Below are 117,308 nucleotides of genomic sequence, written 5' to 3' on the forward strand. Positions count from 1 at the left end.
TCCCCTTTCAGAGGGGAATTTCATGAAAGGATGGCTTATATTTTTCATAGTCACTCTCTTACCATCCACTTATATATGAAGTTTGCCCCCACATTGTCAGAAAATGCTTTCTCTGGGTTCAACACAAAACTGAGAGTTCCAGTGCCATTTGCTAGATTTTCTCTTTAAAAACTCTTCCCTTGGCTCATCCTCTAGAGCAGGATTCAGAAAATTATGGCGTACAGGCCAAATCTGGGCTGCCACCTGTTATTAACATCCTGGGAGCTAAAAATGGCTTTGACATTCTTCAGTAGTTGAAAAATATCAAAAGAAGAAGAACATTTCACAACATGTGAAGGACTGCATGAAATTATCACTTCAGTCCCCATAAATAACATTTTATGAAACCCAGACATGCATATTCCCCTCCGTGTTGTCTGTGGTTGCTCATATGCTTACAATGGCAGAGTTGAGTAAGTTGGGACAGAGACTTTCCATGGTGCTATAATCACTGCTTCACACTGCCACTCAAGAGCTATGAATCAAACTGACAGTTAGAACTTGACAGTGTTTCAGGTGCCTTATGTAGCACGGTATCTGTGGCATTTTTTTTCTCACTACCAGTGCACACCCATCATGTCAAAACAAGAAGAGTGGACTTCAAATGCCATGCCTCTAAGGCACAGTGGAATGTGCATTATTTTGATTAAATGAGATGGCAAAGCCTTGTGCTTATTATACAATGACATTATGGCTGTGCTGACATTACCAATCTAAATATTAGTCACAGTATCCCCAACTCGCTGGCAAGGAACAGTCAGAAAAATTGGAAATTTTTAAATGGAATATCTCATCACAGAAAAATTTCTTCACCAAAAAAAAAAAAAAGTGGAAAAAAGGCTGCAATGAAAGCAAATTTCCTACTGGCTCATTTGTTAGCCAAGCAAGGAAAGCCGTTTACTGCTGGCAAGTTCCCTAGATCATGTCTTTTGGTGCAAAGTGTTGCTATAGGAGTTGAAGACATTGGGAGCAACATCAATAATGAATTAAACATGAAGGCAAATGATTTTGAATGGTTTTCCTTGGCTCTTGATGGGTTACTGATATGGCTACAGATGTTACTGATACTGTTCAGTTGTTCATTATTGGAGGGGTCAGTACAGAGTTTTAAATGACTGAAGAACTGTATGACTATCCTGACTTGCCCTCCCATGAAGTGGTTCAATGATTTAGCAATGGTAAAGTTTCTAACACAATTTTTTGAGCTCAGGTTGAGACTGAAAATTTTTGTGAAAGAGAATCGCCCTCAATTACTATTACTGAATACAAAGTAGCTTTGGAAATGAGTTTTTGCTGCAGACTTGATTATGTTTCTTAATAAAGTCAACCTAAAGTTACAAGGAATGCCAGACCACCTGACCTGCCGTTTGAGAAACCTGTATGCAGGTCAGGAAGCAACAGTTAGAACTGGACATGGAACAACAGACTGGTTCCAAATAGGAAAAGGAGTACGTCAAGGCTGTATATTGTCACCCTGCTTATTTAACTTATATGCAGAGTACATCATGAGAAATGCTGGACTGGAAGAAGCACAAGCTGGAATTAAGATTTCCAGGAAAAATATCAATAACCTCAGATATGCAGATGACACCACCCTTATGGCAGAAAGTGAAGAGGAACTAAAAAGCCGCTTGATGAAAGTGAAAGAGGAGAGTGAAAAAGTTGGCTTAAAGCTCAATTCAGAAAACTAAGATCATGGCATCTGGTCCTATCACTTCATGGCAAATAGATGGGGAAACGGTGGAAACAGTGGCAGACTTTATTTTGGGGGGCTCCAAAATCACTGCAGATGGTGATTGCAGCCATGAAATTAAAAGATGTTTACTCCTTGGAAGGAAAGTTATGACCAACCTAGACAGCATATGAAAAAGCAGAGACATTACTTTGCCAACAAAGGTCCATCTAGTCAAGGCTATGGTTTTTCCAGTGGTCATGTATGGATGTGAGAGTTGGACTGTGAAGAAAGCTGAGAGCTAAAAAATTGATGCTTTTGAACTGTGGTGTTGGAGAAGACTCTTGAGAGTCCCTTGGAATGCAAGGAGATCCATCCAGTCCATCCTAAAGGAGATCAGTCCTGGGTGTTCATCGGAAGGACTGATGCTGAAGCTGAAACTCCAATACTTTGGCCACCTGATGTGAAGAGTTGACTCACTGGAAAAGACCCTGATGAGGGAGGAGAAGGGGACGACAGAGGATGAGATGGCTGGATGGCATCACCGACTCGATGGACATGAGTTTGAGTAGACTCTGGGAGTTGGTGATGGACAGGGAGGCCTGGCGTGCTGCGATTCATGGGGTCGCAAAGAGTCGGACATGACTGAGCAACTGAACTGAACTGAACTGAAAGATACAAGGCAAAACAGTGCTTAGGTGCAAAACTCATAGCATGGTAAAGTGGTTTTGATGATAACCAATTGTGTTTCAATCATAAGTCATATCAAGTAGCTTTACACACAGATAAATTTTCTGAGCTAAAATTACATTTCCAGCAGTTTTTCAAACCTAAAGGCAAGTACAAAGGAAGATTTCCATATTTCAAATTCATCTAACTGTGTAATTTAGAAGTTTCTACCTAATCTTCAATAGAAAGTGATTTATCTGCTATGTAGTGACATTCTTAACATCAGCTGTCAAGAGAAGAGTCTAGTAATATTTTCTTCTCAGAAACTCCTACTCTGTTGATGGGAATGTAAATTGGTACAGTCACTATGGAGAACACTATGGAGATTGCTTAAAAACAGAGAGCTACCATATGACCTAGCAATCCCACTCCTCGGCATATATCCAGAGAAAAACATGACTTGAAATGATACAGCACCCCAATGTTCACTGTAGCACTGTACACAATAGCCAAGACATGGAAGCAACTTAAATGACCATTGACAACGGAATGGATAAAGATATGAGATATATATATGTGTGTGTGTACACATATATGTGTATATATGATGGAATATTACTCAACTATTAAAAAGAATGAAATAATATCATTTGCAGCAACATGCATGGACCTAGAAAGTATCATATTGAGTGAAGTAAGTCAGAGAGGAAGAAATACCATATGACATCCCTTATATGTGGAATCTAAAAAGATTCATATCCACATGAACTTATTACAAAACAGAAAGAGACTCATAGACTTAGAAAATGAACTTATGGTTACCAGGGGGAAGGGATAGTTAGGGAGTTTGGGAAGGTCGTGTACACACTGCTATATTCAAAATGGATAAACAACAAGGACCTATTGTATAGCACATGGAACTCTGTTCAATGTTATGTGCCAGGCTGGATGGCAGGAGGGTTTGGAGGAAAATGGATACATGTTTACCTATGGCTGAGTCCCTTCGGTGTTCGGTGTTTGCTTGAAACTACCACATAGTTAATTGGCTGTACCCCAACACAAACTAAAAAGTTTAAAGTTGGGGGGAAAAAACTTTCTTCTTGGTCATTTATTCATTATTGGAAAAAGTCATAACATTTTCCTCATTTTCTTTCCTATTGTCTTTTTTTCCCTGATTCTCTTTTCTTATTTATTTCTTTTTTAGCTGCACTGGGTCTTCTTTTCTGCATGCTGGCTTTCTCTAGTTTCAGCAAGCCAGGGCTACTCTTCATTGCTATGTGTGGGCTTCTCATTATGGTGGCTTCTCTTGTTGCAGAGCACAGGCTCTAGGTGAGCAGACTTTAGTAGTTGTGGTGTGTGAGCTCAGTAGTTGTAACTCAACTCCCAGGCTCCAGTAGTTCATGCTCAGTAGTTGTGGCACCTGGGTTTAGTTGCCCCTAGGCATGTGGAATCTTTCCACCACAAGGGGTCAAACCCGTGTCCCATGCATTGGTAGGCGATTTCTCATCCACAGCCACCAGGGAAGTGAAGAGAAGTGAAGTGGCTCAGTCGTGTCCGACTCATTGCAACCCCATGGACTGTAGCCTATCAGGCTCCTCCATCCATGGAATTTTTCATACAAGAACACTGGAGTGGGTCACCGTTTCCTTCTCTAGGGGATCTTCCCAACCCAGGGATTGAACCCAGGTCTCCTGCATTGCTGGCAGAGACGCTTTACCGTCTGAGCCACCAGGGAAGCCCTCTGATTGTTTTTATGCTGAGTTTGATCCCTTTCTTATATTCTCCCAGAAAAAAAAAAACATTAAAACGTATAAAACGCTTTAATGTGTATGAAACTCACCTTGGAAGGCTTGCTAAAATGCAGATTCTCCAGTGCAACAACCAGAGATTTTGATTTAGTAGGTGGTCACAGACTATTTTAAAAGAAGTACCAACATAGAACATGCCACATTTCAATCTGTATTATAGTTTTTATGTACAGATAAACTTTTATCTCCTTGGTAAATTTCTTAAGGTCAGGGACCATTTTTAAAAACTAATTTCTGATTCCTCCTAGCTGCCTCACACTCAGGTACTTCACAGGTATATAATAGTTACTGAATGAATGAACACTGATTAATGCCATGACATTTTTATATAGATAATAGCATTGCCAGGAATAGAGTTTCATGAGACAGTTTTGGCATGCTTTTTTTCATAATAACTGCTGATAATTACACTTTGACGAGCACCTACAAAATGAATAAAACTATCAATAATTATTCAAGAGCAGGGACAGACAGCCTCTAAGGAGAGGAGAAAAAAAAGAAGGGTTCCTTTCTTCACAAACTTCCCCTTTCCCTCTGCTCCAGTGCATAAAATTGTGGGGAAAGATAGGAAAAGGGTGATAAGTCCAGTGGCTGGTTCAAAGAATGAGGAATAAAACAGAGCAAGAGGTGGGAAGGAAAACAAAATAATTACCTATTGCACTTTCCTCCAAACCAAGAAATTACTCCCCTAATACCTGCTAACGTGGAGAGGGAGCAGCTTGAAGTCTTATACACCTCATGCCCCTAGAGCATTTTTCACATTTCTTCCTCTAGTCAGTAAATACACACACACCACAAAGGCTTCAGATTCATTCTATTCTTGAGCAGGGACATACTCATTCTTGGAGGATTTTAATTGCAGTTCTCAAAGCTCTAGGATAACTATGGTACATTTTCAGACAGTGTCGGTTTTATTCCAGGATGTGGAAAAAAAAAATGCTTAAAACGTTTGCCTCTTGTAAGGGTTTTGTGACACATGTGCAAGTAAAATTAGCAAAATTCTGCTTTTCCATGTCAGTCAAACTTGTGTTTTTCTTGAATGCATAACGTAGAGTAGAAAATTTTTATGTGTAAAGAGTGACTGAAAACTCTGGCATTCTTTGTTGTAATCAATTAACCCATTGATATTAGCTCTGGAGCCTTTTTTAAAAAGTAAACATGCAGGTTGCTACACAAGGCAGAAACAAGTTTCATGGATATCTGTGACCCACATGGCTTATACTTTGACCAGAGTAGACAAACAAACATGTGACTTCTCAGTGAGTCCAGAAAGGCCGAAATATCTATTGTACAATTGATATTTATTTACCTTCTAAGTATCTCACCTCCTAAATCACTGTTAAGTGCTCACTTCGGCAGCACACATACTAAAATTCGAATGATACAGAGAAGCTTAGCATGGCCCCTGCACAAGTATGACACGCAAATTCGTGAAACGTTCCATATTTTTCAGTAAAGTTGTAAGAGGTTGTTTTGTGTTGAATAAACCTGTAAAGAGAAAAACCTAAAAATAAAATAAAATAAATCACTGTTACTACTTGAGTTATACAAAAAACTATTGGCTCCTGCAAATCAACCCAATTTCCTGAGATAATTGCCCTTAATCAAACATTTAGGTATACTGAAATATTTATGGTAAAATCATATGATAGTTAGGATTTGGTTCAAAATAATACAGGATGGGGGAAGTACACTGGGTTAAAGTTTCAAACTCAAGGCTGACTTGCTTTTTGTTAGGCAAAAAAGACATGTGATGACCAAAGACAAAAACCTGGACAGCTTGACTAATTTGTTCATTTTGATGATAAAGAAAGTCTCACTCAGTTGTCTTACTAAATATCTTCTAGTTTGTTTGTTTTCAGTCTAAATAATTTCAGATAATAATTGCAAAGCTGTTAATGTAACTTTTCCATACATCAATAAAACTGCTATAATAAAAATAAAGACTGAGAATTAGATGGAAATCATAAGGACTACTTCTTCAAGATTCTTGGTTCATTTAAGCATAGAGGACGTTTTGGCTCTAGTGAAACAGAAAACATTATTAGGGCTTCCCTGGTGGTCTAATTGTTAAGAATCCACCTGCCAATGCTAGAGAAGGAAATGGCAACCCACTCCAGTACTCTCGCCTGGAAAATCCCATGGACGGAGGAGCCTGGTAGGCTACAATCCATGGGGTTGCGAAGAGTCGGACACGACTGAGCGACTTCACTTTCATTTTTCACTTTCATGCATTGGAGAAGGAAATGGCAATCCACTCCAGTATTCTTGCCTGGAGAATCCCAGGGACAGAGAAGCCTGGTGGGCTGCTGTCTATGGGGTCGCACAGAGTCGGACACGACTGATGCGACTTAGCAGCAGTAGCAGCAGCAGCCAATTCGGGGAACATAGGTTCGATCCCTGGTCTAGGAAGATTCTACATGCTGCAGGGCAGCTAAGCCCTTGGTCCACAACTACTGAAACCATGCTCTAGAGCCTGTGCTCTGCAACAAGAGAAGCCACAAAAGTGAAAAGCCCATGCACTGCAACTAGAAAGGCGCCCCAGTTCACTGCAACTGGAGAAAGCCACAGAGAAGCAACAAAGATTCAGCACAGCTGGGGGCCGGGCGGGGGTAGTGTTCCTTTAAAAAAAGAAAACATTATTAGTCATCTTCTTCAATATAAAAGGGCTCTGACAAGAATTCTGTGGAAACAGTAAAAAAAAAAAAGGGCTGACTGGATCAGAGAGCAGATCATATGACACTGGTTACTTGGCCTGTGAGTGGGATGTCGCAACTACTAGAATTGTTTATCACAGGAACCTGAAAACACCGCATCGTAATTCTCTCTCCAGCAGCACTCTAACAATATTTCCTCAGCATTTCCCCTTTTATAGCCCATAAAGCAGTGAAAAAAATGTTTGTCTTTTTGCTGGGGTGTGGGTGTGGGTTCTAGAGACACTGAGACTCCAAAATAGAGGAGAGAAATTGCCAAGATGGTGAATCTGGTACTGGGGTCAGCTGCCTGCAGTGTAGCCCAGTTCTCTGACGTGGACAGAATCCATGAAAAGCAGCCTCTTCACTCAACCAATGGGACCAGTGGAACATTTCTTTCCCCTCAAATTATCATTTAAAACATTTGAATATACTTTAAAAAGTATGATGTTATTATAAAGTGAAATACTCATTTGGATGTTAATATTTTAAAAAGAGATTTCAAAGAAATGTAATGATTTTATTGGCTACTTTGACCATAACCCTGTATTCTCCAGAGTACGATTTGCTCTCCTCTGCTAGGAAGGGTAACAGGTAGAATACTGAAAAGTCCTAATTGAACTGGTTTTCTTTTTTTTTTAAGTAAAGCTTAGGAAGATATCAACTATTTAAAACTTCTCTAAAGCATATGTATGGGGAGAAGTTTTTCTCAGTTATTTAAAAATCAGGTTAACAAAATATTTTTACATAAACAGTAGTTTCAATATTTTCTAACACTCTAGTGTGTTCAAAGTAGGTTAAGAAAGCATTGCTTAATAAAGAATCTCAGTGAAATGTGGGGGAAAATGAACTGATTTGATGTAAGAAAACTTGGGCTCATAACCAATCAATTCCTAAATTGAAATTTATTATTTGCATATACATTGAAGATAATGCCTGAAATCTTTTTTAAAACTAAGTATTTCAGGTTGGTACAAAAGTAATTGCAGTTTTGGACTTTGAATTTTAAATCATTGTAACTAGGTTCAAAAACACCTCTACTAATCAAAATAGGAACCATTACAATCAACACATTTTTGCCAATGAGAAATAAGTTTGTTTATTCCTATAGCATAAAAATTCATGCTTCAGGATTTGATGAACTTTTGGAAAGCATTTTCTGACTCCTGCTGGTTGTGGAAGCATTTTCTCTGCAAAAATTTGTGGAGATGCTTGAAGAAATGGTAGTTGGTTGGTAAGAGGTCAGGTGAATATGCGGGATGAGGCAAAACTTTTTAGCCCAAATCATTCAACTTTTGAAGCTTTGGTTGTGGGACATGTGGTTGGGCAATGTCTTAGAGAAGAACTGGGCCCTTTCTGTTGACCAATACCAGCTGCAGGCATTGCAGCTTTTGGTGCATCTAATAAATTTGCTGAAGATACTTCTCAGATGTAATGGTTTTGCTGGGATTCAGGAAGTTATAGAGGATCAGACAGGTAACAGACCACCAAACAGTGATCATATTGTGACCATATTGTGATCATATTGTGACCATATTGGTCAACAGTGACCAAACATGACCTTTTCTTGGTGCAAGTTCGGCTTTGAGAAATGCTTTGGAGATTCTTCTCGGCCCAACAATTAAGCTGGTCATCGCTGGTTGTTGTATAAAATCTACTTTTCATAGCACGTAACAATCCAGTCAAGAAATGGTTCGTCGTTGCTGCGTACATTTTAAGTGAAGACGACACTTCAAAATGACAATTTTTTTGATTTGAGGTCACCTCATGAGGCACCCAGGGCTTCCCTTGTGGCTCAGCTGGTAAAGAATCCACCTGCAGTATGGGAGACCTGGGTTCAATCCCTGGATTGGGAAGATCCCCTGGAGAAGGGAAAGGCTACCCACTCCAATATTCTGGCCTGGAGAATTCCATGGACTGTATACTCCATGGGGTCGCTAAGAGTCGGACATGACTGAGCAACTTTCACATGAGGCACCCACTTACAGAGCTTTTTCACCTTCACAATTTGCTTCAAATGCTGAATGACCAGAGTGGTCAACACTGAGTTCTTCAGCAACTTCTCATCTAGTTATAAGAGGATCAGCTTCAATGATTCTCTCAGTTGGTCACTGTCAACTTCTAATGGCCATCACTACATTCCTCATCTTCAAGAGCCTGGTCTCCTTTGCAAAACTTGTTGAACCACCACTGCTCTGTATGTTTGTGAGCAGTTCCTGGGCCAAATGCATTGTTGACATTGCAAGTTGTCTCTGCTGTTTTATGACCCATTCTGAACTCAAATAAAAAAATCACTCAATTGATGCCCCGCAAATAGGTTCATCAGTACCATCTTTCTAGATTTCATATGTAAGTGTTAATATATGATACTTGTTTTTCTCTTTCTAACTTACTTTACTCTATCATAGTCTCTAGGCTCATCCACCTCATTAGAACTCACTCAAATGTGGTCCTTTTTATGGCTGAGTAATATTCCATCATATACATGTACAACAGTCATAGAGGACAGACTATGGATGAGGTTGTGGATAAGGGTAGGGGAGGAGGAAGGAGAGGGTGAGATGAATGAAGAGAGAAGCATGGAAACATCTACTACCATATGTACAACAGATAGCCAATGGGAATTTGCTGTATGACCCACAGAGCTCAAACCCGTGCTCTGTGACAACCTAGAAGGGTGGGATGGGATGGGAGGTGGGAGGGAGGTTCAAGAGGGAGGGGACATATGTATGCCTATGGCTGAGTCATGTTGATGTATGGCAGAAACCAACACAATACTGTAAAGCAATTATCCTTCAATTAAAAATAAATTTTTTTAATTACTCAAATTTGCTTTTTGTCTAACGTCATTTCTATAGTCTAAAATAAATATAAAATAAACAGCAAGTAATAAGTCATTAGCAAAAAAACATACAGCAAGAAATGTGCATTAAAATGATATATAACATAACCACCTTTAACACTGGTTATTGATATTCTGACTGATATTGATATTCCAATATCAAATAGCAAAGTTCAACAATGCAAAACCACAATTAATTTTGCACCAGACTAATAAAATTTCCCATGAATTTGAGCAAACCCAAGAGATAGTGGAGGATAGAAGAGCCTGGCATCCTACAGTCCATGGGGCTTTCAAAGAGTTGAACGTGACTTAGTGACTGAACAACAACAAAATTTCCAGTATAATTCTGTAGACAGATTTTCCTTTGGAAACACTTATTTCTAAGGTAAAGGGAAACTTTGATTTTTGTACCTTCAACTAGTCACAAATGAAACAGTCAAGTCTGTTTTAGGGAGGTTTTCTTATGATCTTCATTGCACAGAAAGGATGCTTGGGTGGTATTTGTGTGGATGCCTAGAAAACAAATGCATCCTCCGGTCAAAGCTGAGACAACGAGGTCAGCATTTATACCCACCCACGTGCCCTGCCCTTGGGCTCCAGGATAGAAAGACTGTGGCTTTCAAATGAGCACCACAAGCCTTTCCACTTGTCTCTACAGAAACTATTTCCTTAACCAGAATTGCCGGCACTTATGCAGAGTAAGAACAAATTTTGGCACAAAGTTAGAATGTGTTGAGTACTCTGAGCATTGCTTTAGCAATTTAACATGTTTTTCCTATTAGACACTTCCATTGGGCTTCCCTGGTGGCTCAGTGATAAAAGAATCCACCTGCCAATGCAGGAGACATGGTTTGATCCCTGGGTCAAGAAGATCCCCCAAAGAAGGAAATGGCAACCCACTCCAGTATTCTTGCCTGAGAAATCCCACGGACAGAGGAGCCTGGCAGGCTACAGTCCATGGGGTTGAAAAAGAGTCAGACACAACTCAGTGCTAAACAACAACCAAAAGACATTTCCATTAGTATACAAATATAGTATTATTTCTTTTATTAAAAAAAAAAATTCCACTCCTCACCTCACTTCCCCTTCTAGCTTACTACTCTTTCTGTTTCCTCTGCAGAAAAACTCCTCAAAATACTCTATCCCTCTTGTCTGAAATTTCTCTCCCCTTCTCTTCTGAGCCCACTCACTCAGGCCTCTCCCCCAACCTCTCTTCATAAATTGCCCTTGTTATGGCTACTAACATCTCCCATGTCGTAAAATCCAAGGCACATCTTCTTTATCCTTACTTGGCCCATCAGCAGTGTCCTCAACAAATGATCACTTTTATTTTTCTTCCTTTGGTTTTCAGGACTCCTTCCTCTCCTCAGTGGCTGCTCTCAGTCTCCTTTCTGGCTCCTCCCATCTTTCTGACCTGAAATACAGGACAACTCCAGAGCTCAGTCTAGGCTCTTTGTCTTAAGACTACAGTTTCTCCTGGGGAATCTGTCTCATATATGTGGATGACATTCAAAGGTACATTCCAGCCTTGACCTGTCCACACGCACATATTCCGCTGCTTGTTCAGCATTTCTGCTTGCATGTCTGATAGATGTCTCACCTTTCACATGTCCCAAAGTGAACTTCTCCCTGAGTCTGCCTCTGCTTATTTAGTTAAGGTAATTCCATCCTTCTGGTGGCTCAGGCTAAAAACTCAAGACTCGTCCTTCACTCCTCTCTCTTGAATAAAGTGCTGAATGAAAAAGTTGAAGTCTGTGTAATATGACACTTAAAGACAAAGGGCCAGAATTCTCACCACTGCCTAACAGCTGCAAAAGAGCTGCTGTCACCTCTTTCTCTCTAGAAATGGCAAGTTTTCAATCATCAGCTATATTCACCCTTTGGACAGAACAGAGAGCTTCTATTCAGACTTGCAACTTCTAACTGGTAACAGTTGTTCAAACTGGTCCCAGGAAAGAAGGAAAAACACAAAGCTAGACATCACATTCCCTTTACACACACCACTTAAATACGCCAAATATTTTCACACACGTTTCCTTTATTCTCAAGTGGTCAACTCTCCCACTAAGTGCTGAGGGGGAGCTCTGTGGCCCTGGAGACACCAACTTCTGCAGAAGTCCTGTGGAGAGCACAGAGGTGGCACCGTTGCTGCTGGGCACTGGTAGTGGAGAAACAGAGCTGGCCTCGCCGCCTCCGGAGGCCTACAACAGGGCTCTTGAATAAAGGGAGAAAATGCTCCCACAGGGAGAATGTAGAATTTAAATCCCACTGGGAGTTGTTAAATAGTAAAGAGTATCTTCTGCTTTTGAGGATCAGTCCATTTCTTTGAAAATAAACTGTGTCTCCTACTTTTAGCCCCTTTTGAACCACTCTCAAGAGCCTGAGTGAGGTGCTTTGCATTTGACAGGTACTCAAAAAATTGCTGCTGATTGTTTGGAACTTTATCCTCCCCTTTGAGTGGGTTCCTTTATTCTTTAAGGACTAAATCATATTTCTAGGTGTTTCTATCTCCCTACCCAAAGAAACACCTACATGCCACACAAGCCCCAACATGTGTATGTGCATGAAGAAGGCATTCTTGCAGTCTTTGAAAGCTGCCCTTCTGGTGGGACATCACTGAGGCTTTAGACAAAGGGGAGATGAGGGAAAAGGAACTTAAGGCATCACATGTTCTATATGCTACCAGTTTATTAGGAGAAATTCCCATAGGAGTCTTAGTTTATCACCACTAACAGCTCCACCCTCTCCTTTGCGAATTGCATTTGTATTCTGTCATTTTTACTACGTTTTGTAGTCTTTGACATCTTAAATTCATCTAAATACCTTTTCTTTAAATACCTTTAAATTTATTAAGTACCTTTTCTGATTTTAAAAAGAGATTGTTGTTGTTGTTTAGTCACTCAGTCATGTCCGACTCTTTGCGACCCCATGAACTATAGTCTGCCGTGGGATTCTCCAGGCAAGAATATGGAGTGGGTTTCTATTTCCTCCTCCAGGGGCTCTTCCCGACCCAGGAATCAAAACCACATCTCCTGCATTGGCAGGTGATTTACCACTGAGCTACCAGGGGAGCTTGGATAAATCATGTACCAGGCCATGAAACAAGTCTCAATAAAATGTAAAAGGACCGAAATCATACAAACCATGTTCTCTGATCATAGTGGACTGAACTTAAAAATCAACAACAGAAGGAAATTTCTGAAATTCACAAATAAATGGAAATTAATCAACACTCTCCAAAATATCCAAAAGATCAAAGAAGAAATCGCAAGAAAAGTTAGAAAATATTTTGAGATACATGAAAATGAAAACATGACATATCAAATTTATGGGATGGAGCTAACACAATAGAGGGACATTTACAGTTGTAAATGATTACCTTAAAAAAGAAAGATCTTGGGAAGGAGGCTCAAGAGGGAGAGGATATATATAATTATGACTTATTAGTGTTGATGTACAGCAGAAACCACCACAACATTATAAAGCAACTGTCTTCCAATTTAAAAAAATCTTAAAAAAATAAAATAAAATAAAATCTTAAATCAACAATCTAATCCTCTACCTAAGAAACCAGAAAAAGAGCAAAATAAACTCTTGGCAAGCAGGAAAGGTACAAAAGATTAAATTGGAAATAAGTGAGGTAGAAAACAAACAAAAAAATTAGAGAAAATGAAACCAAAAGTTGACTTTGACAAGGTCAAGAAAACTGACAAAAACCAAGGAGAAACAATGAATAAAACAGTCAGGAAAGTCCTTCTTAATTCAGAGTGGTAAACATGACACAGAAGAGCTAAACCACTTAATAGATCAGATTAATAAATATGTCACATCCCAGAAGACTCTTTCATATCCCTTGATGAGCCCCAGTCACAATCCTAGAGCATTTCACCCATGCAACAACTTTACTAGGCAGGTTCTCCTGTCATTATTATTTTACGGATGAGGACACTGAGGAGAAAACAAGTAGCTTGTCCAGTCTCACTGCTGTTCTAAATGGAAAAGTCAGAATTCTAAACAGGCTCCAGACACAAGGCACTCATGAAACCAAATATGCCACCAGAAATACTTCAAAACTTTCCAGAAATGTTTTACTTAAAATATGAAAATAAATGAAACTCTCATCTCAGGGAGTAAAGGAAAAAAAAGAGACGGACAAAAAAAAAAAAAAAAGAGACGGACATTATCTAATAGATATCCTCAAAGACTTGAAATACTTTTAAGAGCTCCAGCTGAAAAAATTGGGACAAAGGAGTATGAAGAAATTACTTTGTATTTATGTTTTAACTGTATTTCTTATTAAATGTAATTTTGAAATGTTCTTCTCTGGAAAAGATACATGAATAATAAGGTTCTTTAAAAAAAAAAAAAAAGAAGAAGCTGCCCAATAGAAATCTGTTAGAGCTATTACTAAGGAAACCCATGAACCCATGAAGAAATGGTTGAAAATAAATGCAAGTAATTGAAGCAAATTAGAAGCTTAATTCCAGTTTCAAAGGAAAAAATGCTAAAAGCAAAAACAAAGGAATAGCTTTCTTTTTTCCCAAGTTATTGAGATGTCATTGATGTATAACACTGTATTAATTTAAGGTGTACAACATAATGACTTGATATATGCAAACATTTCAAAACAATTACAATAGTCTAGTTAACATTCTTCATCTCATATAATCATATGTTGTTTTCTAGTGATTACAATTTCAATATCTACTCTCTCAGCAACTTTCAAATATACAATACTATATTATTAATGATAGCCATCACGCTGTACATTACATCCTAGAACATCTTTATTTTTTAAAAAAATGTTTATCATTTATTTGACTGTGCCAGGTCTTAGTTGTGGCACACAGAACCTTCAATTTTTGTTGTGGCATGCATCTTTGGTTGTGGCATGCAAACTCTTAGTGAGATCTAGTTCCCCCACCAGGGACAGAACCCAGACCCCCTGCATTGGGAGTGCAGAGTCTTAGACACTGAACCACCAGGGAAGACGCCAGAACTTACTTCTTATAATGGACAATTTACCTTTGACCCCTTCACCCATCCCCATTATCCCCTTCCTCTTGGCAACCACCAACCACCAGCATTTTCTCTGTTTCTATGAGTCCATTTTAATTTTAAGATTCCAAATATGTAATATCATTTGCTACTTGTCTTTCTCTGACTTATTTCATTAGAAATAACTTTAGAAAGGTTGTATTAGTCAGGGTTCTGCAGAGAAAACTAATAGGAGAAAGAGAGGGGGAGACTTAATGAATTGGCTCATGCAATTTTAGAGGTTGGAGGGTCTGAAGTCTTTAGGGCAGGCAGGCAGAGTTTCTATGCTGCAATCCTGAGGAGGATTCCTCTTCCTTTGGGAAACCTCAGTCTTTGATTTTAAGGCCTTCAACTGATGAGATGAGCTCTACTTAGATTATGGAAGGTAAACGGCTATATTCAAAGTCTGTTGATTTAAATGTTAATCATATCTAAAAAATAACTTCACAGCAACACCTAGACTGGTGTTGGACCAAACAACCGGGCCAGGCTGACACACAGAGTTAACCATCACAAAGGTAGTCAAGGAGGTGTGTTCTCCCTCTAGTTCTTCTTCGGCTGAGGAAGGAAAGAGCTCTGAGTACTCAGGGATATTGTGCACTGGACACACTGGGCAAAGTCACCTAAGCTTGTTCAAGACTAGCAAACACCAGTCTAAAGCTGCTAAAGCCTCCATGCAAGAAGTAAGAGGTTTCGGTAGCTGACAGAGCTGCTGAAAGTCCCAGAACTGTGGTGAGGGCTTGGAGGACAAAATTCAAGAAGAGTTCAGGGTAAATTTGAAAATGTTGTTCTTCTTAAGGCTCGGATAAAATGAAGTAAGAAAGCGAATACTAGGATAAACAATGATTGATAACACTGAAATAAGTATAGGATAAAATTAATTACACCTATGTATTTTTTGAAAATGCTTCCAATTGTGTATAATTCTTTATACTTAAAGATAATTCTAGGAATTATTTGTGCCTAGCTCCTTTATGAGAATATTATTTCTTTTTAAAAAAATCAAAAGCATGTCAATCTTTGACCCTCGAAACCACTATCTATGAGAATGGTACCTAGTGGTAGCTTAATTAATACCTAGGTAGAAATAAAACAACTTCTGGAATGCTAGCTTTGCAAATCTAAGCCAAAATCTATCCCATGAGAACAAAAGTCCAAACTGGTGCTTTAAAATACCCCTGAACATCTATCTCTTGACTCCTCTTATTTCTTTCCTTTGAATTTCAACAAAGAACAAAGGAAAGTTTGTTTCTTTCCTATTCCGCAGTTTCTTAACTATTCTTAAGAAACATAGTTTTGTTCTGCCTTCCATTACTGATACTCTGTTTATCTACTTATCAAGGGCATAGGGAACTGACACCATTTCTACTCTCCTGGTTCCTGATTATTTTAATAAATTCAGTATTCATGTTCTGCATTGTATAGAAACAAATCTTCCATTAGGGCCTTCACTATGACCCTAACAAAATATTCCCATTTCTAAGACTGTAATCTTCCAAAGGGCTAACAGGAGGAAAAGGAAGTGGGGAGTTCCTATTAGCTCACTAGAGTTTTCTCACATGATCCCAGATGGGGCCAAGATTGGTAAATCAACAAAGAACAAGTCCTTCCATAATAAAGAGAAAGTAGATGTGAGAAGTTCTGTTCCTCCTGCCAAAGGTCTTTCTATCATCCCAATTACATGGGAAAAAAATTAAGAAAAATGCAGACTAAGAGGTGGGAAACAAGAGTGATTCTATTCTTTACTGACAGCCTGGGGAGGCTGGTCTTCTTTACACTATGGACTTGAAAATCATTCTGTGATGTTGCTGAGACCAGTGATGTCGCTGACTCTCTGGGAGTGGGGAAAGGAATCTATTATCAGTTCTAGAGGGCTGGCTATTAAGTCTGTGGCTCCTCCCATTTTTTTCTTTCTCTTTGACCTCTAGTTACTTACAGAAATTTTAGTGTTCATTAGCACCTTCAGCCTGGGGCTGAAATACAGAAAAGAGTTAAAATTCAGATGATGGTTTTCCATAGCTCCGTTTTCATTTCTAGGCACCAACCCTGGGTTGGTTTCCACACTACACTGGAGGGGATTCTATTGTTCTCCTCCACATTTTATTGTTAACACAATAAAGCTGGCATGGATGTGACTTGTGCTTCTGTGAGCTGGCTATGTATAGAAACATACTGTTACTCATTTCCTGCCCATTCTTCTCTTCCAGAGAGATATTTATTCTTATACTGGGACAACTACTGATAAGTTATAAGCTTATTCAGAGAAATTTAATCCCCAGAATCTCAGCTGCTATGGGATAGGGTTATGCTCCATTGGTAGCTGTTGCCAAGAGGTTCTGAGCCCCACTATTGTAAATGTTAGAAATTATCTTTACGGCACATTTTCTGAAAACTTAAGATTTGTGGGTCTGAGAACAACTCAGCTAGAGAAAACTGCTATACACTATACAGGCAAATTTGGGGGGAAAAAGTAATAGAATTCAGGGCTAAGTGTCTGTCCATGGTGTCTGATAAGAAAGATTATTCTAGAAGTAATGAGAGAGTATACTCTACCCAAAGATGAACATGGTAAAATGTCAAGAAAGAATATTTTTATTATAATGTGATATCAGTGTGAAAATGGAATGTAGAAACTACTCTACATTCTTCCGCTACCACTGTCCACTTCCTCTACCACTTTTTATCCTGGATTAGGACTCTTCCACTGCCAGGCAGATCAGTTTCAATACAGCAAAGGCTCCAGGTGCAGCCATCACTGAGGCAGACAGCAAAAGATGAGGAGTCAATGTGCAACGTCAGCGTAACACACGCTGCTTTCTTATCCTGAAATTCTTGGCTGATGAGATTGATCTGCTACCCACCACTATGTCTCAAATACTGATTCTTTCAAGGAACTCAGTTTAGAGAAATAGTTATCACCCTGTCTTTCCTTCAGTCTCTAGCAGGCCAGCTGTATGTAGACTAATAATTTCCTATCACAGTTGTAGAGCAAAGAGGCTTGGCTTTCATTATAATAAGGGAATACAGGGAGTTTGGGGTGGACATGTACACACTGCTATATTTAAAATGCATAATCAACAAGGTCTTATTGTGTAGCACAGGGAACCCCGCTCAATGTTATATGGCAGCCTGGATGGGAGGGGAATTTGGGGGAGAATGGATACATATATATGTATGGCTGAGTCCCTTCACTGTTCACTTGAAACTATCACAACATTGTGTGTTAATCGGTTGTACTCCAATACAAAATTTTTTTAAATTTAAATAATATAATAAAGGAATAAAAACACTAATTCAGGAAAAAACCTAATTCAGCTATGGTGGCTGGATCAAAAGTCTATATGATGAGATAGTTAAGTTCATAAATGACCTCAGGGTGGTAATCTGCAAATACAAAACTGAGTCACCTTTGTGTGTTACTAGCGATAAAGCCAGAGACGGCAGTGGCACCCCACTCCAGTACTCTTGCTTGGAAAATCCCATGGACAGAGGCGTCTGGTAGGCTGCAGGCCATGGGGGTCGCTAGGAGTCAGACACAACTGAGTGACTTCACTTTCACTTTTCACTTTCATGCATTGGAGAAGGAAATGGCAACCCACTCTAGTATTCTTACCTGGAGAATCCCAGGGACTGGGGAGCCTGGTGAGCTGCTGTCTATGGGGTCACACAGAGTTGGACATGACTGAAGTGACTTAGCAGCAGCAATAAAGCAGTTTTCCCTGTGCTGATTTAAGAAGCCATCCCTGCACTGGGGAACCTTGGGAAGGACCTGGAAAGTATATTCCATACAAAGTAAACTCCAGGGGCACTGATTGAGGCCAAAACAAAACTAGCTTTCAGGCCGAAAACTCACCCACATTATAGCAGTACACAGTTCTGGGGATTAAGTGAAAGGAGCATATGTTTTTATTGTTTGTTTCGCCATCTTGCTGGAGGATGGCCAGGTTAATGTAGGTTACATTGGGCAGAGCAGCTGCAGAAACTCTGAGTTCAGTAAAAAACATTCTTCTGGGTATGGTAAGTAGCATATACCTTTTTCATTAATCTCAGATAGTGCAACTCATCTCAGAGTTCCCAGAGCTCTGCTGGGTACAGAGGTTTTTCAATAGCTTTCTTGCAGGGACTTTCCTCAATGACAGAAACTTGTCCCCACTGTTCAGTTAACCTGAGGTTTTCCTGATGGTTGACTACTTAATTCTCCAAATTCAGGTTCTCATAGTAAAATAACTTGCTCTTTATACTTCTGGGGTTGTTCCATAAGTAGAGTAGCTTATTCAGTCTCTAAGTTGTGTTTGACTATTTGTGACTCCATGAACTGCAGCATGCCAGTCTTCCCTGTCCTTTGCTATCTCCCAGAGTTTGCTCAAACTCATGTCCATTGAGTTAGTGATGCCATCCAACCATCTCATCCTCTGTCACCCCCTTCTCCTCCTGTCTGCAATCTTTCCCAGGATCAGGGTTTTTTCCAATGAGCTGTCTCTTAGCATAAGTGGCCAAAGTATTGGAGCTTCAGCATCAGTCCTTCCAACTAATATTCAGAGTTCATTTCCTTTAGGATTGACTGATTTGATCTCCCTGCTGTCCCAGGGACTCTCAAGAGTCTTCTCCAGCACCGCAATTCAAAGGTATTAATTCTTCAGCACTCAGCCTTCTTTATGGTCCAACTCTCACATCTGTACATAACTACTGGAAAAACCACAGCTTTGACTATACAGACCTTTGTTGGCAAAGTGATGTCTCTCCTTTTTAACATGCTATCTAGGCTTGTCATAGCTTTTCTTCCAAGGAGCAAGTGTCTTTTAATTTCATGCCTGAACTCACCATCCATAGTGATTTTGGAGCCCAAGAAAGTAAAATCTGTCACTGTTTCCACTTATTCTCTATTTGCCATGAAGTGCTGGGACCATATGCCATGATCTTAGTTTTTTGAATATTGAAGAGTAGCTGGTGTTCTTTAATCTGGGGCTGCCCATATTCAGCCCTGATTATCATTCTTGCTTGCATACAGAGGAACTTTTAACTTGTCTGTGCATTCAGGTTGTTGCTCTCTGAAATCTGTGCCTCGATGACTGGTGACTTTGCTACCACTGCAAGGAGTGTGATGTATGTCTACATGACTTCTGTTAAGCTTCTGACAAAAGCCAGAGCAGCCCAGACACTGATCCACTGAGGAATGTAAACTCCAAATATAGCAATTAAAAAAATTCTGCTCAGTCGTGTCCGACTCTGCAACCCCACAGACTGTAGCATGCTAGGCTCGTCTGTCCATGGAATTCTCCATGCAAGAATACTGCAGTGGGTAGCCATTCTCTTCTCCAGGGGATGTTCCCAACCCAAGGATCAAACCCGGGTTTCCTGCATTGCAGGCAGATTCTTTACTGTCTGAACACCAGGCAAGCCCCCGAGATAACATATTGGTCATGTAATATGGTTATTTACCTGCCTCTTCCAGAGTAGTGGATCCAGAACATGTATGTAGGCATTTTCTTACTTTTAATAAGTGCTTTGGTTCTTTAGGGTTTCCTTGGGCTTCCCTGGTGGCTCAGATGGTAAAGAATCCGCCTGCAATGTGGGAAACCTGGGTTCGATACCTGGGTTGGGAAGATCTCCTGAAGGGGGGCACAGCAACCCAGTCCAGCATTCTTGCCTGGAGAATCTGGATGGACAGGGGAGCCTGGTGGGCTATAGTCCACGGGGTGGCAAAGAGTCAGACACAACTGAGTGACTAAGCACAGTTAGTCCCTTAGGGAAGACAAAACATGAATCCCAGAGGAATTTCCACTGAATTCTTAGAACACAGGTACCCTAAATGTGGTGTTCTTTTGGTCCAGTCTACTTGATCCTTAGGAACATTGTCTGAATATCAGTAACTATTTTCAAGGTAGCCTACCTTTCTCCTATAGTGTCTTCCAGAAGCCAATTGGAAGGACTAATGCTGAGGCTGAAACTCCAATACTTTGGCCACCTGATGTGAAGAACTGACTCATTGGAAAAGGTCCTGATGCTGAGAAAGATTGAAGGCAGGGGGAGAAGGGGACGACAGAGGATGAGACGGTTGGATGGCATCATGGACTCAACGGACCTGAGTTTGAGGAAGCTCCCGGAATTGGTGAGGAACAGGGAAGCCTGGCATGCTGCAGTCCATAGGGTCACAGAGTCAGACACCATTGAGTGACTGAACTGATTTCTTTTAAATTTCAGATAAACAGCAAAAAAAAGTATTTAGTATAAATACATCCCCAATATTGCATGTGACATACTTTAACCCCTCAAATTGATTGTTCACCTAAAAACTGGGCACTTTGTATTTTTATTTACTCAATCCGGCAACCATATGACCAGATTGTGAAAGGTTTTAATAAACATAAGAATTCAGACTTCATTCCATAGCTAACAAGGATCCATGAAGACTGTAGCACAAAGAAGTGGCCATAGTAAAATGGTATTTGAGACCAGCCAGAAGACAACATGATGGACATGAAGTTTTAGCAAGCTCCAGGAGTTGAAGATGGATATGAATTTGAGCAAGCTCCAGGAGTTGGTGATGGACAGGGAAGCCTGGCATGCTGCAGTCCATGGGGTCGCAAAGAGTTGGACATGACTGAGCAACTGAACTGAACTGAACTAAGAAGACAACAGCAACTGTCCTGGTAGGAAATTCTGAGCTATCAGACAAGGATGGTAGAAGGAAAGGAAAAGGGTAAGATCTTGTGACTGGTTACAACTAGGCAGATGAAGAATGAGGAGAAATCCAATACAACAGGTGTTTAGTCTGGATGTCTAGAAGAATGACAGAGCTACTGATGCAAAGAGACAGGTCTGGAGGAGGGACTGCTTTGGGAAGAAACAAAACTAGGCTTTGAGATGTTGCTTGTATATCCAAGTGAATGTTAAAACAGGAAAAAATAAGTTACCTCTTCTTCAGTACTTTCTCCCAGGCACTGCAAAGATGGGATGTTACTCCTTATCCTCACAGCCACCTTGCGGGGGAGGTATTATCACAATTTTCTTATGGACAAAACCGATGTCACCGGCAGGTGGCAGAGTTAGGATTTAAAGTCCCAGGTCACCTAACTAAAGTCTGGGTTTATTTCCTCTACTCCACACTGCCTGGGATTAGAGATATAGAAGCAGAACTCCAGAGTAGTCGCGTTCTCTTGCTCCATCAACAACACCTTGTTTAGACCCTTGGCTATCACTTCCCCTCCCAGTACCCTCTGTGAAAATGTCCTCCCAATGATGCAGTCATTGATGGTGATCACTTAGACTTCTGATGGCGGTCTTTGGGGTCCAAAGACTACACAGAGGCAGAGAAGAAAGGGACAGAAAGAGTGGTCTGTTCTTCAGCTCTACAGCTACATTTCCCCCTCAATTCTGGAATATAGTTTCTTAAAGTTTTTCACAGATATGGGACTTTCTTTTCTAAAACCACACCTTTCTAAAGAACCTCAAAACTTGATCATCGGTTCTAGCTGATGTATAAGCTTGTTGTTACCTCATTTTTCTCTTGCTCCCCATCCCTGACACCTTGGCCCCAAACTCCTACCAAAAGAGTGTAAGTCCTTGTGCATGTCATTTCACGTGTGAGGTTTACCAAAGTCATCCTGTTCCCACCGATTCTCTGAAGTGCCACTGGACTTCTCTGACAGTGCAGTGGTTAAGACTCCCTGCTCCCAACACAGGGGGCACAGGTTTGATCCCTGGTCGGGAACTAAGGTCCCATGTGCCATGTGGTGTGACCAAACGATTTTTAAAAATTAACAAAACAGTTCTAGTATTAGTGCTTTTTAACATAGAGTCCTAAGAAAACAAAGCTTGAAGCAGAAGATTATGTACTGAAGCTTTGTTGATGGGTGGAATTCTAAGGAAGAAAGTGTAAGAGAACAAAGAAGTGAGGTAGGGAAAAAGTGAAAACAACATAAAGGATGTGTTACCAAGATGGCCATAGCTTCACTGCAAAGCTGAAGCTAACCATGGCATCATGTCTCCAGGGAGGGAGCACTTATGAAGTCACTATTTCTTAGAACAGCCCATCACACAGGAGAAAGAGTGAGCAATGCTGACTCATTTCATCTCCTGTCTCTCATGGGCTAAGTTTCATCCATCCCCAGACAGAACTCCCATATACGTCTGGATTATATTACTCAACCCCCACCCCACCCCTCCCAGGTACCTTCTTGGGAAGCCAGAGCCTCTGCAGTCCATTCTAGCCAAATTCCAGGTTCTTCAGTTCTTCCTCTCAGTCAGTACTACCTGTGGGGAACCCTCAGTTTGTGGGGGCTAGACGGGAGCAGGGGCTGTTGCTTTATGACTGTAGGATAACTGATAGGGTTTCTGTGAGAACTCAGTCAAGTAATACCCCAGTGCCTGGCATTCAGTATGCACTCAGCAAATGTTAGCTATTCTTATTAATAGTAATTAAGTGAAACTTTAGTGTATGATTGTCTTGTGATCTGTACACTGCTATGAACATCCTCCTCCAGTCCCTCCCTCTTCTCTAAGCCTTTGTTAGGCACCATGGGACTCAGTCATCACTCTGATACAGACACATCTGAGTGGTTCAACAACGCCATGGGCAGTGGTCCACGGAAGCGGGGGACAGTCAAGCAGTCAAATGGATTTGCAACAAATTGACAACAGTGGTAGCCACTGACCAGGCAACACAGAGCTATGCAATGCAGCTGAGTATCTTACCTTTAAAAAAAATATAACTAGCAATAATGCTTTTCATTGTTTCACCACCTTAAAAAATTATTTTAAACATTTAACTTGTCTCTGAAATCCACTAAGGAAATAAATTGGTTTTTTTGTTTTGTTTATAAATCATAGCCATGTAGCTGAAGGATAATTTGCCCATTCATGGAGTCATAAATTTGCTTCTGAAACCATGAATACAGGAGACCTCAAATGTCAATTGAATATCTGAAGGATAATACTTTCTTTGGGAAATTTGCTACATGATCCTCTAAGCTTGGTTAATCATAAATAAATATCCTTCACTTAATGATTAATTCAAATCTTAAGTCTTGTCGCTGTGGAAAAGAGGGCTTCCTTCCCTATATTTTCTTTATGAGACACTCACTGCCATGGACATAATGCTTGCTTCCCTTGATGGAACAACAGCTCTTGACAAATGGAAATATGATTTCAGCAAAGAAATTGCTGTTCTATGTGTTAAAAATGGCTTCAATATTCTGTTTTGATTCCTGCTTAAAATATATGGAAAGTATTTTTATAGTCAAGGTAAATCTATGTGATGAATGTGATAGACATGAGCCTTGAAACAGTCAAAAGTGAATTTGGGGCTTTCATAAAATATGCGTTTATTCTTCTGGATATAAGAGTTGAACTTTTAAAAATAAAAACTGATAGAAGTTATGATCTAATAAAAAATGTAAGTTGTAACACGGGTGGTTTCTAATAAATTTCCTAAATCATGCTTTTCTTAGTGATGATAACAAGTGTTTATCGTGAGTGTCTGGTACTTGTTTGAAACCTTTTGATGGCCTAGTTGCCCCTGTTCCTGGATCTACATCACCTCCATTACCTGAAAACAGCTTTGGCGCCATCATTTCTGATCTTTGGTCTTGTACCTTAAATGTGGTACCCTCAAGCCACCCTCAGTAACTACCAGCCAGAACTAACATAGTCCTTTGCCCCATCCTTCTGAGACTACCTTTGGCCTCAGGAGAGGAGTTGGGGCACGCACAGGACATGAAGCCAGGTGCCATTGAAGTTGCAGAGAGATATAAGAAACATGTGGTAGAGTTATGCAGAAAGTATTGAACTTAAAGTTGAAAGACAGGAAAGAGAAATAAAGTCAGGGAATCAAGGAGAGAACATTCCTTAAACATCTCTGTGTTTCGAGGCCTTAAAGTTAGGAAATTTAATCCCCACAACAACCCTGTAATGAAGTCATTAATCTTCATTAGTATGACTGTGAGAACAGTGGCTCTGAGAGTTTAGAGGTACCTCTTTCAAAGTCACTGAGCTATAGATTTCTTAGGGAAAGCCTGTAGATCTCTGTGGTCACTGTGTACATGGATGAGTGGCATGAGACAGTGGTAAGAAGGAGATTGGATGAATTTCTACTCAGCTATTTTTAAAAAAGTGAAATTTTGCCATTTGCAACAACATGGATGGACCTGGAGGGTATCATGCTTAGTGAAATAAGTCTGACAGAGAAAGACAAATACTGAATGTTATCACTTACACATAGACTCTAAAAAATAAAACAAACTAGTGAATATAACAAAAAGAAAAGGACTCAAAGATATAGAGAATAAACTAGTAGGGGGAGGGACAGGATAGGGACCGGCCATTAAAAGGTACAAACTACGATGCATAAAGTGAATAAGCTACAAGGATATATTATATACAAGGAATATAGCCAATGTTTACTTGTTATTTACTGATTTTTTTATTTTTGGCTGTGCTGGGTCTTTATTGCTACTCACAGTCTTTCTCTAGTGGTGCCAAGCAAGGGCTTACTCTCTAGTTGCAGTACCCAGGCTCCTTCTTATGGTGGCTTACTTACCTTGCTGTGGAGCACGGGCTTTAGGGAGTGCAGGCTCAGCAGTTGCAGGACGTGGACTCAGTTGTCCTGCGGTATGTGGGATCTTAGTTTCCAGACCAGAGATCAAACCCACGCCCCCTGCATTGGCAGGCAGATTCTTAGCCACTGAACCACAAGGGAAGTCCCAGCCAATATTTTCTATTAACCATATGTGGAGTATAAAGTATAAAAATTTTGAATCACTATGTTATACACCTAAAACACCTAAAATATAATATTGCAAATCAACTGTATCTCAATTTTTTTTAAAGACAGGAAAAAAAAGAGATTGGAAAGCTAAATGTCACCCATATAGTGAAGAGCCTTATTACACTATGTCTTTTCACTAAACTATGCTGGCTGAGGTACTTGCTAGCTCTGTAACCAAGGGCAAGTGTGCTTAACCTCTCTGTGCCTGAGTTTCCTTGTTTTAAAATAGAAGGGAGAAGAGTGATGTATCATACATACCACAAAAAGTTTTGTTAGTTCCAATGAACTCGTTAAAAAAAAAAAAAAGAAATTCATAAGCAGAAATATGCCATACAAACTCAACTCAGTTCTCCTCTCTAGATGCAAAATTTCACAGTCCAGCTGTGAAATTTCACAGTCCAGGAGGACATAACATAAACACAACTTACAGAGAATAATCACAGCAGTGTAACTTAAGGTTACACTGTCTTGGTATCTCAAAAGTCCTCCAGCCTACTGGAGAATACCCCAATTGCCACAATTTAATAGAAATGGTCTTGAACTCCCATCCTATATAAAATGAGAAAACCCAGCATTGTTTCCAATGTTTCTGAGCTTCCTTGGACTATTTCTCTCCTTATAATTTACAGCTCTGTTTTACTCCTGATGATTGCTCTCTCTCTGCTGACTCAAATGCTTATACCACACCATTTGTACTAGATACCATCTGGATTCTTGAAGTGATCAAAATACCACTGGCACCAGATCGTATATAGAGCAGATTTTTACTACAGATTTGGGGGCAAAGTTTGTGGGGTTAAATATTAAGTATCCCTGTTCCTAAATGACCTTTGAAGTTTTCTCCCTGTAAATTCCTCACTGGACATCTATTCACAAACTAACCAGCATCATTCTGCTCCATTTTTATTTTCTTTTGATTTCACTTTCTACCTGCTACCCATACCCTTGCCAAACCTATTATACATATATAATATACATATATATTATACATATTGCAAAAATAACAACACTGTACCAGGCAGTATAAGGGCTTTATGTATGTTCTTTCATATAACAGACACTTTCTCTCCCTGTGTTTGGCCCCTAGGTATCCAGGCCAAAACCCTTGGAGCTTCATCTTTTTTGTCTCAACAAACATTAAATGCATTTTTTGCTTGCTTGTTTGTTTCATTTTGCTAGAATAATGCTAGCTCCTAGAGCTTTGGTAACAAATAAACAGACTTAGTCTCTGACATCATGGAACTCCATATTCAAAGAGATGAAAAAGTAAAGACAATTCTGTTTTGAGAGACTTGTCAAAAACCTTGAGGTTTTTATAATAACCATTTTTATACGTGCTGTAATAGATGACAACAAAAAGACAAATAGCAAAATAAGACAAAAATACAAAGGATGCCACACAGCAGGATATGATGGGCACACAAGTCTTTCAGAAATAATAAATATTAATACTTTAGAAGCTGCTGAGATCATCTGAGTTAAACTGGTGGACCCTGAGGTACTAGATTAGAGAGGTAAGGAAGGTAGGGAGGGCTGGGATAGGATGAAAATAGACATAGTGTTTGAGACTCTGGGATCAAATCATGATTCTTTCACTTACTATGTGACTCTAGGGAGCAACTCAATCTAAGTGTGTATTTCCTCCTTTGGAAAACTGTGATAACAACAGTAACTTTCTTAAAGGATTGTTTTAGGAATTAAATGGGGGGCGGGGAGCAGGGGGAGGGTTTGGGGGAGGGTACACACCAATCTCATTAAGCAATGCCAGAAGCCTGATAAATGCCAAGCAAATGTTCATGTACAAAGGAGCAAATGCTCTGCATTTAAGATCCTTATACTTTCACTTCTTATGTAGTTTTTTAATATACATTATTATTTCAAAATTTCTAGCAATTTATAAAGTGGATATGATTATCATCATCTTCATTAAGCAGAATTGGAAGTTGGGCTTTTCAGATATTAAGAACTTGTATAGGACTTGAAAGGGACTCAGGCCAGGCCTCTGAATCCAGATCTTCTGGCTCCTAATCTTTTCCTTCCTGTCTTAAAAGTCAGTTATTCCCACAGAATATGGGAATATTTAAATGTTTAAATGTTTGACAACCAATACCTTAGGCAAAGACTCACCAAGAGTAGGTCAGGCATGCAAAGGAGATTCAGAAGTGGGAGTCAAACACAAACTGTCTACCTCAGCTGTTGTTGCTGTTCGGTAACTAAGTCATAGTCCTACTCAGTTAGGCCTTTAGAAATAATTGGTCAAATATAAGTCAACCTAAATGTCCACAAATAGGGTACCTCCTTACATGGTATACCAGGTAGCCAAGAAAATGAATGAGGTAGATCCATGTGTACTGATCTAGAAAGATGCACACACAAAAAAATTTAAATGGCAGGCGGTGGAATGATATACACAATGGAGGCTTTACGGTACAGTGTTTGAGAGAACAGATTCTACTCTTTGGGTGACCCATTCTGCCACTCTCCTTTCCTCATTTCCACATCCTAACCAGCCCCTTCCATAACCTCCATTTCTCCTGGTCCTCCCGATCTTTTCTCTTGCCCACCCTTTCTCAGCCTCCTCTCTCCTCTCTGCCTGGGGCTCCTTAACTGGGGATGGAAGCTGTCAAGCATGTGCTCCGTGGCATCTCCCAGAATACCAAGTAGGCATGTTTGCACACCCCACCACCCCCCAGGACAGAGCCCAAGAGCAACTGGTCCCTGCCTTGTGCCTCAGGGTTGACCAGCACTTCACACACAACCTGGGTCCTCCCGATCTTTTCTCTTGCCCACCCTTCCTCAGCCTCCTCTCTCCTCTCTGCCTGGGGCTCCTTAACTGGGGATGGAAGCTGGGAGACGGTTGTGAAAATTGTCAAGCATGTGCTCCATGGCATCTCCCAGAACACCAAGTAGGCATGTTTGCACACCCCACCACCCCCCAGGACAGAGCCCAAGAGCAACTGGTCCCTGCCTTGTGCCTCAGGGTTGACCAGCACTTCACACACAACTTGGGCCCGCCCAACCTGCTTCCACCTTCATCAGTTCAGTTCAGTCACTCAGTCGTGTCCGACTCTTTGTGACCCCTGGTCACTGCTGCGCTACTGTGAGAGTGCCTCTCGGCCTCAAGAGGCGGCATTGCATTTGTCCCAATCCCATTCAGTCCTCACTTTTCCTGTTCGTTCTTCCTGCTTGTGAGACTCTTCTGCTGATGGTGTTGTCACACTTACTGCTGTTACAGCGCAGCCCTCTTACGTGCCAGAGTGTAGATCAAATTCACTTCAAACAGGAGACAGAATGAGAAAGCCGGCATGAGTTTGAGTAAACTCCGGGAGTTTGTGATGGACAGGGAGGCCTGGCGTGCTGCAATTCATGGGGTCGCAGAGAGTCGGACACGACTGAGCGACTGAACGGAACTGAACCCCTGAAAGAAGATAAAGAGAGCCCTCCATCCCAGACCCTTCCTTGTGTGAACTAAATTTGGCACAGAATGCAGTAAATCCCTGGTTGTGAATTCAGCTTCTTAAATGGTAATGATAGTAGCCATGATTTTCGTTTTTTGAATGTTGAGTTTTAAGCCAGATTTTTCACTCTCCTCTTTCACCCTCATCAAGAGGCTCTTTAGTTCCTCTTCACTTTCTGCCATTAGTGGTATCATTTGCATATCTGAGGTTGTTGATATTTCTCCCAGCAATCTTGATTTTAGCTTGTGCTTCATCCAGCCCAGCATTTCGCAGGATGTACTCTGTAGAGAAGCTAAATAAGCAGAGTAACATACAACTTTGTCATACTTCTTTCCCAATTTTGAACCAGTCCTTGTTCTATGTCCAGTTCTAACTGATGCTTCTTAACTCTCGTACAGGTTTCTCAGGAGACAGGTAAGGTGGTCTGGTACTTACAAAAAATAAGGAAGAGAAGATAAGAACGGAGACAAGAAGGAAGGCCAAGAGGTTCTGAGCTCAGATAATTGTGAAGTGGAAGAAGGCAGATTCGCTAAGGGGAGTTACAAATGGTATTTATATTTATTTACATACATATATATACACACACATATATATAATTTATTGAGGGGAAATTCACATAATATAAAATTATCCATTTGAAAGTTAACAAACCAGTGACATTTAGTACATTCACAATGTTGTGTAACCACCATTTCTATCTAGTTCCAAAACATTTCCATCATTCCACAGTAAAACCGCATACTCGTTAAGCAGTAAATCCCTGCTCCTCCTCCCCCCACCTCCCCTTGGCAACCACCAATCTGTGTTCTGTCTCCATGGATCTATCTATGCTGAATATTTCATATAAAGGGAATCATACAAAATAGAATGATATAATAATAAGCCTTTGTGTCTGGCTTCTTTGTCTTAGCATAATGTTTTCTAGGTTCATCCATGTACGATATATCAGTACTTCATGATTTTTATGACTGGATAAAATTCCATTGTATGTACATAACACTATTTGTTTATCCATTCAACTGCTGATAGACATTTGGACTGTTTCCTTTTGACTATTGTGAATAGCGCTACTGTGGGCATGCATGTGCATGTACTTGTTTGAACACACGTGTTCAATTCTTTTGGGTATACCAAGGAATAGAATTGTGGGGCCATATGGTTATTTTATGTTTAACTTTTTGAGGAACTCCTACATTCTTCTGAAACTCTTCCTTAAGGCTATAATATTATAAATAATATTAGATATAAGAAATATTCTAAGTCAGAGTGTCTCAACTTGAGCACTGTTGACATTTGGGGCCAGAGAATTCTTTGTTGTGGAGGCTGACCCGTGCACACTAGAATGTTTAGCAGCATTTCTGGCCTCTACGCAATAGAAGACATCAGTAGCATCCCCCCAGTTGTGACAATTAATTATACCTCAAGACAATGACAAATGTCCTCTGGAAGGAAAAAGTGTCATCTCCCTTGCAAACCATCATTTTAGAAGAGTCAGTAAACTTGAAGCAAAATGGCACTAAAGCAGAATACTAAAACAAAACAAGGGCCTCTAAGAAACAGACATTCCTTGTAAGTCTGCATATAGGAAATATTACTATGTAATGATTTTAAGGAGTTTTCAGGTTTACAAATGTGTGACAACCAGAAAAATCTTATCATTCAATATTCATGTAAATTTCATGTATACCTTTAGTACCATAAACCCAGTTCATCCACAGAACTCCAAGAAATACAGCTTTTTACCTCAGTACACATTACATGCCAAATCACATTTAAAGCATACTACATCATATAATTCTTAAGATGGCAACTAGAAGCAAGGTTTGTAAGATATTTTTTGATATGGTAGTATTTATTTTGACTCTAGGTTTAAACAGAGCCCATATGAAATTTCTTGCTTGGTTCAGCTAAATAATGGAAAAATGAGTGCTAATTTTCATTACTGACATATAGTGAACCAAAATGAAAATTTTATGTTTACTGTTAAAGATCAAGGTGCATGAGTTATAGGAATAAGAACTCTGAGTACATAAATACCTTTGCCATCAAAAAGCCATCCAGATTAGGACTTTTACGGAAATGAACCAGCTTTAGACACAGACAGCACTGGTGTAGAGATCACAGCAGTTATAAAGCGCAATAGCACTGAATTCTTTATCTTCCCAGGGACCAGAAAAAGAAGGAGGGTTGTAGGTCCCATTCAGAGAAGTACTGGAATGAAAAACCAGAGAGATACACAGTGGGTCAGATAAAAACAATGCAACAAGATGTATCAGTAAGTTCTACCAAGCAGGTGAAAACAAAAACAGAAGCCTATTAATGAATCCAATCACAATGACCAAGAAAGTAGGACAGATTTAAGTGTATTTTTTATTCATGCCCAAGATAGTACTAGCAAGAAACCCTATACAATGTGTCTGCTTCTGTGCCCAATTCCAATTCCTAACCATAGTCCTTTCCAAACATCACTGAAGGAAAATTTATGCTTTGTAATGTGATTTAGAATTGAATTTATTCAAAAAAGTGAGATGATATTCCAAACCACTTCCCTCTTAAGAAAGGAAAACACTGGGAAGGTCATGTATACACCACTATATTTAAAATGCATAACCAGCAAAAACCTATTGTATAGCACATGGAACTCTGCTCAAAGTTATGTACCAGTCTGGATGGGAGGAGGGTTTGGGGGAGAATGGATACATGTACATGTATGGCTGAGTCCTTTCCCTGTTCACCTGAAACTGCCACAATACTGTTAATAGGCTATACTCCAATACAAAATAAAAAGTTTAAAGTTTGGAAAAAAAGAAAACAGCTCAGGCTTGGTTGTATATGTATGTGTGTTTCAGCTTTACTGAGGTATAATTAACAAATAAAGTTGTTAATATACAGAAAGTGTACAGTGTGATGAGTTGACATATGCATATATTGTGAAAGGATCCCAACATTGAGTTAATTAACACATCCATCACCTCACATATTTACTTTTGTGTGTGCATGATGAGAACACAAGTTCTACTCTCTTAGCAAATTTCAATTATATGATACAGTATTATTAACTATAGTCACCATGAGATACATTAAATTCTCAGATCTAGTCATCTTATATCTGAAAGTTTGTACTATTATACCAGCTTCTCCCTATCCCCCCAGCCACTAGGCACAGGCAACCACCATTCTGTATGTGCAATTTTTCTTTTTTTTTAGATTTCACATATGAGTGAGACAATGCAGCATTTGTCTTTTTCTGGCTTAATTCGCTTAGTGTAACTGTTCATCCACATTGTTGCAAATACCAGGATTTCCTTCTTTTTTAAGGATGATAACATTCCGCTTTGTACTTCTACAACATTTTACTTATCCATCCATCTGTTAGTGGACACACAGGTCGTTTCAATACCATGGCGACAACAGGAACCATAATAATGCTGCAATGAACATGGGAGTACAGATAATGGCTTTGCTTCCTTTGGATATATATCCAGAAATGAGATTTCTGGATAATATGGTACAGTTCTATTTTTAGTTTCTTCAGGAACCTCCAAGCAACTGTATGTACCATTTTACGATTCTACAAACTGTGTAAAAGGGTTTCCGTTTCTCCACATCCTTGCCAGCATTTGTTGTCATTTGTCTTCTTTATGACAGCCACCCTAATAGGTGTAAGGTGATACCTCATTTTGGTTTTATTTGTATTTCCTTGCTAGTTGGTGACATCAAGCACCTTTTCATGTACCTGCTGGCCATTGACCATTTGAGTGACTTTTTTGGAAAAATGTCTATTCAATTCCTCTGCTCATTTTTAAATTGGATTATTTGGGGGTGGTTGCTATCAATCTATATAAGTTCCTTGTATATTTTGTATATTAATTCCTTACTGGATATGTGTTTTGCAAATATTTTCTCCCATTTTGTTAGTTGACCTTTCTTTCTTTATTTATTTATTTTTTTGCTGTGCAGATGCTTTTTTAGTTTGATGAAGTCCCAGTTGGCTCTTTTTTGTTTTTGTTGCTTTCGCTTTTGGTTTCAAATAAAAAAAAAAAACAAAAAAAAACCATTACTAACAAAAACAGAAGTACAGATCAATGGAACAGGACAGAAAGCTCCAGAAATAAATCCACACACCTATGGTCACCTTATCTTTGACAAAGGAGGTAAGAAAACACAATGGAGAAAAGACAGCCTCTTCAATAAGCGGTGCTGGCAAAACTGGACAGCTACATATAAAAGGATGAAATTAGAACATTTCCTAACACCATTCTCAAAAATAAACTCAAAATGGATCAAAGACCTAAATGTAAGGCCAGATACTATAAAACTCTTACAGAAAACATAGGTAGAACACTCTTTGACATAAATCACTGCAAGATACTTTTTGACCCACCTCCTAGAATAATGAAAATAAAAACAGAAATAAATGTGAAATAATTAAACTTAAAAGTTTTGCACAGCAAAGGAAAACTAAACAAGATGAAAAGACAACCCTCAGAGAAATATTTGCAAATGAAACAACTGACAAAGGATTAATCTCCAAAATATACACGCAGCTCATATAGCTCAATATCAAACTAACAAACAACCCAATCAAAAAATGGATGAAAGATCTAAACAGACATTTCTCCAAAGAAGGTATACAAATGGCCAACAAACACATGAAGAGATGCTCAACATCACTAATTATTAGAGAAATACAAATCAAAACCACAGCACGTTAACACCTCAAACTAGTCAGAATGGCCATCATCAAAAAATCTATAAACAATAAATGCTGAAGAGTGGGTGGAGAAAAGGAAACCCTCATGCACTGTTGGTGGGAACATAAATTGATACAGCCACTAAGGAGAACATGCAGAGGTTCCTTAAAAAAATTAAAAATAGAACTACCATATGACCCAACAATCCCACTACTAGGCATATACCCTGAGAAAATCATTAATTCAAAAAGATACATGTACCCCACTGCTCATTGCAGCACTATTTACAAAAAGCCAGGGCATGGAAGCAATCTAGATGTCCATCAACAGAAGATGGGATACATATATACAATGGAATACTGCTGCTGTTGTTCTGGTTGCTAAGTCACATCTGATTCTTCTGAGAGCCCACGGACAGATTGAACCAGTGTCACCTGTGGCTCCTGCCCTGGCCCACAGATTCTTTACCACACAGAGCCACCAAGGAAGCTCCCAGTGGAATATTACTCAGGCAGAAAAAGGAACAAAATTGGGTCAATTGTAGTTACATGGATGAACCTAGAGTCTGTCATGCTGAGTGAAATCAGTCAGAAAAACAAATATCACATGTTAATCTAGAAAATGATACTGATGAACATATTTGCAGGGCAGGAATAGAGACAGAGACATAGAGAACGGACTCGTGGACACAGCAGGGAAAGCGGAGGGTGGGACTGACTGAGACAGCAGCACTGACGCATCTACACTATACACACACGCCTGAGACAGCCAGTGGGAGGCTGCTGCGTAGCACAGGGAACGCAGATCAGCGCTCTGCAATGACCTAGCGGGGTGGGATGGGGGCGGGGCGGGAGGGAGATTGAAGACAGAGGAAATACATGTATACATACAGCTGATTCACTTTGCTGTACAGCAGACTAACACAGCACTGTAAAGCAAGCATATATACTACAATTTTTAAAATTTTATTAAAAAAAAAATCATTACTAAGACCAATGTCCAGGGCTGTCTAAGTTTTCTGCAAGGATTTTCAAGGTTTCAGGTCTTATGTTCAAGTCTTTAATCAATTCTGAGTTGACTTTTATATATGATATAAGACAGGAGTTCAGTTTCATTCTCCTACACGGGTAAACATGAAGGGTTAGGGAGGTAGGCAGAGTGGAGCCTTAAACCCTGGGGCCATAGATGTGCAGTCTAAACCCTTCACTGCTTAGGGGGACGTTTAGAGTTGGGAGTTCCTTTCCATTACATGGTGCTCTGCCAGGGGTGCAGTTTATGATGAGAGTATGTCTCGGCCTTTCCTACCCAGTTCAGTGTAGGTATTTTCTCAGTCATAGGAGTCATTCAGCTAGTTTCTTGATTTTTATTGGAATTATTCCATGTGTAGCTGTACACTTGGTGCATACATAGGAAAAGGGAAATTCAAGACTCCTTTGTTGTCATCTTGGTCTGGAGTCACTCCAAATATTTACTATGAATGAACTGGACAAAAACATTCTCTTTCAGATTCTAGATACTAATGATGCTCAGTAAGTGACTTTAGGCAAAAAGTCAGTTCATTTCTGAGGGCAGAAATGAGCAGGAAAGAGTATTCTATTAATCCTTTAGTGAGGTTCAGTGATGTACTCATCATTAAACAAAAATTAGCAATTTTCACCGTATTCATTTACTTCAGATTATGCCTACAATGACATCTACTGAACTGCCACAAGAACAGAGGAATCATAACTATGCCAGACCAATGATCTATCTAGATTATGATTCATCTTTATCAGTGCAACAAAAAGATTATTTTTTCAGAAGATATTGGTTGCCTTCTCTGGTGAAAACCTCCAAACCCAGTAGGGTAATATCTGTTCACCTAGCATAGCTACCTGTTAAGGAGCTAGTACCCAAGCCTCTACTTGTATAGTGAACATATGTAAGATCACATACTTAATGACGACTTCCAAATCTATCTCCAGTTCTTATTTCTCTCCTGATTTCCAGACCTAAGTCGCTTCACATGACGTTTCCACAGGTACTTCTAAGTCAACATATTTACCTGCATTAAGCCATAATCTCTCCCCTTTCCTCCCATTCCCAGAATCAATCCCCTTCTTGTCAGTTAATAAATGGCAGCCCTTAGATCTACTTGCCCGAGCCAGAAAGGGTACAGACATTTGAGACTCCTTTTTCTTCCTTACCCTCTTCTTCCCTTCAATAAACAACCCTACTGATTCTCCTCGGTCTAATGCATCTTCATCCTCACAACTACTTAGTATCAGCTCCCATCATCTCCTACTTGAGAGTATTACAGCAATGTGTTTATTGGTCTCCCCGACATCCAAATGGCTACCCAACATGATCTTTTGAAAAAACATCTCAGCATGTGTTCAGAATTCTGTAAGTCCAAATCTAAATTTCTTTTTTTTTTTTAAATCTAAATTTCTTAGCACTTCATAGAAGGCCTTATAAGATCTTTTAGCCTCATCTTCCAGAACTCTCTTTATTCACCCATATATCAGTACAGGTGCAAACACCTTTTGCTTTTGCAGAACATTCTAGTTCCTCAGTTCTTTCCTTTCTGGGTCCTGTAACTAGTTCTTTTAGCTTATGATATACTCCCTTTAGTTTTCAACTGACTTCTTTTGGTATTCTTTCTTTGTCTTAGATTTTCTATCATTTGAAAATGATATGTTTAAGTATAGTTCTCTTGGCATTTATCCTGCTTGATGTTCTCTGAGGTTCCCAAATCTGTGATTTGGTGCTTGACATTAATTTGGGGAAATTCTCAGTCATAATTGTTTCAAACATTTCTTCTTCTCCTTTTGGTATTCATATTACATGTATGTTACATCTTTTGAAGTTGTCCCATAATCCTTGAATGTTCTATTCTAGTTTTTTTCCAGTCTTTGTTCTCTTTGCTTTTCAGTTTTGAAGATTTCTGCTGATATATCTTCAAGCTAGAAGTGCTTTTCTCAGATGTGCTTAGTCTACTAATAAGCTATTCAAAGGCATTCTTCACTTATGTTACAGTGTTTTTGATCTGCAGCATTTCCTTTTGGTTCTTTCTTAGGATTCCTTTATCTCTGTACTTCCATTGCTCATCTGTTCTTGCACGCTGCCTACTTTATCCATTAGAGCCCTCAGTGTAGTAATCATTGTTGTTTAGTCACTAAGTCATGTCCAACTCTTTTGTGACCCCGCGGACTGTAGCCCTCCAGGCTCCTCTCTCCATGGAATTTCCCAGGCAAAAACCCTGGAGTAGGCTGGCATTTCCTTCTCCAGGGATCTTCCCAATCCAGGGTGGGAACCCGTGTCTCCTACACGGGCAGGTGGATTCTTTATCATTGAGTCACTAGGGAAGGTCCATGTTAATCATAGCTGTTTAAAATTCCCACTCTGATAATTTGTAAATCTCTGCCATGTCTGGTTTTGATGCTTGCTCTGTCTCCTCAAATTGTGTTTTTTGCCTTTTAGTGTGTTTCATAATTTCTTCTTGATAACTAGACATAACACCCATAAAAGGAACAGCTGTAAATAGACCTTAGCAATGTAATGGTGAGATGTTGGTGAGGGGAGGCATTCTATTGTCCTGTGGTCAGGTCTCAGCCTTTTAGTTAGCCTGTGCCTCTAAACTTCACAAGTGTCTTCACAAGTCTTTCCTCCCTCCTTGAATGGGACAGGATGGCTAGAGTGGGCTGAAGTTGGGTCTCTTTCTTCTTCTAGGTCAGGCGGACTCTGATAATACCCCAGGTGGTTAGGTTTTGGTTAATTCGTTTTTCCTAAAGGCAGGTCTTGTTTTAAAAAAACAGAGTGCTTTGTTTTCGGTGTATTTCAAAATAGTTCCTTTTCCCCTCCACCTGCCAGAAGCATGAGGGGGGTTTTGTCTGATATTTACTATGAGAACCTAGTCTAGTTCCAAGAGGTAAAACTTCCAAAAGTGTGGGGTTTCCCCCTGATAAGTGGGTCCCCTCAGAGTTTTTAACACTCAGACTTGTCCACCCTGAGGTTTCAGCAACCGCAGTTTCAGGTTTTCCTGCCCCTGCACAGGTTTCTGTGACTCCAGTAAACCATGACTCCCTGTGTTTGCCTGTCGCTCCAATCTTAGGGTCAGCAGTTTGCCTTGTGTTTCTTACATCCATGAAGAGTTACTGATTTTTCAGACTATCCAGCTTTTTTTCACTTTCATCTTAAGATGGACTGGTGACCTCTGAATTCCTTACACAAAGAACCAGAAAACTATTCTAATAATATCCCAGTAATTGGTAAACAAGTTCATTTTTACATGCCTGAATGTACCTGAATGCATCATGATTTTATCAACTCAACTTTATCTCTCTCAGTCTTCATTTCTGTCTGAAGAAGCTCTTAAGTTTTGGGCCACTCAGGACCATTGTCAACCTTCACCTACAACCTATCTATATTCAAATCACAATAAATACTTCACTTTTGATCAGGGAAACCACCCTCCCTTACTTCTTCTGCTACCCCTCCACTTTTCAGTACCCCATCAATACAGGGTATTGTCATTTGTAAAACTGATGATTTGCCCATGCTAGAGCTAACAGTGAGTATGCATCTAATAATAGAAAAGAAGAGAGATCTAGACCACCACAGATATCTATCCCCCTTCTTATATGTTCTCTTCAATATCCATGTGATTACCCTCAAGATCTTACTTTTCTCCAATCCCAGAAATTCCTGAGTGAAAGAGAGCATAAAAGAGGAGACTCAAGCAGGGATCCAGTGCTCACTCACCTTTGAAAGAGCTCTCTGCAGCACACGTAGGTCTCATAGGTTCGGTTGGTGAAACTCATGTTTAGGAAGGAGACACAGTCAGTTTCTGCTCCCCTGGGGACATAGAGGATTCCTGGATAAAGGAGACAGAGATGCTAAGGGGAAGATTTTACACATGTTCCTTAAGGCTCTTAATTCTCTGGGTATAAATTGAGAACACTGTAGATTTGGAGCCTTTTCCATGCACATGTGAGACAGATGGTTAAATCAGTTATTCTGAGACAGCTGGGACACTTACCTGCCACACAGGCACTGATAAGGGATACACAGGCCCCTGTGAAGAGAGCACTGACCACAACCTTGGACAAGTCACTCTTCCGGTGGGGTACCATTGATGCTGCAGACAACAAAACAAAACAATTCAATCTCTTCCCTGCCAGGCAACCGGGTATACCCATGAAACCCAATTAGAAGAATGCTGAGTATCAAAACACAGCAGATGAATCACATTCTTACTGCCAACCATCAGATGCTTGCCAGTGGTGTGCTTAGAAGTATATGTATTCATAGGTCACTAACTTAGACACTCCCCAGGTCAAGGATGGTGTGTCTGACTCTAACTTCGGTGGTCCTGTGAACATTCCTAAGATGTATCTGAACCAAGAAAAGCTCTGCATTGCTTCAGACAGTGCAAATGCCTTGGGTGTTCACTAGTTGAAACTGGCATGCTTAGGGTGGACAGAATTAGACACACTATTTTGAGCCAGAGAGATGAGACCAGTAACATTCATCTAAGTCTTAGTCATGTCGTGCGTATTCCACCACTAGATGGCAATCTCACAATCAGGTGGTAATCGGGTATCAGAATTAGAAGACAGACAATTGTGTGACAGAAGGGGAAAAGAAACTGAAAGGAAACTGTTTCACCTTTAAATTGTTTGATCAGCTACCAAGTAAATCAACTTAATGATTCTAGCCCAGAACATGAGTGCAATAAAAAATGAACACACTAAGCTGTAGTTTTCTTATTTGTTGTTCTTTAGTCGCTCAGTCGTGTCTGACTTTTTGCAACCCCATGGACTGCAGCACGCCAGGCTTCCCTGTCCTTCACCAACTCCCAGAGCTTGCTTATACTAAGTCAGTGATACCATCCAACCATCCTGTCTTCTGTCATCCCCTTCTCCTCCTGCCCTCAACCTTTCCCAGCATCAGGGTTTTTTCAATGAGTTGGCTCCTCACATCAGGTGGCCAAAGTATTGGAGCTTCAGCTTCAACATCAGTCCTTTCAAATGAGTATTCAGGACTGATTTCCTTTAGGATTGACTGGTTGGATCTGCTTGCAGTCCAAGGGACTCTCAAGAATCTTCTCCAACACCACAGCTCAAAAGCATAAATTCTTCAGCACTCAGCTTTCTTTTTGGTCCAACTCTCACATCCATACTTGACTACTGGAAAGACCATAGCTTTGACTAGACGAACCTTTGTCGGCAAAGCAAGGTCTCTGCTTTTTAACACACTGTCTAGGTTTGTCATAGTTTTTCTTCCAAGGAATAAGCATCTTTTAATTTCATGGCTTCAGTCACCATCTGCAGTGATTTTGGAGCCCAAGGATCTTCCAAACTCTTGGAATCCACTCGTTCTCTTTGCCCCGCCTTCAAGGACAGCTCCACTTTCTTCATATTATTTCCTCCAACCATCACCATTTAGCAATATTCTCAGCAATCTAAATGTAATCTGTGTATGCTTAAAATACTCATTCCTCCCATACCTGGTGACTTATAGCTTTAATTCCAACACTTCACAGCACTTGCTCTATCTATCTACCTTATAGGTCTCTGTTTTTATTTGTTCTATGATTCCTTGCACAACGCCTACTTCTATGAAGTCAACTGGTGAGCAGCATAATTTCAGAAAGTATCTTCACCACTGAACAAAAAAACAAAATACTTTTACTTATTTATGTACTATGTCCATTTAATGGCAAAATAAAAATAATACCATTATAGTGTTCCTCATAGGAAAAAGAAAAATAAAATTGGCTTTTTGGGCCTCCAACCAGAAGGAAAAAAAAATAACAGAAGTTGAGATTCTAAACCCAGCCTTGGGAAGGGGGATCGGGATGGGGAACACATGTAAATCCATGGCTGATTCATGTCAATGTATGGCAAAAACCACTACAATATTGTAAAGTAATTAGCCTCCAACTAATAAAAATAAATGGAAAATAAATTAAATAAATAAAATAAAATAAACCCAGCCTTGGCTCCACGCATAGCCAGGTAGCATGATTACCTGAACTTCAAATTAACTGCCAACAGAGAGGACCATTTCACATCAGCTTCTCTATCTGGGCTCAACTGGTACTGAAGCACCAGAGCTGCCTACTATAGACGCTGGGACCTGGCTGGCATATTGGGTAGCTGGGAAAAAGAATTAACTCACTCAAGCCTCCCAGTGTGATTCCTATGGAACTAAGATTGGCAAATCCACAGAGTGAAAACGTTGTAATGATTTCAGCTCTCACCTAGGGAAAACAAAAATAAATGAACTCAGTCCCATGTGTGCAGTTGTATAATCATGATAGAAGTTCCAGAGTACTTAGAACCCCCAATCTTGTCCATACCACTCTAAGCAATGTGGAAAGTATGCTCAGAAAATAACCGCTCCCTGAGTTATTACAGGGATAATGACAAGAAAACCACCCTGGTTTCCTGTCCAGTGTTCTTCTTGTCAAAGCCTTCAGAGCCTATGAACTCTATGAGGGAAGCTAGGTCAGTGTGGAGGAGGGGGGAGATCTCAGGGCAGCTCAGGCACAGAAGCTAAGCACACTGTTACTCTTGCTTTGGGTCAAACTCTGCTTTGACCCTGACTCTTCCCAGGGTCAGGCCTGGGACCCTGGAGAGGGATCTGTGTGTGTGAGATAAACTTTTGCCTAATACTTTGTGTCTGTCCACAGACTGTTTATGCTTTTCCAGACTGGCACTTACAGAAATCCACTGCTTCTTGCCTTTGATCCACTCCTCCACTCCAGAGAGACGCTTGTTTTTGTACTGAGACAGTTGCTGAAAGGCCACAAACTCGTTCGTGAAGAATTTCATCCCCACCATCTCAGCCACCATTGGACAGTCTGCCCACTCGACACCCATCATGAAAACCATGGGCCTTAAGACATAGGAGCAGATGACCTGGGTGAGAGAAAGAGATATCTCACAGCAGGAGCCCAAGACTTCTCTGGAACCTTGACTCAGTCTCCTAACCCCTTCTCCCCGTCATGCTCCCTTAGCTCACTGTTGGTCAGAAGACATGTGCAATTCAAGGACTTCTTAAACACACCCTAGAAGGACTGCCCAGGTAAATGGAATCCATTACCTGAAAAGTGAGTCCCTGTATGTCTACCATTTCCCCGAGCCAGGAGAGGGCAGCATTGATGAAGGCCAACACGGCCAAAAAGGCAATCAGGTTGGCTGCTACGTTAGTAGCAAGGCCTACGGCATCTGTGGCTCCATTGCTGGCAGCTTCCAGGACATTCTTCTCCTTCCTGTGGTTATTGGGCATAAGGGAAGAACATGGTGTCTAGAGTAATCTCAGCCCCTCAGAAAAGAGATGTCCCAGTGCCCCAGGAGTGCGGGAGTGCAACAGGAGAGTGCAAGAACAGTTTAAGAGGTGATGGGGGTTCCTAGTGACCCTTTCTGTGGAAATTACTAATTTTCACAGTGTCAAATTCAATCACCATGAAATTGTACTGACACAAAGAACAGAGGATAATGACATGCAGAAGGCAGAGGAAATGGGAGGGTTAAACAAAACAAACAAATCAACATGATTAGCTAGAGGCAGAGGTAGACGCAAGGAGATATGGAATCATATTATTCCCTCTCCGGGAGACTTGGAGCCTTGAACCACAGCACCACTCTTGATACTGCATGTGACCTCACCATCTCCCAAATTATATGCCTCATTGAACTCACCCACGGGGCAATTTTACCCCTGCTTTATTCTTGAACTTGGACTCCTCCACTTCCGGATATACCAGCTTTGACAAAGCAAGAGCAGAAGGGGCAGCCATCACAGAGGCAGAAATCAAGGATGATGCATCAATCTGTAAGGCCAGACTTAGGAGTCAGCATCTATAGAACCCAGACTTGGGCTCACCCAGGAGTGATCAAACAGACTATGCTTACCCCAAAGGATATGAAGGCTCCCAACACAGTGCCTGAAATGGTGGCAAACCCTCCAGTCATCACTGCATGGATTTCAGAGAGCGTCATGTCTGCAAGGTATGGACGGATGAGCAGAGGTGCCTCCGTCTAAAGACAAGACAGACAGAGTCAGATTTTTCCCACCCCAGAGTGCCCATCCCAGGCCTGGGCACACATCCCTCCAGTGTGGGTGCCCTTCAAACCCTGAGCTCCTCTCTTAGGCTCTGGCTCACTCCGTCTGGCACCTATTACATCCTGGCTGGCACTGTTCTATGTGTTCTCATATGTGTTTGTCTCATCTATTTAAAAATTAGAATTCTATAGATGAGAAATGGTATATTTCTTTTGTAGGTTCTCAGTCTAAAACTGTATACTTAATGGATGACTTTATGGAGTACAGTGTACTTACTAATATAACTATTAACTGCTTAAAAAGTATTCATTAAATGAACTGCTACATGATTGAAGCCCAACGTTGATGAAACAATCAAAACAATGTTTGTGAAAATGGTATGAAATTATGAAGGCCCAACTACGCAAACTGTATCTAGTATTGTAAAATAGGTTATATTTACGACTTAAAGAGTGACAACTATGTGCCTAGTGCTATAGGAGATGATAGGGACATTTTATGAATAAGGCAAAGTTCCTACTCTTAGGACTTCATAGTCTAGCAGAGGAAACTAAATTGGTTATGGAGAATTTCAGCAAAATGTTGCATGCTATTGTAGAAGTATATGGAAGAACTCTGAGACCATTTCAAATGGTTAATCAGCCTAGGACCTTAGGAGAGAAAAGACTTCAATATTAATTCCTTGTCAGTTTGACAAGCCATTTTCCCTAGCGTTAAGCTGATCAGTCAGTAGTAGATACTGAGCACCTACTCCATATAGACAAATGTATCAAACAAGTATTACGGGGAAGAGCTTTGGTGTTGGCCCTGAGCAAGGCTCCTTAGAGACCCTGGAAAACAAAGGTCACTGGAAGAAACCAGAATGTGGAGGAAACACTTTTCATAGTCCCTGAAGGGGGATGATTTAGACCAGGACATTTCCCTAAATTCCTGTGTAAGAAGTTAGATCTGTGGTTAAATATGTCCTCATTTCATGCATCACATAAGTATTATTAGAGATGAAGGGCGAAAGAAATTAGTTGCATTCCCTTTGAGCTTCTGAATTTTGTTTCATCAGAATGAGTGGCTGCCCATACAGTCTTCATTTATTTGACTTTTCAAAATGAAAGCATACATTTCTCAGCCCGTTGCCTGCCATACTTTCTGTTCCCCAGAGAAAAGATTCAGAAGTCCTCAGGATGCTTACCATACCCACAAAGATGTTTCCTGCCACAGCCAGGGTCTCTGTGGCAGTGGTGCCCATGGTGATTTGCAAAAACCAGGCAATCTAAAGGGATGCAAACACCCAAAACATTAATATTAGCAGAAATCTCAGAGTGTATCCAGCAAAACCCCTCCTCCGTTAATGCTGGTAATGAAATTAAGGCCTAGAGAAGAATAATGACAAGGCCAAGACCACAAAGAAAGTTACAAACAGATCCTGGACCAGAACTCAGGGCTCTTTGCTTCCAGAAAAAATAAAACTGTATGAAATGGTAGCTCAGCCCACTTTTTCTCCCTGCTGTGCCCTTCAGCCTGCCCAGGGCCTGGTTCTGACCATCTGATATCAGGCACACTTGAAAGAGTGTGCTTTTCTCTCCGACATGAATCACAGCAGGATCCTCTATGACCCACCTCCCAGAATATTGGAAATAAAAGCAAAACTAAATAAATGGGACCTAATGAAACTTAAAAGCTTTTGCACTACAAAGGAAACTATAAGTAAGGTGAAAAGACAGCCCTCAGATTGGGAGAAAATAATAGCAAATGAAGAAACAGACAAAGGATTAATCTCAAAAATATACAAGCAACTCCTGAAGCTCAATTCCAGAAAAATAAATGACCCAATCAAAAAATGGGCCAAAGAACTAAACAGACATTTCTCCAAAGAAGACATACAGATGGCTAACAAACACATGAAAAGATGCTCAACATCACTCATTATTAGAGAAATGCAAATCAAAACCACAATGAGGTACCATTACACGCCAGTCAGGATGGCTGCTATCCAAAAGTCTACAAGCAATAAATGCTGGAGAGGGTGTGGAGAAAAGGGAACCCTCTTACACTGTTGGTGGGAATGCAAACTAGTACAGCCGCTATGGAAAACAGTGTGGAGATTTCTTAAAAAACTGGAAATAGAACTGCCATATGACCCAGCAATCCCACTTCTGGGCATACACACTGAGGAAACCAGATCTGAAAGAGACACGTGCACCCCAATGTTCATCGCAGCACTGTTTATAATAGCCAGGACATGGAAGCAACCTAGATGCCCATCAGCAGATGAATGGATAAGGAAGCTGTGGTACATATACACCATGGAATATTACTCAGCCATTAAAAAGAATTCATTTGAATCAGTTCTAATGAGATGGATGAAACTGGAGCCCATTATACAGAGTGAAGTAAGCCAGAAAGATAAAGAACATTACAGCATACTAACACATATATATGGAATTTAGAAAGATGGTAACGATAACCCTATATGCAAAACAGAAAAAGAGACACAGAAATACAGAACAGACTTTTGAACTCTGTGGGAGAAGTGAGGGTGGGATGTTTCAAAAGAACAGCATGTATACTATCTATGGTGAAACAGATCACCAGCCCAGGTGGGATGCATGAGACAAGTGCTCGGGCCTGGTGCACTGGGAAGACCCAGAGGAATCGGGTGGAGAGGGAGGTGGGAGGGGGGATCGGGATGGGGAATACGTGTAAATCTACGGCTTATTCATATCAATGTATGACAAAACCCACTGAAATGTTGTGAAGTAATTAGCCTCCAACTAATAAAAAAAAAATACTGTATACAAAAAATAATAATAATAATAATAATTCAAAAAAAAAAAGAAAGAGTGTGCTTTTCACATTGGTTCTAATGATCAAGATATGAAATATGACCCTTCTTTTTCAAAGTAAGTATCATCTTCATGCCTCTTGACAGATCACATAATAAAAGCCCACCTCCTGACTGTGTAGCAGAATGACTCACCTTCTGAACAACCCACTGCACAAGGCCCAGGTAGTAAAGGATGGACATCACACATCCAAAGAAAAGGATGATGGGTAAGGCCTGTAATGAAAATGATGAGGCAGGCAGTGAGATCCTACAATGAACATGCCATAAGCAAACTGTGTTTCAGGCGTGTAAGATAACTTCCCACCATCCCAAGTGCAGCTGATACAGTATAGATACTCAGTGTATATTTAAACACAAGCTAGTTTAGGAATACATTATAAGTGTATTGCAAATCTATTATGCCGTCAATACTAAGCCACAAGAAGATGTTTTCTGAACCTTCCTCTCCCACCCCTATTTCATTCCAATTTCAGTATGGCACTGAACAAAGGGCAAGAGATTGACGCTGCTTTCTATATGGATGGGACCAAATCCTCTTCTTAGGATCACTGGTATACAGACTGTCTGATTTCTTGGACACACATCTTCATCATCTGTTTTATCCCTCTTCCCACCCCCCACCCACCACCACTGACCCTCTTTCTTGCTCATGAAACAGACATGACCTGAAAAGCGAAGACATCTTTGACCAGAACATCCCCAAAAACAAAACTGGAGCCAGCCACTGTATAGCTGAGGAAAATCTGAAAGAAAAAGGAGAGAGAGATAATAAGGGTGAAGTCACGAAAGACACAAGGAAGATAAGATCAGCCTCATACATGACTAGGACCTACTGCTGCTACTGAAGTTGGCCTCCCTTTGACAGCATGGGAAGCAGGCTGTGTTCCTGTGAGCTACTCAGTGAAGGACAGAGGACTCAGCAGTTCAGTTCTCTTCATTGCTATGCTTAGCTGTACCCCCGTGTACTCTCGCCTTTCCTACCAGATCTCCCACCACCATCATTAACAAGACACAGTGTGATCTCATGCTTTCCCCCAATCTCCTTTCTCGAGGGTTTGCAAAGAACAATGCCCTCACATTCAATTTCTCATACCTGAACCTGTTCTCCCAGCCACCGAAATGCATTAAATCCAGGATCAGTTCTGATGACCAAGATCCCAAAGACAAACTGAAGACCTAGGCCCCAAAGCACTGCCCTCCAGGACACCTGGGACCAAAAAGAACATTACTCCAATGTGAGTTCTAAATCAGACTTGTTAATTACCTGGCTGGTGTTTTAAACATGGGTACATGTACTCTGAAACCAATCTAGGATGTTAACAGTAAATCTGGGGTAAGATGGAGTAGAGAGAATGTGGTACAGGGCAATGATATACAAAGAGCCACATATATCTATATGTTTTTTAAACTTACACCTACAGGTTAGATCTCACACAGTCAGACACACACACACATACATATAAAAGCATCATAAACCAATACTTTAATACTACTATGTGCAGTACAAGTTGATTCTCTACTGTATTCTATTTTCTTTCTTTCCTTCTTTTTGTTTTGTTTTATCTTTAACACTGGCCTGCATCCACGAAATTGATATCAAGACTCAGTTTGAAAATAAGTGGTCCAGGGCCTCTTAGAACCTTAAACTTCACTTAAGAGCAAAATTATCAAAGGAGAAAATTTCAGAGATTGTTAAGAACTTAGTTCTGTGCCTTTGTAATCAATACTTGGCACATGCACTTTGTAATTAATAACACATGGTCCTTGGCTAGGTATTACTATGCCCACCCCTGCATAACCCAAACTCACTGCGCTATGGTGTTTGGAGCAGGCAAAGAGGATGATGATGAACATGCAGATTCCCACAAAGGAGATCAACTGCTCTGGCCTTTGGGCTGTGTCCAGAGCCAGCCACAAGATAAGGCCAATCAAAGAGACTCCTGCCAACACCCTGGAGAGGGAATATCAGGATCATGCCATCAACTCAGTGAATGAATAAGAAATAATAAACTTAACCTCTAAAAAACAGAAATTCATCAAATGGATAAATTCATCAAAAGGATAAACATAATATAATAGGTTAGACACAGAGACATGTCTTTAGAATCATTCATCTGGTGGTTTCCCAGTTACCACCTCTCCCCTCCCCTCAACTCTTTTACTCACAGATGGAAGCTCAAAGAGTCCAATCTGGGGACATAAATGTCATGACTTCCTCAATCTATCATATCAGTAACAAAAAGACTTATTCTTAAAGATTGCTTTAATGCAAAACCAAAAGATTTTAAAAAGAAGAAGGAAAAGTCCCCCATAGATCTCCACCCAGCTTCCAACCACTTGAAGGGGCAGAATAAAGGCTAAGGCTAAGCCACAAATCAACGACTTGTGGCCTTATGGTCCCTTGATGTACCAAACATGCACAGTCAATACACAAACTAGTCTCCTCAAGTCTGAGCGTTGGAGTCATTTCAGTTCAAGGAGTAAGAATTAGAAGGCAAATCACATGTGAAAAGAAAAGAAAACCAAAACACACACACACTGTCCATTGAGATGCCGCAGGAACAACAATGACAACAGGACAGATGACAGGTCAGGGTTGAATACTGGGGCTGTTCTCTCTGTGAACTCAAAGTGAATTAAATCTGGCTTCCAGAATCCATCCTGCTAATGAAGAAAGTACTTCAGCTCTATCTCTTCAGCATCAAATAAATCAATGATCCAAAATTTAGGCTGTAGTCTGGGGTGTTTCTCCAAATGATCACTGTTGCAAACATTCTTAACAGTTATTTTCTGTGCATCCACTGGACAAAAGGCAGAAAAGAGGAACATAGAGGGAGTCTGAAAGTCATTCTCTCACCCCAGGTCTGTGATCAAAGGACACGTGCATGCCACAGCTAGATGAGCTGTGGCTGCTGTAGCATTCAGTTGAGTATACACTAAACAGTGCTAAACTCTAGGGAATTATAAGACACCTGTGGGTGCAGAAAGTCTAGAGGACTAGAGGGGGAAAAGAGCATAAAAAGTATCCAGAAATTAAAGGAGAAACACATGAGCATCAAATCAATTTGACAGCTTAATGCAGCTATAAGACTCTTTGCCTTGATTACTTCTGTGAAGAGGAATATGGTTTTTCTCATTTCTGACAGCAGCCCTGACAATAAATAGACTAAAACGCTTCCCTGAAATGTAACCCCTCCTGACCTGCAAGCAATATTAAGATAGGAGATTGTAAGAAACTGGACCAAGTTCAGTGCTCAGAGGCCCACTGCTATTTGCTCTCTGTGCCTTGGTTTTGTAAAGTATAGGAGAACTTTTCTCAGACAGCTCAGAAACCAGGAAAGGAGGAAAAGGGTAATAGATTAGGGTTTAAGACAAGTTGTGGGACCAGGGATATTGAGATTTTCTTACCATTTCATCCAAAACTTCAGGCGGGAGTTTTCAAGGGGCCTGAGACATCTCGTCAATTTATCACCAAAGAGCCTTTTTAGAAAGCGGTGAACCAGGACCAAAAGCACCAAACAGGTGAGGATGAACAAGGCCAGTGCCCTATGGAAATCCAAGATGCAAGCTGCCAGGAAGTAGGCAGCATAAGCTAAAAAAAGAAAGTACAAAGTAAGAATCAGCAAGGCAGAGACCCTAGGAACCAATGAAGACTGAGTCATGAATGTCTGGATAAGGGAGGAAAAACCCTCCAGCAACCTTACCACCAGCCCCGTCAGACTGAGCTGCACTTCCCAATGCCAGGGTAGATGGCTAGCTGTTTTCTTGGGGGATTCCAAGGAGTAATCAACTTAGTTTGAATGCTGCATATTTTAATTTGTCCCCGATGAAATCTCATTCCTTTCTATTTTATCTGGTATCCTCTTTCTATTCCTTGGTATGGGCTTGATCAGCATCTACTTCTATACATTTAAAAAATGATCTTTTCTCAAAACTTTATAACCCCAGTCATTTTAACCTTTCCTCTTGAGTAAAGCCATGGAAGCAGGCTACTACTAGGAAGTACAGCCATACGGTCCTCATTTTATGGCTCCCTGACTCACCCCAAAATATAATTTTTATTTTCACCATCCCAGCTGCCCCTAATATTGACATCAAAGCCCCATACATCATTGACAGCATATTTTAAACAGAGGTTTCCTATGTGTTTTATTTATTTGGTCGGTTGGGTTTTTTTGCTGTGTCTCATGGCTTGAAGAATCTTAGTTCCCACACCAGGGATCAAACCTGGGGCCCCAACAGCAAAAGTGCCGAGTCCTAACCACTGGACTGCCAAGGAATTCCTAAAAGGTTTGCTATCCTTTAGAAACATTTTATATCATTGGTCTTATCAGCAAACCAGAAAATAAGTAACATATACTACAGGCTTTTTTCATAGACTACAAGAACCATGCCCTTCATTTACTCAAGACACTAAAATAGAGACAAGCCCAGATTCTTAGAAATATTTAAGTCTATTGAACAGTACATTTTGAAAAATAGCTTATTCTCAGATTTTACTTATTCCTAGAAGTACAACTCTTTACATTACAATTCACTACAAGTAGTTAAGAGCTATACATCGTATAGCCCTTTAGATCAACTTATGAATAAATAGCTTCTTTCCATCTAGTAGTAGTCTTGACAGAAAGTCACGTTTCTGAAATGACTGTGTCTCTCACTTCCACAGGTTCTCAATACCTTACCCAAACACAGCAGGCTCAGCAGGATCTTCTTGAACAAGCCAGCATGTGTTTTACAGAAACTTCTTGCCCTGGTGAAAGGCTGTAGGGTCCTCCTGATGAGAATCCAAAAGTTAAGATAACAAAAATTACTATATCCTGTTTGCATCAATTCCCAGAACTTAGATGGTCCAGCCTGAGAAAGAATTTTCTCTTAAGAAATTCATCCAAGGGAAGTTAGGCAGTGTTCCAGCAATGCTGAAAAGGCTGGGTCAACCTTGCCAATGGGCAGCAGCTCAGGACATTCCTACCCAGCCTGGACTAACAATATCAAAGATATTGTTAGTCCAGGGGAAGAGCAGGAAGACACTCTTGGACCTTTCTGTTCTCTGGAGACAAGGGACTGCTCAGCTTCCAGATTCAGAAATGGCCTATCATTCTGAGAGAAAATAAAAACCACACAAATCCACAACCCTAAACAGTCAATCAGACATGCACTGACAGACCAGAAGGAAAACACTACCATCCCCAAGAATCCCACCCCCAAGAATTCCTGGCTGAGAGGACCTGAGAGGAGACATCCAGCAAGTGGGTCTTCTCAAGTTTAATTTAACAAACATTTGTATAGTGTTTTCTATGTGCTGGACTCTTCCTAAGAAGTTTAAAAGTAGTAACTCATTGGCTCCTAATAAGAACTCTTGAAGTGGTTACTATTATCATTCCCATTTTACAGATGTGGAAACTGGAAAGCAGAGAAGTACCTTTCCCAAGGTTGTGGAGGTTGTAAGGATAATGGACAGAACATAAACTCAGGCAATGTGGCTTCAGAATCTGAGCTCTTAACCATCCTTCTATGCTGCATCTTACCTAGGTCCCAGGCTCACCTGTCTCTGCCATTCCTAAATATCCTCAGCACACTGGAATTATATGAGCATAAAGCTCTAATTTCCAAATTCTCAGAAGATCCAAAGAAGATGAGCCCAGCAAGAAGGTCTCAATTGGCCATCATGCTGAGACAGAACAGCTTAGCCAAGGCTGGGACCAACCACTAGCTCCAAATGCCCTGGGGACTTAGTTCATAGACTTCTATGTTCTATGGCTGCCTCTCCTATCTAACACACTCCTCTCTCTTTCTTCTCCTTTCTTCTTCTTTCGTCAGGGAGTCCAACACTATGTTAGTTGAGTAGAGTGTATATTATCAGATATAGGTAAAGGAGACAATATTCCTTATCACCCCCTGACTTAATCAATCCAAGAGGACACCTTGCCATCACCTTATGACCACATTTGATCATTTCCTGAGAACTACCAGAAATCAGTGAAGATTACTCATTTCTGCAAAACCCGTGAACAATCTGATTTGAGAACATCAGTTTAGAGCTGAACTTCTGTTTTAAAAAATTAAGATTGAAAAAAAATCATAAGGGACATTTCAAAGGAAAAGAGAAAATAAGATCTCAGTTTCTTTTAAACCAATTGAGAAGCAGTGCACAGAGGTATGTGCACAGGTATTCATGGTCCTGGCATATTGCTTGGCCCATGATCTTGCTAACACAGCCAAGCTCTTTATATAATAGTTCAGTTTGAGAGTTAGTAACTGTGTTATATCCAGAAGCTGAATTAAGAAAAATAATCTGTCTGGTAGATGGTGACACTCGATACCTTGTCTATAACTTGCTGTGATGTCTGTACCCACTGATAAATCCTCCAGGTGTGTGTATGGAAGGCTTTCCAGACATGGACTAATGATAACCTTCTCATTCACATGCTTACTGCCTGCAGCCTCAGGTGACAGCATGAGAAAGAGTAGGGTAAGGATGTTAGGTAATGCTAGCTCAACACTGCATTAGTGGGCACCATAGGTCAGGGCTAGCAGCAAGAGTGTTCAAGCATTTTTCTCAGTGACCCTTTTTACAAGATGTAGAAACTCCCCTTCAAAAAATTCATCTGACTGTTGGCAGAGGGGCCCTGGGAAAATCCTTGCTTGCCTGAGCTTGAAGTAAGAACAAGAACAAAGGAAATAAGTCAACCCAGTATCAAATCATGGTCTGAGTAAAGGGCAAGGGTTCCAAGTAGAAGTGACCAGCATCTCTTCAAGCAGTCCAAAGTTTCCATTTGATAATAGCAAAGAGTTCAAGACGGCAGAGTAGAAGGATATGCACTCAACCTCTTCGAGAACACCAAAACTGTGTTGAACAACCACTGACAGGAGAACACTGGAACCCACCAAAAAAACAGATACCCCATTTGATGACAGCATAAAAAGAACTGTACTGGGTACCACTTTGCCAGATTCAAAGTTGTGCATACAACTGGTTTAAAACTGGATGTGCAAGACTGCTGGGTAGTGTTGCAGAGGAGTTCAAGAACAGTTACCAAAAGTGCCCAAGGGAGAATGGTGACTGAGAAGCAAAAAGGCTGTTAACAAACCAAAGTGGAAAGCCAAATAGGAGTTGGAAAACCAGCAAAGGCAAGAGAAAGGTCTCTCAGAGGGAGGTCAGCAAAGCTACAATGGAGGCAGAGACTCTGTGCGCCTGGGGATGACCACTGTTGAGAACCATCAGCCTAGGTAGAGTGAGAAGGGAACTTAAATCAGAACACAGATGGGCTTAACTGCTCAGTTGTGATGGACGTGCTGCCTTGGAAAAGAACTCTCTCTCCACACAGGACCCAAATCTTTACTTGATGCACAATAAAAAGTCAGATTTCTTCACACTAAGAATAGAAATTCAATGCCAACAGTCCAGAAAAGCAAGAGGGACCTAGTTAGTGACATTTTCAACCAGCTATTCTACCTAGCCTCAACTTCTTCCTTCCAGAGGTCTTATCCCTCCAAGTTAGAGGTAGCTGCTGCTGCTGCTGCTGCTAAGTCGCTTCAGTCGTGTCCAACTCTGTGCGACCCCATAGACGGGGTAGCAGGGGCTCTGAAAAGCAGGAGAGTCTTCCCAGTAAGGCTCTCTCTCATTAGAGAGAGTCATGACTCTCTCCCCAGTGGCCTTTGTGGGCCAGCCCTTTAGTTCCATTGTTAGAAAAACTTTCTCCAGGTTTCTATCATATGATTAATGCCCATCATGGAGTCCCTATGCTGCACAAACTGTCCTTATTTACACCTTCTTCTAATGATTTCAGCAGGAATTTGAGGACAAAGGAGCTCTGGTTCATTCAGCAGTTGAATTCATGCTCAGGCTCTAATGAGAAAACAAAAGAAAACTGGAGGGGTTGGGGGAGGAGTTCCCAGCAAGGATGGGCTGCCTAAAGTTCTTCATGCAGGACTTACATTGACATGCAACTTAGTCCACCCAAGATATTCTTCCATACCTCCCTCCCAGTAACGTGCAGTTCACACCCACCCATTTATCTTGCCATTCCCACCCATCCCTGTCAGGCTTACCACCATCCTCCCAGGAAGTCAGAACAGTCACTTTGATAGGGCAACCAGAAGAAACAACAGACTTAGTAGGGGCAGTTGGGCAGCTAGGAAGAAAAGCGAAAAGGAGAAATGATCAAGAAGGAGTCAAGGTTGACGACATTCAGTGATGTGGAAAATCAGGTTTTGTGGCAAATAAGATGGCAATAGGGGTGATGGCAATAGGGGTGACTGGTTCTGTTTGAAAAAGCCATTTACAGAAGAGTGACTATATGAAAACAGAATTGCAGGGGACTGAGTGAGTGTGAGCATATATGGACTACTTAAAAAAAATAATAATTGCCTCTGAAGAAAAGAAAAATCAGATACTATTTAGTAAGCACTTTTTACCAGGTATGTAAGAATCTGTCAATCACCCACCCCGAAAACCACAAAGCTAATGTTATGCTCATAACTGAGGAAACAGCCTGCTGCCAGAGTTAGCATTTAAAACCCACCTCTTTCCATTACCCCATGTGACTTCTAATTAGACACATAAGACTGGAATACCAGAGGGAGGGACCATTCCAGAATTCCAAAGTTATAATGGCAAGGAGAGGAGAGGAAAAGGAGCAGGTAACCATGCCAGTGAATGTCGAACAAGCTTTCACATGAAGAGGACAGATGAACTGATTCGAAGGTAAAGGGGAAGGCGCTTGCCGAGGGGAGATGTTGCAGGGAGTCAGAAGAAAAGGCTGGGGTACTTCAAGAGGAGGAAAAGTATCCTTGAGGGAGCCTAGCATTTTGAAAGAACAGTATGATTTACTGTTGCTGAGAAGCAGGGAGCATGTGGACGGATGGTGGGAAGAAAGCTTGTAAAGAAAACAGAAGCCAGGTCATTTAGACTTTGTCTTGTAGAGAGGAGAGACCCACTGAAGAACTTAAGCAAGGAAATAACATAGCAGGCTTCCCCTTTGGCACAGTGGTAAAGAATCCACCTAGAATGCAGGAGAGGCAGGAGATGCAGGTTCGATCCCCTGGGTCAGGAAGATCCCTTGGAGTAGGAAATGGCAACTCACATCAGTATTCTCGCGTGGGAAATCCCATGGACACAAGAGGCTGGAGGGTTCCAGTCCATGGGGTCGTAAAGTGTCAGACACGACTGAGCATACACAGCAGAATAACAGAAGCAGATATGCATTTTCTAGACAGAAGCAAAAAGGCAAAGTGGTTGTCTGAGAAGGCCTTACAAATGGCTGAGAAAAGAAGAGAAGTGAAAGGCAAAGGAAAAAAGTAAAGATAAACCCATTTGAATGCAGAGTTCCAAAGAAGAACAGGAGAGATAAGAAAGCCTTCCTTAGTGATCAATGCAAAGAAATAGAGGAAAACAACAGAATGGGAATGACCAGAGATCTCTTCAAGAAAATTAAGAGATATCAAGGGATATCTTTCATGCAAAGATGGGCACAATAAAGGACAGAAATGGTATGGACCTAGTAGAAGCAGAAGATATTAAGAAGAGGGGGCAAGAATACACAGAAGAACTATACAAAAAAGATCTTCATGACTCAGATCACAATGGTGTGATCATTCACCTAGAGCCAGACATGCTGGAATGCGAAGTCAAGTGTACCTTAGGAAGCATCACTACCGAATAAAGCTAGTGGAGGTGATGGAATTCCAGCTAAGCTATTTCAAATCCTAAAAGATGATGTTGTGCAAGTGATGCACTCTATATGCCAGCAAATTTGGGAAACTCAGCAGTGGCCACAGGACTGGAAAAGGTCAGTTTTCATTCCAATCCCAAAGAAAGGCAATGCCAAAGAATGTTCAAACTACCAAACAATTGCACTCATCTCACATGCTAGCAAAGTAATGCTCAAAATTCTCCAAGCAAGGCTTCAACAGGTTGTGAACCAAGAACTTCCAGATGTTCAGGCTGAATTTAGAAAAGCCAGAAGAACCAGAGATCAAATTGCCAACATCCGCTAGATCATCAAAAAAGCAAGAGAGTTTCAGAAAAACATCTACTTCTGCTTTATTGACTACACCAAAGCCTTAGACTGTGTGGATCACAACAAACTGTGGAATATTCTTAAAGAGATGGGAATACCAGACCACCTGACCTGCCTCCTGAGAAATCTGTATGCAGGTCAAGAAGACATGGAACAACAGACTGGTTCCAAATTGGGAAAGGAGTATGTCAAGGCTGTATATTGTCACCCTGCTTTTTTAACTTATATGCAGAGTACATCATACGAAATGCCAGCCTGGATGAAGCACAAGCTGGAATCAAGATTGCCAGAAGAAATATCAATAACCTCAGAGATGCATGTGACACCGCCCTTATGGCAGAAAGTGAGGAAGAACTGAGGAGCCTCTTGATGAAAGTGAAAGAGGAGAGTGAAAAAGCTGGCTTAAAACTGAACATTCAGAAAACTAAGATCATGGCACCTGGTCCCATCACTTCGTGGCAAATAGATGGGGAAACAATGACCACAGTGACAGACTTTACTTTGGGGAGCTCCAAAATCACTGCAGATGGTGACTGCAGCCATGAAATTAAAAGGCGCTTGCTCCCCGGAAGAAAAGCTATGACCAACCTAGACAGCATATTAAAAAGCAGAGATGTTACTCTGCCGACAAAGGTCCATCTAGTCAAAGCTATGGTTTTTCCAGTAGTCATGTATGGATGTGAGATAAATTTAGTCCAACTTAAAGAAAGTTGAGCGCTGAAGAATTGATGCTTTTGAACTGTGGTGTTGGAGAGGACTCTCCAAAGTCTCTTGGACTGCAAGGAGATCCAACCAGTCCATCCTAAAGGAAATCAGTCCTGAATATTCATTGGAAGGACTGATGCTGAAGCTGAAACTCCAATACTTTGGCCACCTGATGCGAAGTACGGACTCATTGGAAAAGACCCTGATGCTGGGGAAAGATTGAAGGCAGGAGGAGAAGGGGACGACAGAGGATGAGATGGTTGGAAGGCATCACCGACTTGATGGACATGACTTTGAGCCAGTTCTGTGAGTTGGTGATAGATAGGGAAGCCCGGCGTGCCCCAGTCCATGGGCTCGCAGAGAGTTGGACATAACTGAATGACTGAACTGAACTGAGACAGATCACTCTGGAGGCAGTGGGATGGGTGACAGGCTGGGGCCGGTAAGGAAGTAACTGAGGGTGCAGGGGAGGTGCATGCACAGGAGGTGAATGCACAGTTGTTTAAGAAAGAGAATCAATGTCAAGTGGAGGAAAACTGGGATGACAAATAAGGTTCCTGTGGTGAGTGACTCAGTCAGGATGCTAACATGCACCCAAAGAGATGAGACAGGAGGAGGAACAGACCTGAGGAGGAAATGTGAGTTTATCTATCTTTGTATGCCTAAAACCCAGCCCAGGGCCTGACTTAGTAGAAAAGTATCACATCTATGCTGAGAGGAATTTCGTTTTAATGTTAAATATGAAGTATTTACACCACACCTAGATGAAGATGTTTGGTAAGTGGTTAGATATATAGGTCAGAAGCTTAGAACAAAGATGCAGACATCAGATGTGGCTTTATGAATTCAGACATTAAGTGTAGGAATGAAAAGAAAAGACAAAAACAGGCTCTGGAAAACAACAGACAAGAAGAAACATCCAGAGAGGCAGGAGAATGAGGAGGGTATAGTGCCATTAAAATCAGTAAGTGGGGACTTCCTTGGTGGTCCAGTGGTTAAGAATTTGCCCTGCAATGCTGGGGACGACAGTTCCATCCCCGGTTGGGGAACTAAGATTCCCTATGCCATGAAGCAAGCAAGCCTGCACGCCACAACTACTGAGCTCAAGAACATTGCAATAAAAGATCCTGTCTGCCATAACTAAGATCCAACACAGCTAAATAAATAAATAAATATATATATTTTTAAAAAATCAATAAATGAGTTTCCAGAAAGAAAGGATCAGAAGGGTCATGCTGCAGAGATGACCAGTGAAAGTGTGTATACATCGGACTTGGTAAGTAGGTTTTCACTGCTCACTTAAATAAGCGAATTTCAGTGGAGCAGTGATGGTGAAAACTAGATTGCACTGGGCTGCACTGAATGGGGAGGTGAGAAAATGGAAACAGCAAGGAAATCCCATGTTCCCAAGAAACTTGGCCATGAAGGAAAATGATACCACAAGTTTGAGGTAAGGTTGATTTTTTGTTTTGTTTTATTATAAGAAGAAAGAAATTTGAGTACACTTATAGACTGGGGGAGGATCTAATGGAGAAGGAGTAATTGAAGAAGTAGGAAACAGAGGGCCCTTAGAAGGGGATAGAGAAGGATGTATAAGGAGATTAAGAAGATGGATAAGGGGCTTCCCTGGTGGTCCAGTGGTTTAGAATCCCCCTTCCACTGCAGGGTACTTGGGTTCCATCCCTGCTGAGAGAACTAAAAAGCTACTGAGCCCACACACTCTAGAGTCCATTCTCTGCAACAAGAAAAGCCCGTGCACCACAGTGAGAAGCCCCTGCCCACATGCTGCAACAAAGAGCCTAAGCAGTCAAAATAAAAAAAGAAGAAAGGTAAAGAGGTTAGCTTCAGACTCAGGGAGAGTAAGTTTTCTGATAAAGGAGGGAAAAAGATAAGGATTCATGCAGGTGTAGGTATATTTAAGTTGGAACATACAGGAAGATAGCAATGTATAAACAAAAATAATAATATCATATGCAGGGCTGATACTGAAGCTGAAGCTCCAATACTTTGGCCATGGGATACGAAGAGCCAACTCATTGGAGAAGACTCTGATGCTGGGAAAGATAGAAAGTAGGAGGAGAAGAGGACGACAGAGGATGAGATGGTTGGATGGCATTACCGATTCAATGGACATGAGCTTGAGCAAGCTCCAGGAGATGGTGAAGGAGAGGGAAAGAACAGGGAAGCCTGGCGTGCTGCAGTCCATGGGATTGCAAAGAGTTGGACACAACTGAGTGACCGAACAAAATGTAATTTATAATGTGTGGAAGTAAAATGTATAAACATAAACAATGGTAATATAATGTCTGGAAAGGGACAAATAGTAAACTATTATAAAGTTCTTATACTATATATGATGAGGTATAATATCACTTGAAGGTAGACTTGATAAGTTGAAAATATATACCACAAACTCCAAACCAACCACTAATAAAGCTAATAAACAAAGAGTTATACCTAATAAGCCAACAAAGGAGATAAAATGGAATCATTGAAAAATATTCAGGGAGTTCCCTGATGATCCAGGGTTAGGACTCCATGCTTTCACTGGTGAGTGCGCAGGTTCAATTCCTGGTCGATTATAGAAAGTTTACTGTCAACTTATAAAAATGTGATATATAAAATAAGTGGAAAAACAAAAATACAAAGTAGTAATGTCCACACTGATGTGTATCAACTGATATATATCCATTTGAATATAGAAGTGAAATTCTGGAGAAAAGAAATTTAAAAAATTAAGCTTGCTTTCTCTATGAAGTCACTGAATTAATTCTTAAAAATAAACAGAAGAAAGAAAACATATATCCATATATTCCCTTTAGAAACTATCCAATATCCTCTTCTAAGCTTCTCAATGTGTGGCTTCTGTGTTTTGTTTTTTTTAATAAATACAGACTCTTTTCTACACCAGGGAATACGGCTTCCATCTGACCTATTTCACCCCAACAACCTCCATGGACTTTACTTCTGCGACTACGACCATGACCAAATTCAAAGACTGTTCCCACTCCTTCCCTGACTATTGTTACACAGAACATTGTAGATTAATTGTACCTTCATCCTTGACACTTTTTTCTCTTTTGACTTCAGAGACTATAGTTTTTGAAGTTTATTATCTCTCTTGGTGATTCTTTCTCTGGTCTTTTTAAATTTCTGATTTCTCTTTCTCCTTATCCCCAAATCTGAGTATTTCAGAAGAGCTATTTTAAAAAAATTATATGGGGGAATTCCCTGGAGGTCCAGTGGTTAGGACTCAGCACTTTCCCTGCTGAGGTCCTGGGTTCAATCCCTGGTCATGGAACTAAGATCCTCCAAGCTGTGTGGTGCAGCCAAAAATAAATAAATAATAAAAAATTATAAGCCTCAATTTTCTAATTGAAAAAGGGAATGAAAATTAGTATCCACCTGTTGTGAAAATTAAATGAATTAATTACATAAAGTATTCTGTACAATAGTAAACACTCAACAATTGTTGGTTGTTGTTATTCTCATTGTTGCTATTTTTGTTGCCAGGCCAGCTGATACCACTGAACTCATTACTTATGGCCCAGGTATATTTAACAATTAATTACATAAAAATAGATATGTGCACATGGTAATGGCAGATGGCTATGAATCTTATTTCCACAATAAGATCACAAGTTCTTGAGAACAGGGCAAGCCTGACCTCTTCTAAATCCACTGACCACACTAGCCAATCCTAGGCCCCAACTGAATCAATGCTAGAACACCTGTACCTCAGTTGTGTGGGAGGTTCCAATCCACCCCTCCTGAGGCTGTGTCCTCCCTCTTCAGTCCTCTTGCTTCCCTCAGGATTTATCCCTTCTTCCTGTAAGCAGAGGTAGAACTGAGGTCAGTCATAAGGCCCTGCCAGGGGTGAAAGGGATTGAGAGCAGTCAAATACCCTACATGAGGCCATGCAGCAGTCCACAGAGATGTGCAGAAACTAAACTGGTGAGTTACCGTGAGTTTCAGCCCTGGGTTCTCTATGCCAGTCTCCACAGTGGACAAAGCAAAGGCCTCTTTTCCATTTGTTTTCTCCATCTCCTGTTCTCCTGAAAGACAAATTCAGAGCCAAGACTGGAAGATTAGTTGTTCTATAATACGAGACTAGATAGAACTTTTAGGGCCAGTTATCTACGGGAAAAACAAAACTAAAAATATGTAGAGTTTAGCTGACTTCTTTAAGGACTGAGAACCGAGAAGATTAGAAGCATAATTATAATGAACAATGAAATACAGACTTCTACTTTCTATTGTCAATAGCTAAGGAAGGGAAATAACATAGAAGAGAAATGAAGGGCAGGGGGATTGACATGAATCAGTGGCTCACAAAGGGCTCCAGGACCTGGACTAAAAAGGACCCTCTTCAGTTCCCTTGAGGAAGAGTGAGAGGGCAACTACTCCTGTTAGCCTCCAGGAGGCCCAACTGAGCTGTACTAAGAAGAAAACAAGGAGGCAGAGGGCTGGGAAGACCACAGCCCCACCACACATTACTGAGAAAACCAAGATGAACAGACTGTCAAGTTCCTGACCATAAAGCAGCATGACAGTCATTTCTGGAGTATCTAAGAGAGTTCCTCATGAGAGAAAAGAAACATACACATGGAATAATCAGGATGAGTGTTAATTATCCCCAATAAAGAACGTTTCAAAACAAAATGAGAGAATAAAGAAAAAAAAAACAGGACTTCCCTGGTGGTCCCCTGGTTGAGAAACTGCCAGCTAATGCAGGGGGTGCAGGTTTGATCCCTGATCCGGGAAGATTCTACTTGTTGCGGAGCAGCTAAGCTCGTGCACCACAAGAACTGAGCCCTTGCTCTAGAGCCTGAGAGCCACAACTACTGAAGCCCTTGTGCCTAGAGCCTGTGCTCCACCACAAGAGAAGCCACTGCAGCCAAGAAGCCCACGCACTGCAATGAAGAGTAGCCCCTGCTGGCCACAACTAGAGAAAGCCTGTTCAGAGCAGTGAAGATCCAGTGCAGTCAAAAAAAAAAAAAAGTACAGGCTCATTTACTGGAATCATCTATTTAAGAAAAAGAAACAAAACAAGCACTCGAGCCTCACTATAAGCAACCTTTATCTAAACATTCAGTCATAATACAGGTTCATCTGAGACTTTTTTTTACTTTGTAGAAATTTTCCTTCCCTATGGAATTGTGTTTTGTTTTTGTTTTACTGTGATCCTTTCAACCATTTAAATATAATTTCATTAAACATCATAAACGGACAACTTTTGTTTTATAAATCAGGGCCTTCCTGCATAGATATAGACCTACTTGAACTTGGTCTCAGTAGGCTCAATGAAAAGAGCTGGCAAATCAGGTTCCTGCCCTCCCCCAAGATGATTACTTACTCCAGTTTGTAGACTTCTTCTGGTGCCTCAGAGGGGACAGAAGGAACACAGTTCCATGCCACCCTGACTGAAGGGATGGGCTGGGAATGAGGGAGGGTGATTTCCTGATTGGCTCATTTTGTCCCTGGGCCCTCCTTTGCTGTGCTTGCCCTTGCCTGTAGAGGAGGGGTGCAAATCTCAAGTTAAATATTTATATGCTTTAAAGACTGCTTTGCAGGGTCAGGTCTAAGAGGCACTTCAGTAAAAGTACTGCCCAGTACTGAACTAGGCACAGGGGAGAAAAATAAGTAGAAGAAAAGTAAGAGAAAGATCTCTGCACTCAGAAAATGGATCATCATTTGGTACTGGGAAGACAGTTCCTAGAAAACAACAGAACACAGGACTGCACAAGATTTGATTCCAAATGACTGCTAGGAAGTCTTTTGCTAATCCATTTAACAAATATTTATTAAGTACTCATGATCACCCTGGTGTGGCTCTGGGTGATGAGCACACAAAGATGAATGGAATATTGTCTCTACTGTGAAGGAATTACAAATCAGTGAGGAAAGATATGTGTCAAAAAAGGCTTTACACAGCTGGTTCCATTGGTCCTGAGCCAGGAAAGTCTTGAAAGGTAAGCAGAGAATTACTGACAGAGAACAGGAAAGATAGACTACAAGAGGGAGAAACACACATAAAAGGCACAGATGTGAAGCCTTCCTGACATACTAACAAGGCTGTAAAAATATAGCTAAAGAATAAGGGGATATTTTTTGAGAAACTAATGAAGGAGGGACAAAATAAAGTAAGAAATTAGTTAAGGAATGAAAGGAGAAAACACGAAAGAGATCGTGATGGTTTATCAAGAGATGTCTGGAGATGCAATCAAGTCCAGGCTGAACGTTTGGGCTTACCTGGAGCAAAGTAGGGAGGCAGGAGGAGGGACTGGAAGGATGCCTGTTGGGGACAGGAAGACCAGTCAGGAGACAAAAGTTGGTCCAGGTCGGACAGGGAGAGGCTCTAACCAAAGCAGTGGATGCAGAGGAAGAAACAAACCTATAGGGAGTGATGACTGGTGGGGCATGGAGGGAGTAAATGAAAGGGAGGAAGTAATTCTCCAAAATGATCTAATTTCTTCCTACTCCTACCCACCAGTAATACTGAGCTATATGTTGTTCCCTCTCAATATATGTTGATGTTTCCTTCTGCCTGTATTGTCATATGTTTGCGGATGCTGTTCCTTCTGCCTCTAACATGCTACCGCTATCTAGTGCTGCTGTTGTTCTTCAGTTGCTAAGTCCTGTCTGACTCTTTGTGACTCCATGGACTGCAGCAAGTCAGGCTCCTCTGTCCTCCACTCTCCTGCAGTTTGCTCACATTTATATCCATTGAGTCGGTGATGCTATCTAACCATCTCATCCTAAAGCCTTCCTTTCCTTTTGCTTTTAATCTTTCCCAGCATCAGGGTCTTTTCCAATGAGTCAGTTCTTTGCATCAGGTGGCCAAAGTATTGGCGCTTCAGCTTCATCATCAGTCCTTCCAATCAATATTCAGAGTTGATCTCTGTTAGGATGGACTGGTTGGATCACCTTGCAGTCCAAGTGACTCTCAAAAGTCTTCTGCAACACCACAGTTCAAAAGCATCAATTCTTCGGTGCTCTGCCTTCTTTATGATCCAACTTTCACATCCATACATGACTAGTGGAAAAACTAAATCTTTGACTATATGGACCTTTGTTGCCAAAGTAATGCATTGCTTTTTAATACTGTCTAGGTTTGTCATAGCTTTTCTTCCAAGGAGCAAGTGTCTTTTCATTTCATGGCTGCAGTCACTGTCCACAGTGATTTTGGAGCCCAAAAAATAAAATCTCACTGCTTCCACCTTTTCCCCTGCTATTTGCCATGAAGTGATGGAATCTGATGTCATGATCTTAGTTTTTTTCAATGTTAAGTTTTGAGCCGGTTTTTATTTACCTAGCAAATCCCTGTACCACCAAGTCTCTGTTGCAAGGCCACTCTTCTCAATGAAGTTTTCCAAATTCTCTCCAGTTCAGACTTCAGATACCTTTCCCCACACTCCTGCTGCAACACGCTTCTGCAGAGGTCTACAGGGCATTTAGTGCTCTACATGTCTATTTGTTTCCCACTAGACTATGATCTCAATAAGCACAGGCTCTTTATCTTATTTGCCACTGTAACCCTGGTAACAGTGCCTTCCCTGGGGGCCGAGAGGGTGGGTGGGAAGCTCCAATATTTTGGCCACCAGATGCGAAGAACAGACTCATTGGAAAAGACCCTGATGCTGGGAAAGATTGAAGGCAGGAGGAGAAGGGGACTACAGAGGATGAGATGCTTGGATGGCATCACTGACTCGATGGACATGAGTTTGAGCAAGTTCTGGGAATTGGTGATGGACAGGGAAGCCTGGCATGCTGCAGTCCATAGTCAAAGATTTAGTTTTTCCACTAGTCATGTATGGATGTGAAAGTTGGATCATAAAGAAGGCAGAGCACTGAAGAATTGATGCTTTTGAACTGTGGTGTTACATAAAGAGTCGGACACAACTGAGCAACTGAACTGAACTGATCCCCAGACTCAAGATCTGCCACAATACTGTTGTTGTTGTTTAGTCACCAAGTTGTGTCCAACTCTTTTGCAACCCCAAGGATTACACCCTGACAGGCTCCCCATATAGTGGGTTACCACTTCTTTCTCCAGGAGATCTTCCCAATTCAGGGATTGAACACACAAGTCCTGCATTAGCAGGCAGATTCTTTACCACTGAGCCACAAAGGAAGCCCGCCACAATATTAGGCAATCAATAAATATTTGTGGGGCTTCCCTGGTGGTCCAGCGGTTAAGAATTCGCTTTGCAACGCAGGGGACACCAGTTCAATCCCTTGTCCAGGAAGATCCCACATGCTGAGAAGCAACTAAGCCCCCTTGTGCCACAACAACTAAGCCCACGCACCTTGAGCCTGTGCTCCACAACAAGAGAAGCCACCACAATGAGTCCATGCACTGCAACTAGTGAGTAGCCACTGTCTTGCTGCAACTAGAGAAAAGCCCACATGCAGCAATGAAGACCCACCACAGCCAAAAAATAAAATAAATACATGAATCTTTAATAAATAAATATTTGTAAAATAAGTGAAACAAACAGATTTCTGACATTGGGTATGAGGATGATGATAACAAACACCAAAACAGGAAGATATATCTCTATTTCCCTAGCTCCATGCATTTGTATACACACACACACACACACACACACATAAAAGGCCTAGCAGAGTAAATGTGTGTTATATTCTGTAACCTAGAAGCAACTCATTTTGCCTCTCTGGACCCCTTCTGTTATTCCTGCCCTGCCTAATTGCCCAATGCTGTTTCACAAGATTATTAGGAAAATTTGATATACTAATGGAAAGATAATTTGAAAAACAGTAGGAAAACTTAAGAGTTGCCAGCTATTATTGTAAGTCCCTATAGAAACTCAGGAAAATTAAAGATATTGTCAAGGTCGCATCTGACAACAATCTTAATATGATTATGAAATCTCTCAAACTCATTCTTCGTCAGTTCAGCCATTCAGTACTGTCCAACTCTTTGTGACCCCATGGACTGCAGCACGTCTTGCCTCCCCATCCACCACCAACAGCCGGAGCTTGCTCAAACTCATGTCCATCGAGTCGGTGATGCCATCCAACCATCTCATCCTCTGTCATCTCCTTCTCCTCCCGCCTTCAATCTTTCCCAGCATCAGGTTCTTTTCCAATGAGTCCATTCTTCGCATCTGGTGGCCAAAATATGGGAGCTTCAGCTTCAGCATCAGGCCTTCCAATGAATATTCAGGGTTGATTTCCTTTAGGATTGACTGATTTCATCTCCTTGCAGTTCAAGGGACTCTCAAGAGTCTTCTCTAACACCACAAGTCAAAAGTATCAATTCTTCGGTGCTTAGCTTTCTTTATGGTCCAGCTCTCACATCCATACATAACTACTGGAAAAACCATAGCTTTGACTAGATGGACCTTTGTCGGCAAAGTAATGTCTCTGCTTTTTAACATGCTGTCTAGGTTGGTCATAGCTTTCCTTCCAAGGAGCAAGCGTCTTTTAATTTCATGGCTACAGTCACCATCTGCAGTAATTTTGGAGCCCCCCCAAAATAAAGTCTGCCACTGTGGTCATTGTTTCTCCATCTATTTGCCATGAAGTGATGGGACCAGATGCCATGATCTTAGTTTTCTGAATTTCAGTTTTAAGCCAGCTTTTTCACTCTCCTCTTTCGCTTTCATCAAGAGGTTCCTCAGTTCCTCCTCGCTTTCTGCCATAAGGGTGGTGTCATCTGCATATCTGAGGTTATTGATATTTCTTCTGGCAATCTTGGTTCCAGTTTGTGCTTCATCCAGGCTGGCATTTCGTATAATGTACTCTGCATGTAAGTTAAAAAAGCAGGGTGACAATATACAGCCTTGATGTACTCCTTTCCCAATTTGGAACCAGTCTGTTGCTCCATGTCTGGTTCTAACTGTTTCTTCCTGACCTGCATACAGATTTCTCAGGAGGCAGGTCAGGAGGTCTGGTATTCCCATCTGTTTAAGAATATTCCATAGTTTGTTGTGATTCACACAGTAAAAGGCTTTGGTGTAGTCAATAAAGTAGAAATAGATGTTTTCCTGGAACTCTCGTGCTTTTCCGATTATCCAAAGGATGTTGGCAATTTGATCTCTGGTTCCTCTGCATTTTCTAAATCCAGCTTGAACATTTGGAAGTTCTCAGTTCACGTATTGTTGAAGCCTCGCTTGCAGAATTTTCAGCATTATTTTGCTAGTATGTGAGATGAGTGCAACTGTGCAGAAGTTCGAACATTCTTTGGCATTGCCTTTCTTTGGGATTGGAATGAAAACTGACCTTTCCAGTCCTGTGACCACTGCTTTTTCCAAATTTGCTGGCATATTGAGTGCATCACTTTCACAGCATCATCTTTAAGATTTGAAATAGCTCAGCTAGAATTCTATCACCTCCACTAGCTTTGTTCGGTAGTGATGCTTCCTAAGGCCCACTTGACTTTGCATTTCAGGACATCGGGCTCTAGGTGGGTGATCACACCATTGTCGTTATCTGGGTCATGAAGATCTTTTTTGTATAGCTCTTCTATGTATTCTTGCCACCTCTTCTTAATATCTTCTGCTTCTATTAGGTCCATACCATTTCTGTCCTTTATTGTGCCCATCTTTGCATGAAAGATATCCCTTGATATCTCTTAATTTTCTTGAAGAGATCTCTAGTCTTTCACATTTTATTGTTTTCCTCTATTTCTTTGCAGTGATCACTGAGGAAGGCTTTCTTATATCTCCTTGCTATTCTTTGGAACTCTGCATTCAGACAGTATGTCCTTCCTTTTCTCCTTTGCCTTTAGCTTCTCTTCTTTTCTCAGCTATTTGTAAGGCCTCCTCAGACAACCATTTTGCCTTTTTGCACTTCTTTTTCTTGGGTCTTGAGCACTGCTTCCTGTACAATGTTACAAACCTCCATCCACAGTTCTTCAGGCACTCTGTCTAGAGATCTAATCCCTTGAATCTGTTTGCCACTTTTCTTGTATAATCGTAAGGGATTTGATTTAGGATTGATCAAACTCATCCTAGCTCACACTTTATCTGTTTTCATTTTTACTTTAGATAACTGCCAGTTCTGGAGTCAAGCCCAGCCATAGTTATAGGCACAGATCCTAGCCTTGAGTCCAGGCAAGATGATGCCAGTGATCACATCTGTCTTCTCTTGCCCTCCCTCTTCCCTCTTTCTTTTTCCGCTAAAAGGTGTAAAGAATAATCCATATTCATCTTCTAAATGCAGGCTATAGCATTCATCTCACTTTTCCAGCAGATACAAGTTTCCTTTAAATGCAGGTACAATTAATAACTGGAGAAGATTTCAAAATGGCAACCCACTCCAGTATTCTTGCCTGGAAAAATCCCATGGACAGAGAAGTTTGGTGGGCTACAGTCCATGGGGTTGCAAAGAGTCCACCATGACTGAGCACAACTGATAACACCCAACTGCCAAGAGGAAGAGAATTAATCCGGCTGGCACTTCCTCTCAATACCCCAAGGGCTCAAAGACTTGGGCTTCATTGTTTAAATGTTTTCTTCTTGTCTTATCACTTAGAGTTTGATAAGCTGTCTCAAAGTGCAGATGAGGAAGAATGAAATGATTTACCCAGAGTCAACAGCTAGTTAGTGAGTAAGCGAAACCAACATCCTGAGTTCCTCACTTGTGTTTCTGTGTTATTTGTGGGCTGTAAGGTGAAAGATAAGATGTTTGTTTCTGCAGTTTCTTCAAAAGATTCTGCTTTACTTTCACAGCTCATCCTCATAACATTCCTATAAGCAAGTCAATTACTAACCCTGTTTTAGGTACAAAGAAAATTATATTCAAAGAAGACAAGCAGGGTTTCCGTGGTGGCTCAGTGGTAAAGAATTCACCTGCCAATGCAGGAGACATGGGTCCAATCCCTAGTCCAGGAGGAGCCCACATGCCACAGAGCAACTAAGCCTGTGTGCCACAACTATTAAGCCTGTGCTCTAGAGCCCAGGAACCACAACTACTAAAGCCCACACACCCTAGAGCCTGTGCTCTGCAACAGGAGAAGCCATCGCAATAAGAAACCCAAGCACCACAACTACAGAGCAGTCCCCACTCGCCACAGCTAGAGAAAGCACAAGAGCAGCAATGAAGACCAAGCACATCCAAAAATAAATAAGATAAAATAAAAACGAGCAATTTGTCTAAAATCATACAGCTGATTAGGACAGAGCCAGGACTGGAGGTTTGCTATGGACACTTAGCCTCATAGCTGGGTTGCTCCCCTACCAGACAGTTTGCCACAAACCCATCTGAGAAATAAGTAGGGTATAAATAATAAATGATTTTATCCTCCCTGCTTTTACCTCTCCCTTGATTACTAGTAGAAGCAAGCAGAACTAGAGAGCATATAGAAATTTCCAATTTTGGTCTTAAAGAAGTACCTTGAATTCTACTAACCCTCCTGCTGAGAACTAAAAAGGCTAGAAAGTGAAAGTGAAAGTTAGTCACACAGTTGTGTCCAACTCTTTGCGACCCCATGGGCTGAGGCTCACCAGGCTCCTCTGTCTGCGGAATTCTCCAAGCAAGAATACTGCAGTGGGTTGCCATTTCCTTCTCTAGGGGATCTTCCTGATTCAGGGATCAAACTCAGGTCTCCTACACTGCAAGCAGATTCTTTACCAACTGAGTCACTAAGGAAGACCCCAAAAAAGGCTAGACAAATATATAAATCAACAGGAGAACACATTGCAGAGCAACCAATGGAGGCAGAACTTGAAGGTCTATGATCCCTGAGAGAAGAGAAGCGTAACAGTTGAGTTCCACATTCATCCTAGCTCTTTTTCTGAGGGCATTTTATTTTCCAAATCACAAGCAGTCTTTTTAAAAGGAAAAAAAAGAACCATGAAGACGGAGCCTAAAAACCTGCAACCAAATTTCAAAGTTATTGGCCAACTCAAAAATTTTAGATGTTCAAAACAAGAAACCAAGAAACTCAGTGAAACTCAGTATTTGGAGTGGTTAAAGACCAGAGATTTCAGCAACTATGTGTTGCAAGATAGACAAATGTTTATTTTGGATCTTGATAAACATATCAAGTTTTCTATTGAGACCCTAAAAGCACCATAGCCTAGTAATAAGAAACATGTCTAAAGAATAAATACTATGCCCTAGGGGAAAGACAAGGGTGAAATAGCAAGCTTAAGACAAAGCCTCAGCAGGATCAAGTCAATCCACTTCTGCCTTATCTGACTGAGGAAAGAAATGTTAACCCTCTTCAAGTACAAATAACATATCATCCAGAGCCCCTACAAATGTTCATTTACAATGTCCAGCGCCTAATTTTAAAATATAAGACATTCTAAAAAAAAAAAGAAGGATCAAATGACCAATCCCCCCCCCAAAAATAGATAATAGAAACAAATCCATAAATGATCCAGATATTAGAAATATCAAATAGGGCCTTTAAAATAACTATGATTAAACTTTCAAGAAAATAAGGGGAAAGGTGGAGAAACAGACAAATAGATGAGAGATTTAGAAAAGACAATTAAAATCAGTAAAAAATAAATGCATATTCTAGAAATTAAAGGTTAACTGAAATGGTTTCACGAACTACATAAAGCAAAAGACAGGGTGAATTAACTCAAAAAGTAGTCAACAGAAAACATCTAAACAGCACAGAGAGAAAAAATTGAGAGGAAAAAAAAGCAGAATAAGACTTCCATCTTCCATTAAGGATGTAGAACGCTGGAGAGTCTTGCCCCCTCTTTAAAACAACAATTTCAAAAATTCAGATAATCTGAAATTTTACAATTTTTGTTTAGCCAATCAGTAACCTGAGGTTTCAGGGGAACCAATTATCTGCAGAAAGACAAATCAACTGGGAAAAAAAATACACAACATAAAAATTGAAAATTATATTTTATTTGGTGGACTTACTGAGGATTTAAGTCCAGGATACAGCCTCTCAGATTACTCTGAGGGACTGTTTCAAAGAGGTAAGGGAGGGACTTCCCTGGTCCAATGGTTAAGAATTTGCCTGCCATATATACGGCATCTAGAAAGATGGTATTGATAAACCTATTTGAAGGGCAGCAATGGAGACACAGATATAGAGAACAGACTTAGGGACATGGGGCAGGAGGAAGGGATAGGAAGAAGTTGGTGGGACAAATGGAGAGATTAGCACGGAACATACATGCTAACATATGTAGAACAGATAGCCAGTGGGAATTTGCTATAAGACTCAGGGAACTTAAAACCAGACTCTGTGACAACCTAGAAGAGTGGGATCAGGTAGGAGATGGGAAGGAGGCTCCAGAGGGAGGAGACATATGTATACCTGTGGCTGATTCATGTTGATGTATGGCAGAAACCAACACAATATTATTGTAATTATCCTTCAATTAAAAATAAACAAAAAAAAGAATAATGAGAAAAAGACAATACAATTTTAACAAGCACAGTCACTAAAAATAGAAAGCAGACAGCAGAGCAAATAAGAAATTGAGGCCATTAGCTACTCAGAGCAGAAGAGTTCAATAACGACACCCTGTAAACCAATTTTATAAGTTAGATATAACTTATAACAACAAACTGTCTTACTTTGCTTTTAAACCTAACTTCAATATCAAAAAATAAAACTGAATGCAATGCAGATTTTTAATTAAACAAATAAAAAAGAATTTGCCCGTCAATACAGGGGACACGGGTTCAATCCAAGATGTCACATGCTGTGGGCAACTGAGCCCATGTGCCACAACTAATGAATCTGCGTATCAGAAATACTGAAGCCTTCACCTCTAGAGGCCATGCTCTGCAACAAGAGAAGCCACTGTAATGAGAAGCCCATGCGCCATAACTAGAGTAAATCCCGCTCGCCACAACTAGAGAAAGCCCTCACACAGCAACAAACTCCCAGCACAGCAATAAATAAACAAACAAATGAAATAAAAAAAAAAAACAAAAAAAACCGTAAGTCCCAATGTAATGGGTGTTTTGGAAACGGGCCCTTGGGGGAGTAGTTAGCTTTACATTAGGTCATGAGAGTGCTGTCTTCATGATGCAATTAGTGAGCTTATAAAATGAGGAAAAGATGAAACATCTCTTTCTGTATAAGAACAGAGGAAAGGCCATGTGAGGATGCAGTAAGAACGTGGCTGAGTGCAAGCCAGAAAGAAAGCTCTCACCAGAACGTGATCACGATCTCTAACTTTCAGTCTCCAGAGAAACAAGAAAAATTAATTTCTTGTTTAAGTCACCCAGTCTATGGCATTTTGTTATGGCAGCCTGAGCAGATTAAAACTGAGACTTATTATGAAGAGACAGTAAGTAAGGCAGTGTGGTGTCAGAGAAAGCACTGACACATAGTCAATGGAATAGGGTCCAGAAATAGACCCACAAATATATGGTCAACTGGTTTTCCACATGTTATAAAAGCAACTCAATGTAAAAAGGATAATGTTTTCAACAAATGGCACTACAGCAACTGGGTATCCATATGCAAAAAAGAAAAATTCATTTCAATTCATAATTTGTGCCCTATTTTAAAAGCAACTCAAGATGGATCAAGGACTGAAATCCCAAGTCAGAAAGTATAAAGCCTCTAGAGAAAAAAAAAACAGCAAATCTTTGTTATCTTGGACTATACAAAAATTTCTTGGATATAATGTCAAAAGCACAATCCACAAAAGAAAAAACAATAAGATGAATTTCCTCAAAATTAAGAACTTCTGCTCTCCAAAAGACACCATAAACAGAATGAAAAGATATACCACAAATAGGTATAAAATATTTGCAAATTACAAATCTGATAATAAACTTACAACCAGAATATTTTTAAAACTCACAAAACTGAATATTGAGGAAAAAACAACCAAACAACTTGATAAATGGGCAAAAGATTTAGATATTTTACCAAAGAAAATATCAGGTGGCAGAAAAGCATATTGGAAAGATGCTACCTCATTAGTCATCAGGAAAAGGCAAATTAAGACCACAATGAGATACCACTGTATACCCATTAGAATGGCTAAAACTAAAACGGTGGGGGGGGGCGGGGTGGGGATGGTGGGAGAAGGAAAGGAAAGGAAAAGAAAGAAAGAAAAGAAAAAAAATTACAATACTAAGTACAGATGAGTTTGCGGAGCAACTGGAATTCTCACATACTGATGGAGGGAATGATCTCTAGAAGAGTATACAAAAACAAATTATAAAAATCAACTAGTTTCTATGTACTAAAAAAATGAATTTTAACAAAAGATACCTTACAATACAATTTTTTAAATAGAGTATCTTCAAATACTTCTCTGTCTCCCCCATCTGTTCTTTCTGGGACTCCAATCAGATTTGTATCAGGCCCTTGATAATATTCCACAGATTTTTAACACAGTGTTATGTCTCTCTTCTCTATGCTTATTTCAAATAGTTTCTATTGCCATGTCTTCAAGTTCACTAATCTTCTCATCTGCAATGTGTAAGCTGCTACTAACCCCATCCAGTGTACTTTTCATTTCAGATGATGTATTTTTTTATCTCTAGAAGTTTAATTTCAAACATATCTTTTTTATATATTCTTTTTTTATACCTCCTATTTCTCTCCTACTTAAGCTCTCCTACTCTCTCTCCTACCTACTTCTTCCACCTTCTTGAACAATATTTTAAATATGGGATGGGATATACAACAAATATTAAAATACTTGCTTCAAAGGTTTTGTCCTCTGTATCTATCATGCGTCACTTCTGTGTTTTTTCTATTGATTGATTTCCCCTCTTGTTACAAGCTCTATTTTTATGCATTATTACATAAAGTAAATTAAAATTTTTTTTAAATGGTAATTTAAAGTCAGAGGACAGTTAAAACGAGTTTTACACAGCTGGGTGCTGCATTTTTTTGCATTCCTTTAAATACGTTTGGACTTCACTCTAGAATGCAGCTAAGTTATCACTTGGAAACAGTTTGAATCTAGCAAGTCTCGTTTTTTTCTGCTCTGTTATAGAGGTCCAAAACAGCCTTTACAGGGACTTGCTGGGCAGTCCAGTGGTTACGACTCTGAACTTCCACTGCAGGGGATGTGGGTTTCCTACACGGAACTAAGTTCCCACCTGTCTTGAGGCCAAAGAAAAACAAAACAGCCTTTAAACTAGGACTAATTTGGCTCTACTACTGAAACAAGCCTTTCATGAGAACTTGACTCAATGCCCCAGGAGTTAGGTCTTCCCACTTGGGTTAGTAGTTTCCCAGTCCTGAGCAAGCTCTACGGATTTTTCTGATTGCTCTTTTCCAATTCTTCTTTCTCAGAAATCAGTGGTTTCCTCACATGCATGTCCTTATCAGACTTCTCTCTGTTACTCTCTCCTCCTCCGTACTCTGCCCTGTGAATACCAGCCATCTTGAACTGAACTCTGAACTCCATGAGATCTTTGGGCCTAGAAACCCTTTCCTAGGCAGTAAGCTAAGACAATCACAGGGTTCATCTTATTGCCCTTTCAAAGATCACCATCCTGTGCTGCCTGTTGTCCAATATCTGAAAACCTTTTCAGTTGTTTACGATGAGAGTTAGTCTGGACCCTGTCACTCCGTCTTGGCCAGAAGTGGAAATCTATGAGTAATTATGAGTGCCTACTATTGTGCTGGATGCAGCCTTAGATGCTGAGGACACAGTCGTGACCCACAAAGACAAGGGTCCTGTCCTCCTGGAAAAAAGCTTTTTTAAAAAAAGGAAAAAAACAATGGACCTCCAGGGAAGCCCCCATAGCATCTTTTTAATTTTATTCAGTTTGGCTACAGTGGGTCTTTGTTGCTTTGTACTGGCTTTCTTTAGTTGTGGAGATCAGGGGTTACTCTTTATTGTAGGGAGTGGCCTTCTCATTGTGGTAGCTTCTCGTTGTGGAGCACAGGCTCTAGGTGCGTGTGCTTCAGTAGCTGCAACACATGGGCTCAGCAGTTGTGGCTCGTAGGCTTAGATCCACAGCATGTGGAAACTTCCCGGACCAGGAATCAAACCTGTGTCCCTTGCACTGGCAGGCAGATTCTTATCCACTGTGCCACCAGGGAAGTTCCAGGAAGAAGCTTTTTAATAAAGGCCTGTGAAGATCAGTATTGGGTTCTTCAGCAGAAATAGATACAATTAAAAAGTCTTCATTCTGCCTTTTAGGACTTTCAGATCCACAGCTTCAAAAAATAGCAGATTACACTGGAGGGCAGAGGATAGGCAAAGAGGTGAAGCAGACATCTATATAAAAACTTTGCCTATCATTTTTTTGCTTGTTTGTTTTTGCTCTCTTTCTTTGTGTGATTTTTTTTTTCATTATTGTTGTTTTTTGTTTTTTTTTTTTTGACTACCATTTTGTAAACAGAATGGTAGTTGACTGTAACAAAGCAGCATTAGTTTAAGAACGAATGTGGGTAACTATAGTGTCCACTCAACAGAATCCTAAATCGAGTTGATTTATATGAAATGTTTACTTATTGAGATAAGTAAATGCTTGATAGGGGCAGCTTTTTCCCTAACTTCAATTCAACAAATAATTATGGACAAATTCACAGCTCACTGTATGGTGCCTTTTCTTCCACTCCTATGCAACTTGTATTATTATTCCTATAGTCTTCTGCCCCCAGATATAGAATTCTCTCCAGAAGAATCTCTTATTCAAGACCACCTACATAATTTGTGGGGCCCAGTGTGAAACTAAAACGTGCCCCTCCTTGATCAAAAAAAGAATTACCAGATGTTGACGGCAGAGCATTAAAGCAAGCATGGGACCCCTCTGAGAGTGGGCCTTGTGTGACTGACAAGGTCGCACACCCATGAAACCATTCCTGCTCCGGTCTCACCTCCAAACAAATTCCAGTCTCCTCTATGATGCACTCAACCATCTGTCAGACTGACAGGAAGGCTCTCCAGCAGCCTGGTAACATAGTTAACACAAACACACAAACAGTCAAAACATTTGCATCATTTGCAGATCAAATGCACAGTGCTTCTCCTAGGGTTGTAACACAACAGGTACTTGATAAACACTTATTGGATAACAAATAATGAAGAAATCATGCCCTAAGAAAAGGAGTTAGTTAGCATAGCTTTGATCATCAGGACCTTTCTGGAACCCATGAAATCCTCCCACATGGGTGATCCCTTCTTGAACTCTAAGGATAGGTCTACCAGTGTTCATACCTCACTAATGTCATTTAGCAATCTTTGGAGGAAAACTGTTTAAAATGAAGGAATTGGAAAAAAAAAAAGATGAAGGAATTGGGACCTCCCTGGTGGTCCAGTGGTTAAGACTCCATGCTTCCACTGTCAGGGGCACGGATCTGATCCCTGGTCGGGTAACTAAGATCCTACATGCAGCATGACTTAAATAAATAAATAAAACGAAGGATAATAATAAATAAATAAAAATAAATAAATAAATAAATAGATAGATAGATAAAAATAAATAAATAAATAAAACATTTAAAGGAAAGGCAGAGAACTAGCAAACTGAAAATTTCAACTTTCCAATCATGAATTGAGCTACTGTTAAGTGGATACAGATTTACATTATCTTGTTATCAGCTAAAAAGAGAACAGATTGAGAAATTATCGTGCTTCCAGAAAGGTAACTGAAAAAATCAAGTTCCAAGGAAAAGAACTTCGCAGCCCTCCCATTCCTCCCAGGCTCAATTCCATTTGGCCTTGGTGCCAGCCAGGGTCATAAAATAGCTGTTATCTGGAGGAGTGAGGCAGGTTATCTTGTAGAATCTAACAGATTTTTAGAGCAAAATGGACCTTTAAGATCGTCTTGTTAACCACAACTGAACTGACTGTGGACAGTGCAGGGCATCAAGCTGCAAACAACTGCCTGGTCAGCACGGGACTCTGTGCTCTGCTGGTCGTGCACTTGGGCCTGCAGTGAATCCAACAGTCTATTACACACCTTCCACTTCATGAAGATGACATCCAGTCCCTCTCTCTAACTGGGACCTTGAGAAGTCTCCCCTCATTCTGTCTTCCCAAAAACCTGAAGGTCCTTTCCAATTAGATGATTCACTGATGTCTCAGCACCAATTGTTCTAAACATGAAATTACACTTATCTTGTCAGATGCCATTTCCTCCCAAATTCCCTCTGCTACCCTCTAGGTAAAGTAGTCCTTATCCTTACTTTCTCCTTCTGTCCCCGCAGAGGTACTTGCCTCACTTGGCCTTGTGTAGAGCTAGGCATATGTCCGAGCCAGGTACAGGGTTTGGGCTAGAGCTAGGGCTATTGTTCCCTCTCATCAGAGGGGAAGTTCCCTGAGAGAAGACCTTGTGAAGGAGAAAAAAAAGACATGGAATGGGGTGCAAAGGAAAGCATTTAAAGATCCATCTCTTCAATGTCACAGTTTTGGAAAGGGTGGACCCTAAACATCAGCCCATGCAAATTACTGGGGACAGTTAAATGGCAGATTTAAAGGGGTAGTAATGACAAGTGTTTTCCAAGGACCCCTTTATTTTTTAATGTTTTCTATATTCAAGTATGATTTGTTTTTTGAAATGTTTGCCATTTCTTATGGAATTCTGCTGTTTTTTAAATTTTGCCTATGAGAAATTTAAGGTCTTTTTCTCTTTAGCTTTGTCTCCCACACAGGTTCCTTTCAGAGTAATGAGACATTGAAAGTGTAAAGGGTGTGAAAATAGAGGAGGGAGATGATAAATACCCTTCCATACCACAAGCATTGGTCTTGGCCAATTCAAAAACCAAGCACTAGATAACCTTTTCTTTCAGTAAAGAGTTTCTAGAAATACCTAACTGAAAGATCAACCAAATGTTCTCTCACCACAGAAAGCAGAGTGAAACTATGGTAAGTCCTAAGGAATTAACCTTTCTGCTCTGGTGTTAAGATATCTTATTCCTAAAGATTCTTTCTCGACATCCTGTTTGTAATTTCTCTATCTCTTTGACTCTACTTCCCTCTCTCTTTCATCTCTGTCTGTCTCTCATACCCCTTCCTCTCTGTTTCCCACCTCTGTTACATCTTGCAGTGTGTTGCCTAAGAAAGCTGTGATAGACGGAACTCTGGGGAACAGCTTCCCAAACTCCTGTGTGGACCGCCTCAGTCCCTGCAGAGTGGAGCTGGTGACTGAGACAGACAGAGATGAGGGTGTGTGTGTCAGGGAGCAGGTGGTTGAGCAGTCAAGGCTTTATCCTGGGAGCGACTTCCCTGGTGCTCTCATGGTTAAGACTCTATGCTTCCAATGCAGGGAGCCTGGGTGTTTGATCCCTGGTTGGGTAACTAGATCCCATATGCTGCAACTAACTAAGAGATCCCGCATGCCCCAGTGAAAATCAAAGACCCCATGTGCCACAACTAAGACCCGGTGCAGCCTGACTAATTAATTATTTAATATTTTTTAAAGGCTTTATGGGGGAATGAATGAGGCTCGTGAAGAACTCAGTGAGGCCCTGTGAACACAGTCATGTGGTCTAGAGATTCAGCATTAACAACAACCTCCCACAATTAGTCTTACAGGACTGTGACTAGAATCTTTATTTTCTATTTGCTGAACTTCTTGGGAGACTTTTGCCTTGGCTTCTGATTAGAGAAGCCTAACCTCTAGTATTCTTTATTGATCTGTAGTTGGCTAATTATTTCCCATGGTTAAATTGTAAGGTGGACAAAGTCTAGGAAAGTTGGTGTTCATTTCTCACTTCTGACCCTCCTAGGTGCTCTAAGTATACCTTATTGGTGAAAGTCTATTCTTGTTTGAAAAACAAGTTATAAGGAAGTAATCCTTGACCAAAATATTTGTTGTTAAGCATTTCAAGGTTTTTCTCTCTACCTCTCTTTCTTCTTCTTTTCTTTTTTTTTTCTTTTTAACTTTTAAGGCAGGATTGGAGAGATCTGGAGTTAGAGATTCCATGAGAAATGATTTCGTGCCTTTAGGGAAAGTATTTTAACCATCTTGAATCTCGAGTCCCACTTCTGCAAAATGGAAGTGATAAGTTTACCTGCCTACAAGATTGAGTCTGCCTACTAAATGAGAACAAAAGGGAAAGGAGAAAAAATGTCTGTATAAATGGTAAGATGCTCCCAAAACTTTAGTACCTGAAGTATAAACATCCTAATATGGATCCTTTTGTTTTTTTTTAAAGTTATATTGTTCATTTATCATATTTCAGGCACTACTCCAAGCCTGACATGTATTTCACTCGTTTTCTTCCTATCCATACACCTTTGAGGAAAGTACTATTACTATCCCAGTTTTCCACACAAGGGAACTCAAGCTTAGAAAGATGAAATACTTAAAGAGGTTAAACAACTTGCCCAACTGCTGATAAGTGGAAATCTTAGTTTTGAATCCAAACAGTTGGGTATTTCACAAGTAGAGATGAGAACTCCCAATCCGTAGGTTCCCAAATCCCCTTGTCTCCCCTAATTAGAGGGTACTGATAGGGGCACTGCAGCTGGGGCACTGATTCAGACCCTCAGTTCACATCTCCCCCAGGAAGCTGTTCCAGTTCCTGATAAAGCCTTCTAGAAGCAAGTATTGCAATGAAGATAAGTTTTGATATAATGGCATCCTCCAGAAAGATATTAAGGCAACTCTGATAGTAGGGAAGGGCAGCCCAGATGCACTAACTTTGAAGTCTGTAAACTCTGCCTGTGATTCAGTCCATAGGTCAGTTCTCAAGAACTCTTCCAGACCTGTTGACTCCATTGCCTAAAAGAGTAGAACCTGCCTGCAAGAAAGATGGAACAGAGTGGTGGCCACCATTTCATTTCCCTCCTATCCTCTCCACCTGTGCAAGCCTTTCCAAGGAAACCACTGACCATATCACAAAGAGTAGGAGAAGGGGCCCTGCCTGGCTCAGATAGGGGCATGGAAAGGAGAGGCCATGTCTGAGACATCCAATAAAGGACAGCACAGATGACTGGGAAGCCAGTCTTCGGCACTAAAGCCCCCTCTCTGTTCCCTTTTCTCCATCCTGTCTTCTTCCTCTCCAGCCTGATCAAAATCTGTCCTCAGGAAAAGATCAGAGATTGGCTGCTTCCCTGGGAACCAAAGTCAGGAAGTAACTATGTAGTTTCTCTGCCCTGTAAAGGGTTTTGCAGAATTGGTGAGCAAAAGAGGGAGGTGGGCTTTGTCATAGTCAGGTTTTTTCTCCCTGTGCCTAAATCAGTGCCTGGCTCTTTAGTTGTTGACTGAACGAATTTTGGAGGCCAGGGAGTCCTTTTCACAGCCCTTAAACTGAACACCTATTGGCACAGGGCTGTGGACCTGTGGGCCACAGAAGTTAGAGCTTCTGAGCAGAGGAACTTCGGATGCTAAGAGATCCAGGCCTATGTGGGTGCTGGGCAGCACACTGTGTAAGCCAACACTAAATACTGTATCACTACATGTACCCAGGGTGCCCTTCAGCTCCTAACAGAGATTTATAAGCCTCACTCCAGCCTCCAATCCCTGCTTCCCAAATTCCAAATGCTGGCTCTACCACTGGAGGACATGCCCCCACCTTTCTGGGGCACAGAGCAAGGGGTCTGGATTAAGCGCACTGCTAATGCACTGAATTGTGCCCCCCTCACCCCAATTCAGGCTCCTCCTGTGGCTCAGCTGGTAAAGAATCCACCTGCGATGTGGGAGACCTGGGTTTGATCTCTGGGTTGGGAAGATCCCCTGGAGAAAGGAAAGGCTACCCATTCCAGTATTCTGGCCTGGAAAATCTCATGGGCAGAGGAGCCTGATGGGCTGCAGTCCACGGGGTCACAAACAGTCGGGCATGACTGAGTGACTAACACTTACTTACTTAACCCCCAATTCATATGATGAACCATTAAACCTTAATGTGACCATATTTACAGTAAGGAAGTAATTAAGTTTTAATGAGGTCATAAGGGCAAGACCCTAATCCAATAGAACTATTGTTGTTATTACTATTGAATATTTTGGCCACCTGGTGTGAAGAGACAACTCATTGGAAAAGAACCTGATGCTGGGAAAGATTGAGGACAAGAGGAGAAGGCGACAACAGAGGATGAGATAGTTAGATAGCATCACCAACTTAATGGACATGAATCTGAACAAACTCCAGAAGATAGAGAAGGATGGGGGAGCCTGGTGTGTTGCAGTCCATAGGATCGCAAAGAGTAGGACATGACTTAACAACTGATAAACAAACAAAAAATTGTTCTTATAAAGTAATACACCAGAGTAGTCACTCTCTCTCCACCATGTGAGGACAAAGCAAAAAGATGGCCATCTGCAAGTCAGGGAGTCCTCATCAGAAAATAAACTGGCCAGCACAAATACATACATACATTAGGTTTAAGCCACTCAGTCTATGGTATTTTGTTATGACAGCCTGAGCAGAACAAGACACCTGTTTCCTCTATAATACTTCAGATTTATGCTCAGAGAGGTCCCGACGAGCAGACAAACCTTCTAGGCCCGCTCTTACCCAAGCCACATTCCTTCCTGTTATGTATCTTTTATCCACACAAATGGAACCAACACTGCTTTTTCTCATACTCCATTTCTCCCTTGCCACATCTAAGATATTTTTTAAGTGGGAATTTTGTTTTTCCAACTTTAACTGAATTTCAGATTTCTGCTTGTTTTTCCATTTGGGTTTTGCTTTTTTTTTTTTTTTGGCCTCATTGCATGGCATGTGGAATCTTAATTCCGGGACCAGGGATGGAACCCATGCCCCTGCAGGGGAAGCTGGAGTCTTAACCATTAGACGACCAGGGAAGTCCTGCCATATCTTAGATATTAAGTTGCAAATGAGGCAGATTTTGCAGGACAAGAATGCTTTGAAAATCCAGGCATACCATGGGGCCCTGGTGGTACAGAGAATCTTCTCTCCCTTGGTCTGTCTTGGTCTCATGGTCTCAGCATCAAAAAATTGGACTTAAGATGTCTCCATTAAAATGGTCATGTTACTTTGGGGTAGAAGGATAATACTTTTAACACTCTTCAACCATTTAGTAGGTCAGCTGGCTCCCTGAGAAGGGAACTGGATAAAGTTCTCTTTAAATAACTGGAAGAAAGAAGGTTCAAGAATCCTGAAAAGGAAAGCTTAGATACCGGAGCTTATGTCTAAAAGAGAGTGAAGCTAAGCAAAGCAGGCTTGCTGACATGATAGTGTTTCCCATTTCCCAGGAGACAGAAAACTAATAAAGCCCTTGATGCTGGCACAGCATAAACCTCAGCAAAGGCTAATAAACAATTATAAACCATTTAAGATAAAACCTTAAATGATTAACTTATTATCTTGGAAATTAAAGAACAGGACCCCAGGGTATGGGACCTGATTATAAAGTCATACATATATATGTGAGGTGGGGCCAGGGTAGGAAGAGGGTGGCAGGTAGGAGCCCTATTAGAATAGGCTGAAGGAGAAGGGGAGGAGTGTGCAGATCAGTAGTCAGAGACAAGAAGTGGGAGAACTATGTTGACTACAACTGTACCTGTATCACTGCCATGTCTTGGGGTAGTCATAGTGCTGGACAAAAATCACAAAGACTATTGCCCTTTCCAAAGAGATACATAACCAACTGCCTAGGAGGGGAGCTAAAAAGAGACCATTGGAAACCTAAGGGTTTTTCTATAAAGCTGTTATGAAGTGTTATCAGACTCATTTTCTGCATATTTTCCAATCCCAGCATTCTGCCTTATTAAAATGTTGGGCCTTTGCATTACCTTGGAAGTACCTTAGGGCAAGTCACCAGTTATTGTATACAATTTCAAGATGCTCTGTTGTCCAGTGACTGAGTTTTCATTGCCTTGCTGGTTTCCAGGAAAGCAGACCCCTAAATCACTCAGAATTGACCCAACACATTTTTCTAAAAATTGCCAGGGTTTCCACTGCCAAAAAACTGGTCATGTATATCTAAATAACTTAAGAATATTTTTAATATAAATAAAGCATTCCAACGATTTTCTTTTCAAGAACCATAAAATCTGTACTATGCCTTCTGAGACCCAAGCAAATTAAAGATAATAGGATTGTTAGGGAACTGTTGACCAAAACTGCCTGCCCTGGCCAGGCACAACCAGTAACAGGTTTGCTTAAGTCTGCCACTTTAGGATGCTTCTGAAGGACACAAAATCAGTGTGGGGCCCAAAAACAACCCAGAGAAAACCTAAGAGGGGCCAAGAAGGGGAGGACATACCAGTCGATAATATGTCTCGCCAACCTCTCAGAAATCCTTGTGCTGAAAACCATCATGACTGAGAGATGCACTCACTACCAGGAAGGGCCTGAGTTAAATCAAATGAAGGCACAACTAAGATGACTGGCCAGAAACAACCCAGAAAGCTCACCCCACCACCATCAAACCTGAGACTGTGAGACACGTGGCAGAGCAAATCTTCCCAGTTCCTTTACCCTGCTGCTCTCTGCCTGAGTGCCCCTTTTCAATAATGCTCCTTTTGTCAGTATGTCTCCTTTGACAATTCATTTCCAAGGATTCTGAAGTGGGACCCCTTCAGAGCCCATTGTCAGGCCGTTGAAAGAGTCCCATCCAGTGACAGGATGACGCTGGCAATATATATTTACAAGAACAGAGGTTTGCAAAAATCAGAGGTAAGATGAAAACCAATTTTATTCTGAACAACCTTTTAGTTAAATCATTGAGGGTGAGCCCCCTGCACTGGAAGACTGAAGTCTTAACCACTAGACCACCAAGGAAGTCCCCAGATGTTCTAGATCTTGACTGTGGAGGTGGTTATACAGTTGTGTATATTAGACAAAAAGTACAAATGTGTGCAATTTACTATTATCAGTCATCACACTTTCTATAGACAAAGGAGCTGAGGGGATAATAGGCAGGGAACAAGAGGATACTATTAACACATTATTTTCCATTGGCACAATTTCTTGTTTATTTTTGATTTAACTTTCCTTTCTGATTCCTGCACTAGAATACAGGTCTACGAGAGCAACGTATCTGCCTTATTCATCACTATAACTCCAGAAACTAGAACACTACTTGACACATAGTAGGCCATTAATCAATAGTTGATCAAATGAATGAGAATTAATGTGATAAGGACAACATAAAGAGGTGAAAGGGGATCAGAATGAGGGAAGTGCTGGATATAAACTTGAATAATTTTACAATTCTGGAAGTTTATGTCAGTTCTTCCTTGGAGAATTTCCTTCCACTGCAGCAAGAGACCTACAGCATTTCTTGTGTCATTTCTGACTGTTGCTATAGGCTAGCATTTTCTCCCAGCTAGAAAATAACTATCTGGGGCAAGAAGTATCATATACAGCTTTGCAGCTCCTGATGACGTACAGCACTTTAGCTACACTATGCTAGTTTGCTGAATGAATGAATAACTGAAACTTGAGTACTGAATGTCCAGAGAATTCCTGAGGAATGTGCTCAGTATTATAGGGGCTAAGGTCAAAGTGGTATATTCAAGAGTAAGTTTCATCCGGCCTCAGCATTCTACATCCAGGGCTGTTGCCTCCTTCCTAAGTGCTCCCAAACATGGGCCCTCAGTGACTCCCTCCCAGAAATCCATCTTCTCCTCCTCAAAACCTCCCTTTCACCCCCATCAATAAAGCCCAGTAGACAATGAGGCCCAGCAGACTCAGGCAGGTCCCTTCTACTAACCCCAAAAATTCACAGCGTAAATAATGAAGAGCTCCATTACAGTCAGGTGGTTCTCTCAACCACACCTGCACTTTTGAAACTCTATGGTGCAAATGAATAATCTGTGGAGAATCCTGTTAAAATGAAGATTCTGATACAGCAGTTCCAGTTTGTGGGCCAAGATTCTGAATCTCAACTAGCTTCCAGGTGACACCAAAGGATGCTGGTCCAGTCTGTACTGCACCCATGTGGTGACTGGCAGCTACAGCAGTCACAACTCCAGATGCACCAAGTCTGACCAGAAAGCCAAGAGGGTTGATTGTTTAAGTAAACACTGTGAAGCATATAAACATATGTTCCCTTCAAGGTTTGCCCCTCAAAGGTTTGCTTGCTTTTTTCCTGATGCTGAGACCCTAGAGAAGAGCTCCGCCTTCCAGCTGGAAGGGGTAGTGGAAGGGACCACATTCCCAGAATCAGAAACAGAAAAATGTGGTTTAAATCAAGAAGTCAAGGGGAGGGAGCCGAGGGCTCAGAGAGGGTGTCCCAGAGCAGTAGTCTCAATGAGGTCATCCCAGGCCAGTGTCTCCAGCTCTCAGCTTCGCCAGCCTAGAAACTCCACATTTTGTCAGCGCACCCAGAGATAAGCAGACTGAAGGGAAATGAATCATACCAACTAGACTCAAGGGTCTAAACCAAATGGCAACATAAGAACAAACACCAACTAATCAGAAACTTGTTCAGAGCAATGCTTTTCCCTGCAGGAATGTCTACGTGGGCTGGCATATCATTACCAAAAGCCTGTTTTATGGGCCTGAAATCAGAGCAAGAGGAATCGAGTGAGGGGATATTGTGTCATTTTGATAGCTGGATACACCCATCTCCAGGATATTTGTATATCTGCCAAGAAGGTCAGCAGTCAGAAGCTAAGAGAACACATTGCCCCTCTGTTAATCTTCCTGCACCTGGAAACTTTCTGTTCAGCTTTCTTTACTACATTCCTGACCTCAGAAGACACTTCAGTTGCCTCGGATTGGACGTGAAAGGCTAAAATGGGTTACATCCAATGGTGTATGTTTGGGGGTTTTATTTTCTTGGTTGACTCCTTTTGCTCTTAGAAAGTGACTGTACCAAAACTTCTCTCCAGGTTCTGAGAGCAGCTCATTGCCCAGCACTGAAGCACCAGCAGGAGAGGAACAGGGGGTTGGAGGGAGGGCCACTGGGGAAAAGCCAGATCCTTTCATTGCTTCCTACCCTAACACCTTATTCCAGGTTGCAGATTTTAAAACCTGTATAGTTATTTAAGTGGTCAGAGGAACAGAGATTGTCACATTCCTGTTGGCTGGTTCTTTTTCTGCTGGTGATGTTGATTTTCTATATGGACAACACTTAAATCAGTGTCCAAAGTCGGGCAAGTTTCTCAGGCTCACCTTTCCTCATTCCATTCTCTTGTGGCCTGAGTTGTCCTGTTGTGTGGCTTTACACTCATCAAATTTAGGGAAGTGGCAGTAAGGAGACCTGGAAAATTACAGCACTCCACAGTCTCCTGCTTTTACAGGGTTCAGTATGCCTTTGTAAACAGATTGTCAGTAAAGAGAGCACAACCCCACTTCTTCCTGACTTACTCTGCCACTCCCCGCCCCCCGCCCCGCACCCCACCCCAGGTCCTCTGGGAGAAGCTGGAGGGACTCATTATTCACTGAGTCCTACGCCATTCTCTCCTTGACATTGATACAGCCGCTGCCCAGCCACCTGAAAGCCAACTCCAAAACTTACTTCCGTTTGCCTATTGCCAAATGGCAGACTTAAATTAGCTGAACCTGGATAAAGTGCTCACAAAACAAAGTAACGAATAATAGTTGCTTTAAACCTGAGGTAGGTTAGGAAAAAAAAAATTCTCAAGGAGAAAAAGCCTTCCCACCTAGAAGGCTGAGGAGACCGAGGCCACAAACTCTCTTCCGCAACCTCATAGTGGCTACCGGTACCAATCCGTCCAGAGCGCCCAGATTTTTCGCTAGTCACAGTGTATTGTCTAATCTGCACGCTTCTAATTCTTAATAAATGTTTGCACAGTGTTCCTATAATCCCTGCACTCCAAAGTATTGACTAGCAAGTGTGAGGCTTTTTTAGAGAACCCAATTTATCATTTCACCACTGATAGCAAATGAGGAAAGAGAATGAGTACCAGACGGAACAACCTCCCCAAATTAAACAGTCTCATAACACAGAAGATGACGGTTGGCCGACTCACTGAAGCCCCTGGGTTCACTTTTTGCCGAGTTATTAATATAATTTCAGCACTGACCTAATGTCAAGAAGCAGTTAAGGAACAACCGCAGAAGAATACGGCTTCCCAAGTCTAAAAAATGACGTCCCTGCCGTGCCATTGTTGCCACAATGCCGTGACTCGGATTCGAACCGAGGTTGCTGCGGCCACAACGCAGAGTACTAACCACTATACGATCACGGCGAGCTACTGGGACGCCGCGAGTAACGCGTCACCCAGTGTCCTCCTCGTCTAGATGGCCGCCGCTCTCGCCTGCCCAAGTCGCTCATTATCGGCCCCTCTGGTTCTGGCACAAAGCCTGAAGCGGGGTAGAGGCGCCGTAGACTCCGGGCCGAAGTCTCTGTTGGTCGTCCGCCTGGATCGTGAAAGCACTTTGCAAACTAAAGGACCCCTGGGACGCCGGGCCTGCGGACCGGAATCTCACGCAGCCTGAAGGGATGTGAGGTCTGCGCCTGCAGGTCGTCCGAATGGCGGCGCCGGTCTCCTCTCACACCCATTGTGCCCTGGCGCTCGTGCTGTCTGAACAGGCTCTGGCTGGTAATGGGACTGTCTCTTAACTCTCACAAGAAGGAAAATCAGTTCGGGCCCACAGCACAACTTCCTTCGAGATGCGGGGTAAGATAACCCCAAGACACCTCGCACCGCGGTAGTGAAGCGGCGGGATCCGACCCGCGGGCGAGTGTGGACTGATATTGAGACAGCTGAAAGACAGTGCGCCTGCGTACGCACGGGCAGCGAGGAGAGGTTTGAGATGGGCGGGAACCAGCAATGTCACAGCCAGGGGGCGGGGCTTTAAACAGAGAAGAGCTCAGGCGAGAAGTGAGAGACACAGGTCCCCAGTAGCTCGCCGTGATCGTATAGTGGTTAGTACTCTGCGTTGTGGCCGCAGCAACCTCGGTTCGAATCCGAGTCACGGCATTGTGAAAGCAGTGGCACGGCAAGGGGGCTGCATTTTAGCGTTCTCCTCCATTTTTTTTTTTTTTTTAAATCTTCAGTTTGTGACAGTTTCCTCGAAAATGGATCACAATCCCCTTGTGACAGAAACGATATTTACGCCAGGTCTGGCTACACTGGATTTCGAAAGAATACAGGCTTCCGCTTACACTGGGCTACACACGTTATCCGGCACAACCCAAACAAAGCACAGAACACCCAAGAGGCAAAGTGCTAAAATTGACATATGTACAAATTTCCATAGCGGCACTAGAAATGGGCTTCCGGTAATAGAAGTCTTCGCAGAAGAAGTGACCTTGGAAGTAAGGCAGAAAGGGAATTTGTCAAGCAGCAAGCAGCCAGGATAATCTCGTGAGCTAAGGTCTTGGAATGGAACGAAGAGAATTCCTCTTTGCAGGTCTTCTCTTTATCTCATCCCCATGACGCTTACAGACCCTGGTCTGAAAGGTAGTATTAAGCGCTTCTCAAGGACCTGTTGAAAGCAAGTAACTAAGAAATGGAAACGACACTAAGGGAAGTCCACAAGATGAGCTGGAAAAGGCTCCGTAGTCGAGGGGTTTGGGAAGAGAGCTAGAGGAGTGAGACTCCATTCGGGTTTAGCAGGATCCTTCCGGCTGTTCTGCAGGGTGGGAAGGGGGGCAGTGATTAGAGCAGATGACAATGGAGAAAGATGGGTTGTCCCTCTGGATTCACTCATTAGAACCAGTGGCACGTTCTCAGTTTAGCAAAAAGCCACTGCCTACTGTGGACTCAGCCTGGTTCTAGGCGCCGTGGGGACAAGAGCTCCGATGTATCCAGAAGGAAAATCGGGCTCCTTCCCTGCTGCGCCCAAGGACACAACAGAGGATGGCACCGGGTCGGCGGAAGCACCGGTGAGCGGACGAGTCAATGCCGTCGGGGGAGCAAGGGAAGCAAGGAAGGGGGTGCTGCAGATGAGGGGAGCAGCAGGTTGAGATACATTCATGGAGTCCCTTCTAAGTGGCCAGTTCAAGTCTGGGGTGTTCTCCTTCAGAGGCACCGTTCGGCCACTCGGGGAATCAACAAGGAGGAGAAGCCCTGAGGAGCGCCCCTCTGCCGGTCTGCGGTGCTGGAAGGGTCTCGAGGGCACAGCAGATGGGATTCCTCCAAGGAAGACGAGTTACACAGCTTGTGAACATTCTGAGCTCCGGTCGGTCCCGTCCCTGGACTGCCCAAGTGGTACCCCCTAAACTCACACCTCCCTTACATGGAACCCACTCTTTCCTACTGCATCACCACCATCTCGGGTAGCTAACGGACCCAAACTGGAGAGAACCGGAGTAACTGGCAAAAGAGCAATGCGCCTGCGCATTCTCAGACTCGGCTTTAGGCCTGAACCCGCCCCATAGGTGGACCTTTTGGTGACGTGCGGAATGGGAAGGCCTATAACTGTTGAAGAAGACAATCCGAAAGCTCCCCTGACAGGTCTCCGGTAGCTCGCCGTGATCGTATAGTGGTTAGTACTCTGCGTTGTGGCCGCAGCAACCTCGGTTCGAATCCGAGTCACGGCATTGTGGCAACAATGGCACGGCAAGGAGGCTTTACTTTTAAATTCCTTTTCCCACTCTAGTCCACGACGTTTTATATAAATCATAACTCACTTTTTTGACAGGAAACGCTGCATCTCTCTACTTTGAAAACTGAACCACATCTGATCGCCACTTTCAATAATTCTCATTTAATCCTCTGAATACAGCATTAGAGCAAACAAATTGTAACCCTTTCCCTCCTGAAAAAAATTGAAAATCAGTGTCGAAATCATTCTCCTATACCAATAAAACAAAGACCCTGTGGCCTCGCGATTTCTTTCCTTCTCATGCATTAAAAAAAAAAAAGTGTTCATTTGCAAATAGAGAATTCAAAGCACAAGCCCAGTGAAAACTGTCTCCCTCTCATTCTTCACCCTATCTAGCAATCATCGTCAGTTTCCAATGTGTTTTTCTGTGGCAGTCTTTGTATAAATAAATATTTGTATATGTATGCGTGTGAATCCGAAGTCGCTGAGTTGTGTCCGACTCTTTGCGACTCTACGTAATAGTCCTCCCTCTGCTCTGTCCATGGGATTCTCCAGACAAGAATACTGAAGTGGGCTGCCACGCCCTCCGCCAGGGGATCCTCCGGACCCAGGGACTGAAACCTCCTCTCTTGTATCTCCTACATTGGCAGGCGGGTTCTTTACCACTTAGGGTCATCTGATACATGTATGCACATATATTGTCCCCCTTGCTTCTTGCATGATACAGGTGACATCTTCTCTTCCTCCTCACCCCCAGAAATCAGACTAAACTTGAAATCTTAGATTTGCATTGGTAGCCTATCTCCCTCTACAGGAAGACTATACATACCCCAGGGGGACTCTCCACCCACCTGATTGAGTCCTTTTTCACCCCAGGCACAGTCTCCTGGTTGGGGAGGGTGGAACTCTGTTTGGGTTGATAAGATAGGGAAAGGAATTCCTTACCTTGCTCATAAAAAACGTTTGGATGGGAGCCTGGACTCTGCTGGGAATCGGCCCTCTTTTGATTTAAGGTTGGAAGGTCAGAATTCATTTGGAGACCCTCTGGAGGCAGGAGGAGGAGGGGTTGGATGGCATCACTGACTTGATGGACATGAGTTTGAGCAAGCTCTGGGAGCTGGTGATGGACAAGGAAGACTGGCATGCTGCTGTCCACGGTGCCACAGAGTCAGACGTGACGTGCGACTGAACTGAACTGGACTTCCATTTCTTCCTTATCTTATTGTCAGAATCCAACTTAAATCACAAACCACTCAAGTTAGAAAATTCAAGTTCAGTGAAGGTAGAACTGAATCCTACTATGTTTGTGTTCCAAGAATACAGCCTCCCCATAAATATTTGAACAGAGATATCTTATGGAGTCCATAAATGAGATAAGTGGCCCAGTTTGCTGTATGGCTGCATTTTAAGTTGTATTCTTGCAACACAGAACCATGTTATTTTTATACCAGACAAATAGAAAATATGGCTCAAATGAAGCTTCATCTACATGCAGAGTATCTAAGGACAGAATTCATATATTTGGGATATGTTTGTCTTCTCAAGGTTGTGGACAGAGATGAACACAAGGCAAGGCTGGAGACCAAAAGCAAGGGCCAGACTTAGAAGAAGACAAAACCAGAAGGAATGAGAGCTCAGAATGGAACTGGGCATTCAAAGGCAAGCAAATAGAAGTAACGACACCCCACGTAGTACCCAGCAAGGGAAGTGAGCACTAAAGACTAGGCTTTGGGACATGTGCAAATTTAGCAGGTTAAGGGAGGAAGAGAGGATTTGTCTTGAGAGAAAAGAGAACAGTGTCATTTTAAGAAAAGTTTGGGAGAAGAGGGTTTTAAGCAGAGAGGAGGTCAGCAGACAGGAGAAAGGAGAAAGAGAAGTGAGACAACGTCACCGGTCTTAACACATAAAAGTCGTTGACTTTTAAAACCTTCTGTGAGAGCAACAGTTAGAACTGGGCATGGAACAACAGACTGGTTCCAAATAGGAAAAGGAGTACGTCAAGGCTGTATATTGTCACCCCGCTTATTTAACTTATATGCAGAGTTCATCATGAGAAACGCTGGGCTGGAAGAAGCACAAGCTGGAATCAAGATTGCCGGCAGAAATATCAATAACCTCAGATATGCAGATGACACCACCCTTATGGCAGAAAGTGAAGAGGAACTAAAAAGCCGCTTGATGAAAGTGAAAAAGCAGAGTGAAAAAGTTGGCTTAAAGCTCAAAATTCAGAAAACTAAAATCATGGCATCTGGTCCTATCACTTCATGGCAAATAGATGGGGAAACAGTGGACATAGTGTCAGACTTTATTTTTTTGGACTCCAAAATCACTGCAGATGGTGATTGCAGCCATGAAATTAAAAGACGCTTATTCCTTGGAAGGAAAGTTATGACCAACTTAGATAGCATACTAAAAAGCAGAAACATTACTTTGCCAACAAAGGTCCGTCTAGTTAAGGCTATGGTTTTTCCATTGGTCATGTATGGATGTGAGAGTTGGACTGTGAAGAAAGCTGAGCGCCAAAGAATTGATACTTTCGAACTGTGGTGTTTGAGAAGACTCTTGAGAGTCCCTTAGACTGCAAGAAGATCCAACCAATCCATCCTAAAGGAGATCAGTCCTGGGTGTTCATTGGAAGGATTGATGCTGAAGCTGAAACTCCAATACTTTGGCCACCTCATGAGAAGAGTTGACTCGTTGGAAAAGACCCTGATGCTGGGAAGGATTGGGGGCAGGAGGAGAAGGGGACGACAGAGGATGAGATGGCTGGATGGCATCACCGACTCGATGGACATGAGTTTGAGTGAACCCCGGGAGTTGGTGATGGACAGGGAGGCCTGGCGTGCTGCGATTCATGGGGTCGCAAAGAGTCGGACATGACTGAGCGACTGAACTGAACTGTGAGAGCAAACGCATAACGTGGATAATGTGTAAAAAGAGTCAGAAAAAATATATATATTCTTTGCCCCAATAACTCCACTTTTGGGAATCTTGCCAAAGGAAATAATCCTAAACTTGGAAAAGTTATCCACATAAAGATGTTTGTTACAGTTATTTAGAAGGGAGGAGAATGGAAATAGCCTAAATGCTCAACAAATAGAGTGATAAACTAAGGTATGTTCATTTGATGAGATATTAAATAGCCATTTTTAAAGTACAAAGTCAACTTTTAGCTGCCATCTCCAACAAAAGGGAGTAAGACTCCTTTAAAGAAACTGATTATAAGTACAAGGACCGCAGACTGGTAAGTACAAGTTGTGTCTGGAATATCTTACGTGAGAAAGCAAGTTAAGTGTTTAAAAACTGGCAAGACCAAGTCAACAGAATCCAGAAGCCTCTTGAAAGGGCTCCTACTGGCCCAATTTAGGATAGTTTTGAGAATTAAAAAAAAAATTATGGTAATGGATTATACCATATTAATTTTTTTTTTTTTTTTTACTAATTTTTGAGACCACAGGGATTGGTCGGAGGGGTGGGGGGGAGGAGAAACTCTCTCTTTACAGAAGAATGCCAGATAACAAATGCAGAATGACAGAATTAGTCATCTTTTGCAATCCCCAGTGTAATAACAAATGTAAGCATAGATCATCAATGGAAGCTAAGACCACTGGGTAAAACATGTTGGGAGCTAATAGTCTTAGGTTATCACACCAAAACTTACTCTAAACTGTGAAATGGAGAAGTCTGATGGACTCCAGCTTAACCAAGTGATCAAGTCTAGCATCGCCAGTAAAGGACAATGAGCAGTATTGACTGACCTGCCAGTGTAACACACTGGAAAGTCCACATCATCTCAAATATAGTGGTCTTTTTTTAAAAAAAATGTCAAGCCTGAATCTAATCATGAGGAAACTGAAAAAATCCAAAATGTGCGACAGTCTACATGACAACCGCCCTGGACGTTTCAAAATGAGCAATGTCATGAAAAACAAACTAGCAAGAAAAAAAAAAAGGGAAATATTTCAAGATTTTAAAGAGAGTAAAGAAACAAACAGCGCAACAGGGGGAACCTTGGTAAATCCTGAATCAGGAAGGAAAAAAATCCCAAATATATATACGTATGTATGTACACAGTCGCTCAATCATGTCTGACTCTTTGTGATCCTATAGACTGTAGCCTGCCAGGCTCCTCTGTCCATGGGATTCTCCAGGCAAGAGTACTGGAGTGCTTGCCCTATCCTCCTCCAGAAGATCTTCCTGACCCAGGGATCAAACCCACATCTCTTGCATCTCCTGCAATGACAGGCTGATTCTTTACCACTGAGCCACCTGGGAAGCCCAAGTAAATGACATTGGGGCGGGGGGGGAAGGAGAAAAATTAATATGGACTGTATAATAGACAATGCTATTAATGATAATGGTTTGTGGCCCCGTAGAAGAATTCCTTATTCTTAGGGAGTGGCTGCTAAAGTATTTAGAGCTGAAGCATCATTACAACTGAAACTTGCATCAAATCGTTAAGGGGGGAAAAAGGCTGAAGGGATAGAACAAACGTGGCAAAATGTTAAAAACTAGTGAATCTAGGTGAAGGGTGTACAGATTTCCCCTGTACTTTCTTTGAATTCTTCTGTAAGTTTGAAATTTAAAAAAAAAAAAAAAAAACTGGAAGAAACTAAAGCTTTCATAATAAAAACAGGGAAATTATGCAATGTTCAGTGAAAAAAAGAAGGATACAAAATTGTGTATACCACAATTATAGCTATATAAAAATAAGAACAAGAGAAATAATCTTTATTCATTTCAACATTTGTTAAACTCTTGCCACACGACAGGCTTTGCACTAAGTGATGGGAACACCCCGATCCCCTTTAGAACCCTGAATCTATGGTGCAATGCTTAACATGCTTAAGTACAAGACTTTGGATCTGGCAAACTCCACCCAAGTCTTGAGGGCCTCACCTCTGTATCCTTGGTTCCTAGCAAGCTACCTGGCCCCATGAGGTGCTCAACAATGCCTGATTCTGAAAGTGCATTAACAAAAGTTTAAGACAAAAGTAAGTTCACAGTGTACATAAAGTATTAGAGCTTTTTAATTATCATTTAAACTATCCTTATGATATCCTCCCCCATCCTCATGTGACTTTACTTCCTAATCTTCCTCACTATGAGTTCACCCCTTCTTAATGGTATGCTGGTTCCCTCAACCCATGCTGACCTCTTGGCTTGGAATGACCATTTACTCCTTTGCTTCATCTGTCCACACCCTACCCAGTTCAGGTCTACCCCCTGTGTGAAGTCTGACAACTTTTGTGCAGACTTGATTTGATTCCATTCCTCTGAGCTGTCAGCAGCTTAGCTCCGTATTTCTTAAACATAGGTGGCTTCATTTGACACCTACCATTGTAAGCACTTTATAGTTTTCAAAGCCTGTTCCATCATTTCCATCATTCCATGTCCATGATTTCCCCTAATCCTCACACGACAGTCATCATGCCCTTTGCAGATATAAGGAAGGTAAGAATCAGTGGCAAGAGGAGGGTCTTGCCGTTGATCCTGAGATATGTCTAGAGCCCACAATTACTGTTAAACACCTGGTGATTGAGGAGACCCTCCAATATGAATCTACTGGATCATTCTTCTAGAATTTATTATCTTTATAATAAATAAAGATATTTATTTATATCTTTGCTTTGTTAGTCAATTTTAAACAAATATCTATTTATTTATTAGGTTGCACTGAGTCTTCAAAATTGTTGCAAAATCTTCAATCTTCATTGTGGCATGCAGGATCTTTCAGCTGCAGCGTGTGGAATCTTTAATTGTTCCATGTAGAACTTTTAATTGTGGCATGTGGAATCTAATTCCCCGACCAGGGATGGAACCCAGATCCCCTGCTTTGGGAGCACAGAGTCTTAGCCCCTGGAAGAGTCTTAGCACCTGGGAAGTCCATTAGTCATATTTGAAGCTGCATATTTTTATGATGTTCATGATATTTTCTCTATTATACCTCATGAAACCAGACACAATATGAGACATTTCAATACCTCCTACAGTTCTGCCCCTCAAAGTGTGGTGGGATGACCAGCTGCATCTGTATCACTTGGAAGCCTGTTAGAATTCCACCGAAATTCCATCCCAGCTAGACCTACAGAAACTTCAGTTTAAAACAAATTCCCCCCAAAAATAAAAAATAAATAAAACAAATTCCCCAGGAGATTTGTGTTCATTTTATAGTTTGAGAAGCACCATCCTGTAACACCAACTAGAATATGCACAAAGCAGAAACTCAACAAATATTTTGAGGCCTGGGGCCCTGGGAATCCTACGAGATTCTCAGTTTTGCCATCACATCTTACTCTACTCCAGTTTTGAGCCTCCTTCCCCTTGAGGCCTCAGGTGGCTCTTTGCTCCCTCACAAAGCAGATATGAGCCTAAGAGTGAGGGAGACGTTGAGGTGGTGTCAGAGGGATGGATGCTGATGAAGTGAAGCGGCTGTCTTTCCAACAGAGTCAAAAGCAAGTGTTGGAGTCGGGCCTCAGGGCTACAATATTACTGGGGAGAAATTGGCTTTATTTCTAAGACAAAAATGCCTATCACTTGAGCATCCGAGCCTCTGGGGATTAAGGGGTTTGTGATAGACAACACTGGAACTGTTTCTAGACTTGATTTATTGACTTGTCTGTTTCTATTCTGTCACTAATCTGACGGACAAGGAAACCCGGGACATGAAAGGATTTCTGCGTGTTTGAGCTCTCTGCCATCAGGGTTGGGTCGACCTGCTCAGAGTGGGTGAGCTCAGGGGTGGGAGGCGTTTGTGCAAGGGCTGTTTGCCTGTGAGGAGGGCGTGTGTGGAAGCCACTCGGGAGAAGTGGGTGCCTCTAGGGAGCTGATTGTCTGTGATGTGAGATGTCCGCCTGGAGTGGGTTAGAGTATGTGCAGTGAAAGCGGTTGGATGGGAGAAGGTAGGCGGGGCTCCCATAGCAGCATGCCGAAACCCGGTAGTTACAGACTGGTCCTACCGAGCAGCCCTCATCTCGGCCCCCCACCTCTGCCTGCCCCCAACCCCAGCTTTTCCTCCGAGGATAATATTTCCCAGTTGGGAGGCCTTGGGGAGGGGCAGAAGGCGCCGGAGGGCCAGGAATTCAGGAGTCTAAGAACTCCCCTCTCAGGTTCGCGCTAGGTGGGAGTTGGGGGGGGGGGGGTGGAAACAGACGTGGGCAGGTGAGCCCCTGCAGGGACAGGCGTGCCGACACGTGGAGGATTTATCCTCAGTCCATCCTCAGGAGTCGGATGCCCTGCCCTGGGGTCGCCACTTCGCGTGTTCGGCGAGCACACAGGCTGGAAACCCGTCCCCCTCCTCTCCGTGGGGCGGGGGGGAGGTCGACCCCTTTAGGTAGCGGAACCCCGCCTCTCCCTTGTTACCGACGAGCCCCGCCCCCTCTCGCCGCCCGGCGGAGCTCCGCCCCCTCCCCGCCCCCCGCCCGGCCACCACTCTCCCCTAGCTCAGTCTGGCTGGCCCCATGTTACTGAGCGGAGCTCCTCCGGCCGGCTCCGGCCCGGGGCCGAGGGCACAGGGGAACGCGGGGGGCGGCCCGGCGGGATCGCGCCGCGGCGCCGGGGGTGCAGGAGCCGGCCCAGGAGGGGGCGGCAGCGGCGGAGTGGCCAAGTGGCTCCGGGAGCATCTGGGCTTCCGCGGGGGGGGCGGCGGCGGCGGCGGAGGTGGGGGCAAGCCGGCGCCCCCGGAGCCGGACTACCGCCCCCCCGCACCTTCCCCGGCCGCGCCCCCCGCACCTCCCCCGGACATTTTGGCTGCCTACCGGCTGCAGAGGGAACGTGACTTCGAAGACCCCTACTCCGGGGGGCCGTCCGGCACCGCTGCCCTAGCCACCCCCGCCGCCCCCGGCCCCACGCCGCCCCCGCGCCATGGCTCGCCCCCCCACCGCCTTATTCGGGTCGAGACCCCTGGCCCCCCAGCTCCTCCGCCTGAGGAACGAATCTCTGGACACCCCGCCAGCAGCGACAGGGTGAGTGCCACGCCGGGCAGAGGGCTGCCAGAAGGAGAGGTGGTCGGAGGTCTGAGGCTTACGAGAGGGACAAAGGTGGCCTGACCGGGGCCGGGCTCCTCGGTGTCACGGTTCCCGGCGGACACGATCTTAGTCTCTGACCCCGGGGCTCGGAGGCTTCATCCACCTTTGTTCAGATTCTCGACCTTCTAATTTGGGACGTGCGCCCCAAACTGCCTCTTTCCCTTATTATCGCCCCGGAACTAGTGACCCTCCCCCTCCCAGGCTCTGCTCTCCTCATCGCAGCCCCCGAAGCCTAATTAGGGAGCCTTTTTCTAACGGAATTTGAGCCCCGCTTCTCCCCAGTTTATGGCCTTTCAGCCCTCCGGGAGCAGCAGCTCACTGCCCTTTGATCTCTGACCCCTCCCCCCCCAGGGCAGAGTGAGCGCAAAGCTCCTTCCCACCTCCTGTTAAGAAAGCCCAAGCATCTTTGCAGGTGCTAAAGCGCCAGGAAGGAGGTGAAGGCTGGTTTTCTCCCCGTGGACACAGCAAGAGCTGGCTTTTGCCTTAACCCATGGTACTGGAGACGGGTGGACTGTTGAGCAGGGTAGACTGTTGTTCTTAGCAAGCCAGAACCAGCAGTATGCATCTCTTCACCAAGAATGCTGACCACTGAGGTACAGGCAGGGCCACTCCTGTTCTCCCTCCCTATCTCTCCCCAGGTATGGGGACAGTCAGGCTTTCCTGGTGGCTCAGTGGTAAAGAATCCGTCTGCTAATGCAGGAGACTCGGGTTTGATCCCTGGGTCGAGAACATCCCCTGGAGAAGGAAATGGCAACCCACTCCAGTATTCTTGCCTGGGAAATCCCATGGACAGAGGAGCCTGGCGGGCTGCAGTCCACGGGGTCACAGACACGACTTAGCAACTAAACAACAACAACGTGGGGGCAGTCAATGCTCAGAACCTGTTGCCCAGAAGGGGCTAAGCAACTGAGCCCACTCCTTCTCTCTTCTTGGCCTTGTCCTCCCAGTGTCCATTATAAGGATGGCTAGAGCTTTTCATGGATCTTCAAGCTTAGGGCCCTCGCCATTCCTGAGAACATCTATTGTGGCTCAAAGCCCCAGGTAGAGGAACCACCCCCGGCCCAACTCATGTGGCCTGAGAGCTGAAAGCCATCCTCAGGCCCCTGTGACCCTAAATTCTAGGAAGATGACTCTGTGGGTGGCCCTGGCTCTGTTGTTCCTCTTCACTGACCTCTGGGAGCTTGCTCTGGGGCTTACTCCCCTCTCCTCAGCAGAGAACACTGTTTTCTTTGATTGGAGAGCAAAGTTGCTGTCTGAATCCATTGGCTCCAGTGTTGAGGTTTTCAGCTGAAAGTGTGATGCTGTTCTGCCCAGTTTCCGGGGTAAGAGAGATGTGTCGGGGTCAGAGAGAAGCCTCAGGAATGTGAGTTATTTTTCCCTGAGTTCCTGCCATGGGGCATGGCTGCCCATCCTGGGCACAGACCCTTTGCCTGCAGAAGGCGGCTGTGTCCCCACAGCCTAATGGAGTCCCATTAGGCTCCTCTTCCTAATTTTCCCTGTTGATGATGGTGGTGGTGGCGGCAGTGGCTTTGTTCTTTCTATTGACCAGTTAGTCTCCTCCTGCCTGACCATTGCCTGTGGGCATGTGGGCCTGGACTGTCCCTGGCTCTCCTCCTCTCTGCATCCTCTTGGAATGGCATAACAGGCTGCCCACCAAGCCATGGGCTCCTCCTGGACAAGGACCATGTCCTCATATTGTGTCTCACAAGTGCCTGACACAGAATTTGGCATAAAGAGGGGTGGTGCATAAATAAGTCCTGAGTGGTGACTGTGCACTGCCATAGTGACCTGAGGGTGAGCAATCCCCCTTACTAAAGCTCCCCATGTCCATATTCTCACAGAGACCCCAAGGAAGGGGCTGTGTCCACACAACCATGTGGAAACCCACAGCCTCTTCTCATCGAGGGCATCCATCCTTCCCCCAGTCGGCTCTGTGATCTGTGGGCTAAGCGGTGTCTGACTCCTTTGTCAGCTGTGGGGACAGAAATGAAATGGAGCACTCGGTGGTTTAGTGGGTCTGTGAGAAAGACTCAGGAAGCTATCTGAGCTGGCCCCAGGGCAGGGAAGCTGACCTGGGGCTGCGCCCCCCGCCTCCCCCCCTCCCCCAATTCAGAGAGAGCAGCTCCACCCTCTCAGGAACAGAGTTTGGATCTTCTTAGAAAGAGCCCAGACTGCACACCTGAGCCCCTCACCCTAAACCCAGGTGGCGGCCCGTGCCTGCAGAGCTCGCACAGAGTTGTGGCTTCCAGATGGTGAGCCGGCCTGGCCCCCTGAGCTCCTGCTCAGTCGGTGTTTCTGTTCTGTGTGGCTGCTTTCTCCTTAGTCTCTGTTTCCCCTCCTCTTAGCCCTGCAGGTCCCCTTGGCTTGTTGCTTTTGGGTCACTTCCTAAGGCACGATGAAGCTGGGCCCCAGGTTTTGCCTTCGGCTGGCTCATTTCTCTCCTTCTGCAGCCCAGCAGCTGGTGCTGGGTGGGTCAGAACCCTCTGAGAGAGGCTGGATCATGAGGTTTGAAGAAATGGGTGGAAATGCTTCTGTGATGAGCCAGAGAGATTGAAGGGGAATGAGCCCAGTGGATGTGGGGTCAGGAGAGAATAGGCCTTCAGACAGGACCCTGAGAAGCCTGGGGGCTCAAGACCATTTGCCTTCTCCCCATGCAGGGCTCTGGCTGCTGGCCCACCCTGAGACCCATGGCTGCAGTTGGCAGGGGTGCACGGGTGGCCATCTGGGCAGGCCTGGCAGGGCAGGTGTGGGAGCAGCAGGAGCCGCGCCCTGCACCAGGCAGGCAGGGCCTCGCCATCTGGCTGCAGGAAGGCTCCCTCTTGGTCCTGGGCCCTGTCTGGCCATCAGGCTGTGTGCTCTGGCAGAGGGGCTAGAGAGCTATGCCTTCCCTTGCTTTGCTCCCTTTTCTCAGACCTTCAACAGGAAAAACCTGATCTAATTAGCAAAGGGGGCTGGGGATGGGAGAGGGGCCCTGATTGGATGAAGCTTTGAGTTGCCTCTGACCATCTGCACAGTGTGTCCTTTGCCTCCATCATGCCAAGATGTGTGAGAGAGACGGACAGAGATAGAGAATGAGAGTGAGAGCAAAACAGAGGTGATGTGAGCAATAAGACAGGCACCTTGTATGAACTGAAACTAAGGTTCTTGTCCCTAGCTCACAGAGGGGCCGCTAGGGTTCACGAACCTCCAGAAATAGTGTGCAGATATTTGGGTGAGCAAGCACTTTTCTGCGAAAAGGCTCACAGCTCTTCGGTTCTCATTGGTGTTCGTTCGCAGGGCCCAAAGTATTAAGAACTTTGAAAAATAGATGCTATACCTCATAGATGATTTTCACGTGGACTTGGATCCTCCAGGCCCAATTTGGAAACGAGTGAACAGATAAGCAGGAGGAAGGAAGTGAAGGATACATTCTGGGTGCCAGAAGATGAACAAGCTGTGCCTGCCCTGGGGTTAGGAGGGCAGGTAGGGGCCCTCCCTTGGCCAGTGTTTATGGAGTGTTTGAGTATCATTAAATGACACTGGCCCAGGCACCACCTGGGAGGCCGAGGTCTTGCCTTTTTTGGGTTTGTTTGCTTTAATTTTCCTTCTTATGACTTGCACAGAATCTGTTTATCTTACACCTGTCCTCGTGTCCCCAGTGATGGAGGAAAAGAGAAGGGTCTGGGTCAAGGGACCCCTGTGGACTGGTTAGACCTCTGAACCCTCTACAGCCCGGGCTGGCCATCTGTGCTGCCATAGGTGCGTTGAGGAGGGCTGAGGCCCGCGGCCACTGTGGGATGGTGTGGCAGGCCTGTCCACTCTCTCCACTACTGTCTCCTCATGCTGCGACACTCCCTCCTCTGGAAGACACCTGTGGCTTGTTGGCCAGTGACTCAGTGACACCGTAGCCCTGGTGCTTTCCCTTTGGGAGCCAGGAACAGGCAGGAGCCTGTAACCAGAATGGGAGTAGCTGGCTGGGGTCCCAGACTTGGAGAGCCAACACCAGCTGCCCTCTCTGGAGAACAGTGTGGTATGATAGGAGAGCAGAGAAGGGGCCCAGACCCTGCATACAGTGAGCCTGTCATGCTTCCAGAGCCCAGGGCCCAGCCCTGTAGCTTCACAGCACCTCAAGGTGCTGCTTCTCTCTCTTGGAGCTTGTTTTTTTTTTTTTGTGTGTGTGTGTGTGTGTGTGTGTGTGTCACTGTGAGCTCCTGAAGGATCCCGAAATTTGTTCTTTTCATATCTAACAATGTAATCATGGACATTCACTGAGCCTCTACCTCGTATCTAGCACTGTTTGAAGCAGCTCATGTATACTAGACCAGTTGATCCTCACAACAACCCTATAAGGACAAGTCTGGTCTGTTATTATTCCAGCATTACAAATAGGGAGACCAGGAATGTTGAGTCACCCTTACTTGGTTTCATAGCTAGTTAGGAAAGCTGAAAGCTGACGTTCCCAATGGGGCAGCCTGATTCCAGACTGACTACCAGTATCATGCATGGGACCTTTGCACCTGCCCAGAGGAGCCCTGCAGAGAGAGGAAGTGTCACTAAGCATTTGCTAATGAACAGGGGAAGGAGACTCTTAAAGAAGGAATGAGGATTGCATTCTATGCTGAGTTCACAATTTCCTGAATGCTGAAGGCCGCACTTGCCCCTGAATCCCAAAGTGGCCTCAGACAGACCTTGTAAGAGTCTTACAAGGGTTAGTAGCAAGGGTTAGTTAGTACCTGTCTGTGATGTTTGAATGTTTTACAGGCATGGCATTGCTTTGTGGTTAGAAAAGGATAATAACAGATTTGCTTCATGTGAAGGCATTTCCCTGGCAGATAATATTGGGAAGGGCATTCCGGTAAGTGGGAACAGAAAGTGCAAAAAGTTTGATCTTGAGGAAGGTAAATATCAGTAGTACACCATTTCTGAAACTGACAGATTTTCAGTGGAAAAAGGATTTCATAGTTACAATAATTTGGAGAAATGCTGAATTAGACAAAATTAGTTTATTCTTTTGACTATAGGACTTCTCATAGCCTTTAACATGCTAAGGTGTATATTACATCTACAAGTAGAGGAGGGAAGATGCTACATTTCCCAATTCTTCTGGAAAATCTATGGCAAGGCACCGAGAGTCAGGAGACCTGGGTCTCTGACTTTCTTGTCTCCACTGCTGCAAACTGTGCACCCTGGACAAGCCTGGATTCTGGGGCCCCAATGGCTGTATACAAGAGATTATCATCAGGGCTAAGACTGATGGAGCACTGACTCCATGCCAGCCTCTGGGCCAAACACTTTTTGTATTCATTGTCCTCTACCCAATCCTGTGAGACAGATACTAATACCACCCCCATTCCACAGATGAAAAGACCAGAGGCTTCCAGACATTAAATGTAAATGAAAGAAATAGAGGAAAGGGACAGTGGTAGACTTTGGAGACCTTACAGAGCCCAAATACTATGACATGTGACCCCTTGCTCCCCTGGCCTTAAGAACCCCATGGATTGGCTCAGGAACTCCTAGCAGGGTCCAGCTGCAGAGTGGGAGGGTGGAAGCAGATGGTGGGCCTGCCAGCTCCCTCAGGAGAGGCCTGGGCAGGAAGGAAAGGCAGAGCCCGACAGCTACTTTGGGAGGGGACACTGCCCAACTCAACAGGCGCAAGAGCAGGATCTTGGAGCCACCCTGCCAGATGGCAGGAGGGGAAGGAGACCTGGTTGGCAGGGGGCCCTCTGGGCAGCAGCTACTCACCTATAAGTTTGGAAATATTTCAGCATTTCAGCAGCGTTCCAACTACCAGAGGGTTTGCCTAAATATCAGCCCCGGGTTTTAGGTACCTTCTCTGTCCATTCCTTCCTTCTGCCCTTGAGCCAAAAGCTTTGATCCCCATCAAATATCCATTCTCCTGACTGGCTGCTCCCACAGCCCCTACTGGTCAGTCAGTTAGAATGAATGGGGGTCTGAGACTTGGTGTCTCTCCAGAAGATGGAGTCTGGGGAGCAGGAGGCCTTTTGAGCATCCAGAATGCGCACTGAGCAGCTGCCGTGTGCCAGGCTGATACCATATACTACAGTGAACACGTCAGAGTCGGGTAGAGGGCCCATAAAGTAAGTCGTGGTGGAGCAAAGGTGTCAGAAGCCGGCAGAGGCAGCTTTCCCACACCTGAGTGGTTTGCCTCCTCACGGGACCTGGAACCACTGGGAAAGCAGGTCTGGTCTCTGATGGGGGTCCCCCATGTCCAGGGCAGGTGCTTATCCTGCCAACCTCCCAGCAGGCGTCTCTGCTGCTGTTCCTGATCCCGGTCCTGTGGGTGGCTTTTCTGGGCACCCCCGCCTAGGGTGAGGGCTGGGGCTTCCTGGAGCAGGTAAAGAGCCAGGAATGGAACAGAGGAGCCATTGAGCTGCCCACAAAGCTGCCACCTGGGTGCCCGTGGGCCCTGCGGGCTGGTGCTGTGGAGGCCGACGCCAGCCTGGGAGGGGTCACAGCCCCTGGTCCAGGCTCTGGTGGGAAAGGCCGGCCTGCAACTCTGACTGAGCTTGGAAAGCCGGGGCATGGGGGGTTCCGTGGAGTTGGCGAGGAGGGGCCTGGGGCTTGGGCCAGGTGCTCCTGCTCCCAGAGCAGTTTCTGGGGACTCATACCTTCTGTCTGACTCCTCACCCAGATTCATGCTTCCTCTTCTGAATGAACAAGGAAAAGTGCTTCCTTTGTCCTTTCTTCCTTCCTGTTTATATGAACTGATTCAACACATAATTACTGAGCACTTTAGGCATTGGGAATTTAGCAGTAAACATGGTTCCTGCCCTCAGGAAGTTCACAAGAAGACAGATAAGAAGACAGTATGTGCTACACAATGTGATGATAGCCCAGCACAGAGCCCCTAACCAGACCTGGGGGGAGACTGACTGGAAGGCTTCTAAAGAGAAATAAGCTGATCCAGGTAATCGGAAAGCCTTAAGATAAAAGAAAGAGATTATAGAGCTTTCAGGTAATGAAGTGACCTGAAACTTCAGGGAGGAAGAGAGAACCCATAGAGGGATGTGGAATCTTTACATTTCTTTAACTTTGGACTTTTATTTTTGGCACTGGAGAGCCATTGCAAGGTTTGTTGATTCAGTTACTGTTGAGTAGCTGCCACGTGTGAACATGAGGCTAGGTGCCAGCTCAGGTGGGTACCCAGTGGGCTGGCCTCAGAGCCCCTTGGTTGAGTGGGTCAGACTGTGGGTACTGTGTACCAGGTGCTTATTGGAGCTGGAGAGACAAAAATGACAAAGAGGTCAGGTTACAGGATGAGCTGGTGGAGGTGATGGGATGATCTGAGATGTGGGCCTTAGGGGCAGGCAGAGAGATACAATGGAGATAAAGGAGCTGGGGGTCTTGACTGGAACGAGGTGAAACGAGTAGGAGCTGGAGAACTGAAGGATGAGAGTTCAGCTAGGAGCTGTTGGGATGCATGTCAAAGACCCCTGGAGGGGCCTGTAGGAGTGCTGCTGCTACTGCTAAGTCACTTCAGTCATGTCTGACTCTGTGCGACCCCATAGATGGCAGCCCACCAGGCTCCGCTGTCCCTGGGATTCTGCAGGCAAGAACACTGGAGTGGGTTGCCATTTACTTCTCCAGTGCATGAAAATGAAAAGTGAAGTCACTCAGTCGTGTCCGACTCTTAGCGACCCCATGGACTGCAGCCTCCTCCATCAATGGGATTTTCCAGGCAAGAGTCCTGGAGTGGGATGCCATTGCCTTCTCCGAGTGCTAGGAGTGCTAGGAACCTGCAAAAAGGGGTGTCTGAGGTGGAAAGTTTTTTTTCTTCATTCCACCTTGCTAGGGATCCCAGATCCTATTACCCAGGCCAGGCTGGTCATCCCCACAGCCTCCCTGCCCAGCTGACTCCCAGAGTTCTGATCTGGACCAGAACCAAAGTCTAGAAGAATAGGGGAGAGGCAGGAGCAGCCCCTCCCCTAGGCCGCAGGCCTCACAGCTACCTCTCGTCAAGGCCCGGCATCCCGGTGTGCAGTGCTCCCCTGGGGCTGTTGGCACGGGGCGGACTGGGCTCTGTGTCTGCCTCAGCGGGTCCCCCCCCAGCCTGTGCCCAGCTTGGAGAAAGGCTCTATTGTCCTCAATGAGCCCCACCCCAGCACCATAAGCTCTTCTGCAGGGTGTGTGGTTGCGATTCACTCTGCCTTGACTGGAAGCAGGAACAGAGGGGTGGCCATGAGCCACTTGTGTGAGAGAAAGGGGCAGCTTGAGTGTGGAGGGCCAAGGCCAGGGCTATCCTGTCCCTGCCCTCCAAGAGCCCAGAGGGGTTCCGCAGAGCCCAAATCCTGGTTTTCTCAGGGCTATCCTAAGGTGGTCTCTCTCCCAGGACAGCCCAAGATGCCTGTGGTAGCAGGTTGGCAGCATGATTTTGCACAAAGGGCACAGGTTCCAATCCTGGTTCCTCCGCTTACCTGGAACAGACTTGGGTATGTTGTTCCCTACCTGTCCTGAGCCTCCATTTCCTAAAAATGGGGATAATAATTCCCATATGGCATTGTGAAGGGTGTTGTGAGGATAAACCAGCGAACCGTGACATAAAGTCAGTGCTCAGCCCTTCCTTCCTTGATGGTCAGCAAATATTTCAGCATCTGGGAGTGCAATGGTAGACATGAACCAAGCTAATTGCCTAGTTGCCTGCTGTTCCCTGCTTATTCTTAGGATGCTCCCAACACCTTTATAAGCAGGTCTCTGAGTTAATTCCCTCTGTTAGGTCATCTGATCCTGCCGGGACTCTGAGGCAAGCCTTAAGGCCCAGAGCCTTATCCTACGGCCATCTTGCCTAGGGGATGGCCCAGAGGCACACAATTAAGAGAAAAGAAAGATGGGCCATTCTGTGGGCAGCCTAGTGGGGGACCCCACAAAGGAAGAGCCAGAGCTTGTCCCCATCCAAGCTCCTGGGCAGCCAGGACTCTTGTTCCCATGGACAGAGCAACCAGGGAGAAGCAGAGCTGTCTCTCAGATGTCTGAAGCCTGCTCGTCTCACTCTCTTCCCACAGTTAGCAATTCTAGAAGACTATGCGGACCCTTTTGATGTTCAGGAGACTGGCGAAGGCCCAATAGGCGCTTCAGGAGCCCCAGAGAAGGTCCCTGAAAATGACGGCTACATGGAACCCTATGAGGCACAAAAGATGATGGCTGGTAAGTGATGGAGTCGGCGGTGGGAGCAGGGTGGGGGACACTCCCTGAGGCCTGAGAATTCACAGGACAGGCTCTGGGGCCCACAAATCTAAGGACTGATTCCTTGGTCCCGAGAAAATATGGAGAAAGCTTTTGCTGGGTCCTTGGGGAGGGTGGTGGCCATTGCCTTCAAGATAGTCATTTTGGAGGAGGTGGGACTTACGGAGCCTAAGACCTAAGGTACTGGAGAAGGCCATACAACCAAAGGGCAGACAGTAGAAGCATTTGGGATAGTCAGGAAGGGCAGGCTAGTGGTATGGGCTGGGTTGGGGGTCACTGATCCCAAGAAGAGAATCACTAGCTTTAGGGAAGGTGATGGGGTCAAAACGATGGGATGTTGAAGTGAACACCTTTGTGGCAACTGGAAACACACAACTAGACATTCAGATGCAGTGCACAGGAGAGTGGGTACGTAGTTCAAGGAGTGAGGGCAGGGAGAAATAAATGAGACCTGGCCCTGGGGAAGAGAGATCAAGAAAGCATATAGGAAAAGGGACCAACAGGGTAGGATGTGGTGAATCAGTGTAAGCCAAGGCCCCAGGGCAGGATGAAAGGAAGGTTTGTTCAGGGGCAAATAATCTTAGTGTTAGGCATACGGCTAAGCCTAGCTAAGAGCTAAGAGGGGCAGTAAAGGGTCTCAAAGGCTCGAATGAGGCATTTGGACTTGCTCCAGAGTGGGGAGGGGAGCCATTATGTATTCTTGAGCAAGAAAGAAACAGGATGAATATGGCATTTTAAGAGGATTACTGAGGCTTTGGTGTACAGAACAGGCTAGAAGAACTGGGCATCAGGAAGATGAGTTAGTAGGCTATTGTGGAAATTGTTGAGGCTTTAAGAGACCAATAATTAACACCGCTTTCTTCCCCTCTGGGCTTGGAAATAACCGAGAAATAGGATTAAGGAAACAGACAGATGGAGATAGCAATGTCAGCTTTATTACTGATAAAGTTGATTGGAGAACATTACTTAGCTATGTCACTACAATGGGCTTCTTAATACTTCACCGCAGAATTAAACTTGTCCACTCAGGCTTTGGCAACACAGGACAGCTGTAGGCCCCTGCACGGGGGCAGGAGGAGAAAGAACCAGAATGTTCTGTCTCTGCAAGTAGACAGATGTGGGAAAGAAAGGAAGCTTCCACTGTCTGATCAGATAAGCTGCTCTCCCTCCCTGGGTGAGGTGCGTGATGGGGCAGAGAGAAGTGGGGAGTGTTATTCCATGGAGACCATGAAACATGAGCCTGTAGAATGGAGGTTCACCCTAGCAGTAATCTAGATGAGGAGACCTGGCCCTGTGGAATGGAGGTCAAGATAAAGCGTCAGAGGGAAAGGGGTCGTTGCGGAGAGTTGAAAGAGGAGAGTCAGCAGGTGTTGGCACTGAACATGCGGGATTCAAAGAACGAAGAGGGCCCAGGACCAAGGAGAACAGTGTAATCGCCAGCAGTGGAGAAAATGAGAGGGTGGCTACTGTATTTAAATCAGAGCGGTGTGGATGCCTGGGAGGTCTAGGAGAGCCCTGGAATTGTATGAGAAAATTTGCACATTTTTCTGGGGGAGTAGCTCCATAGTTTTTATCAAATTTTCATTGGGGTCAATGATCCCTAAAAGAAGATCACAGAACAAACTAGAACTTTGGAAGAAAGCAGTGAGTTTGAAACACCAAAGGGAAATAGCTTTATGGCAGTTGGAAATGTACAGATGCAAAGGGTGCCATGAGACTGAAGAGTGAGGGCAGGGAGAAATGAATAAGACTTGGCCGTATGAGAACAGAGACCAAGAGAGGGATCCAGGGAAAGAGACTGAACGGGGGTGATCAGAGGGGCGGACGGTCCATGAAATTGACTCATCCAAAAAAAAAAAAACAGAAAGAAAGAAATTGACTCATCCAAGGGGACAGTTTCAAGGAGAGGAGGTCAGCAGTACCTGAACAACAAAGAAGGATTTTCTGACTGTGAGATGACAAAACTTGGGGCGCAAAGAAATAAATGGATCTGGGTAGCAAGGAGGAAATGTACTCTGCCTCAGTTTCCAAAATGAGTAAGCCTCACCAACCCACCCCTTGCTGGCCATCACAGGATCTCTTTTCAGTCTTTCCCTTTGGTGCTTCTCTGCCCCTGCCTCTGTGGGGTCCCATGCTGTTGGAACCCCAGGGGTGTTTTGAGGGGCCTCTGGCCTCCCCGCAGAGTCAGCAGCCTCCCCTCTGAAGTCTTGTAGCTGGAGGGTGCTGCCTGCCAGGGGAGCTGAGCCAGGCAGCCAGGACTGCTCACACCTCCCCTCCTGCCTTGCCCTGGCAGAGATCCGGGGCTCCAAGGAGACAGCAGCTCAGCCCCTGCCTCTGTATGACACACCCTATGAGCCAGAGGAGGAGGGGGCCACCCCAGAGGGTGAGGGGGCCCCTTGGCCCCGGGAGTCCCGCCTGCCAGAGGACGATGAGAGGCCCCCCGAGGAGTATGACCAGCCCTGGGAGTGGAAGAAGGAGCGGATTTCCAAAGCCTTTGCAGGTGAGTCCTGGGTGGAGAGGGCAGCTCTGCTGGGGCCTCGGAGCAGCTTTCCAGGGTCAGGGGAATGGGAGGACTGGGCCCTGGGGACGGAGGTGATGAGTTGGGCACTGTGAATACAAACTGTGTGCAGCTTCAGGGGATGACTTCCTGCATCACCACCTCTCAGGCCCCCATCTTTTAGGAGGCAGGGTAGACTTAAAAGTAAAGAAATTCCAAACAAAATGCTCAAACTTGTGGCCTGTGTTAAAGACTTACATTTAACGAAACAAAGCACTTAATACTCCAGACAGTAAAAACCCCCTATGTGTACAGCCTGACCACAAGGGGATTTCTCAAGCATGGAAACGGGTGGGGAGAGGGAGAAATGATCGGGTTTCTCCTGTACCAATCACCCCAGGGTCCATCCCAGGCCCAGAGTCCAACATGGAGAGGATGTGCGTGGGTGGTGCAAGGTCCTGGAAACTTGATTCAGTGAGAACATCCAGGACTTGTGCCGTTAGACCTCATTCCTGCTCCTGTGTCCTCCTCAACCCTCCCTGGGCAAGGGGCTCGTCCTGGAGCTGGACTCGGCTCTCTGCTCTGTCCCCCCAACCCTGGCAGCCAGACTGGGAAACCACAGCTTTCTCACTTGTTTCCTGTAAAGCATGCACTGTTGAGGACAGGCCGTTTATCTCCAGGAGTCTCCTTGGAGAATCAATACTGTTTGGATTGCTTAATGGGAAAATCTATGCTCGTCATTAGGAAACCTCGTTAGCAGTCCTGCAGCCGCCAGTGGCGTGGCTCTGCTAATTGTCAAGGCTCAGGATTGAGAATGTGGGGGGTAAATTTCAATAAAACATCTGCCCCCGTGTCTGAGCTTTCCTGACACCCTGTGGCCAGACTGTCTGGGTCTTGTTGCCCATGAGTTCCCAGGCTTCGAGTCAAAGGGAGAAGAGAGGCGAGGTGGGAGGTGCCAGGAGGCTGTGGGGGTGCCTGGGTACGGTGCTGAGTGGTGTGGACAGCCCTTTGTCCCACTTTTCCTCCCTGCCCAGTCCCTTTGGGCCCTGGAGGCTCGAGAGATGTCAAAAGGGACCTGTGGGGCTAACAGAGCGAGGCTCTGTGTCCTGCTGTTTGTCACCGGAGCCGCCCACCAGGGCGTGGTCAGTGTGGCTCCATCCAGTCCCCTGAGAGTCCTGTTCTTCCCCCAGAAGCCGCCCCTGCCTCTGCTCTGACCCTTTTCCTTTCTAGGCTGTCCTGTGTCCTGGCTCTGGTTTCGGTGTCTCAATCTCTGCCTCTCTCTGTCTCTGTCTCTGTCTCTGTCTATCTCTCTTCTCCCGGCTACTCCTGGCTCCAGTTGACATTAAGGTCATCAAAGACCTACCTTGGCCTCCGCCCGTGGGACAGCTGGACAGCAGCCCCTCCCTGCCCGACGGGGACAGGGACATCTCCGGTCCAGCCTCACCCGTCCCCGAGCCCGGCCTGGAGGATGGCAGCGGTGGGTCCTGTGGGGGCTTCTGGCTAGGGTCAGCCCTCAGGCCCCGTGGGATTGGGTTGGAGGAGCTGAGAGGTGGGGTGGAGTTCAGAGAACCCAGGAGGAATCCCTCTGGCCCTGGAGGAAGAGGAAAGGGACAAAGGACACGGTCCTCCCACCCTAAAGTACAGGGGAGCTGCCTCCTAAGAGAGGCCCCTTCCAGATATCTTTCCCACCACTCTTCGAAATTCACCTTTTGGGGCAGAGCACTGCCTGACCAGATCCTTTAGCAGCACAAATAACTCTGAGGCTGGGTGATACTAGCCCAGGAAGTACCTGACTCCTTAAAGGAGAGATCTGATTTTGCATCTGGTGACTGAAGGGCTTGAAAGTGCTACTCAGAGAGAAAAAGAGCCCAAATGGGGAGAAAGAAGACACTGAACCTTTCATCTATGTTCAGTTTTATGCACAATGGGCAGCCAGGGGTAGGCTTGCATCTGTGAGTACACACACAGGCATGAGCACTTGTTTGAACATTCATGCCTGTGTGTGAGTGGGCATTTTGTAAATACAGGCTGAGGGAGGGTCTCTGTCACCTGTGCATGCTGGCTTTACCCATGTGGCTCACTGGCTTCAGCCCTCCCTGGGCAGGCTGCCCAGGGTCTTGGAAGGGCTCTGGGGTCTGGGAGGGCACCGCTGCCTCTGCTGGGCTTCTATGGGGGGCAGGGGGTGGTGGGGGGAGCCTAGGGGCAGCGACCTTGGGGGCGGGGGCAGGCTGGCGGCTTTGGGCTTTGGGCAGGATTAGCCTGTCAGGATGGCACCAAGGGGAATCAGATAATTGTTCTCAGATCGATAAGTCATTTCTGCAGAATGGCTTGGCAGGGTGATTTGGAGAACGGTAATGAACTCTGAAGAGGAGAAAGAAACAATATTATCAGCACTGAAGCCACCCTGAGGGGGGATGGGGTGAGGGAAGGCAGTCATCTCCTCCAGACGGAGAGGCTTAAGTGGTTTCTCATGTCGCTTCTCTCCCCTCTCCTGCCACAGGATGGGGACCGAAAGGCCTGTGTGCACAGGAGAGCTGAGCCCCACCCCCACCCAGGAAGGACCCAGGATACTGTCCCTAGAGCTCGTCAGGCTCATGACCAGGCCCCACCCTTGCAGAACATTCCTTTGTTCCCTTTTGGGTGGAAATGGGGATGAAGCACTGGCTAGTCTATAGGGCTTTACCTCTAGAGTCCTCAGAGTCTGTGACTGGTATGTTCCCCACAGCCCAGTTTGAAGGATCTGAGAAGAGCTGCCTGTCACCTGGCCGGGAGGAGAAAGGGCGCCTCCCTCCCCGACTCTCTGCAGGGAACCCCAAGTCAGCCAAGCCCCTAAGCGTGGAGCCCAGCAGCCCCCTGGGGGAGTGGACAGACCCAGCACTGCCTCTGGAAAACCAGGTGTGAGTGTCTGTGTCCAGTTGGGGACCCTTCCCTCCCTTCCCTTCCTGGCACTGACTTGCCTGCAGGGAACACTCAGAATGGGTGGCCCTGGACAGCCAGGGACCCAGCAGAGATGCCCCCCTTTCTTTCTCTTGTCCTCAGCTGGTATCACGGGGCCATCAGCCGAACAGATGCCGAGAACCTGCTCCGGCTGTGCAAAGAGGCCAGCTATCTGGTGCGCAACAGTGAGACCAGCAAGAACGACTTCTCCCTGTCCCTCAAGTGAGTGGGGCCTGCTGGCTGGGGTCTCTAGACAAGAGGAGCCTGTCAGGATGAGTCCAAGGGCAATCAGTGCGAGGACTACCAGCAGGATGGGAGGAGCCTCCAGTCTCTCCCGTGCCCAGCCAGGCTGGGGAGAACGTGATCCCTGTGAACACGTGCTGACTCTGGGCAAGCCTGGGCACCTGAGGCTTGACTGAGGCTCAGCCTCTGCTCTTGAGGAGCTCGGAGTTCATTGGGGAAAACTGTTAAGATTTGAATCCAGCTTAGAAGGGTTCTGTCCCTTTCTAGCTCTGTGACCTGGAGCCCCTTAACCTCTCTGGGCCTCAGGGCAATAATGATACCTGCCTTATAGGGAAGGATTAAATGAAATAAGCACTTAGTATAGTACTCTGAGTGCTTACTAAATTATCAGCGTCATTATTAACCAAAGTCCAAGATGTTCTAGAAGTACAGGGGAGGAGATAGGAACTTTGCCTGTGGAACTCAACAGGGTGATGGACGCTGGGTCCTGGGAAGAAAGTGGAGTGTTGGACACAGAGCTGTTCTTGTTCACTCTGAGGAGGTGGGCAGAAGGTCTGGGGGCTGGCGGCTGACAACTGAGCTGTAAAGGGTCCTGAAAGAGGCAGAGGAGTCAGGGCACCTCCTCCTCCTCAGCCTTCCACTCTGGGCACAGATATTATACATATACCAGCATCTGCCTCCCAGGTTCTACTGGCAGGATGGCTAGTCTCCTTGGCGCTCAGGAGTTCTGTCTAGTAGAACCCCACATGGCAGACTGTCAGAGCGCTATGTCCATTCACATCTCCCATCGTTACTGGGCCACCTATTCCACTTCCTACAGTATTTCCTAGGGGCCATTAGAGTACAGGTATGCCCCACTTCAAACATCCAATATATGGAAATTTGGGAGTACTAAACACACACATTTGAGGATAATTATTCAACTTCACTAAAAGATAGTGGGAAAAAATGCCAAACTAAAGTCAGATAACCTGAATTTCATTCTTGGTTTTTAGTAAAACTACCTGTGTGACCTTAGGCAAATCACTTAACCTCTCTGGACTTTAGTTTCTACTTTTGCAAAATATGTCCAATGGATATCTCTTAGGTTTCTTCCAGCTTTTCTGCTCAGGGGGTTGCAAGTTATGAAAACAAAGGAACATTCAGGAAAAATTCATTTGTCAAAAATTTGAGCTATATAACTTCGGAAATGTGTATTGCTTTAAAAATCATAGTCATGATTCCTAGAGCATCTGCTAGGTGCCAAGCAGCATATACACCATCTCCAAACCAACTACTGTCTGCAAGATCAATCTCTTTTTTTATAGAAAGAAAACAGATTCAAAGAGGTATGTGATTTGCTCAAGGCCAACAGCAAATAAAGTGCCTAGAGCAGGCTCTGAACCCCACTCAGGCTGACTCCATGAACCTCACTATTCCACTGCACAGTTCCACCCCCGTCAAGGCTGGTATGGTCCAAAGCAAGGGGAGACACGGGGTCTGGCTCCCAAACAGTAGAGTCTGGGCCCTGCCTTATCCCGAGGAGTGAAGGAGGGGGGCGGCCTGGACACTGCTCCAGCCCAGGCTGATCTGGGCCTGCCAGCATCTGTCTGCCAGAGTCTCGTTTGCATATAAATGGCTTCTCTGAAATACAATTATGGTTTCTCTTTTCTCTGTAATGGAAGGGCTTTCACTGGTAATTAAACAGCTTCCTCCAAAAGCCTGCCAGCCCTCATGCTGCGGGCCAGCTAGTCCCACCCTGGTTCCCAGAGGGTCAGGCAAAGGCTCTGCTGTGTCCTAATGGACGCTTGGGATTTTGTCCCAGGAGGTCAGTTACCCACATGGAGGCTGAGCTCTCAGCTGCCAACTCAGTTCTTTGACCACTTGTTGCTCTTTTTGGCGAGACCTGTCCCTCAAGGAGAAGATATAAGTAGTTTTCAGGGGAGGTAATCCCCCCAAGTGCACTGTGGGGAGGGGGCTGTCCCCTAACGGTGAGAGCACAGGGCCCATGCTGCTGCCCACAGCCATGGGCTGGACTTTGGGCACAGGACGGACAGGGGAGGGCGACTACTCACTGCCTCCCCTCTCCATTGCCCCAGGGGCTGTAACCTTTCCTTAGGCCCTTTGCTCTATTCTGGGGGCCTGCATGCTCACTGTCAATTCAGCCTTATCTCAGACCTGCAGATGAAAGATGGCCCCACACCCTGACACACACCCAGGCTTGAGGGCACTCCACCCTAAGCGGGAAGGGAAGGATGGAGTTAAGGGCCTGTTTTTTTCTTCCCATCCCTTTCCTCTTTAGTTTCCCCATTCTCCTTGCTTTCTCACTGAAGGCCTAGTGCAATGGGTCCAGGCAGAGCCTTCTTTGTACACAGACAGGGGAAGCAAGTGGTGGTTTGCCAGCCTCAACTCAAGGGTAGAGCCTCATGAAGAACAGCCCCCTTGCCAGTCCTGCCTCTCACCCGCTTCAGAGCCCTGCACATGTCCTTCCAGGGGCTCTGACCCGCAGAAGCAAGTCCTCAGGCTTCAGGGCTCTCCCAAGGATTGCTTCTCTGTTGCCCGTGTGTGCATTTTAGACCTGGGGCCTGGCCGAGCAGGCTGGTGGTAGTTTGAACAGACGTTCTTGCTGGGAGCCGGCCAGAGCTCAGCAGCATGGTCCTCGTGTTGTGGGCAGGGCTGGGCACTAATGCTGATTTCCTGGATTGTGGTGGGGAGATGGGAGAGGCAGTGAAGCATGTCCTCTCTGAGGGAGGGAATGGAGCGGCAGCCTGGTGATGATGTCATCCCAGGCAGAAAAGCTGGATAGATTGGGGGGAGGGGGGGGTTGGGGGATTGGCCCAAGGCCCAGTTAGCAGGAGGGTGAAGGGATGTCCTCGGGACCAGGCAGCTGGGTGTTCCCAGATTCGTAGGGATGCCCAGAGCAGACCCCCTCCCCCATATTGCAAGAGAGAATCCCAACCAAGAGTCACTTGGTTGTTACATCTGGCCACCCACTGCCCTGCCAAGGGTGTCTGTTCATGAGTTAGGAGGAGCTCCCCCTACACAGGTGTTCTCCCCCACAGCTCAACGAGGGGGAGGATAAACTGGCCCTAGCTGGGGGGGGGGGGGGCGGGAGAGACTGGATCCCATGGTTGGGGGGTGGTGCTGATAGCTTGTTTCCACCTGCACACACCCTGTACACTCACCACACACACATTCTTGGCACACCCAGTGCCCTCACCACAAAGCCAATGCCTGCTGCCGCCTACTCACAAAATCCCCTCCATCTCCTCCCATCTCAGCGGCCTTGGAAGAACCACTGCCAGGGTTGGGGGAGTGGGAGTGGGATGGGTGGGTATAGGGCCTGGAGAGGGCCCTGGCTCAACAGGGTCTCCCCTCCTCTTCCCAGGAGCAGTCAGGGTTTCATGCACATGAAGCTGTCGCGGACCAAGGAACACAAGTACGTGCTGGGCCAGAACAGCCCGCCCTTCAGCAGCGTCCCTGAAATCGTGCACCACTACGCCAGCCGCAAGCTGCCCATCAAGGGCGCGGAGCACATGTCCCTGCTCTACCCCGTGGCCATCCGGACTCTGTAGGGGTGAGGCCCCGGCCTTGTGACAGATCTGGACCCAGCCCTGGGCGACCTCTCCAGCCTTTCTTCCCCTCTTCCAGGAATCAAGTGGAAGCTGTGATATTCCTTAATTTATTCTAAAGGGGAAGGGCTACAGGGACCTTGGAGTTAAAGGTGGTCGGGAGCTGAGGATTGAAGACTCCCTGGGGAGAAAGGATAGCCCCTGGCGGAAAGAGACTGCAGCATTACTGATGTTCCGAGGGGTTTAAGATCGACAGCTCCAGCCCCTTTCTTCCCCTAGGGCAGAGGTGGCGACCCTTTTCCCCCCCCATCCTCTTCCCCCTAGGGTGGAAGGGTGGATGCGGGATGGAGCTGGACGCGGGCCAACGGGGCCCCCTGGCCATCTCTTCGCCTCCACTTCCGAACCACCGGTGGGAGTTCACCCAGAATCTGGCGCGGGGCTTCGGGTAGACCGACCCCTGGGGTGGAGACAGCATTGGGGGTAGGGAAGGAGGGGAAGGGCTCGGCCGCCGGGAACTTGTGCAGGCCCCGGGCCGCCCCGGCTCTGGGCCAGAGGCAATAAATAAACTCCGTCCTGCCAGGCACAGCCGCGTCCGCGCCTCCAGCGCCGCCGCCGCCGCCCTCCGGGCGGACGGGGGAGGGAGCAGAGCGAGCACAGATTCTGTTTATAAATTAGCTCTGGAGCAGCAGGCACGGGGCGTCTGTGAAAGGCAGTTTCGAAGCATCAAGTTCCTTCCTTTGACGAGATGTCAAAACATCCCCCGGGGCCCTCACCCCCGCCCCGGCTGAGGGGGCGGGGGGGGCACCCGGATCCCGGCCGGCCGCGCGGCGCCCCCTCCCCGCCGCTGGGACGAGCGCGGCTCCCTGAGAGCGCGTCTAATTTCCTGCCAACAGCCATTTGTCTGGGAGGAGGGGAGCCGCGGAGAGACAAAGAGGCAGCGCGCCAGGCGGGAGGGAGCGGGGCGGCCCTGCCACGCGGAAGCCGCGCGCCGGCGGAGGCGGGAAGGCTGGCGCGGCCGACCGCGTTTCCTCTCCAGAGGAAGCGAGGGCCTGCCGCGCCTCACCCGGCCCCGGGTCGCTGGGTCGGGTCCCAAGACCTGCAGGCGGCCGGTCCCGGGCGGGATCTCCCTCGCGGCTGCGGCGCCCGGCGGGGTCGTCCGCGCGCGCCCCCTGCTGGCCGCGCCTCCACGAGCCGGGCCAAACCTCCCACGGCCCTGGCGGCCCGGCAGCAGCTACCCGCCCCAGGATACCACTGGGCCGCCAGGCGGAGCTGCTGTCAAACCACTGCAGGCCCGCCCTCCCGCTCCCATGGGCCAGCTGAGCAGAAACTCCTGAGGACGGGCTGAACTAACACCCCGGGGACGGCTGCCCTAAGCGGGCAGCCTGAGAACCGTCCCCCGCCCCACCCGCCACCACCACCTGCAGCTCCCAAGCGCGGTGTGAAGCAGGGGAATTTGGATTTTCTAACCTGGTGGTTGAATTTATCAAAATTTATCAAAATCGAGGATCTGTGATCAGACAAATTCAAGAATTCTGCGGGGACAGTGGAAAGGATCACTTGAAATTGAGTCCTGCTTCAGAAATTTGCTCAGAGAGGTTGCCCTATCCTGAAGTAGACTTGGAGGGCATTCAGTTATTTTGCAGATTAGAAAACAGGCCCAAAACGTTAGGTGATGGGCGCATGTCTCCTCACTGCCATCTCACTCCGTAGGAGACTCATGTGGGCACAGGTACTCAACCTTTCCACTGCTCAGAGAAGAGCTGGGAGTAACTGAGGTCTTGGAGCAAGTCAGGTGACCTCTCTGCAGGTTGCTCTCTGCAGATTGCTGCGGTGTCCTGCTACACTGCTTCCCACTCTGTGCCCAGCCCAGCTTCTCTAGAAGCCCCCACGCCTCCCCCTGTGCCTCCTGACTAGGCTCAGAAGCCCCACACCACTTGCCCTGAGAGGCCTTCTGTCATGAAAGGTGCCGCTGAGCAGGGAAAGAGGTCTCTAGCCGCGGCAGGTGGCCTTGGAGGGGTTCCCTTATTCAGTGGGTGCTGGCAAGCTCAGAGACAATGTCTGGGTGGCAGATCCTGGAGCAGAATAAAGAAACCCTTAGGGCAGAAAAGTGGTTTATTTATAAAAGAGACTATTAGAGTAGGAAGAGGGGAGGAGAGTGGAGGAGCACCCAGACATGTTGGGCCAGGTTCTGACGACAGTACATGTTTAAAAACTTGGGGAAAAGATCAATTCTACTGTTGGAATAGGGTCCTCAGGGGGGGTTCCTGTAAATTGCTCTCTGTGGCTCTACCGTCTCTAAGGCAT

At 44.0% G+C, this 117,308-nt stretch overlaps 2 protein-coding genes and 4 non-coding genes across 10 annotated transcripts; 4 read left to right on the forward strand and 2 right to left on the reverse strand.

Moving 5' to 3' along the window:
• The first annotated feature begins 5,531 nt into the window (after positions 1–5,531).
• On the forward strand, positions 5,532–5,638 carry LOC122444393. The gene has a single exon (XR_006270236.1). It is a non-coding gene; the product is annotated as a U6 spliceosomal RNA (small nuclear RNA).
• A 23,918-nt stretch (positions 5,639–29,556) lies between these two features.
• SLC28A2 (solute carrier family 28 member 2) lies at positions 29,557–86,767 on the reverse strand. Of its 2 annotated transcripts, none has more exons than XM_043472095.1 (18): positions 86,245–86,767; positions 60,267–60,358; positions 60,041–60,132; positions 50,262–50,353; positions 48,985–49,168; positions 47,386–47,527; positions 46,670–46,783; positions 46,242–46,319; positions 45,709–45,789; positions 43,921–44,001; positions 42,584–42,709; positions 42,371–42,501; positions 41,772–41,940; positions 41,390–41,587; positions 40,845–40,926; positions 38,701–38,799; positions 38,424–38,535; positions 29,557–31,197 (listed from the first exon to the last, which is right to left on the reverse strand). In XM_043472095.1, exons 2-18 carry the CDS (start codon positions 60,345–60,347, stop codon positions 31,077–31,079), a joined length of 1,983 nt encoding a protein of 660 aa, XP_043328030.1. In that variant the 5' UTR covers positions 60,348–60,358; positions 86,245–86,767; the 3' UTR covers positions 29,557–31,076. The 2 variants fall into 2 exon arrangements, with proteins under 2 accessions (XP_043328030.1, XP_043328028.1); XM_043472093.1 differs by having other exon boundaries at positions 86,097–86,767.
• TRNAH-GUG lies at positions 86,190–86,261 on the reverse strand. Its single transcript has one exon. It is a non-coding gene; the product is annotated as a tRNA-His (tRNA).
• A 157-nt stretch (positions 86,768–86,924) lies between the features above and the next one.
• TRNAH-GUG lies at positions 86,925–86,996 on the forward strand. Its single transcript has one exon. It is a non-coding gene; the product is annotated as a tRNA-His (tRNA).
• Positions 86,997–88,489: 1,493 nt separating this feature from the next.
• Positions 88,490–88,561, forward strand: TRNAH-GUG. Its single transcript has one exon. It is a non-coding gene; the product is annotated as a tRNA-His (tRNA).
• A 7,430-nt stretch (positions 88,562–95,991) lies between these two features.
• On the forward strand, positions 95,992–115,587 carry SHF (Src homology 2 domain containing F). 4 transcript variants are annotated; one of them, XM_043472098.1, is made up of 7 exons: positions 95,997–96,530; positions 105,596–105,737; positions 108,070–108,276; positions 109,610–109,750; positions 110,999–111,170; positions 111,313–111,432; positions 114,821–115,587. In XM_043472098.1, the coding sequence occupies exons 1-7, from the start codon at positions 96,027–96,029 to the stop codon at positions 115,005–115,007; spliced, it is 1,473 nt and encodes a 490-aa protein (XP_043328033.1). In that variant the 5' UTR covers positions 95,997–96,026; the 3' UTR covers positions 115,008–115,587. The 4 variants fall into 4 exon arrangements, with proteins under 4 accessions (XP_043328035.1, XP_043328036.1, XP_043328033.1 ...); XM_043472100.1 differs by lacking the exon at positions 114,821–115,587 and having other exon boundaries at positions 95,992–96,530; positions 110,999–111,168; XM_043472099.1 differs by lacking the exon at positions 109,610–109,750 and having other exon boundaries at positions 96,000–96,530.
• Positions 115,588–117,308: the final 1,721 nt, after the last annotated feature.

The sequence above is a fragment of the Cervus canadensis genome, chromosome 6 (assembly GCF_019320065.1).
Source record: "Cervus canadensis isolate Bull #8, Minnesota chromosome 6, ASM1932006v1, whole genome shotgun sequence".
Classification (NCBI taxonomy): domain Eukaryota; kingdom Metazoa; phylum Chordata; class Mammalia; order Artiodactyla; family Cervidae; genus Cervus; species Cervus canadensis.

Bases quoted from the DNA above. Each gene is read 5' to 3' on its own strand.
- SLC28A2 (XM_043472093.1), bottom strand. From the start codon at position 86,178: ATGGCACGGCAGGGACGTCATTTTTTAGACTTGGGAAGCCGTATTCTT. The intron at 60,359-86,096 runs GTCAGTGCTGAA...TTTGTCTTTCAG, and splicing joins TAACTGCTTCTTGACATTAG to GAGAACAGGAGATGGAGAAA. The intron at 46,320-46,669 runs GTATGAGAAATT...TTTTTCTTTCAG, and splicing joins GGCTGGGAGAACAGGTTCAG to ATTTTCCTCAGCTATACAGT.
- SHF (XM_043472098.1), top strand. From the start codon at position 96,027: ATGTTACTGAGCGGAGCTCCTCCGGCCGGCTCCGGCCCGGGGCCGAGG. The intron at 96,531-105,595 runs GTGAGTGCCACG...CTCTTCCCACAG, and splicing joins ACCCCGCCAGCAGCGACAGG to TTAGCAATTCTAGAAGACTA. The intron at 111,433-114,820 runs GTGAGTGGGGCC...TCCTCTTCCCAG, and splicing joins GACTTCTCCCTGTCCCTCAA to GAGCAGTCAGGGTTTCATGC.